The sequence below is a fragment of the Cucurbita pepo genome, chromosome 9, assembly GCF_057944985.1.
Source record: "Cucurbita pepo subsp. pepo isolate OVF chromosome 9, ASM5794498v1, whole genome shotgun sequence".
In the NCBI taxonomy this organism is placed as follows: Eukaryota; Viridiplantae; Streptophyta; class Magnoliopsida; order Cucurbitales; family Cucurbitaceae; genus Cucurbita; species Cucurbita pepo.
In genome coordinates this window covers 11342764-11471287 of record NC_141806.1, presented here as the reverse complement: position 1 = coordinate 11471287, position 128524 = coordinate 11342764, and the positions used below count along the sequence as shown (strand labels likewise).

The following is a 128524-nucleotide window of genomic DNA, read 5'->3' as shown; positions in this document are numbered from 1 at the left end:
AATTTACTCCTAAGGATAAAAACTAAGCCTAATTTTGCATAAAATAATTTAACCTATGACTCAAAAAATTTAAACTAGCTAAAAGGTAATTATACTAACCTTAAGTGCTTCCAAAGGAGTGAAACTTGTAAAAAAGGGTCCGAGCTATCGGACTCAAACAAGTAAGATAAGGATCTCCCTTTTAGAGTGGAGGTCAACTCCCACTTCTCAACTTAAGCGATGTGGGACAATTTGCCTTTCCTTTTAGTTTTTTCTTATAATTTTTGGGTTATTACATTTGGATATCCTGTACAATGAGTTTGTACAAGACTAAATCACGAAATATACAATAGTATCTCGATGCACGTAAACACACAGTTATGCATCAGATCCCCATACTTTCCATCACGGTATGATAAGTGAAAATTCAAACGTAAAAGTAGAGAGACCTTGATGTCATGTTGTACTATGTATGCAATGTGATGTCCATTCTATCATGTTATTACTAAAATGTAATAGTGCATGTATGGAATATGTCATGGATGAAATGAGAAAAGGAATGATGTTAATGCTATGTTTTTTAATGTAAATTGGGATCACATGCATGTATGTGTGTCATGTGCATCAGGATACTTTCTCGTTATATTATGTTAGTGCAGATGTGTACGTTCGATATTCATGTTCTCCATGATATCATGCGGGCTTTTCCTTTTCTATGGTGTCTGACAACGTATAATGCATTAAGCCCGACCATGCCAAGTCCAGGGGGTACGTATACGAGCCCGCTTGGTGGGTCCATGTGCACATAAATCCAATCCTGCTCGGAACTAGAAAGAGCCCAAGGTCATGTGATAGTTTTAAGATAGGTCCAATCATGTTATGTGTGTGACTACATTGTTAATTCCAACAGTGAGTTGACTTACTAAGTAAATCATAAAATACTCAAGTCACGTGCTACTCTCATATTTTTTAGGTAAAGGTAAAACTCTCATGCACGGATGACGGTGAACGCTCAAAAGACCATGTAAGTTCGGATAGGGCATGATAGGGTAGTAGAACGGGTTCAATTTCAATTATTAGTTGTCAGGTGTTTTTAATGCAATTGTTGTATATGTGATTAAAACATGCATGGAGCGTTGCATAGGACAACGTATTAAAATTTCAAGTTCTAACCCTCAAGAATGCTCCAAAATCTTGTGAAAATCAAAGTTAGAGACCTATAGTACCTTCATTCTTTCTCGATTCTTAATGAAATTTTACAATCCAAACACGTAAACCTCTTCTCCTTATTCAATAGGGGAGCAAAATCCTTTTCGACTCTCGACTTGACTTTCACCCGAATTTTCTAATTTTTCTACCATTTATTTTCCTCTAAGGTTCTTACCTTTTTTTTCCTCTAAGGTTCTAAATAAAATCCTAGAAGTTTAGAATTTTAATTATGGAAACTTAAGTACGTGTCCGGCTTGGATGTTACAATGAAATCGCGTCTCAACTCGAGACAATGACACATGTATAGGGTAGTCGTATTTATTTTCTTAGACTTAGGCGGGAATAGAATGTTTTTAATTTAAACGTTTATTTATTTTACGTTTTTTATTGTGTCGTTTTCAAAGGTGTTTTCGAAACACGTAAGTCCATCAATGTGTTTTGTTGAAGGTTATGTTTTATGAAAGTTTAAATGAAGTATTTCCACCTTTAATGTTTATGATATATATATACAGTAGAAACCTTAAATTAAGTAAAAATTTCGGGTCGTTACAAGAGGATGGAGTCCCAAATTGGCTAATTTAGGGAATGATCATCGGTTGATGAGCCACGAATACTATCTCCATCCGTATGAGGCCTTTTGGGCAAGCCCAAAGAAAATCCATGAGAGCTTATGCTTAAAGTGGACAATATCATACTATTGTAGAGAGCCGTGATTTCTAACAAGATATAGTAAACCAACAGAATCCCAGTCCATATTCCAAACCGTTCAAATGAAGCTTTGTCGATAAAGCCAAGAAGGAAAAGGTTGATGGCGATAGACAGTGAAGGCAGCCACGGGACGAGCGACTTGCCCCACACACGAGGCTTTTTAGCCTGTGGGACGTCGAGCCATAGGGCCAAAGTTGAGAGAAACCATATGGCATTGGACACTACCAAGTTGATCCAGCCATCGCTCGAGCCCCAGTATATGGCGGTTGCCATTGAAGATCCAAGGATTAGAACCAGACAGATTATGAGCTTGTTTCGGTTGGTTGGTGTTGTTTCACCGCTGATGTAGTAGTGTCGGATAATCAGGCCAACGGCTACCAGCATGAAGATGACGAGGATAGAGATAGAGAGGAGGTTTGAGAGGATTCCCGAGCTTGTAAAGAAGGCAATTATTGTTGTTGCAGTTAGCATTGTGGCTGTTGCATTCATGAGAGTGCCAGTCCTTTCATGCACTTTGGCGAACCATGGAGAGATCATGTGGGTTTTGGCAATGTGCGTGAGATAGCGCGCCTGTCCAATAGCACTAACCATCAACACGGTGGTCATGCCTTTAATAGCTCCAACAGCGACAATGTACTTAGCCCAACCCCATCCACCAGCCTCAAAAGCCACTAAAAATGGTGAATACTCATCAATTTGTTGGTACGGCTGCATCAAGCACAACGTAACCGCAAGAATACAATAGGCTAATGTGGTGATCGTCATTGACCCAACAAGACCAATAGGTATAAAGAACAAAATGGTCGAGGCTACGAAGATGCCACGAGGGCCATAGGGAGTAAAGGGAGTGAAGTTTTTCGGGTTAGCCTTGGTGAGGCCGACAACGACAATGAAGATGATGATGGCAACGTGGAATATGGAAGCAATGTTGTTGAAGCGGGAGGAGCCTTTGGTTTTAGCTACGGCGAAGGTGCAAATGACAATGATCACAACAATGGCGATGGGATCGAGCTGGTTGTAGTCATCGGGAAAAGATGAGACGTGGATGCGAAAATCGTTCGGATGGTGATTGCACAAAGTGGCAAAGTATGAAGTCCATGAGCGGGCTACAGCAGCACTGCCAATTACACATTCGAGAAGGATGTTGCCCTCGACGATAAATGCCACGAAGTCTCCTAGTTCTACCCTTAGGTAGGCGAATAATCCACCTAAACAAGTAATTGTAAAATAAATTTAAATGAGGATTAGGGTAGAAATATTGTTGAATTCAAATCTTTATTAATTTAGTCTTCTTCTTATCATCATTGTTATTTTAAATGGTAGGAAAATTTAAACAAGATATGAGGAAGAAACCATGAAAAAACGGTGGTTAAATAATATCGAACGATATGAAACTATGGAAGAGATGAGATTTGGAAAAGGACACGTACCAGCAACAGGGATCTCAACGGCGAACTCTATGTAACAGAAGACGGAAAGCATGGCGGAGACACCAGAGACGACATAAGACAAGACGACGGCTGGGCCAACGTGTTTCTTAGTCTCGAGACCGATGAGGACGAATATTCCAGCACCGATGACGGCACCAATACCGAACCACATAAGGTCCCACCAAGTGAGGCTCTTCTTCATCTCGTTCTGGCTCTGAGCCTTCATCTCGATGAGCTCCGTGTGCTCCCGGACCAGGACGTGAGCCGATCCAAGAGCCGGGCCAGCGTCGCCTTCAGCGCTTTAGTGTAATTTCTCAACCACAGGAGGTTGACGAGAAAAATTGAAACTGACCAAAGGTCGACGAGAGACGAGAGAACTCTAGCGATTGGAGAATTGAAGGAGAAGAGAGTACTTAAGACAAGGCAGGAGAATAAGAAATGAAAATGGGATTATAAAGGAAGCATAGATGACGGGTGACAACCGGTAGACACGATGGTTTCAGAGACTAGAATATGAGAGGAAACTGACATGTGGACGTTAATTGGGCGGTCACATTTGTGATATTAGGCTGTGGTTTCTAAATTTAATCATCCCATTATGGAAGAATTAGAAGATTTAGGTTTTAATCTCAACCGTTAAAATGGCTTATACAATAGGTCGGAACTCCAAATCGTTCTCAATTGGATCCTTCGCCTTTGAAATCGTTTTGAAGATTTACTGTTGTTCGACCAGAACCGTAATTATAATCCAATTAAAACTAAAATTTAAAACAATTCTCCTAAAACTATATTTGGTTAAATGGAACGGATTTAAATATATTGTTAACTTTAAAAAAAAATATACATTTTTACTCGAGGTACAATTATATATACAAATAATTTACTCTCATGGAAGGTAATTCCTCAAAAATATATAATGAAAATGAGTCCCCATCTAAATTAAATATTTAAAAACATATAAATAAATATTTAACCAATAAATATTTTACTTTTATTAAAAAAAAAATTTTGAATCAATTATCCAACCAAGCTAGCTAAAAAAATTTATGATTGGGTTAGTTGGAGTTCATTATTTAATAATGGTTGTATGCACTTTTGATGGCAGCGGACTTGCGATTGTGCGGCACTCACTTTTCAACGACAAGTGAGATAAGTCAATTCGTTCTTGCGTCGCCTATGGCCAAGCAACGTATGCTCGAGCCTCTAGCCTCGGTTTTAAGAGAAGGTTTTAGAAAACGAAGGCAGAGAGAGATTTTTGAAAGAGACGTTATATAAGCAAGCAAGAGAGAAATAACAACGGCTCACAGTATATAACCTTGGGTAGGGAGAAGTTGATAACTTGTGTTGAGTCTAAAAGTTATCTCAACCTTGAGAATATTTGCTAAAACCAACACACATAAATGGTAATTTAATTCAACGTGTTTGTCCCGCCCGTGAGAAATGGGATTAGAGCTAAAAAGAAAATAGCACTTTTGTTGTCACATAAGAGTAAGGGCTCCCATGAAATAGAGACTTATAGGTCATACAAAATATGTGTAACCCAAAGAAGTTCAGTAGCAGTCATTGCAAGAGCATGATACTCTTTGGCATTCCAAGAAACGTGATAGAGACGTTATAGAGCGTGAGACAGTAGGTTGCTTTTTGGCATTCCAAGAAACGAGATTGTTACCAAGATAAATAGAATAGTTGGATGTAGAACGACAAGTATCGGGACAACCAACCAAGTCAACATTCGAATAAGGCACTAGTGCATTAAGAACAGTGGATGGACGAAAGGTAAGACCAAAGTGGAGTGTTGCCTTAACATAGTGAAGAATACGTTTGATAGCAAGAAAGTGATCTTCAGTAGGGGCATGCAAAAATTGACTGACAGAGTTGACGGCATTGGCAATATCTAGATGTGTAATAATCAAGTACTGAAGGGCGGTAACAACAGATCGATAAAGAGTAGGATGAGAGAAAGGAGAACCATCAGCAGTCTGGTGTTGAGAAACAACCATTGGGTGTGGACTGGTTTGCTATCGAGCAACTGAGCACGAGTAAGAATATCTCGAGCATATTTTAACTGACTAATAAAGAGACCATCAAGAGTGAGTGAAGCTTCAAGACCAAGAAAGTAACTGAGAAAACCCAAATCGTTTGTAACAAACTCATAATGAAGCTTGCGAGTAAAGCTGTCAAGAAGAGATGAGTTGTTATCGGTCACAATAATGTCATAAACATAAAGAAGCAGATAGATAAGGTTAGATTGCTGATGAAAGACAAAAAGGAGCGTGTCAACGCGACTGCAAGAAAAACCAAGTGTAAGAAGAAATGAGCTAAAACACTGAAATGAGGTGCAAGGAGCTTGCTTTAAATCATAGAGGGCTTTCTTTAATATACAAACATGAGTGGGAAATCGAGTATCAATGTACCCAAGAGGTTGCTCCATATGAACATGTTCAATAAGACTGTGATTGAGGAAAGCATTCTTGACATCAAGTTGCCGAAGAGGTTATGTATTTATTATATCAAGAGAAAGCACAACACGGACAGTAGTAGCTTTGACAACCGGACTGAAGGTGTCAGTGTAGTCGAGACTAGGAACCTAAGTATAACCTTTCACAACAAGACAAGCCTTGAAACGCTCGACGGATCTATCAAAAAAATATTTAATGGGAAACACCCATTTAGAGCCACGATGTTGGTGTTGGCAAGGCGAGGAACCAAAGTCAAAGTGTCATTTTGTAGTAAAGATCGAATTTCTTCATGCATGGCAGCAACCTAAGCAAGATTCTTAGCAGTAGATTTGAATTCTCTTGGCTCAGTGGATGCAAGAAGAGCATAAAGAAGTCCAGATGAGCCCAAAATACCAAGATTTGTTGGATGACGAGTTTTGAAGATACCAGCTTTAACTCGTATGATCATAGGACGAGAGCCTAAAGAAGAAGGAGAATCAACCGCTGGTTTAATAGAGGTCAGATCAAAAGTCAAGGGTGGCAAAGAGGAACCTGCAAGTGAAGTACCAACTTGCACAGACCCATCCACAAGGTCAGAACAAATATCACATGGAGATGAACTGGATCGAGGAATGTGCGGTGAAGTAGTGTAGGGGGATGAATCAATATGGAAAATATGCGGTTCCAAGAAATTTGAAATATGAAGAGAGGAAAGAGGTTGGATCTAGGAGCTAGGGACATCAGGAAAGTGAATTTCATCAAATTGAGAATGGCGGGTGATGTATAGCTGAGTGGTGGTGGGATCAAGACAATGAAACCTTTTACGAGAGGAACTATAACACAAGAAAATGCAAGGAATGCTACTGGAAAAAAGTTTATTAGGCATGTAATCACGCAAGCAAGAATAAACACGACAACCAAAGGAATGAAAATTGTCATAACGCAAGGAGTAGTCGTAGAGGAGTTCATATGGTAACTTACCTTTAAGAAGTGGAGTAGGCAACCGGTTGATAATATAAGTCATAGTGTTGAAGGCATCAACCCAGAAACGAAGAGAAAGATGGAAGTGAAAGAGAAGGGTCAAGCCAGTCTCAGTCACGTGACAATGTTTTTTCTTAGCACGACCATTTTTTTGCAAGTGTATATGGACAATAGAGTTGATGGTGAATGCCAGAAGTACGTAAGCAACCTCGATCCTTTCTTCTCTATGGCTTAGGTTAAATAATTGGGATTGATCGTTGCTAAGGTTAAATAATTGTTTGACTGTAGCATAAGGCCGTGGAAAGGACTTGGACCCTTTGTTCATAAAACTTGACCTTTTCCCATGGCTTCAGTCCCTCAACAAAATTAAAGATCATAAGGTTAACCCCCTCTCGGTAACAACTCAATCTAGACCTATGCCCAAGGCTTCATGTGTTTCCCGCGACAGTCTTAATTACTTACATCCAAGGCTTCATGTGCTCTATGCAACACAATCTGCGTACTTATGTTCAGGGTTTCATGCGTTCCTTGCAACATAATTTGAATACCTACACTAAGGGCTTCATGCATTCCAAGCGACGTAGTCATTGTCATAAGACGATGTTGCACTGTTCATCCGGAGGTCTTTAGGATATCTCGGGTTCTCGTTCAAGAGTTCATTGTTAAGTCTTGAAGTACGAAGAAAAAATTCTTAACAAATACTCCCTAATTCATATGAATCAAATATTTCTCTGCATGCATAAATCTTTCATAAGCATCTTGTGATTAAGTATTTATAAAAACCTTAATTTCTCTCGGACTCATATGGTAAATATCTCCACTTCTCGAAAATTTCTTTAAAAAATTTGATAAGTGGGAATTCATACGTAAAAGTATAAAAATATATATTTATATTAAAATATATACATGCACTTTCAATAATGACTGTATAGCGCAGTGGATTAACGTGTCTGACTTCGGATCAAACTGTGGTCAATTAAAAAAACCGCATGTCAATGAAACTTATTCGTTTGAAAAAATTCATGAAAAATTGCAAGAGAGTGAAACCTTTTTTGGGTCCGGAATAGGGTTTGATCTCGTATACATGGCTACAATCTTGAAATGGTGGAATAGATTGCGGAAGTATCCATTAGCAATTTCTTCATATTTTGAAAAATATTCGTATAATGTTTAGAAAACGTTGACCAAATTTTGAAAAGGTGTCGAGACACAAACCGGGTTAAATCGAGAGATGTGACATTCATAATATAAGGAGGAATATTACTTAAACATATGATCTCAAATAAAGGAATCGAAGTAGAAAGGCAAAGACAAAGGCAGAACTAATTAATTGAATTATTGGAGTACTAGACCAAGTTTAAATGAGAGTAATTTTGAGAATAAGATAAAATAATAATAATAATAATAAATAAAGCTTTAAAATTTTGAGGTGTACTTTACTTTCCTGTGATAAGGATTAAAAAAAAAAAAATTCAGTGGCTGGAATTGACATCCCTATACGAATGATGACGGTATCACAATTGGAGATCATGACACATGCATATAGTAACTGTACTTGTTTTCTTACACTTAGGTTAGAATAGGATCTTTTAATTTTAATGTTATTTATTTTATTTAGTTTTTCGTTGTGTCATTTAAAAGATGTTTTCGAACACATAAGTCCATGACAATGTTTTAAGATGAAGCTTATGTTTTATGATGAAGTTTTAAATATTTAATTCTGTATATGAGTATAGATGATGACGACGGTAACGACACCTAGTAGAAATTTAGGGTTCTTACATATATTCATAGGAACTACATATTTAAACGTGTTTATTAAAATAAACATAGAGTCACAAGTAAACGTTTTTGGTATTAATCTTAATGCAATTAAAAAAAAAAAACAACAAACTTGGAGATACAATAGTTAGATGAGTTGTCAAAAATTTATTCTTCATTCTCACTATTTGACTCAAATTCAACTAAATTTAATGAATTCAACTATAAATTCTCTCTTTTTTTTTTTTTTTTTTTTGGATTTTTTTAAAGGAGTATTATTTAAACGAAGTTTTTCCTCCTAAAATTTAATGGCAATGGTATTTTTTTTTTAATATTTTTTAAAGTTTAAGAATATTATTAAAACGAACTTTTACCGTTATTATCTAAAAGTGGTCTCGTTTCAAATTTTTTTTTAAGGCTAGAGGTATTTTTTTTACAAAAATTAAGTTTTTGGATATTTTCTATAATTTAGACCTAATTTAAAATTTGTAATAAATTACTTAATGTTAAAAAAAATTGAAGATGCCAATGTTAATAGCCTATTATTCTTAAAATTACACAAATTAAAAATTTAGAAACTTATAATTTAACCTTAATTATTTTAATAATTAATCTTGCTTAATTTATTATTAATTTTTTAATAAAAAAGATTAGCCTCTATTTGTTAAGTTACTTCTATAAATTTTAAAAATATATTTATATTCACTAAATTATAAAAAATAATATTCTAGAAACATTGAAACAAGATTTTTTTTTTTTTTTTTTTAATTAATGAGCAATTTTGAAAGACAGAATTATTGCAACTTTTACAACAATAGATGTATTTTTTAAACCAGTCAAAGTTCACAATTATATATATATATATATATATATATATATATAATTTAGTCGTTTATTGTATTAAAATTAAAATTAAAATGAAATTATTATTATTTAACCAATTATTTATTTTTAAGGTTCAGAAAATGAGGTATTCTGAAATGATATTAATATTCTTCTAATCATTTAGATATATAACAAAACAAAAATTCACTCAGGAATTGAGAACCAACCTGTCCATTGTCTCTTCTTGGGAACACAAGAATATGATATGATTGGGATAAGACTCGAGACAGAGATTGAGACTGTTCCTTCCCCCAATTTGTCTTGCTTCTTCTAATTACTATTAAATTCCCCTGCTCTCTATTGCATTTTCCACAAATCTAAATCGGAACAACAGATATTCATAATCAGATATTGTCTGAACAAATCAACTGTATATGAATCGGAAATTGGCAATAATCTTGTGGAATATCTGAAGATCTAAGATTATGCTAGTACAGGAACTCAATTCAAACATACCAGAGCAAAAATCAAAGGAAAGGAAAAGAAAAGGACATGAATCTCTTACAGAAATAAGAACAGCGACCGGATCTCATGGCTATGTACAATGCAAATTTGTCTTCAAATCACTTGCTAACAATAATGTTAGCAGTTTCAGAGGCAGAGAGCGAGGACGTCGATCTACTATTCTGCTTCTTGAACTTGAAGAAGTAAATAAAAGCAGAAGTAATCAGAAAAGGACATGAATCTCTTACAGAAATAAGAACAGCGACCAGATCTCATGGCTATGTACAAAGCAAATTTGTCTTCAAATCAGTTGCTAACAATAACGTTAGCAGTTTCAGAGGCAGAGAGCGAGGACGGCGATCTACTATTCTGCTTCTTGAACTTGAAGAAGTAAATATAAGCAGAAGTAATCAGAAAAGGACATGAATCTCTTACAGAAATAAGATCAGCGACCAGATCTCATGGCTATGTACAATGCAAAGTTGTCTTCAAATCACTTGCTAACAATAATGCTAGCAGTTTCAGAGGCAGAGAGCGAGGACGGCGATCTACTATTCTGCTTCTTGAACTTGAAGAAGTAAATAAAAGCAGAAGCAATCAGTAAAGAAAAGCCTATAATTCCACATACCAAACTCACAACAATCAACGCGCCGCGAATGTGATCTCCGCCTGCTCCAGAGCGGTTAGCGTGGCTGCGATTCCACCACTGCGACGGTAGGCTCGTGTTCACCGCCTTCGGAAGTTCGACACCAGAGGAGGACCAGGTGTTTCCTTGGAAGAACGATTGCATATTCGATGAAGAGTTTCCAGTAGCGCCAGGGTTTTGGTACTCCAAACCGTGCTCCGATGGACGCAGGTCTCTCGCATTTGAGCATCCGAAGAAGAAAATGGCGGCGAGAAAGCAATAGACGGCGGCGAATGCAGCAATCTGCGAGGGAATCGCCATTTCTTGTTTGTGGATTTACAGTGCGTTGCGTTTGTGGTTGGATTTTATCTGTGAGAGGGAGAGTTGATGAGGTAAGAGCATTGGAACGGAATCAAATTTGGGGGAAAGCGAAACGACGTCGGATTCCCCATTGTCGGATTTTGTTTATATTAAATTTTCATTTACTTATTCCACACTTTTAAAATGACAAAAATTAAAATTTTAATATTTTATTAGATATAAAATTTAAATTTATATTAATTATTTAATTTAAAAAAAGTACCAAAAAAATTTAAAATTTTTATTTTCAAACACTTATTATAGAAAATTGAAAGATTAAATATATATTTAAATTCTTTTTAAATAAAAAATAACCTATCAAATATATAATTAAAAATTGAGTAATTTATTTGAAAATACAAAAAATAAAAAATTGAATAAACTATTAAATATTTTTTTGAAATTAAAAAACTAAATAAATACAAATATAAAAAATACTTGCAATTGATCCTTTAACTAATTATATTTATTGTACAAATATTTTTAATAAATTTTAAAATAGCCCATATTATTATAAAAAAAATTATTTAAGAAAATAAAAATATGAATATCTTTCCAAAAAAAATTTTAAAAACTAAAATAAAATTTAAAGATTTTTTTTTTTTTTTTTTTTTTTTTTGACATTTCAAATTACATAAACTAATAAAAATATATTTTATCTCTAAAAAGGATTTTAATTATATTATTCATCACTCCCTTTTATTTAATAAATTAACGTTACATGACACGTGGCATTTGATAATGGCTTATGATTTAGCATGACATAGGTGTAAGCCAATTGGATCAAACAATGATAAATGAAATATATTTATAATCATTCCTCACATAATTACCAAGTGTCATTAATCAGTAATCAACTTAATTATAATTAAATTTTAAAATAATTAAGACTTTACACACCTCAAACTTGAAACTAAGTTGAAAGTTTAACCGATGTTTAAATGTTTTAATTCATCCTTGGTTTTTATTACCATTTTAATTTTGCAAATAAAAGAAATCTTATGTGAGATTTAATTAAAGTTGCATCTAATATGATATTTCAAAATTTGGTATTAAGAGTGTTCTTATGATTCGAGAAGTCAAATTATCCCACCTAAACCATAAAAATTGAGTTGAATTATAATTTTTTTTCTTTTTAGTTTAGGTTGCGTTGAATTTTCAGAAGCGAAAAATTCAGACCCGTTCACCGGTTGACATTTTTTTTATTGGGTCAACCCAACCAACCCCACTAACAGGTTACAACCTAACCAACCGTCTAACGTCCAAAAAAAACCATAATAGGGGTTGAAGAAAACCCTATTAAACCTCCTGCCAAAGAAAAAAGAAGTTAGAGAGAAAATTGATATGAAACAGAAGAGAGTCGTCGCTAAGTTTCGTCAGACCACCGTCGGAATCCACCTTCAGACGAGACCTGTACAAGGACTGATAGGCTAGCAAGGCCGAAGCTAACGTTTCGCGAGGTAAGGTTCTGAACGACATTTTTCAGATCTGAGCTTTTCCTATGTGAATCAAGTCCTAAAATGCTGATATATTTACCTAGGAACAACTCTACACACGATCTGTGAAGAAGTTTGGCCGAAATCTCGATCCGAAGGCGAAGATCTGAGAATTGTCTGAGAACGGTAAGCGAATTTCTGACACTCTTAACTCGTCTGATAGTTAAGCAAAAATTTCGAAAAAAAAAATACCAGGACGTAGCTCGTAACACGATCTAGAACCTTGTCGAAGAAACTATATCGATCCGAACTCCGAATCAAAAGATAAGAAAATTGAAAAAATGGCTTTGTGTTACGGATTGCAGGAGAGAGAGAGAGGAGAAAATGAAAAAAAAATTCGGCTGTCACATGTCGGACGGCAAGCGGCGGAGTGCGGCTCGGCAGGCGCCAAACACACGTCGATCTTCAGCTGGAGCAACGCAGCTCCAGTGAAACGAAGACATGTGTCGCCTGCAAACCTCGAGCCGAACCGCAAACTCGAGCCGAACTAGACCACCCGACTCGCGACTGCATAGAAGCAGCCGCCCGTGCAGCCTGCGACTAGTGCACTTCCTCGCGCGTGGTCGGCGCATAACCAGCGCGTGAGACGCCCGTTTTGGCCTGTTCGCCCTCTATTTGCCTGACTTTTTTCTCGATCCCAGTTCTAATACTGTTTTTATATGAATAGGGACCTAATTGAAGAAAATCAATATTTTTGGACACCTCACGTGCATAGAAACGCTAGCGAAAGGGCACACGTCAACCAGGTAGTCACCACCCGCTGTTTAGGAAGAAATACTTGTAGGATTCGCTTGAACTGCATGCATGCTAGCTATTCACCATAGGTGGTAGCCTCCTATGACTAATTGTTATGAGCTGATGATGCGTAATATTATGTGAAGTTTTTGGGAATTATCTGAGAGTGCGATCATACTTTAAATTTCTGTTGTATGTATGCATGTGTTTAATTCATGTTGGAATTGTGCGTTCTACATTCCGGGTGCTTGATGGATGACTTCGCCCCATTGAGCGCGAACTTCGCATTCTAGGTGCTTGATGGAGGCAATCACCTCGTTGAGCCTACATGTCTAATTTGCATGAATTATATATTATGATGTTAGACGACGATTGCATGCACACTTTGTTATTTTCTATACCCATTACTATGATAAGTTTAGGGATTTGCGGTTAGGAGCGACAAGTCACTCTAGCTAGACCTAACTTCCCTTAGGAACTTAGCTGATTACCACAGCGATGAGGTACCTTAGGAGTGTTCATAGATTGCTAGTGTGTGAACGGTATCTATAGCTTCCTGACCAGTTCTTACTGCTCTTAGTCATTTCGCATGGGAAATGTGTCCCCATGTCGTATAGCCCATTAACTGCATGGGAACGGGTTGGGTCGCGCCCCCCGTAGGGGAACTATATGGGCTAAGGAGGTACTCGGCACACCCCTAGGCTAGATACCATGTAGTCTCAGATAGCCATGCAGAGGTAGCTCCCCATAGAGAAATATCGGCCATATCAGCTCGGCGTAAGGAACCTTTAGGTATCAAATGAAAGGATGATGAACCGGTAAAGCCCAAGGGACTAAGATTAGAACCAGATGTCCTAGAACCGAATTAGAAGACCGTGGGAACCTGCTAAGTTAGGATGCGATAAGAGCCTACAAGTAGGTGGCTTACTGAGTATAATTTTTATACTCATCCTTGCTATCTTTTTCAGGAGCACGAGGCATCGGTCAAGGGCGGGCGTAATGGAGACAGGGATTGTCATAGAGGAATGAATTGTCTTGGGGCGTCTGTCCGGTCTTTATTTTGTATTTGCATTCTTTCGTAATTTGTTTCCAAACTCTTAATTTTTTTTTGTTTGTCGTTCGAAATTTTATTGGAAGTAAATGATTTTTCTCTATTGCATACTTAAATTATTTTGTGCATTCATGTGTCGTTGTTAGTCACGGTCTGTAGTAAAATATCGGGTCGTGACACACCGTGTCCTATCTTTAAAATTATAATGAAAATTAAGAATATTTGATCTTTGTTATTTATGTCAGTGATGCGTTATGACTTGTGAATATTTGATATTAAAACTTTATGAAATTATATTTTCCCTAGAGTCGCTACGAGACGTAACTTTTTTATGTGGAAACATTCATTTAAAACGACTCCATAAAATGATGACATGGACTTATAAGTTTAAGAAAGGGTCTTAAAATAATACAAAAGAAATGTTAAAACAAAGGAAGGTACATATAAAAATAGTAATTCACTGTACTAACTTAAGATCTACTAAATTAAATACAACTACCTATGTAAGTTTCATAGTCTTTATTTGCGATGTCGCCTTCAACCGTAAAAAGATGTCTCACAGTTTGAAAACTCGTCTACTAGAGAGATGTTTCCACATCCTTATAAGGAATACTTTGTTTCTCTCTCCAACCGATGTGGGATTTAACAATTCATCCCCCTTGAGGGCCCAACGTCTTCGCTGGCACACGGCCCGGTGTCTAGCTCTGATACCATTTGTAACAGCCCAAGGCCACTGCTAGTAGATATGTCCGCTTTGGCCCGTTACGTATCGCCGCCAGTCTCACGGTTTTAAAATGCGTAAACTAGGAAGAGGTTTCCACACCATTCTAAGGAATTTTTCGTTCTCCTCTCCAACAGATGTGGGATCTAACAATCCACCCCCCTCAGTGGCCAGCCTCCTAGCTGACACACCGCCCTGGTATCTAGCTCTGATACCATTTGTAACAACCCAAGTCTACCACTAACAGATATTGTCCATTTCGATCTGTTATGTATCACCGTCAATTTCACGATTTTAAAACGCGTATACTAGGAAAAGGTTTCTACACTTTTATAAAAAAAATGTTTCGTTCTCCCGACCAACTGAGGTGGGATATTCTAAACTCTTGAGTACTAAACTCATGTGGAATTGATAGAGTGTAAGTTTGTTCTTCAATTACAAGGTTAAACCTGAGTCCATTTCGGGTACTTCGATGAAAGATTTGTTGAGGATTATTGAGAGTGAGTCTAATTTAGAAAATGATCATGGGTTTATAAGCGAGGAATACTACCACGCCTTTTGGGAAGCCCAAAGCAAAGTCATGAGAGCTTATGTTCAAAATGGACAATATTATACCATTCTCGAGAATCACGATTCTTAACAAGATTGACCATTCCATGGACCAGATCTCCAATAAATGTTCCGACCATTCCAAATTATAGCTTCGGAAAAATATATTTATAATAAGGAAGACGAGGAGGGTGGGGCAGGTAAGGGAATTTGGCACGGATGGAAAGAAATCTCTCCCCACACCCTTCCCCATTCCCCGACCAATGGAGAATCCTCAGCCCATTTAGGGCAGGCTCTCACGGGGCTTCGACCTCATAGATTAAATGGACATCTCTACTCACATGTCTTCTCGTGAATAATTTGGATCAAATCATTTGTAACAATTATAGAGTTAATTGTATTAATAGTGTTACTAGAATAAAGCACCAAGTTTATTTATATATTATAGATTTCTTAGATTATTACTTTACGTTATATTAATAATTTTAGATTTTTCATACCCGCAAATAAAATATTTAATTATTATTAAATGATTAATTACGTTATTATTAAATGAGTATTACTTTATGTCATATTAATAATTTTGGATTTTTAAAGCATGTTATTAGTCTATTCTAAATGTCAACCCCAGATCTGGCTCGAGTTTTCATCTCGAGTCACTTATCAAATAACTTCTAGTGATCGGTCGTTCCTCTAAGGGTGAAAGCCTCTATTTACTTTTTTTTTTTTGGAATTTTCACGATACTAGGACTAATTTCTCTTTAGTTTCTCTATATATAAGGTTCACTCTCGACAAGTTGTCAGCCTGAGTCTCCAATCACATACTAAATACTCGTATCATATTACTAGCTAAAACATGTTCGAAACTTATATACTTATAAGGTGACAAAACGGACGAGCTCATGTGTTCTCGTGCGCTTGCACACTCTCAACCACAAGCGCCCCACACGCATGCACTCCCACACATGTCACATTTTTCCTTCGGACAATGGCTGAAACTCTTGTTCACACGAAGAATTTGGGGCTTCTTAAATTTTTTTTCGCTCCTCAAAACACCACAATAGCATAGTCCTTACTCGTATGAACTTAAAACGTGCTCCAAATGACCAAAACAACACCCAAACCTATACGAATCTTAGATTCAAACTTCCGATTTAATGGGTTTCTGGTTTCTGTTAAATTTCGTTTTTCCCTCCAAATTTGTGCTTAAATAACCATCTAATATAAGTCACGAGTATACATATCATATATATCAACCAATGCATGCATATCTAATAGTTGGAAAGGTATTTAAAGCAGATTAACTAATAGGAGAGTGTCGTACTTGAAATTCAAGCTAATCAACGAGGTAAGGCCGCTCTAATCCTTCTTAATTTAACCAAAATATTAGTAATTTCCTACCAAAACATCCTAAATTAGTGTATTTAAATGTAATTTCACCTATATTGGAATATTAATTTATAGTTGACCAAGCTAACCACTAGCTAAATGATATCATGTTTTTCAGGGCAATATATTAATTTATTCCTCTTGAAATGGCAATAATTGTCAACTAAGAAAATATTAATTTTTTTCTCCCTTTTTTGAAATATTTTTATAAAAATATTAATTTTAAAGAATTTTTTAAGTGGATAATTTTTATTTTAAAATATAAATTCTATTAAAATAAAAAATAAAACATCTTAAAAAATTAAGTAAAAAAAATGGACGAAAATTTTAATCTTACAATATAATATTTCCCACATATATAATATATATTTATTCATTTATTTACTTACTAACCAAGTAAAGAAAGAAACATATAGAATGCAAATAAATAAATAAATAAATAATATATATATATATATATATATAGACAAGGGTGGGAATGAGAACAAATATAATCCTCGTCACCAACCTTATTTAGCTAAGAAAGAAAAATCTCTCCCCAATCTCTAAAAGTTAAATATATATTGTTCAAAAGATGACGTGACAATTATTGTTAATTTTTAAATATATTTTTTTTTTTACTATACAACAATATATATATATATATATATTATACTTTAATTTGAACCCATAATTATTTTTCTAATTATTTATTATCCAATATCACTTAAAAATAAAATTTTAATCCTTTAAATGGTAATTTTTAAAAATATTTGAAATTGAAGCGCATATCTTACCTTTACCTTTGAAAATAATTAATGGATATATTTTACTTTTTATTAAAACAAAAAATATAAAAAATTTGAATAAATGATCAAAATAACATGAATGGAGCTAGTTAGATTAAATTCATTATTTAATAAGGTTGATTTAAGTCCATAAAAAAATCACAATTTCTAATAGCTCAAGTCCATTACTAGCCGATATTGTTTGGTTTGATCCATTGTCAGCCTCACGATTTTAAAATGCATCTATTAAATAGAGGTTTCGTTCCCTCCTCCAGATAATATGGGATCTTATAAGGCAACCATAATCCGCATTTCAACCATACAAGCTTTTGTTGAAGCAAGAACCCGAATCAAACAAATTAACACCTTCTTCTTCTCCGAGTATTTGATAAGGCAACCATAATCATCAGTTAAACCATCCAAGCTTTTGTTGAGTCAAGAACGCTTGAATCAAAGAAATTAACACCTTCTTGTACAAAATTTGGATCAACTAAGAGATGAGGCTCGAATTAGATTACCTTTTACGATCAAAGATCTAGAAACAAGATTTGGAACCTTGTTCTAAATTGAGTCACTCTACCATCGAATTTAATCAAGAATTGATTGAATGGCTTGGATGCAATCTACAACCAGAATTGCTTAAAACACTCGGATTTCTAAGGAAAAACGTCTCAACTCAAGAGATCAATGTCTTTGATCACAAATCTGATTTTTACATAATAATCTCGGTATTTATAGTCTCCACGTTTGTAGCTCTGATTTAATCCTGATCCCCTCAAATCTCTACAAAACACATCATTTTGACCTTTCTACCATTACAAACTTTTTGAAATTAAAAATAATAAATAAAGTTTTCTATCAACTCATGAAATAATGCTTGCAACTTTATCAGCTACGGTGCAAATATTCAAAACTCTAAATGGTTCTTTCTCAATCGAATCAGCTTGTAATACAATAAATGATGGTTGAACCGAGCCTATCCAATTTTATAGATGAAGAACGAATGTTTGTTGAATCTTCTTAGCCTTGAATCTTATAATAGGTCTAGTTGAAACATTTGGAACACGATGATTCTTACAATCTCACCCAATTCAACCCAACAACGGGCGTGAATACCCTAACCTTTTACGAACAACATAGAACGCAACATTATGTGAGAGTTTGCCTGAAATTAGGTGACAAATGGCTCTTTTAGTTTAATACCCATCTTTTTCCACTTTCCATTTCTATCTTTTTTTTTTTTTTTTTTTTTTAATTGAAATTATTTATAAAATTCTAATTAAGAAATTTGTTCAATTTTATTTGGTATGTGAGTTGGCTCTTTATTTCAACTTCAAATTTTATTTTAATCTTATTATTCATTAAGAGCTATTATATATACGAGGGTTCAATGTTAGAAGTTCATATCATATCTAAATGGCTTCTCTTACCGTAAGTGTTTTTGTAATAATGCTTCTCTTCCATTGTAGTTTCAATGTCTTTGAAGCTGTGGAATATCACGAGAGTCCTGCTCCTGCACCAGCTGACCATTATCTAGTTGCCCCGAGCCCCCAACACCTTCCTCCGTCGAGCGAGTCTCCGATCCCCCACCAGCCACCGAGCCAATCTCCGATTCCCCACCACCTTCCCCCGTCGAGCGAGTCTCCGATCCCCCACCAACCACCGAGCCAATCTCCAGTTCCCCACCACCTTCCCCCGTCGAGTGAGTCTCCGATCCCCCACCATCCACCGAGCCAATCTCCAGTTCCCCACCACCTTCCCCCATCGAGTGAGTCTCCGATCCCCCACCAGCCACCGAGCCAATCTCCGGTTCCCCACCACCTCCCTCCTTCCCCTTCGCCTCACTACGCCCCCGTTGAGCCACCTAAACCGCATACCTACCATCAAAGAAGGTCCATCGAAGTCGAAGGTGTTGTTTATTGTAAGTCTTGCAAGTACCCCGGTGTTGAAACCCTTCTCGATGCTAAACCGCTTTCAGGTTAGTTCGAAAAATAACATTTTTACTTACGAATCATTAGATTTAATATAAACCCACTTAAGTTTTAGCGCATATTTTACATGTAATCCGTGCATTGTTCTAAATTTGATATCGATTGTTGTTTGTTTACTAAAAGCGTTTATTCACATTGTCTAATAACGAACCTCGTATTGTATGAAATTGGCTACTTTCAACATAAGATCTCTTGAAAAGACCTGGTATCAATAGAAATAGTATCACTTATTTATATATCTATGATCGTTGCAGGTGCTATGGTACAAATGACATGCAAGAACACAAAGCATTCTCGAGTAGTTGTGACAGCCACCACGGACAATAACGGCTACTTCTGGCTAGCATCGAAGGACGTGTCGAGCCACGCATACCACCGATGCAAGGTTTATAATGTGAAGTCATCGGACAAGAATTGCACTATAACGTCGAAAATGAACGGCGGAATAGAGGGGGCGGAGTTGAAGCCGGTGAAGGCATTCTTGGACGCTGAGAAGAAACCGGTTGTGCTTTACCGTGTTGGACCATTAGCATACGAACCCACCTGTCCACGTTGAAAGTACGATGGGATCTTGGGGATTTTGATGATATGATGGTTTGAATTTATGTGCTTTTCTAAGCTTTTGCGATATCGTTGTTTTTTAATAATTTTTAATCGAGTCAACGAGTTTTCGAGGTAAGTTTTTTTTCAATCAATAGATAAAAAAAAAAGTTACATTAGGGTAATTTTATGGTTAAATTAAATAAGGCAATTTTACTTACCTACTTAACGTAGTTCACCCAAACAGTTTAATTAAGATATGTCAAATTCCACCGAATAAATAAATGAAATCTAACCATACGTGTCTCCTAATTATATCTTCTAAATTGGTAATTTAAAAGAAAATTCGAAGGGATAGAGAGAAAGAGCCGTAGCGAAAATTTTAACCCAAAGTTGTATTTATATAAACTATTTATTTAATTTGTTTCTAAAAATAAAATTTTAATTAAATGAAAGTGATTACTTATTTACCTGTGTAATTAATGTTCCATTTTATTATTATAATTTTATTAAATCCACTCAAAGATCTAAAATTAAAACACATTATTCATAATATATTTATTAATTAACAAAACTTTAATGGATTAAAGTTATTATAATAATTTAAATTAATAAAATAAACTAACTACAATTAATTTTCTAAAATTAATTAATATAATAAAATTGTTGAAATTAACCATAGAATCCAACAAAAAAAAAATATTCTTTATTTATTATATGAAAACCTTCTACCAACCACTCAATTATTTTAAATTTTGAAATATCTATTTTAATATTATATTTTTAAAAAAAAAAATACTTTTGTTACTATTACTTTGTAGTGATAGATAACATTAATGTGTTATTAAATTATAAAACGTAGAGGTAAACATTTAACCCGACAATCCAACAACCCGGAACAACCCAACCCAAACCACGGGTTGGGTTGGATTAGCATTTCGGATGGGGTTGGATTTATTTTTCTGAACCCGAATTGAATCAGTTCGATTTCGAGTTCATAGAAAAAAACTTTGGGTTGACTCGAACTAAATAAAAATATATAAAATATATTGAGAATCATTTCATATTAATGGGTTTGTCCGGTGCACCACACCACAGTCAAATACATGTTCCTTTTTTATTTAATATTATTTTGTTATTTTATTTTAATTTGTTTGTTTATATTATTTTATTATTTTATTATTTTTAATTTTCATTATTTAGTGTATATTATTTTTTTATTTTTTTATTTTTAATTTCTTTATTTAGTTTCTTTTAAATATAAATAAACTAACATATAACTATTAATACATTTTATACTATTTTTAAATTACTATTCACACCTTTTATATTATTATAAAATTTTATTAATTATGATTTAACCTATAACTATTAATATATTTTATACTATTTTTAAATCACTATTCACACCTTTTATATTATTTATTATATAAAAATTTATTAATTATGATTTATAACTAATTTTAAGTTATTTTGATTGAGGTTGATAAATTATATATATAATTTTAAAGTAAGGTTGATAAATTATATATATATAATTTTAAAATATATTTTAAATTCTTATTTTTATATATTTTTTATTTTTGTTATATACCATAAAACTAATCATTTTTATTTAATTTCATAAACTAGTTTTACATTTTTGTTACACTCATTCTAAAAAAATATCAGTGCCTTTAGTTTTATGACAATGTTAAAGTTAATATGTTACAATTTGCTCGTTGTTTTTTATTGAATTTTTTTTTTATTATTATCAATAATATACATTGACATGTGTTTGTGTGTAAATTTTTAATATATTTTATCTCAGATTGTATCCGATAAAACTTAAAAAAAAAAAAAAAAAAAAAAAAAAAAAAATCAACCCCCAACAGGGTTGGGTTGTGAAAAGTTTCGGGTTGGGTTACCAATTCAACCAATCGAAACTTTTGGGTTGAGTCAAAAAAATCTCTCAACCCAACCCAACTCGGACCATGTACACCCCTAGTATAACTAATATCCCAACCCAAACCATGTACACCCCTAGTATAACTAATATAAAGTTGTCCAAACGTAATTAGGAAAGTACATCACTGTTTCAATCTAAATCTAAAAGCCATTTTCAACAAAAACTCAGCTCTAATATCAAGTTCTATTAATTTCTTACTACATATTTATAATTAATTAAACACGCAACCATAGTTATTATAATTGTTCTTCTATCATAAGACTATCAAAACATACAAAATCGCTATATTTATTTAAGTTTAAGGTAAAAATTGCAATGCTTCCAAGTTTAAGATATACCTCGATGAAATCGAACATAACACGAATCAAATTAACCGTTCCAAATCTCTCCTAAACTCGACCTCATGTCATCTCATTTCTTTTCCCGGTGGCTCCCTGTACAATTTACAAAGAATCAGTATTGATGTGAGGAACATCCAGAGAGTTGAGTAACCCATGCACCTCTATCTGTCCAATGAAAGTTCATCAATTTGGATCGAACTATCGTCGATGGATTATCGTAAGATCTTACCGTGGCCATGAAGACGAGATGCAGAATAAATTGTGAGCTGCTTGATCGTTAACCGTGGCAAGAATGGTGTGCCGAAGAATTTAGGACCAATGTTCGTTCGACTCAGAACAACCTACTTAAGCTCAGAAGAGTTCCCAGAGTTCATATCTGATGTGGTATGGTGTAAACTTCTTTGGTATCTGGTTTTCCTTCTCAGAAGGACTGATCATATGTCATTTTTGTTCGTGGAATAGAAGGGGCATTGTTTTCTATGAAGCAATAGTGGGCTCAACTGGAAGGTACCATATCAATCTGTACTGTATTTGTACTTTGTTCAAAGGAATTACCGTCGACAACCTCTTCAACGGAATTTAGTCGACGTGGTGATATAGAGATTGACGTTGTATCGACATCCATCTCAGTACAATGGCAGTCCTCCCCAGCAGTTTCGCCATTCACATACTTTCCGGACACAGTTGAATCAATAAGCAAGCTACTGGCATTATCGGTAATATAATTAGAAGCAGCTTCTTGTACCGAGGCACGGTCACTCTTGTTCTGGTTCGACTTAGACTTGTTTCTAAGTATAATATCCCTCAGATATACTTCCGTGTCAGTTTTATGCTCCTGGAAAGGACTCCTCGACTCTTGGTTGTTGCTCCCCATGCTGATTAGTGCATTCAACTGCTTCTGAACAGACATTGCAAACGATACAGCATGATCACGTATTAACGAATCGTGAGGTGGACAGCGCAGCAGGTCGGTCAAGGCCTTCTGGTACTGCAATGAGCTGATTGATGGTTTTGTAGTTCCTTTCTTACGACATATGTTAATAACCTTGCAGATATGCTCACATAGATTACCCATTTCTGCCCATCTGCAATCACAAAGACCGAACTGCGAACCAGGATTCCAAACAACAAATTTCCTGTCTCGAGTAATTTGGTCGGTTACTTTTGCGATATTTCCTTCAACGACAACATCAGAGTCTGGAATTCTCAATGCTCTGCGCCAATATGTCAAACCACTCATCCATTCATCTTTCCAATACCGTGAAAAATTATTCTTCTCCGAGTACTCATCAAGCCAGAAGTAAGAGTGTACCTTTGTACCCAGCTTGTAGACCAACCAGTCCGTGCGCTGATAAACATCAACATCTTCTTCATTTAGCAATCGTAACTTCAATTGGCTGTGGTAAAACTCCATTGCAGCACATGTTTCCAGACTGGTGAGTGGAAGGTTTCTTAGTGCAGTAGTCCACAACCCTAAGACCAAAAAAATTTAGACGATGAGAATTTCGATATGCTCCTCCTAGTCGCCATGGTCTTGAAACTTGTTGCACATGTAAAGAATGTTTCTAGCCTTCAAAACTAATGTCATAATTTTCAAAATAACCCCTTTAAGAACCTAAATCTACCGGTAGCAGATATTGTCTTTTTTGAGATTTCCCTTTCGGGCTCCCCTCAAGGATTTTAAAATGCGCTGCTAAAGAGAGGTTTCCACACCCTTATAAAGAATGTTTCGTTCTCCCCCTCGGGGCTCAGCCTCCTCGCTGACACATTTTTCTAACAGATGCATTTTAAAAACCTTGAGGGGAAGCCCGAAAGGGAAAGCTCAAAGAGGACAATATCTGTTAGCGGTGACTTGGGCTGTTACACCCCCGGAACATATTTGTATCCAGATCGATAGCCCACTCTTCCTTCAAATAAAAACAAATGAAAAGAACAAAAGCAATCTGCTTGAATGATAGTGCTCTTGCACATTGCACTCGCATTTACCATGTCTATAGTCAAATATAAAAGAGTTATAAAATAATCGCATCAACCATCAATTTGGAGCCGTTAGAAGACTTTGGATGATAAATTATGCAGATATCTAGCAAATAAAACTGATAGCAACAAATTCAGCAAGCATGATAAATTGGAAACCTTCTTTTTCTAAGAAAACCTCATTATTAGAGAACGGAGAAGGAGACAAACCTAGTCTAGGACACCAGGTTGCCCTGAAGTAGTCAATTAAATCTGGATCATCAACTTGATCTTTAATCAGCTGTTCAAATAAATCCACCTTTTCATCACCTCGGCAAACTCTATCCACTGCTTGCCCAAGCTGTCTTAATATCTCAGCTCGCTTCTCAATTTCCACACATTTCTTCAGTACATTTTTATGCCATGCATGACGGACCCGCCAAAAGCTTAATAAAACAGAACATTGAAATATCTCCCTGAATAAAATCAAAGAAATACTCTCATTCACCTGAGGGTGGCATACTTGAATGGCAATGAAAGCATTTTTTTTTTTTTTTTTTTTTTTTTTTTTTTTGTGTGTGTGTGGGGTACGAAATCGAGCTTTTAATGAAAAAATGGAAAAAATACAATACAAAAGACAAGCCTAAAAGAAGCGGGAGTCCAATCTTGTAGAATAGCTAGGTTTGCACTAACTAGTAGCTTTCACATTCGCCAACAACAAAAAGAGTTAGATTGTACTGATTAATTGAACTTAATAACCTTTTGTAGGGGGGAAATTTGAGCATAAAAAATCATTATAAGCCACTCTTATGGAGAATCATAAGAAATATTGACTGTATCTCTTTGAGTGGACTTATCGGTATTGGTTTATCCATCAAACAGTTGAAAAAAAGAAGTCAGCACGGTTTTCTCATATCCAACAAAATATAAAAAGACAAGACAGTATGAATCAATAGCATGTTTAACCAAGACAACGAACAGAATGAAGAAAGGAATTTAAGTCTATAGTTATAGACAATTAATGAACTGTTAAGATGGTTATCTTTTGATTCTGTGAGCCCAATGGATTGATTAGTCAAGTTTGACTTCCAAAAATGTCCTTAATTTCTGAAAAAGGAGAAATCGGTAACCTGATTGTCGGTACATCAGCAAGAGGATCGTCCACAACAAAGCCAGCCAACTTCCATGTAGGATCTTTGGTTTGAACTCTGCTATGAAGAGCCCTCATCCACCTATGGGCATCTCCACTGGAAAATCTTGGTGATATAATCCAAGCTACTGGAATTGCGTTGTAGTCTAAATTGAATACTACCAGACTATGAACTGGATACTGGACAAAAATGCAGAAAAGGCATAATTAGTATCATCTGACATTGAAATTGGATCTTATAATTTAACAACGTTGAAATAACTGAGACATAAGAATTAGCTGATATACCTTCAACTTGTTTGTTCCAAACCTGGAATCTGAAGCAAGAAGGCCACGATTACCGAATCGTATCATTTGTTGTAATTGCCACTCTGTTTGAATTCCCAAAGTAAAGGTGTCTGTATCAGTAAAATCTTCATAAAAGAAAACATTACTACGATGGCCCTCAACCCACATGTTAATGCTTACTGCATCATCTCCATCAAGCTCATGAGTGGAACGCCTGATGCTTCTCTCTTGTATTCTTACATATCTATGAGTTAAAAGGTCATCACGGTTGCATGGACCACCCTGTTTCTCCACCGATTCATTATGTCTCTGCATAATGGTCTCCACAGAAACGCCAACATATAGAAGCGACAATACACGTAAACGAAGATCTTCAGAGATGTATGGTGCAAACATAGCACGAGTACCTTCAGCCTTCTTGTCTTGAGGACCATGGCATGGCAATCCCTTCTTGTCTACATGCTTGTCCTCATTATATATGATCAGTGCAATAGATGGTTCAGCAATTAAACGTTTGACAATGAAGTGGCACGTGCAACCCCTTTTAGTGTTTGGCCGTCCAGCATTTTTCTTCTTTGGTATATAAGTATTTCTACTGGGTCGTACAAGTCCCCCCTTCCTGTGGTCATCAGGACCAAACGAACACCAATACCTATGTATTCGATGAACAACTAAACTTCTAAAATTTGAAGAAAAAAGACCAAGCATGAGATGAAAACATACGTATATATTACACTTCTACAAATATGGGACTTACATAATGTATTCCAGTACACCATCAACCTTCGGTTTGAAAGGTGCTTTCAATGCTCGTCGTCGCCTTGCTTCAACATGAAATCTGGTTGGACATTCTTTATTTGAAGATTCGCCACGTACAAAATCATCAACTCTAGCAAAAGGGATTACTGCAACTCTATCCACGTTGTCACGCCATCCTTCTACCTTAGACCACACAAGATCAGCGGAAGAAAATTCCAAGGTTGAAGGATTCTGTACTGGAAGAGAAAAAATCTCGTCCCATCTGGCCATCTAAAAAATGAAACAAGGAAATTACAAGTCAATAATTTAAGAAGCAGGACATGAAACGCATTTTAAAAGACCCAAATTTATAAGAACCAAAAATAAATTCTCTCTCAGCACGACAAATCAATTAAGCAAGAAACCAACAGCAGGCACAGAGCTTACCAACACATTGCAATATCGCAATCAAGGTACCAAAATCAAAATGTAAAAAAAAAATGACAAAAATGTTGTGTCCCTCTTCTTGATAACTAGGCACTTGTACCGGTACTGACTATTAGATGAACACAACTCTCTACAATGATATGATATTGTCCACTTTGAGTATAAGCTCTCATGGCTTTGCTTTGGGCTTCCCCAAAAGGTCTCATACCAATGGAGAGAGTATTCTTTGATTATAAATCCATGATCATTTCCTAAATTCGCCGATGTGGGACTAGTGGGATTTTCATCATTCAACACCGACAACATTTCTTCACAGATCAAGGCTCACCAAACCGCAAAATGAAATTCATAGCACTAGAAATGACAACTTATCCACTTATCCCTAAAATAATAACAATGGCATACTTCATTGAACAGGGGGAGAATCATAAAGCAGAGGCATCTGATAGCCCAGAACACCCTATCCTTCCCAAAAGAGAAAATTCCAGAAAAAGAAAGTAATCTAAACAACAAAACAAAAAGAAGCAGCAGAAACTTAGCACTCTCCGCAGCCTGAATTTAACCGGCATGTAAACAAGTAGAGATAGAGGACAACAAATTGGAAGACAAAACGCCGACGAAAACAAACAATCAAAATGTTAAAACGCGAACTAGTTCATCGCTACAAATGACCTGACCATAAAACTAAATGCAATCACACAAACTCACAGTCGAATAAAGAAAAGTTCAAACAAGAGTTGGACAAAGTAAACTGCCTCAACGTACTGTCTTATCAGAAAATCAAAGCCTTCTGCAACTCGATGCCTATATCTTGTCGCACACTCCACCGAACCAAATCACACTCGTCCTACGTAGCCAGTTGTTCCGACTCAATTTCCGTCGGCGAACGCAATACACAGTCCTCCAACCACCAGAAAATCAAATAGAATAAATTCGTATAGAAATCTAGATTGATTCCGGAGATACTCCAGGAGATTGTTGGAGACGGAGAGCTTAGAGCTCTGATTCTCGGCGAGAAATGAAAGGAACAGAGAAGAAACAGCCACCGGACAAAAGAAAAATGAAAAAAGAAAAATGAAAAAAGAAAAATGAAAAAAGAAAAAAGAAAAAAAAAATCTGTCAAAATTTTAAGTCAAATACAAAAATAGGGCAAAATTAAATTAAAATTCAATAATACGACATGCTTAGGGTTCGACCAATCGAAACATGCATCTCGATTCCGTTTTTATTGATTTAAACCCTAAAACATGCTTGTTATCTGCGCATTAGGTCATAATCAACTTCTCCGATCTTCCAAAATGGATTTCACAAATAATTATTAAGAAAAATCTAGTACGAGTACTTACCCGTTGAAGTAATTCTTAAGTAAAACTTGATCGATGTGAGGAATCATGAGCTCGTGGCATACCGAAAAGGTAGGGAGGTCTAAGGTGACTTAGGGCATCACTAGGCTAGGCTCGATTCATGAAAGACATGTTTCGGGTTCAACTATTCGAAACATGCATCTCAGTTCCGTTTTTATTGATTTAAACCCTAGAGCATGCTTATTATCTCCGCATTAGGTCGTAATCAACTTCTCTAATCATTCTAGACTCCAATCTAACACGTAAAATGGCCCGTCAACTAATCACAATGTCGTCGTCACCTGATACTCAGGTCTCACTTGCGAGAAAGGGAGAGTAGCACAAATGAGTATATATTCAATATGTAGCTCGCTTAAAGCTAATCATATTACTTATACAACATTCACATACATTCCCATTCATCACTTATTCTGTAGGACCAAGTTATCACTTCAGTCCAATAACTACGGTTTAAGTTTCCTTACCACAAGCAGCTAAGTTTAACTAGATCTCTTATACTCAACTTGGGTTCGGGTTTGAAAGCTTATTCAATCAACTACTGTTGATTCAATGACTCCCATTGATCGACTGCTTAGTGTACAATCAACATTAAGCCCATAGGAGCTCGTACTCATGTCTAAATGCCATAAATCTATGTCGTAGGCTCGCCTAGACAAACGTTTCGGTTCTACTCTTCTATCTCTGCTTACTTTTAATTTTTCGTTGGCCAACTTCTAACTTTTCCACGTTAGCCCGGGGAAACTCTTATTAGTTTGCCCGTCTCCAAGAGCGTGTTGACTAGGCTAAGGTGTAGTTGAGTTCAAGGTATCTAGATAATTGCATTCTAGTTTTAGTGTATGTTGTCGTATTTTCAACTCTAATCTTCTATCATACATCATTGAGTATGTTTTTTTGTGACAAATAAACTACTAGAATAGTCGGCCTAACTCTAATAGTCTCACAATGTGAATGAGACACAAGAAGGAGTGACCTCGTGTCTATTGACTCTAAGTGCTCCCTTGTTCTGCTTTGACAAAAAAACACGAGCCGGGAACAATTGGAGACCCCTTGACCGCACCAACATAGCGTACGTAATGCACTTATAGGTGCATATATGTAATACTAATCTGAAGGTACATATGTAGTCTTACCAAGGTAAAGTACCTAGGGAGTCAGTGGAACTGTAACGCCCCAAATCCACCGCTAGTAGATATTGTCCTCTTTGGGCTCCCTTTCAGACTTCCCCTCAAGGCTTTAAAACGCGTCTGCTAGGGGAAGGTTTCTACACCCATATAAATGGTGGTTTGTTCTCCTTCCATCCAACGTGGGACATCACAATCCACCCTCTTCGGGGCCCAATGTCCTCGCTGACACTCTTTCCTTCCTCCAATTGATGTGGGACCGCCCTCAAACCCACCCCCTTTGGGGCCAGTGTCCTTACTGGCACACCGCCTCATGTCTACCCCTTTCGGGGAACAGTCAACAGATTCGGGACTGGGACCTCCGTGCCCAGCCCTCAAAGCCAATCCTTTTCCTAAGATTACCGATCCATTTACTCTTACAATTTCGTTATTTAGTTAAATTTTAAATGATTTTATGTGATTTAAAATTATAGGATCAAATGTCAATTCTTTGATAATTTAGAACTACAAATGCATGTGTTGCGGAAGCTGCGTTGGTCAAGCGCGAGTGGCTTCGTTAGGGTTTAACAGTTGGGTTGGGGTTTGGGTATACTGCATAAGGGACAAAGGCCTCACGACGCCCTCTGTCTCCGGCACCGAACCTCAGCATTCAGCTAGCCGGAGCACCCATTACAATCCTGCTCAGTACAAGAAATGCCTCCGAAAGCTTCGAAATCCAAGGAAACTCCCGCAGAACGGCCTATTCTCGGTCGTTTTTCTTCTCATCTCAAGATTGGAATTGTATGTTCTTACTTCGATCATTTTTTGTCCTCTTTTAATTGTCTGGATTGGATTTTCCAGCTCTGTATTGATTGGATGCTCGGAATGAAATTTCATTTGCTTGTTCGTTTATCCGGAATGTTCAATAATGAACTACCGGATACTTTTTTTTTTTTTTTATATTAATTTGGTTTTTTATAATCTTGTTGGAATTTATGGTTTGCTAATCCAGGATGCGTGTGCTTGTTTTGGTTTTGTTGGATTATTATGTGGTAGAAATGTTGCTGAGTGCTGATTATGAATCTGTACACCCCTGTGATTGGTTTTTGTTTGAGATTTCAGGTTGGATTCCCTTTTTGCACTATTGAACCTAACGAAGCTAGAGTAAATGTGCCAGATGAGCAGTTTGAATGGCTTTGCAACTTATACAAACCTAAAAGCGAGGTTAACTTCCTTTTCTCGAGCTATTATCGATTTAGAATTCTTCGGATTAGTTTTTATCGTCAATTAGATAATGTGGAGAACCTATTCAATTGCATGAAATTAATGTTGAATTTATGATAAGAGTTACGCATTAAATGTCAGCTTAAATGTATAGTAGCGGCCTTAGGTTAAATAGGAAAATTTAGGGTCGTTATACTCGAAGAGCCTGCCAAGTGTATGACAAACAGTGTTACTTTCACAATGATTTTGAAGCTTCAGAATGTATAATAATAATTTGATACAGAATTGACTATGATTAACCTTGTCACAGTGCCCTTCCAAAGATCATAAAGATTGGGTTCTCGTCGATCAATCTCATATATTTCTTCACTGCAGGTCCTGATGAGGTATAATATGCATCGTAATTATTTACACATCAATAATTAGTTGAGTATTACTTACATTATTACCATATTTTGCCTTTGGTGTTTGTTAAAATGTTCTCTGAGTATTTAAGTAGCTGGTATTGATGATGCTTTCTGTAACGACCCAGATCCATCGCTAGCAAATATTGTCTTTTTTGGGCTTTCCCTTTCGGGCTTCCCCTCAAGGCTTAAAACGCGTCTGCTAGGAGAAGGTTTCCACACCTTTATAAAGGGTGTTTTGTTCTCCTCCCCAACCAATGTGGGACATCACAATCGACCCCCCTTCGAGGCCCAACGTCCTCTGACACTCCTTTCTTTCTCAAATCGATGTGGGACCGCCACCAAATCCACCCCCCTTTGGGGTCCAGCATCCTTACTGGCACATCGCCTCGTGTCTACCCCCTTCGGGGAACAACGAGAAGGCTGGCACATCGTCCGGTGTTTGGCTCCGATACCTTTTGTAATGACCCAGATCCACCGCCAGCAGATGTTGTCCTCTTTGGGCTTTCCCTTTCAGGCTTCCCCTCAAGGCTTTAAAACGCGTCGGCTAGGAAGGTTTCCACGCCTTTATAAAGGATGTTTTGTTCTCCTCCCCAACCAACGTGGGACATCACAATTTCTTTAGTTATACATGAATGATACTAATTAGAGCCATAGGAATACAGCACTAAAGAAGCTTAACTTATCTCTGCTGTTGATGATAATATTGTAGTTATCCAAATTTTAGAAACTTTTTATCTCAGCCTTACCCTATCACCTTTCAAGATATAAGGGTAATACCCTTTGGGGTGCTGGTTCTTTTGCCATTTGATGGAGCATTTGGGTCAGGAATGAGAAAAGTTTAGAGGAGTTGATAGAACATGGGAAGAGCCTCCCCTTGATCGAGGCTCGACTCCTTTCTTTGGAGCCCTCGAACAAAGTACACCCTTTGTTCGACACATGAGTCACTTTTGACTACACCTTCGAGGCTGGCAATTTCTTTGTTCGACACTTGAGGATCCTATTGACATGGCTAAATTAGGGGCATGACGCTGATACCATGTTAACATATCTCCACAATGGTATGATATTGTTCCTTTTAGCATAAACTCTCATGGCTTTGCTTTGAGCTTCCCCGAAAGGTCTCATACCCATGGGGAGATGTATTCCTTACTTATAAACCTATGATCATTCCCTAAATTAGCAAATGTGGGACTTCCTCCCAACAATCTTCAACACAGGTTATGGTAACCGTTGGCTTGACCTAATCCAGAATATGAGTCTTCACAGGTGAAATGCTGGCAAATTAGACGATAGACAAAAGCTCCTCAAGCTGCTGGGACAATTCATACTGATTTTGAGAAGGGTTCATTTGTGCTGAGGTTCGTTTAAGGCTTTCTGACACTTTCCATGTTTATGTTGGCTTTCTGTTTCTTGATATTTTGAGTGTATTCTTTTCTTTTTTATACTAGATGTATAATTTTGGAATTTTACTAGGATTTTGTTCTAATTATTATGTTGGTTTTTAGGGCTTGAAATTTGAAGTATAAGGTACAAGGATGTGAAACCTCTCCCTAACAGACACGTTTCTTGAGGAAAAATCTGGAAGTGAAAGCCCAAAGAGGACAATATCTGCTAGCAATGGGCTTGGGTCGTTACAAATGTTATCAGAGCTAGACACCAGGCGATGTGCCAACGAGGAGACTGAGCCCCAAAGGGAGGTGAATGAGGTAGTGTGCCAGGCCCCAAAGGGGGTGGATTTGGGGGTCCATCGATTGGAGAAGAGAACGAGTGCCAGCAAGGACGCTGACCCTCGAAGGGGGTGGATTGTGAGATCCCACATCGGTTGAGGAGGAGAACGAAACATTCTTTATAAGGGTGTGGAAACCTCTTTCTAGCATACGCGTTTTAAAATCTTGAGGGAAAGCCCGGAAGGGAAAAACTCAAAGAGAACAATATCTGCTTGCAGTGAGCTTGAGTTGTTACAATTAGCTTGGTCTTATTCTCGTTGGTTTCTTATATATATATATATATATATATATATATATATATATCAACAAGTTCGAAGCCTTATGGGCACGATGACATATTTATCCTTATTGTATTTAGAGCAAAGAGCTAAAACTAAGTTGATATAATTTGATATGAATCAAGAGACATCAATCGTACAATATACTTTAATGAAAATGAGAAGAAAATATTGTTGAAGTTATCAAAAGATATTTCAATTCATGCGACATTAAAGAAAATAAAGTTTCATGTTATAAATTTGGAATGGATTATAGTTTAGAGTAATTTAGAGTTATGACTTTTTATTATACAATTACATAATGGTTAATTATCATAATTAAGTATGAATGTTAAATTGGAAATCGAGTAAAAGAGCTTTTGTACTTTTCTTTATTATATGTAGTTTAGGTTGAATGTATAATCGTTCAAGCTCGATATGATCAATCTTGCTTGTGGAGTGATTCGAATCTCAATCAAGTGTTCTTCCCTTTAGATATTTGATCAACAAGAATCATTCAAGTTCGACATGATCGATCTTGCTTGTGGAGTGATTCGAATCTCAAACAATGTTCTTGCATTGAGATATTCGATCAGCAAGATAATTCGAATATTACTCCCTTTGTAGTGATTTCCACATGTCATAATTTGATATAATTCTTTTTTTTTTCCTCTTTTTTCTTTTTAATTTGACGTTGAAAATATTTTCAACATTTCATTTTCTAAAACATCAAAATTTAGAACATTACACTCTCCCTTTCTGAAATCATTCTCGACCCTTACGATCCATTCTTCAAATACTTCATCTTTTACATATTTCACTAAAACTCGATCCCGACATTATTTAAAATTATATTTCGTTTTCCTAAAACCCTCGTAAAAGAAAATGAAAAGATAAAAAGATGCTCTTTTCAATTAGATTTTGAAATTAAACCTCGAAATCATCAAAGAAAAAGATGAAAAGGGAAGGAAAAAAAAAGAAAAAAAAAAAAAAAAAGTTAGACACATTTTAGCTTTATTATTTTTGTTTGTATTTGAAAAAAGTTTCATAAATTATCAAAAGGTTACACTTAAAAGTCAATACTTATTGCTTTGTAAGGAGGGAATTGGAATTAGCCCACTTTGCAATAAAACCCTCCTAAACCTATACCCTTTCAATCCACGTCTTAATCTTTTAATCCCGACCTCCTTAAATTTGAACAATTTTGTCGAATGAAACGGATGGTTCTTCATCGATGCGAAGTCGGGATATCCGTTGTCGAGAGTCGTTGTAAATAATACGACAAGAATACTTTGCCCCTCGCACATCAAAACCACGGCAGGGAGCAAACTTATTCATTTAAGATCCTTGGCGCTACTTGCGTCGGGTTTGGTTTAGGCATCAAAGGCTCCTCCTAACACAAAAAGTTTGTAAACACGTTCACGGGTCGTTTGAGGCATCGATAATGATTCTTCCGCAGGTTCACCTACAGAAACCTTGTTACAACTTCTCCTCCTTCTTAATGATAATATATATTATATTTATTTATTTATTTATTTATTAAATGGGACAATTCCTTTTGTCTTCATCTTGAATAATAAAAGGTCCAATTTTTATAAATTATGTTTAATAGAATAAATAATTCAATTTAACGCCATTAAACATATTTAACAATATTTAATTAAAAAGGTTTATATCCAAAATATTATTAATATGTAAAGTATATCTCTTAATATCTTTTTTATTTTTCTGAAAATATTTTATATTTTCTTTTTTTTTTCTCAAAGTGGAATCACTTTCCATATTGTTTTTGGCTTCATATTAAATATTGGTCCCCCCATGTTTGTGATATGTTTTTTAATTATTTTTTGCTAAAATTTTCAATTTTAATTTTTAACTCATAAATTTTTTCTTCATACAAAAATAAAAATATTAAATTATAAATTTAGTAAAATAAAAACTTTTAAATTATTTAATAAGTTTCAGAACTTATTAACTGTGACAACCGTGTAAGTAAAAAATACATGAATGAACTGAAACCACATCTAAATAAAAGCGATTTTAGGCCTGAGATAGTTGAGAAATACTTAAAAGAATTGAAAATTACTACTTATACGAATAATGTGCAACTTATTACGAGCGTTTTATCAATAATATAAATATAATAATTTAACTTAAAAAATAAAAATAAAAATGCTAAAAAAAAAATATATAATTTCAATTAAAAACCAAAAATGCTTTTTTTTTTTTTTTTTTTTTGGTGGGGACCACATTGTGGTATTTCACGCAACCACATGCTCACACATACCATGATAAGGACTGCACAATAAAGACAAAAAGGTGTCCTACGTGTCATATTCTTATTGGCCGCTTAGTGGACCCCGCTTGCAATTATATTTTGCACCTACTTCACCTCTCATCACTCTGGACCAATAGGAATGAGTCAGCAAGGAAATCTTGGTCAAAGGGGAATTGTGGGCCCTACCGTCCTACGTGGCACTTTATGTTACAAAAACGTCGACAATAATTCGCTAAATTAGTTACAAAATTAGCTAAATTTGAATACGTTATTAAATGGATTTTTTTTAAAATACCTTAAAATTTTTAAAAAATTAAAAAATATATAAAAAAATAAAAAATTAAAACACTTTTAAAATTTTTAAAAGTTTAAGGTATTTTATTTTCATAATATTTTTTAAATATTTTAAGAAATTTAAAGATAATTATTGAAAGTTTTAAGAGTATTTTTAGACAAATTACAAAATTTAAATATATTTTTATTAATTTAGCTTTACAAAATATATATTTTTTAACAAATAATTAATTTTTAACAAAGTATCGTCAATTTAGTTTAATTTCTCTCTATATTTATAAATATAATAAAAGGTATTTATTCTGAAAAAACAAAATTCTTTATACGGTTAATTACTAAAAACCGTATAATTAAATTTTAGAGATTAACTAAATGACGGTTTATTATTTTTGTGAATTAAATATAATTACTATATTTGCATTATTAATTTTTTCAAATTCCCCCATTATTATTTTTAATAATTTCACATAATAATATTTTTAAATTTGCCTTTTAAAAATTCTAAATATACCAAAAATATAATATATATATATATATAATTTTAAAATTCGATACATTTTTTTAAATATAAATTTTATTTAAATTAAAAATTTACAAAATTTCAAGCTTAGGCTCGTCATCAGCTTACGACGAATGTAACAAAAGGCTTTCTAGAAGAAAAAAAAGTTTCGTAATCTGGAGTGACACAACTTATTTGTTCGAGTGGAAAATAAAATTGCATACAGGGTGAAATTTAGTCTTTTGAACCTTTCAATCTTGCAGCTTCAGTGACCTATACCGTGTTGGAGATGATGAAAGTCCCACGTTGGCTAATTTAGGGAATGATCATGTATTTATAATCAAGGAATACTCTCTACGTTGGTACGAGGTCTTTTGGAGAGGCCCAAAGCAAAGCCACAAAAGCTTATGCTCAAAGTGGACAATATCATACGGTTGTGGAGAGTCGTGTTCGTCTAACATAATGATTATTTATAATGAATATAACGTAGCTTCAGCTAAAATTTGTTCGTGACATTAACAAATTTATACACTAAAACATGTTATTTCTAATAGAATTTAGTGGATAAAACACTAGTTGCTATCGGAGTATCGATATTTTGATATTATATGAATTTTAAAAAGAAATTGAGATTGAAAATGGAAGAATTAGAATTGGATGAGCTTCCAATTTCGACAATGGCGGGTAAATACACCATTTTCTCGCGAATTTCTACACCATTTTCCCGCGTACTGTTTGGTGTCTGATAAACTGACACTGAGCCTCCTCAAAAGAAGGAATCTAAATTATTTTATATTTGATTTCTCCCATTAATTCATTTTTCTCTCCAAAATTGCTTAATCACTGTGGGGTTCTTCTTCGCATCACTCACATGCATTCGCTTCACTAAACAGGGCGTCTGAGTGCGAAGACAACCCCATTTTTCATCGTTTCTCCATTAAACACCTTAATCAACTCTTGTTTTAGGGTTTTTTGTGGGTAAATCTTTGAGACCCATCTTCTTTAATGCCGTCTAGTTCCTTGTTTGAATACCCATTTCTCTGTTCTTCTTTCTGGGTTTGTTGTTCTTATTGATTTATGCTCTTTGTTTCTCTGTAATCCCAAGATTTTGTTCTTGTTCTTGTGGATTTTGTTTATGGGTATCGCTGCATTACTCTGTAAAGGGGCTTTTGTGGGGGAAATCCTCCATTTTCTGTGCTGAAATCTCTGAATCTATTAGAATGTGTGTGGCTGTTCTTGGAAACCCATTGAGATTCTGCATTTTTTGTTGAATTTTGTGTTCATTTGTTCTAAGAATCTTTGGCTTTTTGAGTAGCTTGAAATGATAGCCATTAGGATTTTGGTGGTATCATTCTTATTGGTTTCTACTGTGGCTCAGCTCCCTTCACAAGATATCTTGGCTCTGCTTGAGTTCAAGAAGGGTATCAAGCATGACCCAACTGGGTTTGTTCTTAGTTCATGGAATGAGGAGTCCATTGATTTTAATGGCTGTCCTTCTTCTTGGAATGGGATTGTTTGCAGTAATGGAAGTGTAGCTGGAGTGGTTTTGGAGAGTTTGAGCCTTTCTGCTGATGTAGATTTGAGTGTTTTTTCGAATCTCACGAAACTTGTAAAGCTTTCCTTGTCGAACAACTCGATATCGGGGAAGATACCCAACAATATAGGCGAGTTTCGAAGCCTCGAGTTCTTTGATGTCTCGAATAACCTGTTTTCATCGTCTTTACCTCAGGGGATTGGCAAGTTAACTAGCTTGCAAAACATATCATTAGCTGGGAATAACTTCTCTGGTACTCTTGATCCGATTGTTGGTCTTCGATCAATCCGTTCGTTGGATTTGAGTCGTAACTCGTTTTCGGGGTCGCTTCCTACGACATTGACTAAGCTGATGAACTTGGTTTATTTGAATCTATCTTTTAATGGCTTTACTAAGAGGATTCCGAAAGGTTTCGAGCTTATTTCAGATCTTGAGGTGCTTGACTTGCACGGTAATATGCTCGATGGCACGCTCGATGTCGATTTTTTTCTTCTTTCGGAAGTCAGTTATGTTGATTTTAGTAGCAACATGCTAATGAGCTCTGATATGGAGCATGGGAAGTTTTTGCCTAAACTTTCTGATACTATCAAGTATTTAAACCTTAGTCATAACCAGCTTACGGGATCGTTGGTCACTGGAGGCGAGTTATCGGTGTTCGAAAACTTGAAAACATTGGATTTAAGCTACAATCAGCTTTCCGGAGAGCTACCCGGTTTTAGTTTCGTGTATGATCTTCAAATCTTGAAGCTTAGCAACAACAGATTTTCGGGAGCTATTCCAAATAATCTATTGAAAGGCGATGCTTCGGTTTTAACTGAGCTCGATTTGAGTGGCAACAACCTCTCAGGTATCGAACCATATCTTCTTTTTCATAGTTTTATGTGATTCTAGTTTGATTAAGCACTTACGGAGTAATGTATCGCTCAGGGCCAATAAGTATGATCACGTCAACCACGCTACGCATACTCAATCTGTCGTCGAATCAGCTTACGGGTGAACTTCCATTGCTGACTGGAAGTTGTGTCGTGCTTGATCTCTCGAACAACAAATTTGAGGGAAATTTAACAAGAATGATCAAGTGGGGGAACATCGAATTCCTTGATCTCAGTCGAAATTTTTTGAACGGGCCTATCCCCGATGCATCTCTGCAGTTCTTACGGTTAAATTTTCTAAACTTGTCTCATAATACTCTGAGTAGTTCACTTACGAGTGCTATTACGAAGTATCCGAAGCTTCGAGTCCTTGATCTGAGCTCGAATCAGTTCGATGGACCTTTGTTAGCTGATTTACTCACAATGCCCACTTTGGAAGAGCTCTATTTGGATAATAATTTACTTCGTGGTGCGGTTAAGTTCTCGCTTCCTTCGCTGGGTCGAGCGAACCTTAACGTTCTTGATCTTTCTCATAATCAGCTCGATGGCTATTTCCCTGATGAATTTGTTTCTTTAACTGATCTTACATTGCTGAATATTGCTGGAAACAACTTTTCGGGATCGTTGCCTACGTCGATGTCCGATCTGAGTGCTTTGACCTCGTTAGATATATCACAAAATCACTTCACAGGGCCCCTTCCGAGCAACTTGTCGAGCAATATTCGGAACTTCAATGTTTCGTTTAATGATCTCTCGGGATTGGTCCCCGAAAATCTGGAACATTTTCCACGTTCTTCGTTCTTTCCTGGAAATTCAAGACTGATTCTTCGAAACGGTCCGGGATCGAGTGATAATCCAGATGTTAGAACAGGGAGAAGGAGAATGAACACAATTGTTAAAGTAATCATAATAGTTTCATGTGTGATTGCATTGGTTATTATTATACTCCTTGCTATCTTCTTTCATTATATTTGTATATCAAGGAAGAATCCGCCCGAGCTTGCCACAACTAAGGACGTTCAGAGGCGTAGTTCTCTTAGCTCCGCTGGCATCGGTGGAGCTGGAACCGGTAGCAATTTGGTTGTTTCGGCTGAGGACCTTGTGACGTCGAGGAAAGGGTCGTCGTCTGAGATAATCAGCCCGGACGAGAAACTAGCTGCAGGAACTGGTTTCTCCCCAGCTAAAAGTAGTCATTTTACTTGGTCACCTGAGTCGGGTGATTCGTTTACTGGTGAAAACCTTGGTAGACTGGACGTGAGATCGCCCGATCGTTTGGTTGGTGAGCTTCATTTTCTTGATGATTCGATCTCATTGACACCAGAGGAACTATCCAGAGCTCCAGCTGAAGTGTTGGGGAGAAGCAGCCATGGCACGTCCTACAGGGCGACACTCGAGAGCGGGATGTTCTTAACGGTTAAGTGGTTAAGAGAAGGCGTAGCGAAGCCGAGAAAGGAATTTGCTAAGGAAGCGAAAAAATTTGCGAATATCAGACATCCGAACATTGTTGGCTTGAGAGGGTATTATTGGGGTCCTACACAGCACGAGAAGCTCATTCTTTCGGACTATATCTCGCTCGGAAATCTCGCAGTCTTTTTATATGGTAAGATCGATCTTTCAGATGATTCTTTCTTGCTTCGAGTTTGAATCGTTTCCTGGAAATAACAAAACTTGATTGCAGATCGTCCGGGACGAAAACGACCATTGACATGGGCTCAAAGACTCAAGATAGCCGTTGATATCGCACGTGGCCTGAACTATCTTCATTTCGATCGAGCTGTTCCACACGGGAACCTTAAGGCAACGAATGTACTACTAGATGGAGCAGACCTGAATGCTCGTATAGCTGATTACTGCCTTCATCGTCTCATGACTAATGCTGGCACCGTCGAACAGATTCTTGACGCCGGGGTGTTAGGATATCGTGCCCCGGAGTTGGCAGCTTCGAAGAAGCCACAGCCGTCCTTCAAGTCGGATGTGTATGCATTTGGAGTGTTGCTGTTGGAACTTCTGACTGGAAGATGTGCTGGTGATGTGATCTCTGGTGAAGAGGGAGGGGTCGATCTAACAGATTGGGTACGTTTACGGGTGGCCGAAGGACGGGGATCTGATTGTTTCGATACGATATTGTTGTCGGAAATGAGCAATGCAGTAGCAGAGAAGGGTATGAAGGAAGTGCTCGGTATAGCTTTACGATGTATTCGAACCGTATCGGAACGACCTGGTATCAAGACGATATATGAAGATCTTTCGTCCATATAGTTTGTTTTGTTTTGTATCATTAGCTTCTTATTTCTGAATTAGATGAAGTCTCAGTTTAGCTCACCTTGTTAGTGTAATCAGTTGTAAAAAAAAAAAAAAAAGAACATGCTTTGATTAATACAAGGAATTTCCACCTTTTGTCCCTTCCACTATGGAATTTTTTGACCCTGTGAGATTCTGGCCAAGGGCATTTTTGTCTTTTCCTTTTTGTTCGTTTGCTTGTCTTGTTTGGTGTTTTTCCCGTTTCGTAAGTGGTCGTTTGGATCATGGTTTTCTTTATGATGTCATAGAGCCTCAATGAAGCTCTCAAACAGTCTCCCCTTAATCAAGACTTTACTCTTCTAAAGCACTCAAACTACTAAAGGTGTACATGGTTCGGGTTGGAGGATTTTTTTGACCCAACCCAAAAGTTCGGGTTGGTTGGATTGGTAACCCAACTCAACCTAAAACTTTTCACAACTCAATCTTTTATTTATCCACAATTTATAATTATTCTAATACAATCTTGCATAAAATATATTAAAAGTTCATAAACACAAATCAATCTATAATTATTGACAAAAAAAAAAAAAAACGTTGGTTAAAGTAACAAGGATGAGTTCAACGGTATTGTATATAATAAAAATAAAAAAATATATAAAAATATTTTAATTGAAATATGTGACTTAGAAAACTTGACTTCTTGGAAAACCGATTAATACGGAAGGATTCTTAATGTATTATATATATTTTTATTTGGCTCGGGTCAACCCGAAGGTTTTGCCCATGAACCCGAAACCGAACCGATTCAGTTCGGGTTCAGAAAAATGAACCCAACCCTACTCGAAATGCTAATCCAACCCTTATAGTTCGGGTTGGGTTGGTTCAGGTTGTCGGGTTCAATGTACACCCCTACAAAGTACATCCTTTATTCGACACTTGAGTCACTTTTGACTACATCTTCGAAGCTCACAACTTTTTTATTCGTCACTTCAGAATTCTATAGCCATGACTAAATTATACTAAATTAAGAATATGACTCTAATATCATGTTAGGAATTACAAGTCTCCACAATAATACGATTATTGTTCATGTTGAGCATAAGCTCTCATGACTTTGCTTTCGATTTTCTCAAAAAGCCTCGTACCAATAAAGATAATGTTTCTTACTTACATACCATGATTTCCTCTTAATTAGCCAACGTGGGACTCGTCTCCCAACGATCCTTTCTGGGTTGGCTGATAACGTAATACTTCAATGATCAAATCTTACAAATTTCGCAATCACGATCACAAATTCAAATGAACTAGAGAACAGTTTGGGTTCGGGTTCGGGTTCGCGGATTGAGCCACTTAGATCTTGGTTTTGCTTCACAAATTGAAAATGGAAGACCCAATCGAGGATTTGACAGAATCAGCTCATGAGTATCAAATTTTTTGGGAGTGGAATTGCAGCAAATGAAGAACTACTTGAGCTATTATTGAATTTTTATAAAAATAATAATAATACCCGGAACCCGGGAAGTGACCCGACCCGACCCGACCCGTTACTTGAGTCTTGACACGTGTGGAGTAATTGAAATTTTCAACGGCTAGTAATTAATAAAACGGCTACTTTTTTGTTTTTTTTTTTCTTCTCCCCACTTCACAGGACATCATCATCGCTTCTCTCCGTATTTGTTCTAACCAGAATAATCCCATGCAAGATTCAAAGAAGAAGAAGTGTTCTAACCCAAGAAGGGAAATTTAAAACCCACAAAAGAAAACTTGTTTTTCTTGGGCGAGAAAGTGAAAGCGAAAATTTTCTCGGGAAAATTCAGTGGAATTTGTGAGGGGATTATGCCACCCATGTGGATGAACAGCGGCAAGAACAACTTACCCGGCAGGGGATTTTCCACCCCTTCGCCGTCGTGGAAATCGAGGCCTTTCCGGTCACCGCAAACGGCGGCGTTTTCAGAGAGGAAAAGATCAACACCCAATTCTGTCAACAAACCTGATCTTTTTCATGTCATTCATAAAGTTCCCTCTGGGGACTCTCCCTATGTTAAGGCAAAGCAAGTTCAGGTTTGTGTAAAGTTTTGAATTTTGGGTTTGTGTTCTTTTGTTGATTACTACGGAATTTTTGCTCTGTTTTTGTGATTTGAAGTTTCTGGTTCTTTGGTTCTTTATGATTATTGGGTTTGTTTAGTCTAAGAAAGTGGATCATGTGGGGGGTTTGATTGAGCTGATTAGAAACCTAAAGAAATGTGTGAGATTCCACGTCCATTGGGGAGGAGAATGAAACGTTCTTTATAAGGGCGTAAGTCCGAAAGGGAAAGCCCAAAGAAGACAATATCTGCTAACGGAGGGCTTGGGCTGTTACAAATGGTATCAGAGTTAGACACCGGACGATGTGCCAATGAGGAGGTTGTTCCTTGAAGGGGTAGACACGAGGTGGTGTGCCAGTAAGGACGTTGGCTCCAAAGAGGTGGATTTGTTAAGGGTCCCACATTGATTGGAGAAAGGAACGAGTGCCAGCGAGGACGCTGGGTCCTGAATGGGGTGAATTGTGAGATCCCGCATTGGGGAGGAGAATGAAGCCCTGAAGGGGGGTGGATTGTGAGATCCCACATCGGTTGGGGAGGAGAACGAAACACCCTTAGGGGTGTAGGTGGATTGTGAGATCCCACCTCGGTTGGGGAGGAGAACAAAACCTTGAAGGGGGGTGGATTGTGAGATTCCACCTCGATTGGGTAGTAGAACAAAGCCCTGAAGATGGGTGGATTGTGAGATCCCACATCGGTTGGGGAGGAGAACGAAACACCCTTAGGGGTGTAGGTGGATTGTGAGATCCCACCTCGGTTGGGGAGGAGAACAAAACCTTGAAGGGGGGTGGATTGTGAGATTCCACCTCGATTGGGTAGTAGAACAAAGCCCTGAAGAGGGGTGAATTTGTGAGATCCCACATCGGTTGGGGAGGAGAACGAAGGCCTGAAGGTGGGAGGATTGTGAGTTCCCACATCGGTTGGGGAGGAGAACGAAGGCCTGAAGGTGGGAGGATTGTGAGTTCCCACATCGGTTGGGAAGGAGAACGAAACACCCTTAGGGGTGTAGGTGGATTGTGAGATCCCACTTCGGTTGGGGAGGAGAACGAAGCCCTGAAGGGGGTGGATTGTGAGATCCCACCTCGGTTGGGGAGGAGAACGAAGCCCTGAAGGGGGGAGGATTGTGAGTTCCCACATCGGTTGGAAAGGAGAACGAAACACCCTAGGTGTGGGTGGATTGTAAGATCCCACCTCGGTTGGGGAGGAGAACAAAACCCTGAAGGCGGGTGGATTGTGAGATCCCACCTCGGTTGTGTAGGAGAACAAAGTCCTGAAAGGGTGGATTGTAAGATCCCACATTGGTTGGGGAGGAGAACGAAAGGGTGTGGAAACCTCTCTCTAATAGATGCATTTTAAAAACCTTGAAGGCAGCTCGGGCGTGTGGTAGGAGTTGTGGTAGGAGTGTGGTAGGAGTTGTGGTAGGAGTGTTGTTCCAAATGAACACATTCCATGGAAATGATGAATCTTAGGCCATTTTTGGTTCTGCAGTTGATAGACAAAGATCCGGGTAAGGCTGTTTCTCTGTTTTGGGCGGCGATAAACGCCGGAGATCGAGTTGACAGTGCACTGAAAGACATGGCTGTAGTGATGAAGCAATTGGATCGGTCCGACGAAGCGATCGAGGCGATCAGATCATTTCGCCATCTCTGTCCTTACGATGCTCAGGAATCTATTGACAATGTCTTGATTGAATTATACAAGGCAAGAACTTCTTTTGTTATTTTGGTTATTGTAAAGAAGAAGACAGTCTTTCATGTTGTTTTATCTTGCAGAGATCTGGAAGGATACAAGAAGAGATTGATATGCTTCAATGCAAACTTAAACAAATCGAAGAAGGCACGGTTTTCGGAGGGAAGAGGACGAAGGCCGCGAGATCCCAAGGGAAGAAGGTGCAAATTACCATCGAGCAAGAGAAATCGAGGTAGGTATCGAGTTTGTTTTTCGTTCTTTTCTTGATCGGTTCGGTATTGGACTGACTGTTAAGGATTGTTGGGAGAGAGTCCCATGTTGGCTAATTTAGGGAATGATCATAGGTTTATAAGTAAAGAACGCCACGAGGGTTTATGTTTAAAGTGGACAATATCATATCATTGTAGAAATTCGTGATTCCTAGCATAGTATCAGAGCCCTTAACTTAGCTATGTCAATAGAATTCTCAAGTATCGAACAAAGAAGTTGCTAGCCTCGAAAGTGTAGTCAAAAGTGACTCAAGTGTCGAAAGGGTGTACTTTGTTCGAGGTCTCCAGAGGAGGAGTCGAACCTCATTTAAGGGGAGGTTGTTTGATTGAGGGCTCCATAGGCCTTGGGGGAGGCTCTATAATGTAGTTTGTTTGAGGAGAGGTAGTCAAAAGTGACTCAAGTATCGAACAAAGGGTGTACTTTGTTCGAGGACTCCAGAGGAGGAGTTGAGCCTCGATTAAGGGGAGGCTGTTCGAGGGCTCCATAGGCTCTATAGTGTACTTTGTTCGAGGGGAGGATTGTTGGGAGGGAGTCCCACATCGACTAATTTAGGGAATGATTATGAGTTTATAAGTAAGGAATACATAGGTTCTATAGGCTTTTGGGGGAAGGCCTGAAGCAAAGCCATGAGAGCTAGTGCTCAAAGTGGATAATATCATACCATTGTGAAGGTCCGTGATTCCTAACACTGACACGAGCTCTTTTGTCCAACTCAGAGTCCTTGGAAACTTGGCCTGGGCTTTCTTGCAGCTGGACAACGTCTATGTCGCCGAAGACTATTACCGGTAAGTCGATATCGTGTTGGTTTAGATTCTTACTCTTGTGACCTGCTTGTATGAGCTAGATTTTGTCATGTTTTTTCCAACATCCAAGGCAACATTAGTTCATAACTACCAAGACTTGAACCTCTAAAAGCTAGTTTTTGTTTTGACATCTGAAGATACTGTCCCTTTTGTTGTGTTACAATGTTTTTAAGGATGTTTCGGACATGACTTAAGAAAGTATTACGTGTCGTTTTACAGGCGAGCGTTGTCGCTCGAGTCGGACAACAACAAAAAATGCAATCTTGCAATATGTTTGATCCTTACGAATCGACTCGTGGAAGCGAAATTTCTGCTTCAGTCTGTTAGAGCTTCTTCTGGAGGCAAGCCAATGGAAGAATCATATGCCAAATCATTTGAACGTGCATCTCATATGCTGGCTGAAAAAGAATTAAAGACCGGAGACGATAACAGCACCGTGACGACGATAACCTCGACTGCTAGAGCTCAGCCGCCGTCTTCTGTTTCTTCTCGTGTCACTGCATCGACAATGTGGACTTCGGACGATAACGTAAATGATCATATTCGGGACGATCATCGACATAATTATCTGTGTTGCAATGAAAAGCTAGTGAAAAGTAACTCAAGCATTATTCCCATCAAAATGAAGGCATCCTATAACCAAGATGAGAGTTTCAACTGCAGCTCATTATATTCGTCTCCAACTCGACCGAGACGAAACATTGAAGTTCCGTTCACTCAACCGAAAAACTCCTTTTGGGAATTCGATACTCGACACCGGAGGCAGCGAAAAGGAACAACAACAACTAATGGTTCGAGTAGTCTTCTTGTAGATGATGATGCTTGTTCTGAATCGGAAGGAACTCGAACGACATCGAATTATAAGACGAAGTATAAGTCTACAGCTCTCATTGCTGCTGTTGAACTCGAAGTTCCATTTACACAACCGAGGAGTTGTTCGTGGGGTATTAACAGAGGAGGATGTTCGAGAAAGGCGACCGAGTGCTTTCGAGGTTTGCCTCGGAGTAGAAAACTTTCATTCGAGCCTCGGATGAACACCGAAAATATTCAAAGATCTGAACTCAATGAACCTCAAGATCTTGATGATTGGAAGCAGAATTCTTGTGAAGATATCGAGTACGAGGACGTTGCAATGTCGTACGACCGGATCGTAAAGGAAGACGACGATCAGAAGATCAAGAAGAATTCATCAACAGTTGGTGAGAAGAAGAGTTGGGCAGATCTAGTTGAAGAAGACGACGATGACGACGACGACGAGAGGGAAGAAGATCATACTACCGAAGCAACATCGTCGAGTGGAGGAGCTCGTCGAGTCGATTGCTTCGGGCATTGGAGCAGTGAAAATGAAGAGGAGGAATTCAATGATGAGAATCTGAATTCCAATATACTCCACAAGAACAACAGTCCAAGCAACAATCAACAGGTCGAAGACGACTCGATCGACGTCGTATCATCGACAAATCCAGCAATTCGACGCCCTTTATACTTCGATCAACAGCCTATGGTCGACACGACGGATAACCGCCGCTCCTCGCCATTTCGGGCCGCCATGGCTGGAGAGAATGTGAACTTGATGAGGAGTAGCAGATTGCAAGTATTCCAAGAGATAACAGTGCATCATCAAGAGAGCTAGAATGTTAAAAGAAAACTATCTCCTTTTCACATTTTCAGTTGTTTTTTGGTTGTAAATAATTTTGTAAAGGCAGCTTATACTAATACAAAATACCCATTATACCCTCCTCCAGATACTTTATTTTTGGAATTTTTTTGGGTAAAAAAAAAAAAAAAAAATCATATAATTTCATTTAAATGAAAATGCATTAGAATTAATCATGTTAGTTTTATTTTATTTTATTTTGATAATGTTCTTAAAATTATCAAAATACCTATTATACCCTCCCTCTAGATATTTTATTTTATTTTGATAATGTTCTTAAAATTATCAAAATACCCATTATACCCTTCTTATACTAATTCAAATACCCATTATACCCTCCCTAGATACTTTATTTTTGGATTTTTTTTAGGTAAAAAAAAAATCATATAATTTCATTTAAATGAAAATGCATTAAAATTAATCATGTTAGTTTTATTTTATATTATTTTGATAATGTTCTTAAAATTATCAAAATACCCATTATACCCTTTTTATACTAACAAAATACTCATTATACCCTCCTGTAGATACATTTGTGAATTTTTTGGGGAAAAAAAACCATATAATTTAATTTATAAATGAAAATGCATTAAAATTAATCATGTTAGTTTTATTTTATTTTGATAATGTTCTTAAAATTATCAAAATACCCATTATACCCTCCCTCTAGATATTTTATTTTATTTTGATAATGTTCTTAAAATTATCAAAATACCCATTATACCCTTCTTATACTAATTCAAATACCCATTATACCCTCCCTAGATACTTTATTTTTGGATTTTTTTTAGGTAAAAAAAAAATCATATAATTTCATTTAAATGAAAATGCATTAAAATTAATCATGTTAGTTTTATTTTATATTATTTTGATAATGTTCTTAAAATTATCAAAATACCCATTATACCCTTTTTATACTAACAAAATACCCATTATACCCTCCTGTAGATACATTTGTGAATTTTTTGGGGGAAAAAAACCATATAATTTAATTTATAAATGAAAATGCATTAAAATTAATCATGTTAGTTTTATTTTATTTTGATAATGTTCTTAAAATTATCAAAATACCCATTATACCCTTCTTATACTAATACAAAAGGCCCATTATACCCTCCTCTAGATACTTTATTTTTGGATTTTTTGGGTAAAAAACCATATAATTTCATTTAAATGAAAATGCATTAAAATTAATCATGTTAGTTTTATTTTATTTTGATAATATTCTTAAAATTATCAAAATATTCATTATACCCTCTAGATATTTTATTTTATTTTATTTTTTTGATAATGTTCTTAAAATTTTCAAAATACCCATTATACACTCATACTTTATTTGTGAATTTTTTTTGGGAAAAAAACCATATAATTTAATTTAGAAGTGAAAATGTATTAATCATGTTAGTTTTATTTTTATTTTTATTTTTATAATGTTCTTAAAATTCAAATTAAATGGAAAAAAGTATTACTTTTGTTTTTTTTTAATGCTTCTTTTAGAAAACAAACAAAAAAAACAAAATTATAGTAAAAAAAAAAAAAGGTAAGAAATCTATTTCTTTTGGATTTTTTTTATTTGAGATTTTTATTGAAATTACTAAAAAAATAAATACTCTTACCATTTTAAGGGTATCTAAAATTTATAGTACTTAAAAAAAGATAATTAAAATAATTCCAATATATATTATTCTTATATTAAAAACAAAGTTTTTTTTCCAATAAAAAAAAATATAACTTTTATTCTACTAAATTGGGATGATTGTATTATTATTGTTATTTTTTTTTAACAAGAATTAATAATTTTAGCCGTAAAAATTAATTATACTCCTAAAATAATAAAGGTATTAATTTAAGCCCTAATGTTCTATAATTGAATCAATTTAGATAATTTATTAATAATTTATAACCTTTTCTTAAATAAAATTATTATTTTTTTTTAGAATTCTACCAAAATATCTAAGAACAAAATTTAGAAAAAAAAGGAGAAATATGAAAAATATTGATATTAATAATAATAATAAAAACTACTGCTAGTTATTTATTTATAGCAATTCTCTTTAATTTACGTTAGTTTTATATAGGGGTGTACATTCAACCTGGCAATCGGACGACTCGGACCAACCCAACCCGAATTATAAGGGTTGGGTTGAGTTGGGTTGGATTAGCATTTCGGATAGGGTTGAGTTCATTTTTTCTTAACCGGAATTGAATCGGTTCTATTTCGAGTTCATGGGCAAAACCTTCCAGTTGACTCGAGCCAAATAAAAATATATAAAATATATTAAAAATGTTTCATATTAATGAGTTTGTCAGAGGTAGTGAGTCAACTGGGATAATTACTCATAATAAATTTAAAATAATATTTAAGGATTTATTAATAAATTATGGGTTTGTTTTTTTTTTTTTTTAATCAAAATTTTATTATTAATAATTTAGTTTAAAATTTTGTATTTTTCGGAGAGTACGTGGGTTCGGTCAAACTTAAAACTTAAGAAAATAATTTAAAATTAAATTGTTCTTAAATTCCTTATAGAAAATAGAAATAAAATTTAATTTAATTAAGAAAAAAATATTCATTTTTTACACAGGATTTTGTGGTCTCTTTCTTCTGTCACCGGCGCCGTCCTCTGCTCTGGATCTCTTTACACTCACTCATTTTGGGGCACAGAATCTTGTACGATCATCGTCGGCTCCGCCGTGTCCTTGCTGATTCTCGCCGATACTGCCTCCGACGAAGTCCATTTCCGCTGGTAATGCCTGAAATCATTCTTCGGTTTGTTTCTATCCGGAGTGATTTTTTGTTTTCATTTTTGTTAGCTGTTACAGTGTTCGAAGGTTGACCATAAACTTTCTAATGTTTTCTGGATATATTTCGCTAATTTATGAAGCCGCGCTCTGATCAATCTGATTGAAGGTGATTATGGACAGTCAGATTATAAGCTTGAATTGGAGGTGTAATTGCTTGGTTCAACAACGTATAACGCGGAATTTTCGAACTCTGCGTGTTCCGAAATCTGCTTCATTCCGGACTTCTTACCTTCCTGGAGGTATGTTTCTGTATTTTTGTCTATGCTTTCCTACACCTTGTGTGTGAATATGGTGAACGAGGTTTAGGAGTTAATGCTGTAGAAATTTATATTGATTGCATTTGATTAAACAAGAAATTGAAAATGGCTTTTGAGGACGATGGTTAGTCAATTCTTAGTGTTACCTAGATATTCCAATATCTAGATTTTCGATTTTAACCACCTAAGAATTCTTAGTGTTACCTAGATACAATTGTCGTCATTCTAATATTTTCTAGATTTTTACCACCTAAGAAGAGCTATGCAGAGTAAGTTATTTTCGACTAGGAGCTTTGTTTATAATAAATTATTGAAGATTGAATAGTTTTTAGCTTCCAATTCTGGCTGTGGTTTAAATGGACTTTGTTGAAAATTTTGTGCCTCTTCATGTCTTCCTGCTTGCTCCTTTTTATCCTTCACTCTGTATGGTCTTTTGTTTCTAACAGGAACTTTGAGTAAAGGCATAAAGTGTGCAATGAAGTCTTATAAGTTATCTGAACTTAATCATGATGCTGTCACTAGTTTAAAGGCTCGCCCTCGTATTGATTTTTCTTCAATATTTGGTGTGGTGAGTTTTATTCGCTATTTGTCATATTCCTATCACTTCAGTTTCTGTTTAAAACATCTGATTTTAAATTTTATGTTTAGGTCCAGCCCATTGTTGATGATGTTCGAAACAGAGGTGATGCTGCAGTTAGAGAGTAGGTGGTTCTTTGTTTTTAGTTTTCATCATATTTGTATTGCTGTGAATCATTTGATATGTGTGTAGATATAACCTCTCTCTAAATTTGCATATTTTGCAGCTATACTGCAAAGTTTGACAAAGTTGAACTCAAAGAGATTGTTGCTAGTGTCTCTGACCTTCCAGAGCCTGAGGTAATTGTGGATAAATTCAGCATCTACATATTTTAACTAAGTATTCATTTACACTGGGAGATGAATTTCAATTTTTTTTTTCTCTTTAGGAGTTACATTGAATTGGACATCTTCTTGAGTTTTTCTTTGCAGTTTTCTTGTTGATAAAATGATTGACATTGGAAATTTTTACGTTCACACAGCTTGATGCAGCTGTCAAAGAAGCATTTGATGTAGCTTATGACAATATATACGCATTTCATGCTGCTCAGATATCGGCTGAAAAAAGTGTTGAGAATATGCCTGTAAGTTTGCTTCATAATTTGTTATCTTATTTAAAATATGAGCTTATAATCTATGTTATAAGCTTTTTACACAAATATTTCAGGGAGTAAAATGCAAACGGGTGGCAAGAAGCATTGCTTCTGTTGGTCTCTATGTTCCGGGGGGAACTGCTGTTTTACCATCTACCGCTTTGATGCTTGCAATTGTAAGTTACCAGTGCCGTAGGACATTAGTTTCCAAGGATGATCATGAACAATTCTACTTTTTGACATGTTTACCTGTTAGGAATGAGAACTAGGGAATGACACTCATTTTCTCTTGTTATATCTTTATTGTGTACTGAACTTCTAATAAAAATGCGGAATGATTCCCAATTTATGCCTCACTCCAAAATCGAGAGTCATTCCTGTTGATCTTGAAGGTAAGGAATGCCACTCTCATATTTCTGAGTCTCTCTACTTTCTTTTCTCTCTCTATACTGCCTACATACTTTAAACTTTAAACTTTAGGCGAAATACCACACTAGTTTGAACTTGATTTATATTGTGCATCAATGAACAATATCATTGCAACACAAATTTATTCTCATTTCTAGATATTTCATTTCGACGTGTCTTCATACTCATTCCTCATTAGCAAATATGGTTGATGTATAAGTTACCAGATGCATCATTTGACATTTGTTTATTGGCACCAGCCTGCTCAGATTGCTGGTTGTGGAACTGTGGTTCTTGCAACACCTCCCAGTCAGGATGGCAGCATATGCAAGGTATTTGCTTTACCCATACATGCTTCAAGTTTATCATGTCTTGGGATAAATAAAATAAATAATAAATACAAATCCTAGCACTAAATGAGACATATTTCTTTTCAATTATTACATGTAAAGGGACTGACTGATGTCAATTTCTTTAGGAGGTGCTCTATTGTGCGAAGAAGGCTGGTGTGACTCACATTCTTAAGGCCGGAGGAGCTCAGGTCTGTAAACAACTTTTGCTACGTATGGAATATGCAGTAGATAGACAGATGGTTGAGTTTAATTTGTGATATTAGGTGTCAAAAATTAATATTTTTGTGACTGGTGGACTCTTCTTAATTTGTAGGCTATCTCAGCTATGGCTTGGGGGACAGAATCTTGTCCTAAGGTAATACTGTATTGAATTTTGTGTCATTCTGACGAGCATTTCCCATGTAGAGTTAGAATTCGTTTATTTATAGCCAAGTCAGTTGTTTCTCACAGATTTCTAAATATTGATGTCAATTTTGTCTGTAATACTTGAACCAGAAGCATATAAATATCCCTTATAGAGTGAGAACTTCAGTGGATGGATTGTAGCAATCTCAAGCAAGTAATAGGGTCTTAAGTCTTGAATATCTGAAACGGGATAGTAATGCCTTCTGTAGTAGTTGTTTCATGGTAATGCATATTAAAAATAATTCAGCACTATATTTGATAATAATCAATCTAATTTTTATTGATTAATTCTGATATGTTTTTGTCAAATTGCATTCATGTTTATATACTAATATGCTGTGGGATATATACTAATATATTTTTTATGAAAATATATTTTGGTTGAGCTTCCTTTAGAGTTAATTGCTTCTTTGTGTGCAGGTTGAGAAAATATTTGGCCCTGGTAATCAATATGTAACAGCTGCCAAAATGATTCTTCAAGTATGATTCCTTTTTGTTTTTTCATTTTCCTATGTTTTAAATTTATTTATATGGGAGACCTGAAGAACTATATTTATTATCGTAGTTTCTTATTCATGAGAATTAATGTTCATAATGGAGGATGTCCATAGTTGATCCTTTTGATGCAATAATGGTCTTATTTGGAGGAGTCAAAATTTTCCATGACTCCCCATGGGGACTTGCCTTGAGCAGGGCAGGTATTTCCATTTTAAATGATGATAAAAAATTTATTTTCCATTTTATTCTGAAGACGGGGATGCATTCCCGTCTTTGAACTCCAGCCGTGATCTTCTATCCTAAAAAATAGTACTATAATAACATAGTTTATATATGCCCCCCCACCCCCACCCACCAAAAATAAGAGAAGCCCGGCAACAGAAAGTCCAAAACTAAATGAAGGAAGAATTCCAGGAGTCCTACCTGATCCCCGACCAATTTAATGGGTGTTTTCATGGATGGATAATGATTTGGAGAGTAGGGACGGGGATAAGAAAGCATTACCCATCGCCACTCTGCCCTATCATGTTCCAGAGCTACTGATGCTAACTTCAAAAAGTTAAAAAAAAAAACTTAACGATCTTTAGAAAAAAACATTAAAAAACCCTTGCTGTTAAATTTTGGATGGAAAGCGTTAAGGTTTAATGTCAATAATACTCCCGAACATTTAAAAGTTTAAAAAATATCTCCAACCTTTCAAAAATGTTAAAAAATACATTTATCGTTAAGATTTGGATGGAAAACGTTAAAGTTTCGTTTCAATAATACTTTTGGCACTGAAAATACTCTTACTGGAAAATGTTTCTTCCTCTTCCTGTCTCTGCAGAGTCTTCTTCCATAAAAATAGTGAGAGAATGAATTATTAACTTTTGAAAGGTCGTAGTAACAATTTGACCAAATAAGCGTCCAAAACTCAAAATCCATAACCATAACCGTCACTTCGTGGGATCAATTTCTAGTTTGATTATTTTGGTCCTTATTATTTAGTTTGCTTAACAAGTGTTCAATGTGTGAAAAAATGTTAGACCTATATTGACTTCGTACGACTAGGATCTAACTCATCTATTGTGTTAACTAATGTCTGTAGTGTTTCTTAGATGAAGATTATAAAAACATTGGTTTGTCATGCACTCGAATTGTTATTATAGAATCAATTTGTACTTAAAAATTGAAACTAAAAAACCTCTATTTCCTAGAAGTTTGATAAACATTTTAACTATATGGCCAATTTTTTTTTCTTGGACAGAATAGTGAAGCTATGATCTCAATTGATATGCCTGCGGGGCCTTCAGAAGTTCTGGTTATTGCTGATAGATATGCCAGCCCAGTTCATATAGCAGCAGATCTACTTTCCCAGGTTATTAGTTATTAAACTTCCTCTGTTTACTACAGAATAGGAGCACAAAATTTCTCTAGATTATACTTCACATTTGGACAAGAATTATGTGAAAGAAGCTTTTTCTTATTCTCTTGTGTTGCATGCAATTGACGAGTGAGTTCTCTTTTATGTCATCCCTGGTTGTGATTGTTGGACTAGCATAAGAGCAACTTTGACTGATTCATTTCTTTTTTAGTGTGGTTGAAAATTATCTACACCTGACATTTCAGCAAATAATATGCAGGCCGAGCATGGCCCTGACAGTCAGGTAGTTCTTGTAATTTCTGGTGATGGTGTGGATCTTAAAGCTATTGAAGAGGAACTCAGCAAACAATGTAAAAGTCTTCCAAGGGGAGAGTTTGCTTCAAAAGCACTGAGCCATAGTTTTACTGTGTTTGCTCGTGATATGGTTGAGGTTTGTTATCTTGGATAAATGGTTTGAATTGCTTCCACGTAAGGACATGCTGATGTAACTGAGAGGTTTTGGTTAATCATGGAAACTTAACAACTTAAACATATGGAACAAGAAAGTAAAAATAAGTCAGTCATGCATTGTTTAAATTGGTCGTATCAATATTGATGTAAGGTGTGTCCAGAAATATATTGTTATTAAGTTGATATTTAGCCTTACTTTTAGTTTTGACTGCCACTATCAATGTTAGAGGGAAGAAAAATAATACTACTGCTATTGCTATACCAAGGGGACCTATAGACGTAAATGAATAACGTGTTTCTAACTAACAAGTAGCAATAGAGAATTCCTGGAAATTTCTTTACTCTAAATTGTATTTGTTTCCTGCATGAAGATTTAGTGCATATACTGTCAGTTCGAATATGTGCTTAACGAATCTGCCTGTTATTGGATTTTTGCTAAATTTAATTACCATATTATTTCAGAATCTCTACACCATCTCATGTTTTTTGGAACTAAGTATAGTTGTTTTGATTCTCAGGCAGTCTCTTTTTCAAACTTATATGCACCTGAACATTTGATAATTAATGTGAAGGATGCAGAAAAGTGGGAGAGTTTCATTCAGAATGCAGGTATCTTCTGAGAGTTGTTTTTAGTATGTTCAAGCTTTTATTCACTACTTTACTAGCTTTTAGGCTATTATTACTAGAGGGGTTTGTATATATATTTAAAGAAAGATACGAAACAGCAGACGCTTTCATTAAAAAATCATGGAGTTAGAGTAACTCTCACATATTTTACTCCGTTAAAACTGTCTGAGATCTGAAATATGAAATATCTCGTGTTTCTTAGACTGTAAAAGAACATAGTAACATTCATCAAACTCAAATTCAGTTCAATTGTTCCCTTGGAGCTTACTCTTTCAAGTATACCTTGAAACTGCTAAATACAAATTAGGTCCAGAGTTTGTAAACACAAGTCGGTTGTTATATCAAGCCAATCTTGCCTATATATAGAGTTAGTCGTAGCTCGTTATTCGATATAGGCATAGCCAGATTCCTGTTTGTTGACATTGGTTGATTGTAGTTGACAGCTTAGGCACTTTTTAACTATAATTGCATGTCCTACCTAATGAACTTTGTTTTTATCTTGCAGGTTCTGTTTTCTTGGGGCCATGGACCCCAGAAAGCGTGGGGGATTATGCAAGTGGGACAAATCATGTTCTTCCAACCTATGGTTATGCACGGATGTATGGTGGAGTTTCACTTGACTCGTTCTTAAAATACATGACAATTCAGTCTTTGACAGAGGAAGGCTTAAGAAAACTTGGCCCGTATGTCGAAAAAATGGCTGAAGTTGAGGGCTTAGATGCCCATAAAAGAGCTGTAAGTCTTCGATTGAAGGATATTGAAGCCAGGCAGATCTCAACCTCAAGGTGATTGTCAAGATACCTTATGTAGTGCCTATTTATGGAAAATTCAAACTTTCGATTTTGACTATTCATCAGGGAACTATAACTACTTTTTTGGCTGCTGGTTGTTGTAAGATAACATTGATCAATGACTCTTGAACCTTGAGATGTCATTCAGTGTATAAACCCCATTAGAAGGAAGCAACTTTTACAACATTTATCTTTATATTTGTGATTTCAAAATCCCATTTCTTGGAGATGTTTCAGGCTGTTAAAAATGCACTTGGTTTGGTTGATACCGTATCACCTGGTATGGTAGTTGCCATTACTTACCCTGTCTTTTTCTGTAAGAAACGATTACATCAATATAAGATTACAATAAAGGAGGAGAAGCCATCATTGGACACTCTTTCATGGAGGTAAAAAAAGGTACTTCGGCACAACTTTTTATTTGCTTTCTTATGGAATTTATGGTTGGAAAGGAATGCTCGCATCTTCACTGATAAGCAATGAAGCATGATTGTTTCATTGATTCTACTATTTACCTTACTATTTTATGGAGTAAACATTATGCTCTCTTTTGTAATTATAGTTTGACCACCCTCAAAGCTCAGTGGAGGTGTTTTTGTAATTATATTTTCGATTGGACTTTTTGTATCTATTTCATATATCAATGAAATGTTTTCACTTTCTTATCCAAAAATATAATTAAAAAAAAAAGAGGAAAAACGCCAAGCCCAAAGCCAAAGGAGATAAGAGAATAATCTTCCTAATTTTTTTAAGAGAAACATTGTAATTGTTCCAAGCAAAGATGAGTCTACAAGAAAAGAAAGTTTAGTTTTCTATATTAGATTCCAAAAAGATGCTCTAGTAAAGTGGAGAATAAGCATCTTTTTGTCTCTGTTGAAAGGACGACCTGCAAAAATCACAGAAAGGAAAGTGCTGATGCCCCTAGGGATAGCCAAGCACCCATTCTTTGTTGGATAAGATAAAATTCCAGAGATTACCAACATATATAAGAACAGTTAACAAAGAGTGGCTTTGTAATTCCATGTCTTTCTTGTTTCTTTATTATACTTCCTTGGCTGTTGCATCTTGAGCTATTTTCACATTCTGCTAGTATTATGGAACCTAAATAAGAGATGCACTTGAACTGCAAATGATATTTCTTTTAGAAAATTCAATGCCTGGACTGCATATGACAAACTAGCAGAAGTAAATGATTCTTTAGAACAATTTCTTTTATCAACTCTTCTGTCATTCTGATTTGTAGCTTTCTAATCTAGAACTTAGTTTGAAGGTAGCCAATAGCCTTTTTATTGATTTGAAAAGATTTCTCTAGAATGTTACTGGAAATATTTGGAATAGACCCAAATACTGCATTTGCAACTATAATCACTCCAGGGTTCTGGCTGCTAAGAGCAGCAATAGCAACTGCATTGGTAGGACCTGGATTTCTCTGGTAGTGAACAAGACCAACAGGGAAGACAAATGCATCTCCCTTTTGTAACACTTTCCCTATATGTCGATTTTCAGGAAATGATGTGATGAATCCGACTTCTAAGCTGCCTTCCAAGACAATCAATATCTCGGAAGCTCGAGGATGTGTGTGTAGAGGGTTGATGCCTTGTGGTGCATAGTCTATTCTAACAATGGAGAGGCCAAGAGTGTTGAGTCCTGGCATTTCTGATGGAGTAACTGGAGTCACATGACACCCCAGTGCATTTGATGTGTTAGCTGCAAGGTGAAGTCCGCTGAAGGAAAAATCATCGGCTACAACTTCCTTTGGGTCCTTGCAGGTTAGTCCATTTAGTAAAACTGCAATCAATTGCTAACAACATCAGATGCTTTAGTGATTGGATTAACAAGAAGAAGAAAAATTAGTGAAGTGCTAGCAGAATCATGGAAAAGGACAGCATCTAAGTAACTTTATTTTTTTCTGATAATGATGACAAATAACTTAGAAAGAAAGCATATCATGATTATCCTTGTAACAGCCCAAGCCCACCGCTAGCAGATATTATCTTTTTTGGATTTTCCCTTTTAGACTTCCCCTCAAGGTTTTTAAAATGTGTTTGCTAGGGAGAGGTTTTCACACCCTTATAAAGAATGCTTCGTTCTCCTCCTCAACCGATATGGAATCTCACAATCCACCCTCTTCGGGGCCTAGCGTCCTCGCTGGCACTCATTCCCTCCTCCAATTGATGTGGGACCCCCCAATCTCATCCCCTTCGGGGCCCAACGTCCTTGCTGGCACACCGCCTCGTGTCCATCGGGGCTCAGCCTCCTCGTTAGCACATCGCCTGATGTCTGACTCTGATCCCATTTGTAACAGCCCAAGCCCATCGCTAGCAGATATTGTCTTCTCTGGGTTTTCCCTTTCGGGCTTCCCCTCAAGGTTTTTAAAACGTGTCTGTAAGGGAGAGGTTTCCACACCCTTATAAAGAATGCTTCGCTCTCCTCTCCAACCGACGTGGGATCTCACAATCCTTCACAAATGTGACAAGGATGCAAGTATGAGAGAAGGAAGGAGAAACTAGGGGGTCAGAATATTTATCTTCACATGACAGTTATTGGAATAAAGAGCACAAATGAGATGCATTAGCAGGAATGAATATGATTACTGATTAGTATTATACGTCGGTTGGTTATGCTGTAGAAATAGGCAAAAAACATGTCGCTAAGCTAGAGGTTTCCGAGAATTTAGAGAATAAGAAGATGTTCTTCTTTCTCTTGACATATCCTAGATGGTGCTAGTAAGACTCCTGAACCGTTTCCAGTTCAATCTATCTTACTAGCAACTCAGATAAATATGTTAAAACAAGGGAAGAACAGGGGAGATCAAACAGATACCTGTACTTCCATTATTTGCTACACAGAAATCTTGAATAGGACTCTGATCAGATGCCAAGGCTATAAAGACAACTAATGCTAGTAATGAAATAGCCAATATACAAGCAGAACTGGCCATAATAAACAAGGAAAAGAAAGGGTATGGAAGTTTGGCTTGAAAGAACAAAAGGTGATATTGAGTCAAATTTACTCAATGTTTAGTTTGTTAGAGAAGGAATGAAGAAGCTGAGGTATTTATAGGAAGAAATTGAGAAATTGGGTGCAAAAAGACGAAGTATTCCTTGTAACAGTGTGCAAACATTTTCTTAGTAGACATGTTTTAAACTCGTGAGACTGACGGCAATACGTAACGGGCCACAGCAGACAGTATTTGCTAGCGGTAGGCTTGAGCCGTTACAAATGGTATTAGAGCTAGACACTGAGCGGTGTGCCAACGAGGACGTTGGGTCCCTGAGGGGTCGAGGACGGATTGTGAGATCCCACATCGGTTGGAAAGGAGAACAAAGCATTCCTTGTAACAGTGTGGAAACCTTTCCCTAACAGACGCGTTTTAAAACCGTGAGACATACGGCAATACGTAATGGGCTAAAGTAGACAACATCTGCTAACGGTGAGCTTGGGCTATCTTTTTAGGCTCTGAAAATCAGTCGACAAAGTCTTTTTTGGTGCCTCGAGGACTAAGCGTGAGGCTATTACTGTGATGTTTAGTTTCATCTTAGAATATGTGAAGGAAATGTTAAAGATAGGAGTGACCCAAAAATCTGATTTTTGTTGGCTATTAGAAAGGAATAAAGTTATGGCTCTTTCCCATGCGCACTCACATGTAGGGAACATGTGGACCCATCCTTCCTTTTGTATTCACAAAACCATAATCAGCTGTCATTCTTTGATGGGTGTCTTCATGAATAGGTCAATTCTTTTTATTGTTAACTCTTTTATTGGTTTTGGTAAACTGTTCTTAGAAACTGTTTTCTGTCAGTGAAATTATATTTGCAATTTGTTTTCGATTTGGTTAATATATATATATTAATCAAAAGATTACAGATTTGAATATTTATAGTTGAACTTGAAATAATGTTTCTGGAAGTTGCTGGAAGTTGTAGATCACAGGATATGTTTACTTCTCTGGAATCATCATAATAAATTAGTGAGAATCCCTAATATTATGGGTTCCAAGTGAACGCTTCTGACATTTTGTAATGAGAGTTAACTATGAGCCTCACTCTCAAATTTCGTAATTCTATTTCGTAATGAGCCATTTGCATTTTCAAGTAGTGTTCGCTCGATTACGTATTAATCAATATTCGATTGATTGGTCTGAGGTTATCGATAAAAAATATTTGTCTAAGTCACTTCGTTTCTTTTTGTCCAAGTTTCTTCTCTTTTTGTCTAACTCACTTCCTTTTTTCTTTGTGAGTTTCGGGAATATCCCCATTCATAAGTCTGAGATCCACATCTATGAATTGAAAGGTCTGAATGATCAACTCTGCAATCAATTGTTAGAATCAATAGGTCTTCAAATCGTTCATTTGAAAAAATTGAAACCCTTCCTATTGGATGATCATGATACTTCCTAAAAATCAAAATTCTTGATCAATGGAGGAACAATATCACCATTTTTGTTCAATAAGATACCAAAGTGGATGATTGACTCATTCCATACGAGAAATAATTGCAGGAAATCCTTTGATAACACTGGATTCCTATTTCTCAATGATATCCCACGATCAAGACAATTGGCTAAATCCCGTGAAACCATTTCATAGAAGTTCATTGATATCTTCTTTTTATAAAGAGTACTTCGATTCTTGAATAATCCACATCACTTCTGCTTCTATTGTAACAAAAGATTCCCTTTTGATGTGGATTATGTGGAAAAGGCCCGTATCAATAATTATGATTTTACGTATGGACAATTCCTCAATATCTTGTTCATTCGCAACAAAATATTTTCTTTGTGCGGCGGTAAAAAAAAACATGCTTTTTTGGAGAGAGAGATACTATTTCACCAATCGAGTCACAGGTATCTAACATATTCATACCTAACGATTTTTCATAAAGTGGTGACGAAAGGTATAACTTGTACAAATCTTTCCATTTTCCAATTCGATCCGATCCATTCGTTCGTTGAGCTATTTATGCAGACATTTCTGGAACACCTCTAACAGAGGGACAAATAGTCAAAGAAATGCCTTGAGAAAGGGCAGATGTATAGAACCTTTCAACGAGATAGTGCTTTTTCAACTCTCTCAAAATGGAATCTATTCCAAACATATATGTCATGGTTCTTTGCTTTGACAGGGTACAAATATCTAAATTTTCCATTTTTAGATACTTTTTCAGACCTATTGCCGATACTAAGTATAAGTAGCCGCCAAAAATTTGTATCCATTTTTCGTGATATTATGCATGGATCAGCTATATTATGGCAAATTCTTCAGAAAAAATCTTCCAAAATGGAATATGATAAGTGAGATTTCGAGTAAGTGTTTACATAATCCTCTTCTGTCCGAAGAAATGATTCATCGAAATAATGAGTCACCATCGATATCGACACGTCTGAGATCGTCAAATGTTCTGGAGTTCCGCTATTCAATCCTTTTCCTTCTTCTTGTTGCTGTATATCTCGTTCATACACATCTTCTCTTTGTTTCTCGAGCCTATAGTGAGTTATAGACAGAGTTCGAAAAGGTCAAATCTTTGATGATTCCATCATACATGATTGAGTTGGGAAAACTTCTGGATAGGTATCCCACACCTGAACTGAATTTTGTAATGAGAGTTAACTATGAGCCTCACTCTCAAATTCCGTAATTCTATCTCGTAATGTGGTCCTTTACATAAATAGAGGTCATTTTCATAAATCAAAATGAAGTTAGATGAAGTTAGATGAAGTGATGTTAGAGAAGAAGAAGAAGATTTAGAGGATATTTGTCTATAACTTTTAACCATATTTACAAGAACCATGAGAGCTCAACTCTTATCAATATTGAGATTTAGATCGAGAGTTAACATTTTCGACTTTATCATGATGAGCTAAATTGATATGATGTTTATTACTATAGTTTTTAACTGTAATTTTTTACTATATCGATATCAAGATGAGCTAAATCAATATTGTGTTTTAATCTTTTATGTGCAATTTTGGATCATTTTTAGCTATATTTGCGAGAATGATAACACGGACAGAAGTCGATTTTCATTAAGGAAAACTAAATATACCCTTAATTCTTTCTCCCAATGACTACAACAATAATAGCCTTAATTCTATGAGGCATTCAATCATAGTTTTTAAGAATTTGACAAACAATCAAACAAAATTTGAAAACTCCCAAAACTGAGTTTATTTGGTATGTAATTTAATTTTTAAGTTTTTTTTTTTTTTTTTTTTTTTTTTTTTTTTTAAATAAAAATTTAAAAGGCAGTCATATGGCCTCATCATATTTTTATATTGCTATTTACTCGAGTGATTACATTAATGGAGTTATTCATGAAATAAACTCAATTAGTTTTATGCATATGACCTCATTATGTGGGAGATTAATCATTTTTATTGTTTATGCTCGATTAATCATAGTTGTGGAGAGTCAACAAATTTTTTAAGTTATGAACTTAATAAGCATTTTTTATAATTGTTTTCAAAATTTAAGCGGGTTTAAGTTAAATTACAACTCTCGGGCATGTTTTATTGATAAATCTTTAATGACCATTTCAAGAGTCGATGATGAATCGTTTACTTGATATCTACTTGGTTTTGATTTGATGGGAGGATGGTAGAGTGGAGTAAAATGCAATGTAAAGTTCCTCACCTAAATTGAATATCATTAATGTCACTTGTTTGATATCCTTAATGGAAGAATTGAGTGATTTACTTCCTACAAATCATGACCTCACCAATTGATTTTCTTTACCAAAATTGAGCTATTATCTACCTCCACCTTAAGGCCAACGTTTTCCCCCTTATCGAGTTGGGTTTGGGTTGACATACTTAATCTAAGTCGTTCATGTGGAGGCATGTGAGTGAGGGTATCTTATATAATTTTTGGTATTGTAACGACCCATGCCAGAATTCAGAACCTGAATTCGATACTTGTGTGTCTTGACATTCCCCTGCGACAGTGAAGACTATTCCCACAAACTAATATGACTAAAATTGCTCTAAGTAAAGTACCCTTAACCATGGAGCTTCTATGATTGAGGCACCGAAAAAGAAGATGCACCTTGTTGGTATAAGTAGTGACTTTCAATTTTCTTAATCTCTCTTGTCCATATATTCTCAAAATCGTTCTCACCTATTTATGATCTCTATCCATTTATGCACTTCTTATTTACTCGAATGTCACATATTTTTTTAATGTCGCCCTTCATCTCTTAGAAGTTCATTAAATGTTTGGAAGATAATGAAGTGCATTTCACGGACAGATGGTGGAATGAAGTAAATGCAACGTAAAGTTCCCATCCGATATCATTAAAATGTCAATTAAATGGTAGGTAAACAATAATGACATTTGAAGTTGTGATTTGTGTACCTATCCTTATATAAGAAGTGAGTGATTTGTTTCCTATAAGTCATGACGGAGTAGAAACAGGGCACACATTGGGGTCGGGATGTACTCTTCATCTTCGTCTCCGTAGGGTTTTTCTATTCCCGTCCCAGCCCCATTCTCCATTTTAGAAACTCAGAGTCAATACTTTCTACTCAAGTTCCATCCTACACTATTTACACAAAAACTCTTGAAAAATTAGAGCTCTAGTGGAACAGAACATATGATGTCGAGTCGCACGTTGCTTTCTACCACATTGTTTTAAACGAAGTTTTACCATAACCTCTAATTATTTCGTTAAGAACAACTTCTACAAACAAGTTTGTTTAATTTATATCTAGATAAAACAGAATGAAACCTTTCAAATTAATGCCAACCTACTAAATACAAATATCAATCGTTCTAATTCAAACAAAGATATATATTATATCCAAAACCCATCTCTCATTACATTACATTACATTACATGACCCTCACTCACTCCATACATCTGAACAACATGAAAGATTCTACAAACTCCAGACAACAGAAAACAACACCATCATCATAATCACAAACTGAAAATTTAAGTCAATAACAACAAGATTGCAGAGTTTTAGACAAACCAGGTTGCTGCAATGGACGTTGGCTCAAGCAGGGATTTCCTCTTCTTCATCCTCGTATTCTTCCTCTGCAGTTGCATCCTGGTACTGCTGATACTCGGCCACCAGATCGTTCATGTTACTCTCGGCCTCGGTGAACTCCATTTCGTCCATTCCTTCGCCGGTGTACCAATGCAAGAAGGCCTTGCGCCTGAACATGGCTGTGAACTGCTCACTAACCCTCCTGAACATCTCCTGAATTGAAGTCGAGTTACCGATGAAAGTCGATGCCATCTTTAGTCCCTTGGGGGGAATGTCGCACACACTGGACTTGACGTTGTTGGGTATCCACTCAACAAAGTAAGATGAATTCTTGTTTTGTACGTTAATCATTTGCTCGTCTACTTCTTTAGTACTCATCTTGCCACGGAACATGGCTGAAGCGGTAAGGTATCGACCATGTCGTGGATCGGCAGCGCACATCATGTTCTTGGCATCCCACATCTGCTGGGTTAACTCTGGCACGGTAAGGGCTCGGTATTGCTGGGATCCTCTTGATGTTAATGGTGCAAAACCAACCATAAAGAAATGTAAACGAGGGAATGGAATGAGATTGACAGCAAGTTTTCGTAGATCAGAGTTCAATTGTCCAGGGAATCGTAAACAACAAGTAACACCACTCATGGTAGCAGAGATAAGGTGGTTGAGATCACCAACTGCAATATGACAATTCAACAAGTAAGAAAAAAATCTGACCAATAAGTTGATATTTTCCATATAAATGTAAACAATGAATAAAACTACTAAAAGGCTACGCACTTTTTGGCATTTTCGTTCATGTGAATCTGTGGTTACATTTGTGCATAACATGGTTCACAAGAATTTTTTCCTTTTACTACCTAAGTCCACCCCTAGGCAGATGTTTTCTTCTTTGGGCTTTCCCTTTCGGATTTCCCCTCAAGGTTTTTAAAACGTGTATACTAGTGAGAGGTTTCCACACTCTTATAAAGAATGTTTTGTTCTCCTCCTCAACCGATGTGGGATTTCGCAATTCACCCCCTTTAGGGCCCAATGTCTTCGATAGCATTCGTTCCCTTCTCCAATCGATGTGGGACCTCCTAATCTACCTCCCTTCGAGGCCTAGCGTCCTTGCTGGCACACTGCCTCGTGTTCACCCCCTTCAAGGCTCAGCCTCCTCGTTGGCACATCGCCCGTGTCTGGCTCTGATACTATTTGTAACGGCCTAAGCCTACCGCTAGCAGATATTGTCCTCTTTGGACTTTTCCTTTCCGAGTTTCCCTTGAGGTTTTTAAAATGCTTATGCTAGGGAGAGGTTTCCACACTTCTACAAAGAATGTTTCGTTATTCTCCCGAACCGATGCAGAATCTCATAATTAGTATTTAAGTTTGGCCAAAAAGGTGAAAGGAAAAAGTAAAACAAAGGAAAGAACCTACAACTGGGACCCTTTTTACAACTGCCACCAGCAAATAATGATCGGAATTTGGGACTTGAAAACAATCATTTTTATGCAATTGCACAGTACAGCCATGGAAAAAGTAATAAAGTACTATAAGTATCTAAAGAGACATCAGAACTTCAGACTCAACACCATCCATTTACAGCTTTTGATATAACAATAAGCAACCAAACGCACATTTCAAGACTCAAATATAAGTTCCAGTTTCAGGAGTTAGGCACTTACATGTTGGAGTAGCAAGCTTGAGTGTTCTGAAGCAAATATCGTAAAGGGCTTCATTGTCAAGAACCATGCATTCATCAGCATTCTCGACAAGCTGATGAACAGACAAAGTGGCATTGTAAGGCTCTACAACTGTGTCTGAAACCTTGGGAGAAGGAAATACTGAAAATGTCAACATCATACGATCTGGGTACTCCTCCCTGATCTTTGAAATCAGAAGTGTTCCCATTCCAGAGCCAGTACCTCCACCCAAAGAATGACAAACTTGGAATCCTTTACAAATAAGAAGGAAAAAGATAGTCAGCCATTGTAAAAGAATTCTGTGTGCGTTCATGTCGCAGAGACAGAGAGAGTCAGAGAGATGCAAATAAAAATTTGAAAGATACAAAACTACGCACAACATCAAAGTTGACAAAACAATTTTTTGTTGTTTTGATTGGCAAGAAAGTTGATAAAACAATTTTATAGAATTACTTACGGAGGGGATGGAAATAGGAAAAATCCTCTGAATATAATGTTTTTTACCATCAGATCCAGAGAAGATAGCATCGAAAACAAAGTTAATATTATGGTTTCATAAGGATCCATATATTTAAATGCGTCGATATGAGAAACACGGTGAAATATACATACATATACATAAACGTGATATCAGAAGCAGGACTGAACGCACGCAGAATACTAAAGAAAAGATTTGCAGAACATTGAACCATTTCTCCAAATTCGAGAAGCAAGAGAAAACATCCTTCAGAACAAAATCCCAAACACCAAACGATAAAAGAAGCTAATCAGTATGATTCGAAGACAAACGGTAGAATTTCAACCAAAACGAAATTAAGAATTTAACACAAGAATTGCGAGGCTAGATCCAAAAGAACAATTCCAAACCTCAAAATAAATTAACACAAAAGGAACCAGGTGAGAAAATTGCGCGGGAAATCAAAGACCAAAATCAATAGTTCAAAAAACAAGAAAAGAAATCCTACTACCTTGCAAGCAATCACAATTCTCAGCCTCCTTCCTGACAACGTCGAGAACAGAATCAATAAGCTCAGCTCCTTCAGTGTAATGTCCCTTGGCCCAATTATTCCCAGCCCCAGACTGACCAAAAACGAAGTTATCGGGACGGAAGATCTGACCATAGGGTCCGGATCTGACGGAATCCATAGTACCAGGCTCTAGATCCATAAGAACGGCACGAGGAACATACCTTCCACCACTAGCCTCATTGTAATACACATTAATCCGCTCAAGCTGAAGCTCAGAGTCGCCGCTGTACTTGCCAGTATGGTCAATGCCATGTTCATCGCAAATGACCTCCCAGAACTTGGCACCGATCTGGTTACCGCATTGGCCACCCTGGATGTGAAGGATTTCTCTCATCTTCGATTATTTTTCCCGGGAAACAAACGGAAAACGATAAGAACAACAGAGAGAAAATTGGAGAATTTGGGAGAGAGACTTGGATTCGTTACTGAACGAATGGAATTGAATGGGTGGAGAGATAAACAGGGATGTCGGGGGCTATTTATACTTGGTTGTTAAGTAAATAACCTAAAATCAAGGGGCATTTTTGCAAAAAATAAAATAAATTTGTCTTTTTCCTTTTGAATTCCAAAAAAAGAAAAAGAAACTAAATTTAACCCATTTATTTTCTAAAATAATTATTTTCTATTTTTATAAACTCATCTTTTTAACCCTTTTTACTTTTACTCCTAAATTTTATTAATATTTAAAATTCAATCCTTACCAAAAATTATTAATTGATTTTTAAATACGATTAATAAAATAATTATAAAAAAAAAACAATATTACTATTGCAAAATTAATACTTAAAATAATAATTGAGGCAAAATTAATTTGATAATATTTTAGAATTATATGTATTTCTTTTAACAAATAAATTAAATAATTTATAAAAATAAAAATAAAAATAAAAATATTTAAAAAGATGTTATGGGCACAAGAGGATAGGATGATTGGTAGAGAGTGAGTTGTAATGGAAAGAGACATGTGATCTAAATCCCCCAATAATTTTTTTTTTAAATTAAATAAAAATTTAATATTACTTTCAATGCAAGCCATAGCTTTTTATTTATTTTTCATTTTAATCTATTTATTTTTAAATTGTTTAATTGCGCGGGATAAATAGATAAAATCTTAAATCTTATCGTTAATTATGTCTCTAATCTTTTAAATAATAAAAATATTTGATAGACGGTTTAAATCATGACTCACGGAGATGTATTTAAATTCTTTTTATAATAGTTTTACGAAGGGAATATATTTAATTTCTTTTTAATAATTTTTATATTAAAAAGAAATAAAAATAAAAATAAAGACATTCAAATCTAACAAATATCATTAATATATTAATAAAAACTAAAAAACATAATTAAAATAAATATTATTAAAAAAAGTATTATTAACTTTTCTTTTCTTGGAAGTCGAGATTATATCATTTTTTTTTTTTTTTTGTTTCACTTTTGAATAATTGCTTGAAACATAAGGGATTGTGATAAGTGGAAATCACGGCAAGGGGGGTAAGATTCGAATATCTGAAGGCAAGAATATTGGTTGAGATTTGAATCACTCCACAGACAAGATTGATCATGTCTAGTTTGAATGATTCTTGTTGATAAAATATCTCAACGCAAGAACACTTGTTTGAGATTCGAATCACTCCACAAGCAAGATTGATCATGATGAGGTTGAATGGTTCTACATGTGACCTAAACTACATAGAATTGCGAAGAAACTTTGTCATTAGCTAGAGAAAGCACAAATGCTCATTTTACTATATTTTCCAAGTCTCTAACGTCTTCTAGAATTTCCTTTGATGAGCTCACCATAGCTTGAATGTAAGTGTACAAGGTTTGTTGTAGCTTCTTGACTCTCGTCCTTGTAATTGGACCTTGAGGCAAAAATTCTTTTAATTCTAAAAAAAAAAAAATTATTTATTTTTAATTAAAAATAATTTAATTCTATTTTGTAGGCTGAATTGTTTTTGTATTTTTTTTTTATGAAAATTTGTACTTGCTTTGCAAAATAAATAAATAAATAAATAATAATAATGTACTTTGAATTATTGAACATTGAATTGTACTTTGTATTATTATTTCCTGGCCTTTTTTAGTTGGGAATATAATAAATTAGCAATTATTATTTTATTTTTTTTAAAATTTATTTTTCTATTTATATTTTGAAACTTTTTAGAGATTTGATTAATAGAGTTGTAATTATTAATAGTACTGTCTAAATTAAGATTAATATGCAAAACTCATGATTAAACAATAAGGAAAGTAATCAAAACAAAAACAAATTATAATAAAAATATAGATAAAAACTAATTTCCTTACGAGAAAGGACAGTCTAAGTCGGTATACAACTATTCTATTGGAGTGTGCATTCAACCCGATAACTCGGACCAACCCAACCTGAACTATAAGGGTTGGGTTAGATTAGCATTCCGGGTAAAGTTGAGTTCATTTTTGTCACAACCCAGAATTTCAACGGTCGAAATTACCAGGAGTGACTTGACAGACTATGCAATGCATGAAAGTAGAAGAAAAACAAAATGCAAAAAGTTTCAAGTATAAAATTTCCTCTTCCTTGCGAGTTTCAAAGCGTTCAAGTAGAAAAGAGAAACATTGTATAACATGGGGAAAAAGGGATCGGGGTACATGATGAAATAAATGTAGTACACAAAAGTAAACTAGACAGAAGCCCCGGGACGGCAATTCCTCTATGACTTTCAAGCTCCCGAACACCCCCTTCGCCATGAAGTGTAAATTCACGGACCTGAAAGAAAAAAAAAAAGAGGGAAACGGGGTGAGTATAAAAATATACTCAGTAAGCAACCTACTTGTAGGCTCTTAATCGCATCCAAGTTTAAGAGAGAACCACCAACTCTGCTCTAGACTCTAGAGTCTCAATACTCTCAGTACACAGATCGGGGTGGAAGGACTTAACCTTTGAAGCGGTATTCAGCGTTTGAGGATGAGGTGCTCCCTCATAACTACATGTATCCCTCGTACAACCCAGCTAGAATTAGTCACTGCATGGTCAACGTCCTTCCACAAGACGGAATTCATCATGCAGGCGACCTTGACCCACCCGCGTGATCAACATCTAACCATAAGACGGATCCCCATGTAGAGTAGTGGATCTACCACTGAGTAACACTACTTCTCTAACAGGCGTCTCGCCAAGCTCAACAGTACCACACCGGAGTAGGAAGGGAAGAGTAACACCTCCCTAATTGACGTCTCACCTAGCTCAACAGTACCACACCGGAGTAGGAAGGGAAGTGGAGTATACTCAAACGCTATACCAGCTATGGTCGGCTAAGATGTCATCTCTCTACACCTCAGGGTCCTAACGTGGTTCTCTATATCTCAAGGGTAGGTAGATTATTGAGTTACGAGCCCTAGTTTCCAGAATCACTCAATCAAGACTTACAAGTCCATAACAGTCTAGGGTTAAAGGGTCTCTCCCTCTAAGCGTCGCTCACGACACCATTGACCGTAACATCAGGAGGGTCCCCTATCTAAACCCAACTCGATCAAACATAAACTCCTAGCCAGACGCGTCTCTCCACCAGTTGCTCGACACGTGTCCTCCCACTCCGGCAGCCGCGTGTCCGTTGCCGATTGACTGAGTTCATCCAATTTCCAGATTTTCGGTCAAATTCTATATCAACCTATTTATTTAGATTTTTCTATCTTCCAAACCGTAACTCGAATTAAATCGATTCATTCACAAGAATTAAAGATCTCAAGTTCACTTATTCAGATATATTTTTATTGTATTTTTTTGATACTCACGGCGCTTAATAAATGAAGTCAAAATTCGAGAAAAATTCAGTTTCTTACCGAAGTAGGACGGTTTCTCGATTTTGTTTTCCGACGTGATTTTTGGCCGTGTTTCCTCTGAAAACTTACAAGACTCCTCACCTAAAGTGTTGCAACTAGATTATTAAGGTTTAAATCATCTAACACTCCGGGATCTATGGTGAAATCTTGAAACAAGAGAGGTCGCGGACTTACCTCGTGTTCTTGCCCGTTTCTTGTCGGAAACGAATGATCCAACGCTCAGACCACTCCTATTGATACTCTGAGTAGCTCTAGTAGGCGACCTAAGATTGAGGGTGCTTTAGTTCGGGTTTGGGGCGTTTCTCCCTCCTTCTTCCTCTTCTTAAAATCCTAACACTTCATTTCTTTCTCTCTCTATTTTTATTATTATTATTATTTTCTTTTCTTTCTCTTTCCCTTTCTTCCAAGTCTGTCCAGACCCCCTCAAGGTTGTATGTGTGGGGGCAAAATTACATTTTTGCCCCGGTTGACTTTGACCCAAATTTCGATTATATTACCATTTTTTCCCTAAGTTCCTTGATGCATCCCGAGCATTTCTTACTCTTGCACCGATTTGAAAATCACACTCTAAGTCCTCCAATAAAATCTAGAAACTCACAATGGTTAAGAAGGTGCTAGTCACAATAATATAACGAATTGTACCTTTGGGCTCGGGGTGTTACAATTTTTCTGAACTCGAACTGAATCGGTTCGATTTCGGGTTCGTGGATAAAACCTTCGGGTTGGCTCGAGCCAAATAAAATATATAAATTATATTAAAAATCTTTATGTATTAATAAGTTTGCTAGAGTGTTTCCTCAGCCTCTCTAAGGACACCGAAGCCCGAGTTTGACACTAGGGATATATATTTTATTATTAATTTGTTTAATTTCTTTTATATTATTTTATTATTTTTAATTTATTTTTTTTCTTTAGTAGAGGCTCTCTAACTCTATCGACTTCACATTGCAATTAAAATATTTTATAGTATTTTTATTTTTTATTATATAAACCTATATTTAGTTATATGACATGTTGAACTATGTTAATATGTTACAATTTTCGTTTGTTATTTTTTTTATTGATTTTTTATGTGAATAATTATAGATCGATTTGTGTTTGTTTTGTGAACTTTTAATATATTTTATCTAAGATTGTATTCGAATAATTATAAATTATGGATAAATAAAATAAATAAAAAAATTGAAAACTCAACAAACCCAACCCGAAAATAGAAGGTTGGGTTTGGTTGTGAAAATTTCGGGTTGGGTTGAGTTGTGAAAATTTTCGGGTTGGGTTGGGTTACCAATCCAACCAACTCGAACTTTTGGGTTGGGTCAAAAAAATTCTCTCAACCCAGTCCAACCTAATCCAACCTGGACCATGTACACCCCTACTATCCTACCTAATAGGCCATCGGGCAAAAGGAGAAGAGAGATTGACAATCGTACCACCACGGTTGAAAAAGTGTGTTCTCTTCAGATAATACGCATCGTAGGCCATCTTCGTTTTAAGTATTCAACTTTCCCTCGAGACAAAACGCCCTCTAAACTTTTACGTTTGAACAAGTTCAATCTCTTTTTGATTCTCTTCATCATTGTCTGAACTTCAATCTAACGTCTTGATTTGTCTGTTACTTCTACATTTGAAGTCTAAGCTCGACACCGTGAAACCATTCACACGATGAACTTCAAAAGCAAATTTATTCGAACTCCATAGTAAAGAGTCTAACAAAGAATCTAACGATGAAGGGTTCGTTCTAAAGCCTCAAAAGAACAATGACGAATTGCTTTATCAATTGTTGTTGATTCACAAAGACCAAGTAGTACTCCAAAGGAACACTATACTTATCAGGCATTAAGCCTTTATCCAACATCTCAGCATATAGTTCCAAGGCAAGAGAATGGGAAGGCAGCTTCACTTCGACAACTTGGAAAAACTCTTTGGATAAACATATGATAATCTTAGCAAGACAGACGATCAATCAAATGATCGCTAACCAGTTGTGAATCTGTGTGAGATTTCACATTGATTGGAGAGCAGAACAAAGCATTCTTTATAAGGGTGTAGAAATCTCTCCCTATTCCCCTCTCCCTAGGAGATGCGTTTGAAAAATCTTGAGGGGAAGCCCGAGAGGGAAATCCCATAGAGGACAATATCTGTCAGTAATGGGCTTGGACTGTTACAAATGATATTATATCCCGACATAGAACGATGTGCCAACAAGGATGTTGGGCCTCAATTTCATCAAATGATGCATGTGGGCTGAGCCATTCCCACGCCAAGTGGTGACCCGATTCGGCCTGGTCGGGAAGAGATTCACATAGAGACACTAGTTACGGGAATCACTTTCTATGTTAGCGGGAGGGGGCGGGCTTTCCTATAGTAGTCCTGCTGCGGGCTCTGACCGTCTGTCCCGTCTCATCTTTCTTTGGCTATACTTTTATGTAGCGAGGACGCAGAGCCCCAAAGGAGGGTGGACACTGGGCGATTTGCCAGTTAGGACGTTGAGCCATAAAAGGGGGTGGATTGTGAGATCTCACATTGATTGGAGAGAGGAGCGAGTGTTAGCGTGTATGCTGGGTCCGAAGGGGGTGGATTATGAGATCCCACAGCAATTGAAGAGGACGCTAGACTTCGAAGGGGGTGGATTGTGAGATCCCATGTCAATTGGAAAGGGGAACAAAGTGTTCTTTGTAAGGGTGTGGAAACCTCTCCCTAGCAGACGCGTTTTAAAAACCTTGAGGGGAAGCTCGAAAGGTGTCCAAATAGGACAATTTTTGTTACAGTGGGCTAGAGCCGTTACAATCCATATCTCTTTATCAGAGGGGAAGCTCGAAAAGGAAACCCCAAAGAGGACAATATCGGCTAGCGGTGGGCTTGAGCTGTTACAATCCATATCCCTTTATCAGATTAGTATATGTTATAGTTTCTGAGAATAGTAACTTTGTGCAATCGATGGTGTAACGACCCTAGATTTTTACTAACCTAAAGTCGCTACTATCATCATTACCTATGCTCTTATGTAGAATTGGACATTTAAAACTTTATCATAAAACATTGTCATGAACTTACATGTTCAAAAGCATCTTTAAAACAACATAAGGAAGTACTGAATAAAACAAATAAAACATTAAAGGTAAAAGCACCCTACACTAACTTATGCATGTGTCATGGTCTCTACTTGATGTCGTTGTCATCTGTACAAGAGTATCTTGCCTTTACCTGAAATAGAAGTAACACGAGTATTTTAAGAAATACTCAATAAATGACCTCACTATTGGGGTCATGGAATGCAAACACATGCAACACATGACAAGGGACCTATCATTAAAACCATCGTAGGAGTGGCCTCCAGTCTGGACAGAATTGGATGTGTAGTACTTCCCTACACATGACCCACACGTGTGAACGTGGATCCCCAGACGGTTCGCACCCTCCCAAACCCATCATAGTCAACCTAGCTGTCCGTAGCAACGTCTAGAGGTCAGTAGACCCTCGAGTGTCATGCGAGGCATGATCATCATCGTCATCATAGTGTATGCATCCGTACTCATCATCATAAATAAGAAAGTACTCTAATGACACGCCCCTATACTCCGTTCACATATTACCCTAGGTAACATGCATGCATTGGCCTTCATACCTACATCATCATTAACATTAATTAGGGTTGTGTGTCTTAGAAAATAAATCATCGTCATAAACTATCATGACATTTAATACATGCACATCATCTTAATATAGAATAACGTCATAATGTTTCATACCATACAACTCATACAATTTCTAGTCTATCTTATGTTATTGTCACTAATTTATCCTTAATGAAAGTTCGATTCGATCCTTTGAAATCTAAATCAACCTATGTGAACTCATGACATCAGTTTCAAGTTCAAACTTCTCTAAAATTATTTCTCTAATTTACATTGGTTCATTGATCCATATGTTAAACTCCATGTGAACATTAGAGTGTTTGCCGGAATAAAGTCGGTTTATTATACAATCAATTTAAGGTTGTTACAACTCTAATTTTAAGTCAATCGCACGAAGGTGCGCACAAAAGGCTAACTATGCCATTGACCGTGCACCAAACCCAAGTGGGTATTGCATGCGGGGACAGCAATGCATGACGCCCAGACAAACGTGTCCTCAGCCGAAGGCTCTAGGTGCAACTTGCGTTCAAAGGTTTGATGGTTCATGGGATTCTGCAATTTACACTAGGTATCACATTTCGCTACGCTGAGAAGTGGATAAAAGTAGGTGAAATTGGAGTTTTAACCCAACAATTCATACGGAAGCGAACTGAGCTAAGGGTTGGATTTTTAGTTTAACTCGACTCAACCCAATTTACGAACACGGTTCAATTGGCCCGGAAGACACTAAAAAACACACAAAATTTGGTCCATCGCCATCCTGGATGGCCGTAAACCGTGGTCTCGGAGGTGTGGCAAATCCTGCCAGACTGGCATCCGCAGATTCCACTATGCGAATCTGCTGGCCGTTTTCGTCGGATGCATGTTCTCAACGGACGGTCCAGATCTCAACCCCTATTTTAGCGTTACTCTTCCGCTCCTTTTCTCTTCCTCCCCATACCACACTGCCACTCACGACTCCCTCACTTTCCTTCTCCGGTGGCCGCCGTCGTGGTGGTGGAGGTAGTTCATTGTCTACAGCGAGGAAGATCGTCGTCGCCGCCGCCGCCGCTTCTGCCGAACCTACATTTTCATTTTCCGGTTTGTCACTGTTTTTCTCGTCTCTTAGGTTTCCGTGGCTGTTTGTAGATCTGTGGTTTGTAGGTTGTTTTGTTCTTTCGATTCGTTTGTGGAGTAGCGTCGTGGGCTCTTTTTCTTTGGTTTTCATTTAGCGTGGGCTTTTTTTTATGAATGTTGGAGAACGGATTTTCTGGAATTTCTTCAGATTTACGTTTCTCTCTGTTTCTTTTGTGAATTGTGGAGAAATGAGCTAGGGTTTCCCCACCTGAATCGGTGTGGGTTTTCATTTTTTTCTTGGCTTAAACTTTGAGATTATGGCCTTTTGATGCTCTAATACGAACAATTACAGCATGGATTCTTGGTTTTAAGTGTAAAATCTGTAATGTTTCATGTGTTTATTTAGAAGAAAAGAGGAGCAGATGAATGAATGAAGTTCTCTTTTATTGAGTGAAGTTTCAGTGTGATATCTAAGAGTTACCAATCGAGAAACATGACGAAGTCTGAACTATTTCCTTCTATGCTGCTGCTCCTTAGTGATATCGAATTATTGTAGGCAAAAGTGTCGGTTTCGGTTACTTCGTTTAATCCTCTAGTTCTTTTCTGCAGCTGCATCTAGGCCAAGATGGTCGCACAGGGATTCACTATTGATTTGAATAAGCCACTTGTATTCCAGGTAACGACAATGTCGGTTCGATCATGTTTATATTAGGAATAAATCTGGTTCAGAATTTGGATGCAATTGAAAATGGTTGGTTGGACTTATGCCTTTCGAGCTGAAATGAACATTTTCTTGCCCAATAATGTAAATTTCTGTGTCATAGATGTTATTTGGTGGTCGTAATGTTCTTCGGTTTATGTTCTCGTAATACTACCTCGAAAGAAATTGGAAACGATAAAATTTTATGAAAGGTGGCTTAATACTCTTAGCAGTTCAACTTGCTACAGAAGTGAACTTTCATTTCTTTATCAGGTAGGACATCTTGGAGAAGAGTATCAGGAATGGGTTCACCAGCCCATTGTCAGCAAAGAAGGGCCTCGGTTTTTCGAAAGTGATTTCTGGGAGGTATGGCAGAGCTTATTGGTTTTCAAAAGAATTTGATTTCCCCCCAATGTTTGAGAAGTTATTGAGATTACATGTCGATGATTAACGAAGTATTTTTTGTTTGAGTGCAAAATAGTTCTTGACTCGCACGGCTTGGTGGGCGATTCCTTCCATTTGGCTGCCGGTTGTTTGCTGGTTCATATCAATGTCTTACAGGATGGGTCATACTCCTTCAGAGTTATTTTTGATGGTGGTATTTGGAGTTTTTGTGTGGACGTTACTCGAATATACTCTTCATCGATTTCTTTTCCATATCAAAACCAAGAGCTATTGGTTAGTAACCTAAACACTGCCTAGAAATTCTTCATTGTTTTGGTTTTCACTTACAAATTAAGATGATTCAAACGATTTTGGAATTGGATGCTTTAGGGGAAACACGTTACACTATCTTCTTCATGGTTGCCACCACAAACACCCAATGGATAGCTTGCGACTCGTTTTCCCTCCTGCTGCAACTGCTATTCTGCTCTTTCCAGTATGTCGATCTTCTCCTTATTCTTTCCTGTTCGGTTGCGGCCAATTGTTCTTTAGTGTGTTGAATGGGATTATTTTTGAAATGTTTGTCGTTCTACGTTTTCCTGAACAGCCGTTATGGGGATATTTGGATCATAGATACGTACTAGTGCTTATTGTGGTCGTGTTAACATGGCATCGCTTGGGAAAAAAAAAAAAAAAAGAAAGTCATTAGTCAATAAAACCAAATCTTCTTGGCATATACAGTCATTAGTCTTTGGTGCTTAGTGTTCATACCAATATGAACATGAATCCAATGAATATAAATCTTACTATGAAAGTTTATTTTATCATGTTGTGGTGAACGTGTGGGTTCACGCTCGCATATTCCTGTAGCAGCCATCTAATCACCTTTTGTAATTAGCTCGGTTTCATGAATTCTTTTCCTTGTCATCCTAATTATTTTCCTTGCATGACTTACCAGTTCTGGAACTTGATAAAGCTTTTTGCCACTCCATCTACCACACCTTGTTTGGTTGGAGGTGGATTGCTGGGCTACGTGATGTATGATGTTACCCATCACTACCTTCATCACGGCCAGCCATCGGGAGAGACGGCACGAAACCTTAAGGTGCGTTTTAAATTTGCTTATCTATTGGTCATATCTTATCATCACTAGGATATCAAGCATGCCATTAAATGAGAACACATTTATTATGCATATGTTTTCCCCATGTTAGTCAAAGCAGAACTGATATGCAAATCGTCTGATCTAAGAGAGAAATACACATTCTGATACAAGTCTGTAATGGGCTGCTAGTTCCAGTTAATTTCCAGTAAACATTGATTTCGAACTGTTGATCTCTGATAAGCTTTCTTAAGCGGATCTGCTAGTTCAAGTGCTTGCCTAAGTGTGAGGTCTTACATCGATTGGAGAGAGAAACGAGTGCCAGCAAGGACGTTGGGCCCTGAAGGGAGGTGAATTGTGAGATCCCACATCGGTTGGAGAGGAGAATAAAGCATTCTTTATAAAGGTGTAGAAACCTCTCCCTCGAAGATGCGTTTTAAAAACCTTGAGGAGAAGCTTGAAAGGGAAACCCCAAATAAGACAATATCGACTAGCAGTGGTTTGGGCTATTACACTAAGTCATTTGCATCTGCTTTCACTTGGTCGAGGACCATGAAAGGAAAAGAGAATCGTCTTAGTGATAAAAACTCACTTTGTGGTAGGGTAGTGCCTCGACATAGAAATAAGTCTCTTCGAAGAAACTTCTCCCATCAAACATAGAAAACAGTGGGCTTTATTATACCCTGGTCAGTAAGGAACGATTTCATGAATCGCGTTACGGCGGAGGAGATAGACTAAACCGACCACCTGATCAATTTAGGTGACATTGACGAAGAGTTGAAAACCAATGCCATCCAAATCACGTTAAAAAATGAAATCCAACCGTCTAGGACAGTCGAACTAGCACTCTAGATGTAGTTCTTGTATGACAAAAAGCTTATATCGGTATTTATACGAGTACACCTATACATACATACATACATACATACATTTGAAGTGGATATAAGTTTTGTTGTTATATATAAAAAATCTGGAAATGGGTTGATTTGTTTGTACAGAAATACCACTTGAACCATCACTTCAGAATCCAAACACTAGGCTTTGGAATTACTTCATCACTATGGGACAAAGTGTTTGGAACATTGCCTCCACCTTCAAAAGTAGCTGAGAAAAGAAGATGATGATGATGATGATCATCATCATCATTTCAGGTGTAGTGTTGTATCAGTAGCATTAGGTTATGTCTGCAACTTCCTGAGATTGATTGAATTCTCAACATTATTCTTTGTTCTTCTGCCTACTTATTGCTTGATTTATTCGTTCCTGTCGTGTGGCGTCGTCGGGATGGTGTGAAATTGCCCAACTTCGAATTCGATTTTATCCTGCCATCATATATCTGTGTATCTTGAATCAGTATGTTCTAAGATTATTATGTAGTATAGTTTTTGTATGGCCTCAAGTGTTCTAATGTAATATAAAACAAGGAAGATGGTACTTAATCTTGTATTAAATTTTGGTTAAACTCTTGTGGTAATATTTTGTTTTAAAATTTTAAAGTTTATATCATTCTCGTAAAATATAATGGAAGCGTTATACTCGAGAATAAAATAATAAATTTACATATATTATTTTTAGGGTGTTTGTGGGTTGAGACATTTTTTATAACTACATTTATTTATTTATTTATTTTAAAATATTTAATTAAGACTAGTAGTTGAATTTTAATATATATTTTTTAAGAAAAATAGTTTTTCAAAAGGGTTAAAAATTATTTTTTTAATGCGGTTGAAAAGAAAATAATTATAAAATTAAATATAATTTTTAACTTAAAAATAGTTTTCAAAAGGGTTAAAAATTATTTTTTAAATGCGGTTGAAAAGAAAATAATTATAAAAATTAAATATAATTTTTAAAATTAAGACAAGTAATTCTAAATTATAATGTATTTATTATTTATTTGTTGGAGTATTATTATATCATAATTTATATATATATATTTATTTTTTTAATAGTTTTTTTTTTAATTTTTTTTTATAATTTTTAGTTTTGAGCTTTCTAACCATTTTAATTATAATATTTTTTATAATATATATATTTTTTAATTTTGGTTATATATAATATTTTTAAACTAATCCTTTTTCTTGATATTTCTTTTTTTTATAAATCTACCGAATTCTTGAATAATTCTCAACTATTGTTGATATTTTAGTTGTTTTTAGTTTTATGAGAATGTTGAACTATGTTAATATATTACAATTTTCGCTCATTGTTCTTGATTGACTTTTTTTTTTTTTTTTTTTTTTTTTTTTTGTAAATAATTATAGATTGATTTGAGTTTGTTTGTGAACTTTTAATTATCTTTTATCTAAAATTGTATCTGAAAAATTATAAATGGTGGATAAATAATTTTTTTTTGAAAAAATATATTTTTTTAACCTCTCAAACCCAACCCGAAAATTAGTCGTTCTGGATTGAATTTTTTTTGAATAATTATAAATTGATTTATGATTGTTTGTGAACTTTTAATTATTTTTTATCGTATCTTAAAAATTATAAAATTATTTTGAAAAAATAATTTTTATTTTTTTGAGTTGAGTTGGGTTACTGATCCTGAACATTTGGTTGGGTAAAACAAAATCCAACCAACCTGAACTTTGGTTGGGTAAAAAAAAATCTCTCAATCCAAACCAATAAAAAAAAATCTCTCAATCCAAACCAATCCAAACCATGTGGCTACGTACATTTATTTATTTTATTTTTTCGTTTTTTAAGGAAGCGGCGAATTGGGTTTTATCGGTTCGGTTTGTTCAAACCGGGAACCGAACCAATTTGCCACCGCCGTTTTTTCTCATTTTCAGTCACAGTTCTGTTAAAGCCCTAAACCAATGAAAATGAACCAAGAAGTTGCAGAGAACATTGATTCTTGTTTAAAGTTCAAACAAAACCAATTATAAACCTCACCGCTGCGAATCGAACGATCGAGGAAGGGATTGTTATACTTCAGTGAAGCCAATGCTAAAATCTTCGATCAAGTTTGTGTTTGCTCCATCCGTTACAGCAGAGAAAAATTTTAAACCGACTTCCATTGACTGCCTTTTGCGATGATCGCCTGAAGTGGTACTCGAGTGTTTTCATTCAAATACTTGAAACTAAGTTTGAGGAACTTGTTTCTCTAGGATCTCACTGCGCTGAATGCTAATTAGTGGATGATTATTGAACTCATGCTGTTCAATAATTTACGGCGACCGATTTCACGTTTTCGATAATCTGGTACTTCCTCGCGAAGTTTTAGTTATGAGTTTGTAAGATTTTAAGTGCAGCAATTCGACTGCTCTTGTTTAATCCTTTGTTCTTTAGGGCATTTGGAAATGCTGGACGATTTCGTACCGAACCCTGAATCGGCTAATTCCTGCTGTAAAAGGGTAAGGTTTTCTTTCTTTCTTCTTCTTCCTCTTCTGCTTGTTTTTGGTGATTTTTTTTTGTTTGTATTTCGTTTCATTTCATTATGGTTGTTATGGGCGCAGTGGAAAGATAAGTGCACCGTGGTAGAAGAGAAAAGAAATGCTTTACGGCAGGCAGTCAAGCTCCTTCAGCAACAAATCAATAGGATTCAGGCGGAGAATCTTAATCTTAAAAAAGGTAGAATCTCAATCATTATGATTTTCCTCTGCCTGCTTTTGCATCTTTTAATAACGAAACTTCTGTAAGACATGTATTCATTGTAGAATTTGTGATACTTCTGCCAACACTAACATGGAGATGTGACATATGGTTAATAGAATAACAAAGCGTGAAACAAAGCTAGACTTTTTGTATCCTTCTTTTTGTTTGTGACAATTTGAGAATATTTTTGTCATCCAGTCGGCTGTAAAATTTTTCCTTCCCAGTGGCCCTATTTTCATATGTATTTGATTAACAGACAAATCACACCAAATGTATAATGCCCATCTCTTCTTTTGTTTTGAGTGGTTTTACTTGAGAAATCGATTTGATTTCCACCTTTATACAATGAAAAAGTTATGCTTCTTGGTATATTTGTCGATTTGGTTTTTGTATCACCTTGCATCTTGCTCTAAAAACACTGGAGGCAAAAAGATCTTTTAGTTTAGCTGTTGAGCATGTGGTTTTTTTAGAAGGGCTACACTTGGGTGATGTCATTTTATGCCTCCTTCTTCTTCTTCTTTTAATTTTGATTATTAATGGGTGTAGGATATGAGGAGGAGAAGGCTGGAGCTTCCATTGAGAGAGAGGGAAAAGAAAAAGAATCCGCTATTAGAGTTTCTTTGGAGAGGGAAATTTTGGACTTGAAATCTCACATTTCTTCATTGAGACAAAACGATGTAGATGCAGTTAAAGTTTGTAGGGAAGTAGAGCAGCTTAATGCTCTTGTTGCTGAGGGTAAGAAGGAAATCAGCCATCTAAACGAACTTCTAGAGACAGAGAAGAGAAAGACAGATGCTGAAAGGAAAAATGCTGAAGTGAGGAAAGAGGAGGCTGCTCAAGCTTTGAAAACAGTTAGGATTGAAAGGAGTAAGGCTTGTGACTTAAGGAAGCTTCACAAAACTGAATTGGATAAGGTTAAAGAAAGCAGACAACAGCTAGAGATGTTAAAAAAAGAATATGAAGAAACAAAGTTAAAGTTGGCAAGCGAAACATCTAAACTAATTGAGGTTAAAAAAGACCTAGAGATAGAAAAGCGAAGGACTTCCAAAGAGAGAGAGCGTGCAAATTCCGAAATGTCTAAAGCACATGCTTCAAGGGTGCAAGCTGAAGCAAACAGGAAGCAGGCTGAGGAAGAACAATCTAAGGCTGAAAACTTATTTCAGCAATTGGAAAGAAAGACTTGCAAGATTGAGGAATTGCAGAAGCAGGTCAAAGAACTTCAGACCTTGAAAACATTTATTGAATCTTGTTGTGGCCAACATGACGAGAAAACTGATGGTAAGGCTGTGGAAAAGAATGATAAATCTTTGTTGGAAATGATACAGAAAAATGCAAATGAATTAAAGTTGGCTTTTGAGTTTATGAAGGATAAGGAAGTCAACATAATGCATAAGATGGATGGAGATCTGGCGATTATGAAGGAGAAGCCAGTGGATTCCAACGTGATGAAATCATCAGAACTGAAAAAACATTTAGAGATTTATCGCAAGAAGGCCATGGATGAACAATGCCGTGCCGATAAATTGGCTCTTGAGTTGGAAGAAAAGAAAAGGAAAGTTGAGGAACTTCAAAAGAATTTACGTGAATTAAAGTCTTCTAGGAAATTAGTTGATGCATCTGCTGTTTCTTTTGAACATGCCATGAGTTCTGAACGTGCAGAAATGAAGCTGTTGAAAAAAAAGCTAAAGTTTGAGAAGACGCGATTGAAACATGCTAGAGAAGTGGCTAACTTGGAAAATACGCATCGTTCCATTATTCAGCATGAACTGGGTCGTTTTAAACTAAAGTTCGTTCAGCTGTCAAACTACTTGGACAACCTACATAAATTTGCCTCTACTGGTGCTAAGGGTAGTGATGACTTGGAAAAGGTTGGTTTTTCCTTTTCAATTACTTTTTACCTTTTCTTAAATCTTGTACATACAGTAGAACTGTTGGCTATATTTATTGTTATATTTTTACTCACTTCTAAAGGCACAATGTCATCACACTATTGTCATTCCTTGTGTTGAATTGATCTACCCACTTTTCACCCCAATTAATTGCAGATGTAGGTAATAGTTGAATTACACATCTCAATCAGTTTTCTGCTAACCCTAATTTCTACTAGCCTTGCCAGTTCAGAATAATTTGCTAATCATATTTACTCTTGATTCATAGTTTTGCTATACTTCACGTGGAGCTGATTAAAATGAAATTGTCTTAAGGGTAACCCTCCCCCCTTTTTGTTTTACTACCGAAGTTCTGAAAGGTGGGATGATATTAATGTTCTTTCACCTTCTCACTTGTTTTCTTGTTTATCTTCTTTCACATATGTCTTGATCAAGAGTTGAGGTAGCAAGTTGTTTATGATTGCATATTCAGTTTTGATTGTGTTATTATAATCATCTTCTATTCCACTGATTGCTTAATTCGTGGCAAATATAATTACAGACAACAAAACATATTAGCATATAGGTATGATTCTTTTTCAGTGATTATCTTGCTGAATAGGAGGCTCTATTATAATGCGGGCTCTTTACTCTCCAAGGGCTGTTGTTACTTACTATGCTCTACTCACTTTTGATTGAACACTCATTCCATATTGAATGGTTCACAGACAAAGAATGCTGAGAACTTGCGAAGTTTGTACGCAGAGAAGAATCTACATGCCATAGAGCCTTTCAAAACTTGGTTGCCTGAAACTTTCAGGCAGACGACCCCACAACATGATGCTCCATTGCTTCCTTTATCTGGAGGGAATCATGTCACATCGTTATCAGGTATTGAATCTAGGTTGGAGGCTCATCCTGTAAACTCTGACAGAAAAATGTTCCAAAGTTGTGCAGTCAATTCAAGTACGGCATCTTTTTCTGATGGTCAGTTGGCCGGCTCACAGGAAAAGGCTGGTCTTTGTTTGACAGCAGCGAAATTGGTTGGAGAGAACTTGATTATGAAACCAAAAATATCCAACGTATCTGGTGAAGTTAGTGAGATGAAAGACATCGAAAATGCTAGGATGGCAGAAAATAGTGTCAGAAGTCCTATTAAAAATCATGTTGGAAGAGCTAACGAAAAACAACAAAAGAGAAAGAGGACCATTGAAGCTGTTGAAAACATTGAATGTTTATATCATGAGAGTAGAAAAATACATTCTCAGATTGAAGAGAAGTTGTCTCTTTTGCATGCTTTAAACAGCCCTACAGAGAAGCCCTTAGAAAAGAGTGGACATGTAATATCAAACGTGTTTCAAGATCCTTCTGCTGATAAGAAGGCCCGGAAGAAGAGAAAGACTTTGTGCCGGAAGAAAACAAGGGAACAGTTGCTTGATGATAACGAGATGGAGTTGAGTAAAGTTAACATTGAAGTTCGTGCGCTTGAAAATTTTGGTAGACAACCTTCTCAACCTGTCAGCAAACTTACAGACAATTTGCAGCCTTGTTCAGAGGAACTTAATAATTCTGCCATAAGTGAACTTCAAACCCCGGGAACTCTTGGGAATATATCAGATGGAGACTATATGAAATTGCTAGATTTGGATAGTGCTGCTGATGAGGAATGCTACAGGAGAGCAATGGAAATGCCACTGTCCCCTTCACTTCCAGATATTTATATTCCTGGCGCTGAGACATCTACTTTGAATGAATTTGAGCCTTTACTAGATGAACGCCATGAAGAAGGTCAGCCACAATTGCATAGCTATGATGTCATGGATGTTGAGATCAAGTCCAATTATCCGCGATACTGTAACTCTGGCTTGTTAGGAGATATTCATAGCAGTAAACGTCATCTTGATCCATGTTTTATGCAAGGGAGCCATGGGAGTGATCTTTGCGACATTGTACATGCAGAAGAAAACTGTCTTGATCAGATTGGGATTACTGTAGAGAAGCCTGGGACAAATGTTCCTCTTTCTGGCTGTGAAGGGGTGGGAGCATCAGAAATGAAATCTGGAACCCTGGACAACTCTATCCCTGATTTTTGTGTCCTTTTCTCTAATACGAAAGACTGCCGCAGCATCTCCAGAATTTTTTCAGCAACTAGGGCTTGTTCAAAGAGGAGTTCTTTGACTAGTAAAAAAGGGTGGATGGTGCAAGAGATTTTGGCTTCCCTTAACATGGAGCATAAACTTTTACCAATGTAAGTTGTTTCATTTGAACTGCAAACTGACTTATCTTGTATCTTTGTTATCTGTACCAGTGCAAATAGTTACTGCTTTTAGGAAACATTTTCTATTTCATGATTCCCTCCTCCCCAAAAAGATTAAGAGCGATCCTTAAAATTTCAGAATTATTTGCTTGCTTTCTAAGAGAATTGAATTTACTAATAACGACTTTCAGGGAGAAGGCTTGTGTATTCTTTTCCTTGTTGCTGCTCAACTTCAATGTTGTTGCTGTGCATAAATATGGGAACTTTCTGAACTGCAATTCCTGCTTGGATTCTTTTTCGGGGCACATATGTGAAGGTTTACCTTCTTTTTTCTCTTAGTGACTAATGATAAAACAGATTTTCATTATGACTTTTTCTTTGGTTTCATATTAATGATATTTTCCATATTTCCTCCTTTTTTCCTGTTGGTAGCAATGCTTGATGTGGAAATAAGAAGCTTGTTTACTGAACTGCTCTGTTTGGATGAGTTACTTTCCCTCATAGAAGACTTCATAATAGATGGGCGGATCTTATCATGTATTGATGCCTCTTTGGAGACATCGATTGAAGGTGTTTTGAGAGTGAATATCTCTGTTGACGGTGTAAACAGAGCATTGTCACTTACACCAGCATCAAGGAACTATTTGATAGCAGGGAGTTCCATACTGGCATCAATTTCTAAAGTAGTTCATTGTACTGGTTTTCTTTGGGAGGTATCATACAGTATTTTAAGGATCTGCAGGTATGAGTCTTCGTTGGTGTTAACAATGCTGCACATTTTTGCACATATTGGTGGAGATCAGTTTTTCAGTTTGGAAGGTTACTCTACTCTGATGGCTGTCTTGAAATCAATAATCACGCATCTTGAGGTGGTCGGATCATCAGATGATGCTTCTTTCACCCCACCCAAAGGAAATTGTAGAACAGAGTTTGTTCAATGCGCTCATTGCCCTTTTTCAGCCAACAGTATGTCTATGCCCATGGCTGTGTCGTTTCTATTGCGATTAGTTCATAAGAACGCATTGGCTGAAGATTTAGAAAATCCAACTGGTTCATTAAATCCAGAATCCTTGTCCGAGAAGAATATAGCCAACCAGATTCCTTGTAAAAATTTAAGTGGTCAAGAGATCCATCCAGCATTGTATTTGGACTGTGATGCATCTTGTTGTTTAAAAAAGTATAGGGTATCTGATGATGAATCATGGTCTCTCTTCAATCCAACACTGTGTGAGATTACCGATGCCATCTCATTGGTTGAACTGCTAGCATGCTACATGGTACTGGTTCTCACCTTTCACTATTAATAATTTTAACATAGTCTGTCAATGATTTGAGGACTGACTTCTTGTTTAGCAAATCGCTTTGAATATGATGGAATACAAAAAAAACTGTCATATAGATGATTTTAGGCTTTACTTTCAGACCTTGTCCACTTGCGTTTAGACCAAGTTATTCTTCAATGAGTGATCGGATACCCAGGAATAATTTGTCTCAAGAAACCCTAAAAATTTCTTCTAGATTTCGGAAGAGTGAATAACTTTTAAGCCTCTTCTGATTGCCCAATTACCAAACTTTATACACGTAAGGGTTGGTAGGGAATAGGTGGCAGGCATGTGTTTTTGTGATCTTGTAGTCCCTATGAAATATTGTTAGTTGGGGGGGGGGGGGGGGGGGGGGGCGTTTTTTTAGGTTTAAAGGAATGTTTTCGGTGTGAGGGGAGGTATGGATTTGGTCTGAATTGTAGGGTTCAAGTGGGAGCTCTTGAAATCTCCCTTATTTTGGATCAAATAGTGCATAAAAAAAATTTGGGTATTACCATAAGCAAACTAGTTTGGCACTGGATTCAAGATTAGAAAATTTGAGTCTTCTTTGGCACCTGATGCTTCAAACTTTGTCTTTGAAATTTTCTTGTTTAAGACTCCCTTTGAAACTTCAGCTTAGGAAAAGCGGTTTAGATGAAAAATCCCCAGAGTAATCAAGCTTCCATATTGTTGTATCCTCTGTGCCCCTGAAATACAACGTTTCAACTCTATTCTATAACGTAAATGACCAGTCACAGTCTATTTGATACTTGTGTTTAATTATTGAGAGGTATTCTGTGTCCAGTCATTGAGAGAGATTTGATTTGGTTTCCTAGTAGCTGCTTCTGTTGTATACTTACCATTAATGGCACTGTTTGATCCCCCCCCTCTCTCTCTCTCTCTTTCTTGTGGTACACACATGCACAAACATGCACAAACATCTTTTTGAGAGTTGTTTTTTTAGTTACTATTCTGTTAGGTATATGTATCATTTTCAATTTATAATTGTACAAACCTCAAATGTTCATTTGTAGTTTTAGAAACCTTAAAAAATAATCTTTTGAGCCATGGAAGTGGATTGCTTTCCTTTACCTGCAATTCTTGTAAATGTCCATTTCATTATTTGATAATTGATATTTAATCTCGAGAGATCTGGAACATGATGCTGTTTATCTTGAGAGATCCGAAACTGAGATTGCTTCTGGTTTGATTTTCAATTGCAGGGCTGGAATTGGACATTCGCTAACATTATCTCTCAGCTGCTGGAATTTTTGAAGTCATCAGTTAAGGAGAGTCTTCCATTTGTGATTCTTCTGGGTCAACTTGGGAGGTAAAACACTGCAAATAAATTTTCTCATTTCTAATGCTAAATCTTGTTCTAAATATATTAGAAATGAAACTTGTGCACCATAAGGAAGCTTATTAGCTGGCATAGGCCTCTGTCAGCGAGTGTTAAACTTTAGGTGTGTGGGCTGAATAACTAATATTTCAGTTACCTAGCTTACACCTATATTTCTAGACTCTTCACCATCCGGTTATATTAATTTTCAACTTTTAATTGTAGGTTTGGTGTGGCTGCTGGAGGCTTTGAAGATGGAGGAGTTAAGATCTTGAGATCTAATTTATCAGCCTTTCTTTACCTGGACACTACCATTAAATCTGGTCTTTGTGTTCAAATTGCTATTGTTTCTGCCTTGTTAGGTCTTCTCCCTTTTGATTTTGAAACAATCATTCAAGATAAAGTAAGCTATCCAGCCTCATCGAATCAATACGTTGAGGTTAACTTAATAAAGACGTGGTTTTCTTTCTTAAGCCCGAAACAGAAGGAGTTGTCTTGCAACACTTTACAAGTTGCTGTTTGCAGTGTGAGCTGATATTTGATTTCCTTTAACGATGCAACCTTAAACCACTGAAGCTGCGACCTATTTTTCAGGCATGGACAAGTAAGAGCAATCACAACCAATTTTTGAGGATTCAACTACCTGTAGATAGATATTTAGGGAAATTGAGGATCTGTGCATATCGGTAGCTTAGTCTAGTTTTCTTTTACATTTTAAGAGGGGGAGGGTACATATAATTTTATGTACTGTATTTACGTGTGGATATGAATCGAGTTTTGTAAATTATCATGGTAATTTCCAGTTTCAGAAAATTTTGCGTTCGACTTGTACTCATGTAGTCTTCGGTCAGATTTGTGGTCATATACTCTTACTATTCAAGTGACAAAGAAACAAGGAAATCAATAGTGGTTGAGTTGTATCTAAAAGGTATATTTTATTTGTCAAAGTTTTCCTAGCTTAGCGGTAATTGACGTGTACTTTTGAGATCAATAGTATCAACAGTTATTATAGTCACATATTATTGTGCAGATTAGGCGTACTCTGTTGGTACCTGCTGATCCATCCAGTTTGCACTTTTTTGAAACTTATAGACAATGTTACACAAATGGAGGAACACAAATGACCAACCAACCAATGGGACCTTCATACAGTCACCAGCGAACAACTTTCAACCGGTTTCTTTGAATGGCCCCAGAAGATCTGTAGGTTTCTGAGTTAATTTTTAAGTACTTACAGTTGGTCTTGAATATACAAGTCAAGTTATTTGTTAGTCTTAGAAATTAATTCAATTTAGTTCAGTGCTTGGTGTTATGAGCAGATAGGAGTTATTGATGTATCAGAGTTCAGATGACTCATTAATGTTTCAATGAACGGTTGAGGTTTGTAGAGACAAAACACTCTAAAGTGATAAACGTGCGAGTTTGCTCTGCAACATCCAAAATGTTGAGCCATGCCACATTGATATCGTGTCATGACGCTCGTCACTTATAGGTAAAACATAATTGTAAGTTGTCAAAGCACACACTGACCTGCAGTTCGACACGAAAAGGAAAGAAGATGAAGAACTATTGTTCAGTCTACTACAGCAGTAAGTACTTAAAACCTCATTATCTCTTCTACATTACTTAGATAGCGCTGATACTTAGTTACTACCGCTCTTTCTGAACTTTGTTGTCTTTCTGAATGATTTAGCGACTGCCAATGGTGGAATGCTCTGTTCATGTCTGAAAAAGTTATCAGGATCAACTTTTGTCTTTACTTTTATCAGCCTATTGAAGTTGTCCTTGAAATATTTATTGCCCCACTCGCTAGCCTGGGCCAAGCTTGTATTGTTCTTCTTGTTCATACCTAAATCAAGATCTCTGTAGTTCACATATGCAGCTCTTGGAGACTTGGAAACATATGGAGCCATGTAGTTGTAAAGTTCTCTGATCCACTCTATGTGTTTTTCAACATCTTTATTTCCACCCTGCCATGATGTTAAATACTGAATTTTGAATAAGTTTCCTTTTCTATGTGGGAATGGGATCTCATTCTCTGAGATCTTGCTCATCATTCCTCCATAAGGATTCCATATCATGAATGGCATGTCTTCTAACAGCAATTTTTTCCACAGACCTTCCAGTCCGACTTCCGGGATTGGGACGTGAACGAAATCTGATTTAGCTTTGAAGTAGCTCTTGAATTGTGGCTTTCCTTGTAGAAGAACTTCAGGGGGTGTTCTTGGTGCTTCTCCAGCTATATAAAGAACTGATTTAATCCAGCTCGTTTCAGTACAATCTTTTGATGTCAAACCCAATTCAGGGAAGCTTTCCCCCATAACTTGGAGGAGCCTATTGGAATCTCCAAGAAACAGAGCATTGTAAGCAGTTGTAATGGTTCTTTGTTTTGTGGTTTTGTCACTGCTTACTTGTATTACGACTCTAATGAATAGATCTTCATCTAACTTGTCTGCTATTTGTTGCCATTTGTACAAGATTTGAGTGGCACCTTGCTCCAAGGTCTTTGGAACAGTGAAGACTGTCACAGTTTCTGGAACAGGAACTAACCGCAACTTCCACCAGAGAATAATCCCAAAGCTGCCTCCAGCACCCCCTCTAATGGCCCAAAAATGGTCCTCTCCCATAGCCTTTCGATCGAGAATTCTGCCATTAACGTCGACGATCCGAGCATCAATGACATTATCAGCTCCAAGGCCATATTTTCTCATCATGGACCCATATGCACCGCCTGTTATGTGTCCACCTATGCCTAAACTAGTGCAAAGACCAGCAGGGAAGCCATGGACATTGCTTTTCTCTGAGATTCTATAGTAAACTTCACCAACCGTTGCACCAGCTTGAACCCACGCAGTGTTATCTTCGATATTCACTTCAACCGACCGAAGTTTGGCGAGGTCGACAACAATGAAAGGAGTTTCGATTTGAGAAACATAAGAAAGACCCTCGTAGTCATGACCACCGCTACGCACTCTAAGATGTATTTGGAGGCTCTTTGAGCAAACTACAGCTGCTTGGACATGAGTGTCGTACAATGGAGTGAAGATAAACTCGGGCTTCGGAACCGAAGGATCCGAGTACCTGAGGTTTTGTGCAGTCGACTTAAGAAGCGGGAGGAATGAAGCATTGGTTGGAGCACAAACAGAGAAGGGAGGGACGGATCGTTGAGAATTGACAGAGAGACATTGAAGAAAACTTTGCTCCAATAGAGCTGAGTTTGAAACCGAAACTGATAGAACAATGGCAAGTAAGGCAAGTAGCAGAGGGCGAATGGAAGAGGTTGAATTCAACATAGTTTTCTTCTTTGTTTGAAGAAGTTTTGGAGTTTGGGTTGAGGATTTTTAGATGATCTAAGAATTGATATATAATGGCATATGGCTGTGATGGGTGAGAATTGGCTGCCGTAAGATAAACGTCATGCAATTTGAATAATAAGTTGGCTCTCTTAGGCCTAATCTTGTACATTTTCTTTCTTTGTTTTATATTCTATTTTCAAAGGAATACCAACATCTTTATTATTTTTTCCACAAAGAAAAGAAGGAGATTGTTAAGGACAAAGTCACGAAAGACTCTAAGCAATCGATCGTTGACTCAATGAGCGTCCTTTAGATGATAGCCAGCTTCTTAAAAAATCGTTACATATTATAATGACCCTAGATTTCTGATAACCTAAAGTTGCTACGGTATACATGACATAATCATTTTGTACAAAAATAATCATTTGAAACTTTATTATAGAACATTGCCATGGACTTACGTATTCGAAAACATACTTAAAACGACACAACGAAATACTCAATAAAATAAATAGAGATTTGGTCGTGTTAACCTCTTCCCGCGGTAATATAAATTTATTTTTCTCCTCCAAAGAGGCATAAAACTGATTTAAAAACACGTTTAGCTCTTTTGAATCTTTTTGCTTAGAATTCAAAGACGCTAAAATCCATTTTTTTGTTTGGTTTTGATACATTGTGTTATTTTGTTTTTATAATCTTTCCCGGTTTTTTTTCAACCTAAGGAAATTGGGCTTTTGCGCTAAGTTAAGTGGTAGACATCTTCTGATGTTAATATTAAAAATAAAACACCCTATTCTAACATAAAGTCTAAGAACATAAATATAACTATCCTATGCATGCATGTGCTATGGTCTTGACTTGTGATGCTTTCGTTAGCTATACAAGGATGCCCTTGCTTTTACTTGAAATAGAAGTAGCACGTGCTTGAGGTTTTTTTTAAAGTGATCCCACTATTGGGGTTAGATGCAAACATATACAATCATGAATGAGACATATCATTTCATTTTCGTATTTCTTTAGGCGACTAACCTAAGCGGGTAATTGGATGTGTATTTACTATTCTACACACGGCCCACACGTGCAAGTATAGACCCACCAGTCGGTTCGCACACCTCTTGGGCCCCTTTTCTTGGTCAGGCTAGCAGTCTCTGGAGCTGTGTTGTCAGACACCCACTAGAAATAGCGACCGTTGCAGCATTATGATGAATATAATGATCGTTTTCCTACCTCGTAGTGTACGCGTCTATACCATCATAAAAGAGGGTATAGACGTTTTCCTGCCTCCCAACATTTTTCTTTCATTATCACGCAAAACAATCCCTTCCACTTTCCTTTATATCATATCGTTTTTATCATAACTTTCTATGCATATATTGGGATTGTGCATTATACCAATATATCATATTGCATGTCAAACATATGTCATATCAGTCTCGGTAAATAAAACCTTTGGAATTAGACCAAAACCATTTTATTTGGAACAAAATCTCGCCCATTCAATCTATCCGTTGTCTCTCCAACTGCACCCTCGTTCTCACTGTACTTTCGAGAACGCTCTTTCAATCTTATATTCTCTAATTTTTCCATCATTTGTGTTGAATTCAAACTTTATCAGTTCTCTTTCAATTAGTCTTCCCATCATTTAAGGTTGTGAGTGTGCTTTGGTTTCTTAAATTTTTGGTTGAGAAGTTTGAATAATTTTGTCAACCTACTTTTTAGAGATTTGAAAACAAGAAGTCATACTTAAAATCATGCATAGATTTCTTATTATAATTCTATGTTCTCATTACTAAAGGACTAAATTATTAAAAAATATCCTAGATCGTTTTAACTTTCAAAATTACCTTTTACGTAAAAATTCATAATGCGAGATTAAAATCGACATGACGGTAATTAAAATATTTATATAAATTAATTCAGAAAGAACAACGTTTGAACTATTTTGACTCCTCTTCATTCAACATTCAAATCCCTAAATCAATCATGTGCCGATATTGACTTGTCATTGTTAGTCGAACTTTTAGCAATTCAATGCATCTAAAAATTTGAAGGGGATGCCCAAATCATGTGCAGACATTGACTTGTCATGAGAAGTAAGAAATTTTAGACCCCTTTGGTTGAAAAATTATATTTAAGTTTTAAATAGGTTTGAATTTTCTCCAATATTTATGTAATATTCTAATTTTTTCTATCTAGAATTCAACGATATCATCATATTTTATTTTATTATGATGTGTAGATCACTCTATAGGTTTTTCTTTTAATTTCTAAACTTCATATAAAGAATTACTTTAGTTTGCTAATCTTTTGTATTCCTAATTTTGGAGGTTTCGAATCTTGAACGGTGACTAAAAAACAAGACAATAACAAACAAATGAAAGAAAAAATACATTAAAATTGTGCGCGAATCATACAACACCATAGTTAAAATCCAAAACGAAAACATGACAAAACATGTGCTGATATGAACCAAGAGACATCAATCATATAATATGCTTCAATGAAGATGTGAAGAAAATATTGATGAAATTATCAAAAGATATTTCAATTCATGCCAGATTGAAGAAGAATGAAGTTTCATGTTATAAATTTTGGGTGAATTACAATTTAGAGTAATTTAGAGTTATTGTATTTCATTCATGTATTTTAAGACTTTTTATTTACTTTATGTTACAAATACATGACGGTTAATTATGGCTATTAAGTATGAATGTTACAACTTTGGGAATGCCTTTAATAGTTTCATTTCGAGGCTATATGAAGCCATGTATGTTGTATTTGTAAGTAGGCTTGGAAAATGTAGTAAAAAAAGTATCTTTAGCCAATGACTAAGTTTCTTTGCAATTCTATGTAGTTTAGGTTGCATGTAGAATCATTCAAGCTCGACATGATCAATCTTGCTTGTGGAGTAATTCGAATCTCAAACAAGTGTTCTTGCGTTGAGATATTTGATCAACAAGAATCATTCAAGCTAAACATGATCAATCTTTCTTGTGAAGTGATTCGAATCTCAAACAATGTTCTTGCCTTGAAATATTCGATCAATAAGGTAATCCCAATCTTACTCCCGTTATAGTGATTTCCACATATCATGTGCGGTTCAAATTATTTAAAAATGGGAAATGGGAACGGAATACAAAAGGTCTATAAATGACAACTTATAAAAATATTGACTAAACTAACGTCTCGAGTCCACACTCCTATGTGAAAGCTCGGCTCTCGAACACTCCCCATATCGACTAGTAGCATCACTCATCTCTAAAAAGAAATTGTAGAAAGAGGCGAGTATAAAAATACTCATACTTATAGACTCTCATCGCATTCTTAACCTAGTATAACCACAGTTTTTTCTCTAGGCTTTAAGAAGTTCGGGCCTAGTCTCTATACTATTTTAACATTTGAGAAGGCCTTGAAGTTTCGAGCAGTTTTCTACTCTGAATTTTAACCTTAGGGGTTTGTTCAGGTTTTCAATCTTTCTATTTCTTTACTTAATAGCTTACTTTGTCTACACAGTGAGTATTTGACGTTTTGGTGGAATAATATGATGTTTGCTAGTCTGAACATCATCTGGGAGAGGTTAGCTAGCGAACTCACCATTTCCATGTGAAAGGGGTCCAAAAATTTGGAAGGGATGCCCAAATCATGTGCAATTCAATGCATCTAGAAATTGTACAATGACATTGACTTGTCGTCAGAGTCTAAAAGTCAAGACAATAACAAACAAATGAAAGCAAAAATATAGTAAAATTTTGTGCGAATCAAAGTCAAAACAAAAACATTACAAAACAGGTGTTGTTCAAATTATTTACAAATGGGGAATGAGAACGTAATAAAAAATGTGTAAAAATGACAACCCATAAAAATAAGACTAAACTAATGCCTTGAGTCGGCACCCCTTTGTGACAATGCAGCTCTCGGGCACTCCCAACCTCGACCAACAACATCACTCATCTTAAAACATAAATGTAGAGAGGAGTGAGTATAAAAATACTTAGTAAACAACCTATTTGTATATTCTAATGCCAACCCATGAAAATACATACTAAACTAATTTCTCGAGCTGACACCCCTTTGTGACAGTGCAGCTCTCGAGCACTCCCAACCTCGACCAACAACATCACTCACCTTAAAACATAAATGTAGAGAGGAGTGAGCATAAAAATATTTAGTAAACAATCTATTTGTATACTCTCATTGCATCCTTAACCTAATAGGTAACTACATGTTTTTCTCTTACCTCTAAGAAGTTGAAGCCTAGTTTATACTGCTATCTGAGCATTTGGGAAGGTCTCGAAGTCTGAGTAATTCTCTACTATGAATTTTAGCCCTAGTGGTTTGTTCAATTTTTTTAACCTTTCGGTTCATTGATTTTGGTAGGTTGTTTTGCCTACACAATGAATGTCTTACTTCTTAGGTTGTAACACTACCTCATAATAACTCGTGGGACAAGAGAGACATGACTACATGTTTTTTTCTTCCTTATTTGACACTTGGGACAATATTTAGTAGATTTGATAAGATACTAAAACGAGAAAACAAATTTTCTAAACTTAATAACCCTCGTCTCAAAGAGGAAAAAAAAGTGCCAATGGTATACCTATGGAAAATGACTCGAAAATGGCCTGAAAATGAAAGTGTTTAAGGTTGACTTTTTTAATAAACATGTGTTAAATTCACAAAATTTGAACGTTTCTTCCAATTTTGTTGGTAAATATTGAAAGTAACTTAGTTTTTTTCACATATGATTTAAGTGTATCCATTAGGATTTTCTCGAGAGAGTTCAGATTGTGGGGTCTTATACACATGACTATATGTTTTTTTCTTCCTTATTTTACACCTAGTAGAATCTTTAGTGGATTTGGTAAGATACTAAAGCAAAAGAACAACTTTCCCACTTAATGACCCTCTTCTCAAATAAGAAAAAAAAGTGTCAATGGCCTATGGAAAATTGCTCGAAAATGGCCCGAAAATAAAAGTGTTTAAGGTTGGTTTTTTTACTAAGTATATGTGTCAAATTCATCAAATTTGAATGTTCCTTACAATTTAGTTGAAAATATTGAAAGTAACTTAGTTTTTTTCACATAATGAATTAAGTGTCTCCATTAGGGTCTTCTCGAGAGAGTTCAGATTGTCGGGTATTATAGACATGACTACATGTTTTTTTCTTCCTTATTTGACGCTTAGTGTAATTTTTAGTGGATTTAGTAAGATATTAAAATGACAAAATAACTTTTCTGAATGGCTTAAAGACCCTCATCTCAAGGAGGAAAAAAAGTGTTCACCTATGGAAAATGACTCGAAAATGAAAGTGTTAAATGTTGGTTTTTTTACTAAACATATGTGTCAAATTTATCAAATTTGAACTGTTCTTACAATATCGTTGAAAAATATTGAAAGTAACTTAGTTTTTTCACATAATGATATAAGTGTCTTGGGTAGGGTCTTTTCGAGTGAGGTCTTATAGATATTGGTACATGTTTTTTTTTTTTCCTTATTTTACACTTAGTACAATCTTTAGGGGATTTCATAAGATACTAAAACGAGAAAATAAATTTTCTAAATGACTTAATAACCCTCGTCTCAAAGAGGAAAAAAAATGCCAATGGTACACCTATGGAAAAGGACTCAAAAATGGCCCGAAAATGCAAGTGTTTAAGGTTGGTTGTTTTACTAAACATGTGTTAAATTCATCAAATTTGAACGTTCCTTACAATACCGTCTAGAAATGTAACGATCCAAAATTTTCTACTTAATTTAAGGTAACTACTGTATACGTACTATAAACGTTGAATGTAGAAGACTCCATTTAAATTCCATAAAACATAACCTTTAACTTAAAACACAGCCATGGACTTACGTGTTTCGAAAACATCTTTAAAATAATACAACAAAAGACCCGAAATAAAATAAAAAGCGTTTAAGTTTAAAACATCCTATTCTATCATAAGTCTAAGAAAATAAATACCACTATCCTATGCATGTGCCATGATCTCGAGTTGCGATGTCGTCGTCAGCCGTACAGGAATGTCTTGCCTTAGCCTGAAAAATGTATTAGCACATGGCTTGAGTATTTAAAGAAATACTCAGTAAGTGACCCCACTATTGAGGTTAAATGCGACAATCACATGCAATGAAATGATGGGATCTATCTTTCGTTTCGTTTCGTTTTGTTTTCCCTACGGTGCTGTCCTAACGGGTAATCGTGAACGTGTACCATATACTCTACTCACAGCCCATACGTGCGAGTATGGGCTCACCAGCTAGTTCGCACACCGTTGGGCCACTATCCTTATCCGGTGGGCATACTCTGGGAGCCCCTTATGCCGGGACCCGTTAAAACTAGAACCGTCACGGCAGCGCTATGCAATGCATAACGATCGTTGTCCTGCCATTGGATGTACGCGTCTGTACCCTCGTGATGGGATGGGGGTATCCCCCCAGATGCATGAACACACATAATGCATGAGGTCCCCCTATTTCTACATTTATCTTTAATGACCATAACCCCCTGTCACGTTCCAGGCTTCATGTCATTCTCATTTTCATTTCACATTTCATACACATTGCTATCGGGGTTATGGTTCTAGACAGTTTACCGTGTTTCATGTCATACAATTCATGCTGTTCACATTCACATATTCCATACCCACATGCCATAATCATTCAAGGACCTCATATCGTTACATGCATTACACATCACATCAGACTAAAAGCATACATAGCATACATTCACGTTCACATAACTACGTACTTAAGCACAATAATCTAGCCTACAATGTATCATATCATAAACAAGTCATAACGTAAACACTTCATAGCCATATCGTTCTCTAACTTACCATAGCCTTAACGTTCTTATACCTATCACAGAATATCATTACGTAACGTACCTTAGTCATATCGTCACAAGAACGTACCCTAACGCTATCGTTCTATCAATCTATCACAAACCTATCCCTTTCTACCCATAACCAGACCCTATTCTTTCATCAATCTCTCCCATCCATAGCACTCCGGTATGTAACCTAACTTTAACGTTTCATGAACGTATCTTACTCCTATCATTACATTTCATTTTGTGCATCCTACTCGTATCCTATCTCAAACATATCCTTGAGCACATCGTACCATAATTATTATCATACAAACCACATATTATAACATAACATAACATATAGGAAGCATATCGATCCACAGACAATTCACACATATCAATATATATGACACGTGCAGAACCACAGGGCACGTGTCAACATCAAATATAACCATGCCGATAGTAAGGTCACTTACCTGGCTAGCTTAAGTCGTTGTCACGAATATATCCTTAATGAAAGTTCGATTCCGTTGTTATCCTTAATGAAAGTCCATTGAACTCCAAGTCAACCTATGTGAGCCCATGACATCAGTTTCGAGTTTGAATTTTTACAAAATTGTTTCTCTAATTTATATTGATCCATGTGTTATACTTCATGCGAACATTAGTCTTTGCCTGAGTTAGGTCTTGAAATATTTATGTATCTTTGTTATAGTATTATTTTCATACAAACCATTTAATACCCATTAAAATTTTCCAGATATTCTATTTTCTCTTACCGTGTTTAATACTCTTTCACATTTTCCAGATAATTTCAATTATATTCACAATCTTCCTCAGTGTCTCTTATGTATTTCCCTTCTTTTAATTATCCCATGTGTTTGAGGATGACTTTTAATATCATTAAATATAATAAAAGGAAAACTACTGACCTCTTCAAATACAAGATCTCTTCCTAGCAAAATATCTCTTGCTACCAAAACTAAATCTGAACCTTTTTTTGTGTTTGTTTTTGGAGGAGAGAAGAAATTCTGATACGTTAAATCTGTTTAACCCTTCCTTTTTTATTTTTGTTTGTTATCTTGGTTAGCAATTATTTTGGCCAATTTAATCGATTCTATCCCTTTCTCACAACATAAATTGCTAAATAAAACTAAATAATTGGATAAAGAAAATGAGATCTGAGATATAACAGATAAATCTCAAATCTCTCTCCCATGTAAATGTTGATCATCTCTGCAAACACATCTCCAATAAATTTGAAATTTGATGTAGACATTTCTGTTTTCTCAACTTTGACATTTTTAATTTATGTTTCTTTTTTCTCGAACTGTCACGTATGGATAGGAGAGATTATTGGGAAAAGTGATGGATAGGAGAGATTATTGGGAAAAGTGAATACAGTTAGTGGAGAGACGAGGAAATAATTATTTTTATTTACTTATTTATTAATTTATTATTATTATTTTTTTCATAATAATATTTCTTTTTGTTTATAATAATTTTTATTTATTTATTTATTTATTTTTGGGCTGTTACCAGAAATATCGAAAGTAACTTAGTTTTTCACATACAATTTAAGTGTCTCCATTAAGGTCTTCTTGAGAGGGTTTCAGGTTGTGAGGTCTTATAGATATTGGTACATGTTTTTTTTTTCCTTATTTTACACTTAGTACAATCTTTAGGGGATTTCATAAGATACTAAAACGAGAAAATAAATTTTCTAAATGACTTAATGACCCTCGTCTCAAAGAGGAAAAAAAATGCCAATGGTACACCTATGGAAAAGGACTCGAAAATGGCCCGAAAATGCAAGTGTTTACGGTTGGTTGTTCTAAACATGTATTAAATTAATCACATTTGAACGTTCCTTACAATACCGTCTAGAAATATTGAAAGTAACTTATTTTTTCACAGACAATTTAAGTGTCTCCATTAGGGTCTTCTTGAGAGGGTTTCAGGTTGTGAGGTCTTATAAACATTGCTACATGTTTTTTTTTTTTCCTTATTTTACGATTTAGTAAAATATGTAGGGGATTTAATAAGATACTAAAACGAGAAAACAACTTTTCTGAATGACTTAATGACCCTCGGTTTTTTTACTAAACGTATGTGTCAAATTCACCAAATTTGAACGTTTCTTACAATATCATCTAAAAATATTGAAAGTAACTTAGTTTTTCACATACAATTTAAGTGTCTCCATTAGGGTCTTCTTGAGAGGGTTCAGCTTGTGAGGTCTTATAAACATTGCTACATGTTTTTTTATCCTTACCATCTTTAGTGGATTTGGTAAGATACTAAAATGAGAAAACAATTTTTATGAATGACTTAATGACCCTCCAGGAAAAAAAGTGTCAATGGTACATCTATGGAAAATGACTAAAAAATGGCCGGAAAAAGAAAGTGTTTAAGTTTGGTTTTTTTTTTTTTTTTTTTTTTTTTTTTACTAAATATATAGTGTCAAATTCATCAAATTTGAAGGTTCCTTACAATTTTATTAAAAAAATATTAAAAGTAACTTAATTTTTTTTACATAAAAATTTAACTTAATTTTTTTAGATAAGGATTTAAGTGTCTCCATTAGGGTGGTCTAGAGAGAGATTAGATTGTGGGGTCTTGTAGACATGACCACATGTTTATGTGTCAAAGAACTTGAAGCTTGGTTGGCGAGAAAGTCAACACAACTTTCTTGTTGAAGCAATAAATGGAAGCGCAAAGTTAACCATATCTAAGACTATCAATGTCACATCTATAATGTGACACGACACATACAATTGACATCTAGCATGTTAGACGGTGAGATTTTAGTTTATAAAAAGTTGTTATTAGTAATCTACATGTTTGTTTATTTGACAACTTTACATACATAGTTGTTCTCTTAATTAAAAGGGGAGAAAGAGTAAGGAAATAAGTTTTAATACTTTAGTTCCATGACAAGGATACTGGAAGGTAGTTGAACGGTTAGGAATAATTCTTCTCCTAGAGCCTTGTTAAATAAAGTTTCCAAAACGATTATGAAAGTAATCACCATGTGACTCTCCAAAGAGGGCTTGAAAATCTAGTAAAAGGAGCTAAAAAATACACAAAGTTCAAAAACTTATCTATTTAATGTCTGATCGCCTAACCTTCCTAGTTATTGATGAATTTCTAGTTGCTTTCTATTTTTGGACAAAACTTACTACTCTCCATACATTTTTGTTTAGATGGTTTAAACTCATCAACCCACGTTCTAATAATACCAAAAACTCACTTAATTTTTCAGTAACAAAATTAACAAGAAAAAAAAGAAAAAAAATCTATGTGAATCCATAATATACTTATCACTTGGTACGTATGATAATGTATAGTTGTACTTGTTAAGTTGGATTTTTTGGTGCAGAATTTGCTGCTGCTAAATTTGGTGTATGAACCCATCTACGAGCTTGGAATTTATTCTGAACCCTAGAATAGAGAATTAAGAAAAAGTTAAAGGGAGCAAACGTTGAGAATGACAAAAAGAATGTATATTAAGGAGACCTTGGAGCCCAATCGAATCAAGAGTTTGAAAATTTAGTAGTGGTGGCTAATCTAGAGAGAATATCTACTCATGTTATTCATTTAGCAAATGATAGAGAAAGAGAAATCAGAGCATATGCCCACCCAGCTATGAAAGAGGTAAATTCGTGCACTATTAGACTTGAAATGCAAGCAACTATTTTTTAGCTAAAGCTCGTGATGTTTCAAATGCTGCAAACCATTGGACAATTTCATGAACTACCCTCAGAAGATCCCCACCTATATCTAAAGTCATTTTGTAGAGTTAGTGAGTCATTCCGATTCGAAGGAATGGATAGAGACGTGATTAGATTGAGCTTATTCCCTTAATCTTTGCGGGATGGTGCTAAATCATGGTTGAATACTTTAGAACCAAGAGCAATTGATTCTTGGAATAGACTAGTTGAGAAATTTTTGTTCAGGTATCTCCCACCCACTAGAAATGCACGATTCAGAAATGAAATTGTTAATTTTCAACGGTTTGAAGATGAAACACTAAGTCAAGCTTGGGAGAGATTTAATGAGATACTTAGAAAGTGTTCTCATCATGGACTACACCATTGTATCCAAATGAAGATTTTCTATAATGGACTGAATATTGCTACTAAGCAAGTGGTGGATGCTTCCGCCAATAGAGTTACTTTGTCAAAGATGTATAGTGAAACATATGAGATCTTAGAAAGAATAACATCTAACAATTGTCAATGGGCTGATGTGAGAAGCAATCTAGGAAAGAAGACGTGAGGAGTACTTGAAGTTGATGCTTTGATCTCTATCAATGCTCAATTAGCTTTGATGACTAATATTCTACGAACTTTAGCGTTGGGACAAGTCTCAATGACTAAATCACTAGTCCAAAATGCAGCTGTGATGACTCAACTAGCAGCTGAGTGTATATTGTTGAGAAGAGCACACTTTTGATCGATGTCAAGTAATCTAGCTTCAATTTTTTACATGCGGAATCAACGTAGTAGAGGCAACCAGAAAAGTATCCCATTCTCAAACACTTATAACTGAGGGTCAAACTTCTCATGGAAGGGACAAAACTCGTACAATCAAAAAATGCCACATAAGATAAATTACTCTCTAGGTATTGGACTACAAAATCAAATGATATATGGCCCTCAAGAAGTCAATACTGGAACTAATCAAGCTCAACACATATCGGACATCTTTTGAGAGCCTAATAAAGGAAGTTCAATTGGGTAATTAAAAACTGAATTACGAAATATACCTCTTGGGAAGCTGCAAGCAGACACCCAAACGCCAAAAAGAGAGGGCAAGGAACCATGTCAAGCAATAAAATAGAGAAGTGGAAAAGAAATACCGTAAAGAAGAGGTGAAATTAAAGAACACATAAAAATCACTCCCAAGAAAATGCTAAAACATAACAGAGAAAGGTGGAAAATGCGGGACGACAAAGGAATAGAACAAAAATTATGTAAAAGCATAACAGTATCCTAAAACACAAGCATCTAACAACCTCGAAGAAGAGGGTAGAACATACATGCCAACACATTTTTTAATACAATGAATAAGAAGAAAGAAAGATAAAACCGGAGAAGTTCATGGATATTCTAAAGGAAATTCATATAAACACACCACTCGTGGAGGCTTTGAAATAAATGTCAAGTTATGTTAAATTCTTGAAAGAAGTGTTCACTGATAGAAGGAAGTTTGAAGAATTCAAGATAGTGGCACTAAATGAAGAGGTTTGCACAATTCTGAAAAATAAGATCCTGCTAAAGGAAAAAGACCCACCTCGTTTTCAAACTTCGAGATTTAAATGTTCTTACTGAAACTTGAGGCTTCTCGAAACACTAATTTTCGTCTCAAACTTGGTCAAATTTGCAACATAAAATCTCTCCAGAATCACACATAGGACAACATATTAAAATTTCAAGTTCTAACTCTCAAGAAGCTCGTAGATCTTGTGAAAATAAAAGTTAGAAACCTATAGAATATACCTTCGTTCTTTCTCGGTTCTTGACGAAATTGAATTATCCGAACACCTAAACCTCATCTCCTTGATTCAATGTTCACTTCTTGTGAAGATTGATTGGCTGATTTCAATCTCTAAATCCAAATTTGAACGAATTTTTTGTTATTTCTTCTTCTTCCTCTCTAAACCCTACAACGGTTGACTTTGACCCGAATTTTCTAATTTTTCTACCATTTTTATTTTTATTTTTCCTAGATCCTTCGAGGTATTCCTAGCATTTTTTTTCCTAATTCAAGTTTGTGAAATTCAGTCTCTAAAGTTCTAAATAAAATCTCAAAAGTTAAGAATTTTGAAGAGAAAATTTGGAAAACTTAGGAACTTGCAAGGCTCGAACGTTACAATCTAGGTGAATGAAATGGTACCTTACGTAGGCAAAAATAAAAAATAAAAAATGTCTGTTCAACAACATGATACTACGGTCTTGAACACTTGATGAATTTTGTATTTTTTTAATTAAGTATTTTTTTTTAATTAATTAATGTGATTGATAATTACATAAAGTGAACCATTTATCCTGTATCAATTGAATAACTTCTCTATGGTATGAAATTATTTAATACTTTATTTTCACAATTTTTAGTATTTTTTTTATAGCATCCATTATAATTACACAAAAACGATATAAAAAGTTTCAAACTTGTAATAACCTCAATCTTCAAAAAAAAAAAAAAAAAAACAAAAACAAAATATATATAAATATATATAAAAAAAACATATTATAATGTTTTGTTTAACTATAATTTTTACATGTACAAATAAAGTAGAAACATCTACAAACAAACCACCATTCTTGCCAACATGCATTGTAGCTAACATAATAACAAACATAAACCACAAATCCCCTGATCAAAACACTAAGCCAATCATTATAAATTCAAACAACATGAGATCCATTTCCCAAATTTGAGCTTCTTCTTATCCATTCACACACGGTTATTAACTCCTACGGCTTCAGTCTTGGACTCCATGACCGAGTCATAAGAAGCATGTAATCCAATCAAGAAATAGTAAATCAACAAGATCCCAGTCCATAATCTAAACCTTTCAAATGAAGCTTTGTCGATCGACCCAAGAAGGAAAAGGTTGATGGCGATCGACAGTGAAGGCACCCACGGGACGAGCGGCACGCCCCACACGCGAGGCTTTTTGGCCTGTGGGACACCGAGCCATAGGACCAGAGTTGAGAGAAACCATATGGAATTGGAAACAACCAAGCCGATCCAGCCATCGCTCGAGCTCCAGTATACGGCGGTTGCTATTGAAGATCCGAGGATTAGAACCATGCAAATTATGAGCTTGTTTCGGTCGGATGGTGTTGTTTCACCGCTGACGTAGTAGCGTCGGACGATCAGGCCAACGGCTACCAGCATGAAGATGAAGAGGGTGGAGATAGAGAGGAGATTTGAGAGAATTCCCAAGCTTGTAAAGAAGGCGATTATTGCTGTTGCAGCGAGCATGGTGGCTGTTGCATTCACTGGAGTGCTAGTCCTTTCATGCACTTTGGCAAACCATGGTGAGATCATGTGGGTTCTGGCAATGTGCGTGAGATAGCGCGCCTGTCCAACAGCACTAACCAACAACACGGTGGTCATGCCTTTAATAGCACCAGCAGCGACAATGTACTTAGCTCAACCCCATCCAACAGCCTCAAAAGCCACTGAAAATGGCGCATCCTCATCAATTTGTTGGTACGGCTGCATCAAACACAATGTAACTGCAAGAATACAATAGGCTAATGTGGTGATCACCATGGATCCAACAAGACCAATAGGTATATCTTTAGCAGGGTTCTTAGTTTCCTCAGCCATTGTCGAAACAGCGTCGAATCCAACGTATGCAAAGAACAAAACGGCTGAGGCTACGAAGATGCCATGAGGGCCATAGGGGGCGAAGGGAGTGAAGTTTTTCGGGTTGGCCTTGGTGAGGCCAGCAATGATAATGAAGAGGATGATGACAACGTGGAAAATGGAAGCAATGTAGTTGAAGCGGGAGGAGCCTTTGGTGCTGGCTACAGCCAAGGTGCAAATGACAATAATCACAACGATGGCGATGGGGTCGAGCTGGTTATAGTCGTCTGGGAAAGACGAGACGTGGATGCGAAAATCGTTCGGATGGTGATTGCACAAAGTGGCAAAGTATGAAGTCCATGAACGGGCCACAGCAGCGCCGCCAATTACATATTCAAGGAGGATGTTGCCCGCCGTGATGAATGCCACGAAGTCTCCTAATTCTACCCTTAGGTAGGCGAATGATCCACCTAAACAAATAATTACAATTAACCGGTGTAGTTAATAAATTAAAAAAAAAACAAAAGAAAATCTAGTTTAATTCTAAATTTAAATGATCTTATGGTGAATTCAAAATATGTATACTTCTTGAATTCAAAATCTAAATTTTGTTTCAACAATAATAAAAATTTCAATACAATCACTGTCACTATTTCTACCACAAAAATAGGATCCACTTCATTACTTAAAAATGTAATTTTCCATACATAAAGTTAAATGAGATCAACATTAATATTGTTTCCAATCGAAGATATGAAACTATAGAGGAGATGATATTTGGAAAAAGACACATACCGGCTGCCGGGATCTCGACCGCGAACTCAGTGTAACAAAAAACAGAAAGCATGGCGGAGACACCGGAGACGACATAAGACAAGACGATAGCTGGGCCGGCGTGTTTTTTAGTCTCAAGACCGGTGAGGACAAATATTCCTGCGCCAATGACGGCGCCGATACTGAACCACATAAGGTCCCACCATGTGAGGCTCTTCTTCATCTCGTGCTGGCTCCGAGCCTTCATCTCGACGAGCTTGGTGTGCTCCCCGGACCTGGCCGTGAGCCGATCCAAGAGTCGGGCCGGCGTCGCCTTCAGCGCTTTAGAGTAATTTCTCCAACTCTTAAACGACTCCTCTGGCAGAAAATCTTCCTTCGAACAACCACAGGATCTTCTTCTGATCCCTTCCTCCACCATCGGCATCACCGTTCGGTTGACCCATTCTCATTTCACACGTACAGAATCAAAATCAACAAAACTACAGAAATCGAAGTCAAAGTCAAACCTAATCAAAATGAAATTTAAAATGGTAAATAACACAAGAGGACATAATCACACAAAATTATGAAGCAGTTCCTCTCCCTAAAACACAAAAATTCTTCAAATTTTGTTCCGTCATTTCCAAGCATGAAACAAGAAAAACAACTATAAATATAACTCCACGGATTAAGCGAGAGAGAGAGAGCAAGACAGAAACTGACCAGAGGTTGACGAGAGGCGAGAGAACTAGGCGATCGGAGAATGGAAGGAGAAGAGAGTACTTAAGACAAGGCGGGAGAATAAGAAAGGAAAAGGAGGTTTATAAAGGAAGCAGAGAAGACCGGTGAGAGCCGATAAGCACAGTGGTTTCAGAGTCTAGAATATGGGAGGAAACTGACATGTGGAGGTTAATTTGGCAGTCACATTTGCCAAGGTGTGGTTTCTAAATGTAATCTCATTAAGGAAGAATTAGCAAAGATTTAGGTTCTACTCCCAACCGTTAAAATGGCTTATAAGACAAGTTGAAACTCGAGATCGTTCTCAATTGTATCCTTAGCCTTTGAAATCGTTTTACAGATTTAATGTCGTCCCATTAGAATGGTCGTAATTATATTCTAGTTAAAACTGAATTTTAAAACTATTCTCCTAAAACTAGATTTGGTTGAATGGAACGGACTTGAATATATGATTGTAATTACATTTTTACTCCGAGTAGAATTATATATCCAAATATTTATTTTACTTCATAATTATTTTTATTAATTATTAAGAACTCTTGAAAATATATTTTTTTTTAATTATTTGAAAGGTAATTCCTCAAAAAAAATATATATATAAAAAATGAGTTGTACGTCTAAATTAAATATTTAAAAAACAAATAAATAGATATTTAAGCAACAAATATTTTACTTTTATTGAATCAATTACCCAATGAAGCCAACCAAAAAAATTTATGATTGGGTTGGATGGAGTTCATTATTTAATAATGGTTGTTTTGACTGAAAAATGTACCACTCCAACAATTGAGTTGAGTCTAAAGAGTATCTCAACCTAATCCAATCCAACTCAACCCACAAATACCCCTCCACACCATTGTAAAATTTGGTCGTGTGATTTTGAGAAAATTAAAATTTAATTCATATAATTTAAGTATTAGAAATAGTCTGTAGTTTAATAAAACCCTACAAAATAGTCTCTACGGTCGAGATTAATTGTGAGGATTTTATAATATTCCAATACTCTATTAATGCAAAGTCACTGATGATCGTATGAAGTCTAACACATGGATCATTGTACAATGTAGAGAACTGAACTTTAAATTGATGTCATGGGTTCACATAGGTGGACTTGGATAAAAAGGACAATATCGAACTTTTATTAAGGATAAAATGGGGACACCAGTCTGAGCTAATCAGGTAAGTTGCTTTACTATCTGCCCGGTTAGAAATTAATGTTGTATGACGACACGTCCCCCATGGTTCTGCACGTGTCATATGTTTGATATGTGTGAAATGTTTATGAAATGATGTGATGCATTTGACGATATGTTTGAGATATGATTTGTAAATGATATGATATATGTTATGGTACCATGTGTTTGACGATATGTTTGAGATATGAAATATATGTTATGATATGAAAAGTGAATGATGTGATATATGTTATAGTATGATATGTTTGACGAAATGATATAACTATGATATGTTATTTGAATGACATGCAATAAGGTATATGGATATGATACACATCCCCGAAATTACATGAAAAGTTATGATAATGATATAATATGAAGAAAAACGCTAGAGGGGTTGTCATACATGATAATGAAAAAGGAAAAATGTAGCGAACTCGTTCATCATTGTGTGTACATGCATCCGGGAATACCCCCTTTTTATGATGGTACGGACGATTACGTTACGAGGCAGAAAATCAATCATTATGGTTATCATAATGCTACGATAGTCAGGAAGGAAAACGATCATTATGTTTATCCTAATGTTGCGATGGTCGCTATTCCTAAACGGGTGTCCGACATCAACAACTAACTAGAGAATGCTTGCCGAACAAGAAAGGGGCCTATGAGGTGTGCGACTTGACTAGTGGGTCCATACTCGCACATGTGGACCGTGTGTAGAATAGTAAATACACATCCAAAGAGCCTGTTTAGGTTAGTTGCCTAAGGAATATAGAATGATAAGATAGGTCACACTCATGATTGTGTGTGTTTGCATCTAACCCTAATAGTGGGGTCACTTATTGAGTATTTCTTAAAATACCAAGACACGTGCTACTTCTGTTTCAGGTAAAAGCAAGACATCCCTATATAGTCAACGACGACATTGCATTTCGAGACTATGACACATGCATAGGGTAGTTGTACTTATTTTTTAGACTTAGGTTAGAATATGGTGTTTTTAAGTTTAACGCTTATTTATTTCATTCAATATTTCATTGTATAGTTTAAAAGATGTTTTCAAACAAGTAAGTCCATGACAGTATTTTAAGATGAAGTTTATGTTTTATGATAAAGTTTAAACGCTTATTCTCGCACAATATGGTTACGTTATGAGGACAGTAGCGACTCTAAGTAAGTAGAAATTCATGGTCATTACAAAAACTTTACTTAGTGTAACTCCCTAGTCCCCATAAACTAGGTGTCCTCCAACATATTTTAAGTAAATGAACAACTAAATGGGAAAAATTTTATCAATTAAAATATAAAATTTTCGGGTTGCTCCATGACTAACTTCTCCACCCTGAACGTCATTCCCCTGCAATAGTCTCGTCTTAAAATCATTTTAAAAACGGGATGAGATGTCTTCTGCAACCAATCATTTAACCTCTAGCTCAAGTCCCAGCACGGACATCAAGTATCCCATTCATCATTATCTTTCATTCTCTCGTTTTTCTCCTACTCAACATGCTTTTCTAACTCTTATTACAGCCCATACAAAACTTAAAACCTATGATGTGGCAGTTGACGACCAATTATGGCAGTAGGCTATGAATGCTGAATTGAAGTTTTGGAATGTAATCATACTTGGTCTCTCGTTCCTTTACCACCTGACCATAAAGCTATTGGTTGTCTTTGGGTGTACAAGATCAAATACAACTATGATGGTTCTTTTGAACGTTATAAAGCTTGGCTGGTAGCAAAGGGATACACTTAGGTTACATTTTCTCCCACACTTTGTTGCTTACTCACTATTTCTGTTGCTTGAAAATGGTTCACTCATCAATTGGATGTTCAAAATGTCTTTCTCCATTGCAATCTAGAAGAAGAAGTCTATATGTCTTTACCACCTGGTCTTTGTTGACAGGGGAGAATACAATATGTCGGCTACATAAGTCTCTTTATGGGTTAAAACAAACTTCTCACAATTGGTTCTCCATATTCTATACCACTATACAAAGATGCATGCTACACTCAATCAATAGTTCATTACTCTTTGTTTACTAAGAATAGAGGTACTTCTTTCCATTCTTATCTATGTTGATGATATTTTGTTGACAGACAATGATCTCAAAGAAATTCAACATCTCAAGACTTGTTTACTCGAGAAATTTCTTATCAAAGACTTAGAGAATTTGAAATATTTCATGGGCATTGATTTTTTCCGATCTAAAAAAGAAATATTTTGTGTTAAAGGAAGTATCTTTAGACATTCTTCAACACATAGGTCTTACAGGAGCACATCCAGAAAAATTTCCTACCGAGCGAAATTTGAAACTTTCTTCAACAGAAGGAGAGAAGTTGAATGATCAAATCAAATACAGACGGTTGATTGATAGATTAATATATTTAAGTGTTACCGAGCTTGACATTGTGTATTCAGTATATATGCTTAGTCAATTTATGCATGAACCAAGAAAACCACATTTGGAGGCAGCTCTTCAAGTTCTACGATACATCAAAGGTACTCCTGGTCAAGGAATTCTACTACCATCTAAAAACAACTTGAGATTACAAGCATATTACGATTCTGAGTGGGGTGGTTGTCGAACTACCAGATGGTCTATTTCTGGGCTCTGCATCTTCCTATGAAATTCAATTATTTCTTGGAACTCTAAAAAGCAAACCAATATGTCCAGATCATCAACAGAAGTCGAGTATCGAACTATGACAAATACTTGTTTAGAGTTAACTTGGCTAACATACATTCCTCAAGACTTGAAAGTTCCGTTGTCCGAATCAGCATTGTTGTATTGTGATAATCAAGCATCATTGCATACAGCAATCAATCGAATTTTTCACGAACGTACAAAGCACATTGAAATAGATTGTCATATAGTTCAAAAAAAGTTACAAGCTGAAATCATCAAACCATGTCATGTTTCAACTAAAATGCAATTGGCAGATGTTTTCACTAAATCTGCGGGAAGACAACAATTTTATTCTCAAAAAGACATTAAAGAGATTATTATTTTTTTTTTTTTTTTGAAATTTTATTTAAGATACAAAGATATTTGTAGAATATATTTTGTTGTATAACTGTAATTAGTCATAAAATATATTTTATATACGGGTAATCAGTTAGTATTTTTTCCCCTTACTTTTAGGAGCTGGTTGATAGTATATTTTCTCTTTATTTTTTAGTTAGTTCGTTATTAGTATATTTTCTCGAACTAGTCAGTAGTTTTTATCCTATTTAAACGTTATGAACATTAATAAAGATTATATTTCAATTCCACTTCGGTTTCTCATTCCCAACACTTCTACTATACAAGTAACAAACCAAGAAGCTACAAATCCCACACTTTTAATTATTACTATTACACACAGTCAAATTTTCATCTTTCTTGAACATTTTCAGAGTCTAAATCTGAGTAAACCTCACAAATTCTTGCCTCATCTTCACAATTATACAAAAGAGGAATGCTTTGTTCATTCCAAAAGAAGTTCAAAGGATCAAATTTGGTCTTCACCTTCACCAATCTCTCAAAATTACCTTTGAAATACTTCAACCCCCACACTTTTGCCTCCTCATAGCTCGTATTTCTACCATAGTTTCTTCCCAAATCAAGATCTCTATAATTCAAATAAGTACCTCTTGGAGCCATTGAAACATAGGGCTCCATATAACAATAAACCTCCCTTATCCATCTTAAATGCCTCTCATTTTCATTACTATCATCCCATGTTGCCAAATATTGGACTCCAAAAATGCTCCCTTTTCTATGTGGAAAAGGGGTTTCTAATTCAGAAATTTGGCTCATTTTTCCCCCATAAGGTGTGAAAATCAACTCAGAATTTTCATTCTCTAGAAGCTTAGCCCAAAGCCCTTCTAACCCACTTTGTGAAATTGGTGAAGTAACATAATCAGATTTTGCTATGAAAGAAGATCTTATTGAAGGTAATCTTTGCATCAAAATTTCAAGTGGGGATTTTGTGGAGAAATCAGCAAAGAAAAGAACTGATTGAATCCAATTCATTTCAGTGCATTGATATCTCTTTAATCCAAGCTCTGGAAAATGGGTATCCATTAATGGGATGAGGCTATCAATTGAACCAAGAAACAAGGATGTGAATGAAAGGCTGAGTGTTTTTGATGTTGTTTTGGTCATTTTTTGGTCTATAACTTTTGTGGTGACATGAAGGAAGAGATCTTGATCAAGTTTGTGACCAATTTCTTGCCACTTTTGGAAAAGGTGAGTAGCTCCTTGGTTTAGGGTTCTTTGAACATTGAAAGTTGTAACAATTGAAGGAAGAGAAACTAGTTTGAGTTTCCATGATAAAATGACTCCAAAGCTTGCTCCTCCACCTCCTCTAATGGCCCAAAAGAGATCTTCTCCCATGGAGTTTCTATCCATAATTCTTCCATTGAAGTCCACAATTTTAGCATCAATTACGTTATCAGCTGCAAGACCATATTTTCTGAAAAGGGTTCCAAAGCCTCCTCCACTTATATGCCCTCCTACCCCCACAGTTGGGCAGCTCCCTGCTGGAAAGCCATGGATGGGGCTTTTCTTTGCAATTCTATAGTATAATTCGCCGAGTGTGGCGCCGGTCTCCACTGACACAGTCTCGGTTCCGATGTTGATATCGATTGAGCGAAGGTTGATGAGATCGATTACAATGAATGGAGCTTGTGATGATGATAGGTATGAGAGACCTGTTTAAGAAATTATAAATATTACGTGTGAGATTCTACGTCGGTTGGAGAGGAGAACGAAATATTCCTTGTAAGGGTGTGGAAAGCTCTCCCTAGTAGACATGTTTTAAAACCATTGAGGGGAACCTCGAAAGGGAAAGCCTAAAGAGGACAATATCTGCTAGTAGTGGGCTTGGGCTGTTACAAATGGTATTAGAGCTATAGACACCGAGAAGTATGCCAGCGAGGACGTTGGGCCCCCAAGGGGATGGATTGTGAGATCCCGATTGGAGAGGAGAACAAAACATTCCTTTTAAGGGTATGGAAACCTCACCCTATCAGATACATATTAAAAACCTTGAGGGGAAGCGGGGAAGCTTGAAAGGAAGAGCCCAAAGAGGACAATATCTGCTAGCGGTGGGCTTGGGCTGTTACAAATGGTATCAGAGTTAGAGACCGAGCAGTGTGCCAGCGAGGACGCTAGCCCCCAAGGGGGTTGGATTGTGAACTCCCACATCGGTTGGAGAGAAGAACGAAACATTCTTTATAAGAGTGTGAAGATCTCTTCCTAGCAGACGCGTTTTAAAACGTTTGAGAAGAAGTTCGAAAAGGGAAAGCCCAAAAAGAACAATATCTGCCAGTAGTGAACTGGGGAAGGAAAGCCTAAAAAGAACCATATCTACTAGGAGTGAACTGGGGAAGGAAAGCCTAAAACGAACAATATCTACTAGGAGTGAACTGCAGCGGCGGTTACATTAAACTTTCAGGTTCACTCATAATTTAATATGGTATCAAAGTAAATATCGATAAAAAATCACTTTTTACCACTATTTATAAAAAAAACCAAACCCTACAAGTTTTAAACACGTATAAATATACCGTAACCTATCAACTTAAGCTTCTATACCTTCGTAGTCATGCCCTCCACTTAGAACTCGAACTTGCAAGTCGTTCTCCTTAGCACAAACAATGGCAGCTTGAACATGGGATTCATGAAAAGGGGTCACCAAGAAAAGAGGTTTAGGGGAAGAAGTGGAGAGAAATCTAAGGTTTCTAATGGAATGCTTTAGCAAAGAGGAGAAAGAAGCACTTTCATTTGAGAAAACCACTTCCGAAACAGGTAATGAATGCTTTGAATAAGTTGTGGAATTAAAGCATTCAATAAAGTTTTCTTGAACAAAATCAGAAGAAGAACAACAAGAACAAGAAGAAGAACATATCCAGAAGAAAAAAAGCAGCTGAATTCTTCTCCAGTGAACCATGTTCGTGTCGTTTGTCGACTAATTTGATACTTCAAAATTTTATAGTGTCTTTTTGAACATGAAAAAGATTCTATGATTGATGTTTTTTTCGAAAATAATAAGGATAAGGGGACCAAAGCTTCAGACATTTACTAGCTTCGTGTTTGGCCTGCAACATATATTTATATATATATAGCTGATTGGCCAGCATATATATATATATATATATATATATATATATGCATACAAACATAAACAAGCATGTTGTTTGGCCTGCAATAAACTATGATCTAATGTAATATTTATTTAAATAGTGTGCTGATTAAGGGGGTTTTGAGGATATTCATGTTTTGGTTTCATGTGTTTGCCTTCTATTGTCTAACCCTATTTTTATAGACATTTGTTTGAAAAATCATTTTAAAATAATACAAATTGATGGGACTTTTTAGAGAGAAAAAAACAACACTAAAATTAATTGGATTTTCTTTTGATATTTTTAAATTTTAATTTTTTTTGTTTTGATTGATGATGTGTACTAATAGATTTTTAATTTCCTAAAGGATATGTCCAACTTTGTCATACTAAAAACTTAGAATTTAGAAACGTCCTTCCATTAGTTTTCCACTAGTTTTATTGTAATGACTCTAATTTTCTTAATCTAATCCGTGACAGTCACTTCGTGCTAGAAGTTCACAATAAATACTTTTTAAATATAAAAATTCAATAAATTTAAAATAAGACAAAAAAAAAAAAAAAAAAAAAGTCAACAACACCAAAATTAAAGTTATAAGGGGATGGAGTTCCAAACATTAGGAACCGAAAATACAAATATAAAAGAATACAAAATATTTCAAAATGTAAAAATGGACTAACGCTCCAAAACGACCCCCTCTGTAACTGAACAACTTTTGAAAAGCTCTTCCACCTTGAGTGGTAGCCTGCGAACGCCTGAAATGGAAAGGGAAAAAGAGGCGAGTATAAAAGTTATACTCAGTAAACCACCTATTTGTAGGCTCTCATCGCGTTCTAGACGTAATAGATTCCAACGAATTTTTCTTTGGCTCTGGGATGTCTGGTTCTAGTCTTATCCCCTTGGGGCTATTCAAGTCTCCGTCCTTTCAATTTAAACCCTGAGAGTTCCTTATGTTGAATTGTAAATGACGGGTAACCTTTGCAAGGCGCTACCTCATGCATATTTCTTATGAGACTATATGGTGTCTTAGCCAGGGGTGAGTTGTCACCTCCCAGGTCCATAAAGTCACCCTCGTGGGGGGTGTACCCCTCACTTCCAGCTAATGGGTTGTATGATGTTGTTTCACGTTTTCCATGTGAAAATTGCCAAGCATTAATTGGATTTTGATCAGAAACCCCTGGGCTCCACAAAGCTGTTGACATCTTTCACACAACACACAACTTAAGGGCAACTCTTAAGGTAGTTTGTAAGTGTGGTGGTCTGTTAGGCTCCATGCACACAATATTTATCTAGAATCATCGTACATAATTCATGCATACAGTCACACATGCTCAACGAGTTGATAACATCCATCAAGCACCCGGAGTGCAGATCACATATTTCCAATCCTCCTTTCGGCATATAATACTCATAATTACAGTGAAAATAAAGCATGATGGCATCAAATATTTGATTCTTGCAATTCATCAAATTATGCATACATATTTTCTAATAACCCATATTATCTAAATTCATTTCATAGAAAAACTATCCATCTAGGGTAATTATCTTAGCATGCATGCAATCCAAGCGATTCCTACAAGTATTTCTTTTCAAATTTCATGTGGTGACTTAAATGTTTGACGTGTGCCCTTTTGTTTCACGTTTCCACATAAATAGGGTGTCCAGAAGAGTGATTTTCTTCAATTAGATCGTAAATTGCATGAAGAATATGGTTTAGGGATAAAAGAGAGCAAACGAAAGTCGAACAGACTGAAAAATACCTTACACGTGCCAGCCACACCCCAAGAACAATTTCACTCGCAAGATTCAAGGGAAAGTGCCACGCACGAAAGGAATCTACAATTGTGGTTTGGGCGTTTCAATTCAAGTTAACGGTACGGTTGGCTCGGTTTGGACTACGGGTCAGCTAGTTTAGCAGGTTGCAGGTTGGATCGGGTGATAAGATAAGGAATCAATACAAGGGGAATAAGATTTGGATTACCTTGTTGATCGAATATCTCAAGACAAGAACATTGTTTGAGATTCGAATCACTCCACAAGCAAGATCGATCATGTCTAGCTTGAATGATTCTTGTTGATCAAATATCTCAAGACAAGAACACTTGATTGAGATTCGAATCACTTCACAAGCAAGATTGATCATGTCCAGCCTGAATGATTCTACATGCAACCTAAACTACATAGAATTGCAAAGAAACTTAGCCATTAGCTAAAGAAGAGCAAAAATGTTTCTTTTACTATATCTTCAAGTCTGCTTACAAATACAACATACAAGGCTCTATATAGCCTAAAAAATGAAACTATTAAAACCATTCCAAGAGTGGTAACATTCATACTTAATGGCCACAATTAGCCATTATGTAATTGTAACCTAAAGTAAATAAAAACTCTTAAACTACATTAATGAAATACAATAACTCTAAATTGTAATCCACCCAAAATTTATCATATGAAACTTCATTCTTCTTCAAGTGGCATGAATTGAAATATCTTTTGATGATTTCAACAATATTTTCTACACATCTTCATTGAAGCATATTGTATGATTGATATCTCTTGGTTCATATCATCGGGCCAGAATTGATGGTGTTAATATAACACATGCGGAAGCAATTTGGATCTTAGGCACTTTTAGAACATCAATTATAGTAAATAACTAGCATGTTCATAAGTATTAAAACTTAATGAGATACTAACCTTTTGTAGTTCAAACTCCTTTTTCCTCACGAACCGGTTTCGAACCACCACTAGTGTCTTCTCCACTATCCTCCGGCCTTAGAACGGGATTGTGGAATCCGATGAGTGACTAAACTTGGGAGGGATTTTGTATATGTGAAGAGAGTGTTTGTGAGAGGTTTTTCTCAAGGTTTTTCACCAAGAAGAAGACCTTCCATGTACCATGATCACTCTATTTAAAAAGTCATGTTTGCATGTTCATGCAAATTTTAGATCACCAAATTTTGACCCTTAAAATTTCACTCAAATGTTTGGGATTATGTGGCAAGCATGCATGTTTTAGTTAACCAAATTTTGACAGTCAAAATTCCACTCAAACTTGTGGGGTTTATTTGGCAAGCATGCAAGTTTGGTTAAACCAAATTTTGACACCTCAAAATTCCACTAACATGGATTTTTTCGGTCTTAACATTTTGACTTTCTTCATTTTAATTCAACAATTAATTTAATAATAAATTTCAAATTAAAGTAACATTAAATGATTAATTAAACTATTTAATTAATATTTAATATTAATTCAAATGCCAATCCCAATCAATTCCGACAGATAATTGATTAAGATATTTAAATCTTATTTAAATATCTCATATTCTCTCCTTTTGTTTAATTCATAAATAAAACAAAAATACGGTTAAATATATCGTATATATGTAGCGCATATTCCCTAATTTGAATTCGAACACTTCGAACTCACTTGTCACAATGTTCTGTGGTTTAGTCCGATATGAGCTAGCAGAGGGACCTAATGAACCTATAGATCATGGGCTCCAACGATCCAATATTAACCGGCTAAACTCATTAACCTTGTTAACCAACATTCGTTAACTACCAGGACACTCTACTATAGCCTAGTAGTTGCACTCCCCTCACTATAGATATATTTCTGTCCATTTGATATAACCATGATTAGTACGTAGATCCTTCACAGGTTGTTCGTAACTAGAGCTGGGTCAATTTACCGTTTTATCCCTAAAGTTACTTCTTGTTCCTTATGTCTTACTATCCTCTAATGAACAATTGGTTTGTGGTCCAACCAGTAAACCGAATCCCTCTCAGGCCAATGAGAGGGTGGGGCCCCTTGTTCAAGACCTGAAGTCAGTGCTTAAGGGAACTACCTTTCTTCTATCCCTAAAAGTGGGTAGGAGTGAATTCCGTCTTGCACCCCACGTCCCCAGCCATTCACCCAGTCTTACCCCTGAAATGGGAGGCCTATTGAGTCGGCGAACTAGAGCCACACTCACCCGTGCAAATCTAAGGATAATTCTGAATAAACAGGAGTTAATGGTTAGCTCAGGATTAAAACCGAGTTACCTAGGTTGTCGAATGAAAAGAAAATCAATCTCAACAGTAAACGACATTATAAAGTGAGAGTGGTTTTCTTCATGGTCCGATCTTATGCAATACTCATTGCATAGGACGCCCCCACTCACATGTCTCCACATGTACAATTTAGTGATCACATTGTTTATATCATATACAAAAGTGGGCCGCATCCATAGTGTCCCCAGAATAAGGTACTCAGCCTTATCCTTATACTATAGATCATTTTGACTATATACTTGAACTTGATTCACTCTTATGTCTCTACATATAGTTCAAGTAATCATACTATAGCCAGAGTGTTCTTAGTTTATTGGATTTAGATTAATGATCATAAAGTTCACTTTATTCAATAATAATCTTTATGAATAAACGACCATAATAACTTTATTGAAAATAGAATATGTTTTTGTTTACAAACTATAAGTTTTAGGACATAAAACCCAACAAGAATGTGGGTCGAAGGTCAAATCGAATTGTAGAATGCCGCATCTCGATTCTACTAGAGCCGCGTTGATCCGCTCCTTGTCTGACGTGTTGCTCTACATAGGCTTTGACACGTATCTCTAGATGAACATATTAAAATTTCAGACCTCGATTCACAAAGAAGATCTCAGATCTGAAGAAAAACGGTGAAAGATTACCTCGCAAATCTTCTCGATTGTTGATGGAAAATGGGACTCTAGTCATCCAATTCTTCTTTTCTTCCTTCCAAGAAGAAGTCTTTGCAAGTAGATCGTGGCTGGAGGCGACTTCCAGTCGTGGTCCAGTGAGTTTCTCCGTGGTTCTTTCTCCCTTATCTCTTCAACTTCTCTCAACTTTCTATCTCACTTTTTCATTCTTTTGCAGGTATTATGTCAAGGCCACCCAAGACCCCCATACTGGGCGGAGGAAAAAAAATGACCAATTTGTCCCTCTGTTGACTTTGACAAAAACTTTTTCTCTTTTTTATTTTATTTCATTTTATTCCGGTGCTACAAACTCTCTACTCCTTAGAAACTTTCGTCCTTGAAAGTTGGCGTCTCTTGGAAGAGTTTGGGATAGGCACTCCTCATGTCTTATTCTCATTCCTAGGTTGCATCCCCATCATGGTGGTTACCCCATGAGACATTTACCAAGAAAATTACTTTATTGCACAATCGCCTAGTGTCACGGGCCGAAATCCTGATAGATTTCTCTTTGTAGTGTTTCATATTCTATCACATGGGTAAGGTCTGATGTGTACTTTCGTAGCATGGATACGTGAAACACACTGTGCATGATGGCGAGGCTCGGTGGTAGTGCAATTTTGTAAGCCACGTACTCAACTCTTTCTAAAATCTCAAAAGGGCCTATGAATATTGGGCTCAACTTGCCCTTCTTTCAAAACCTCAACACTCGTCTCATAGGTGCTAATTTCAGGAAAACATGATCACCCACTTTGAACTTGAGGTTTATTCTACGCGAATCTGCATAGCTCTTTTATCGGCTCTGTGCGTTAAGTATCCTCTACTTAATTTTCTGTACCGCTACGTTGGTGACCTCAACCAACTCTGGTCCCAGTAATTATTGTGTGTCTACCTCTTTCCAAAATATTAATGTCTGACACCTACACCCACACAGTGCCTCGAGTGGAGCAATCTGAATGACCGCTTGATAATTATTATTGTAGGCAAACTACATAAGAGATAGATGTTCGTCCCAGCAACTAGAGAAATCCATGGTACACAACAATCATTTAGATGATACTCTAAACCATTTAGATGATACTCTAAACTAAAGTTTGCTAATTTACCTCGACACTATTCCAAAAGTTACCCAACAATATACAACAATGAAGTTGAAGTTCATTGTTCTAAATATATTTATTATTTGACATGTTATTTTGTGTCAATAGTGATAGAGAATAGTTATTGAATAATCAAAAGATTCTTCAAATTACATTTGTTCCTATCTATTTTCTCTAAATATTGTTTCTTGTTCTTCTTGTTTTATAATAACAATGACTTTTTAACGTAAAAAAATACCTTTATATTTCAAGTGATAACCTTATTATTATAGTATTTAGGATCAGAATCAACACGTCAAATCTAACTTGAATAGAATAATCATACACAAAACTAAAGTATCGACATGAATTACATATTTCTGAGATTAGAGTTTCAAACCCGACTCACTTTATTGCATTAAAATCAAATCATCTTCTATCTTCCAACATATGGAAACCTAGGAATACTTTGTTCATTTCTAAAAAAGTTATGAGGATCAACCTTAGTCTTGATCTTAACCAACCTATCAAAGTTGGCTTCAAAGTATTTGATACCAAAAACCCTCCCTTCATAGTAACTCCTCTTCCCATTATGGTTAACACCAATATCAAGATCTCTATAGTTCAAGAACGCAGTTCTTGGGTTCTTAGCCACAAATGGTGTCATGAACTTGTAGAGTTTCCTTGTCAAGTCTATGAAATGGTTGGCTTGTTGGGTGCCTTGTTCATCCCAATTGGTTGCGTATTGGATCTTCCATAGGTTGCCAGCTCTGTGGGGAAATGGTGTGGCGTTTGAAGGGATCTCCGCCATTCTTCCGCCGTATGGGTTGAATGTCATCGTGGGTTTCTCAAGTTCTATCATTTTCTTCCATATTTGGTTGAGTTTTTCCTTTGGAATTAGGGTTTTCACGTAGTCGGACTTCCGTTTCAGATGGGTCAGGACTTGTGGCGTTCGGGAAAGTAGTTCATCCACCGATGTTCCTGTGATGACATGTCGGCAATTTAAATTAGGGTTTGTCCTTTTTAAGGTTTTTTTTTTTTTAAATGATAATTTTATAACATTGATGTTTTGTTTTTTTAGAGAAAAAACGGCCTTTTTTTAAGCTTAAAAACCCAAAATAATAATAATAATAATAATAAATATATATATATATATATATATATATATATATATATATATATATATATATATATATATATATATATATATATATATATATATATATATATATTTTCTTATTTTTCATATAAAAAATGATATTTTCCAACAAAAAAAAAAATGATAACAATTTATTAGGAACAAAAATAATTTATTTCTTATTTTTTGCACCTCCTTATTTAAATTTTAAAAAAATAAGAACATAATTTCATCCTCAAAAAAATAAGAACATAATTTCATCCTCGAATTTTAAGGGTGTTTTTGGGTTTGGTTGGGTCGGGTTTAGACATTTTTTTTAAAAAAATTCAATATAGTTCTCGAGTTGAAAAATTTTCAATTCAAACAATTTTTATTGAATAATGAACCAAATCTAACCGAACCATAAATTTTTTAGGTTGTCTTGATTCGAGTTGTTCGGGTCATTAAAAATTTTATTTTAATAAAAGTAAAATGTTACTTTGTAAAACGTATATTTATTTATTTTCAAACATTAGATTAAGATTGGTAACTCAATTTCAATATAAATAATAAAAAATTACCAAATTAAATAGAAATAAAATAAATACATGTATATATAATTATATATAGTAAGTAAAAAGTATATTTTTTAAAAAAATTAACAATAAATTCGGATAGGTTTGGGTAAGTTAAGCCGGATAGGTTTGGGTAAGTTAAGCCAGCTTCACGAAATCCATGAACTAACCCTATTTCTAAAATTTTCATTTATTTCAACTCAGTTCAACCCGATTCAAATAAACTCATAAATCCAACACAAATCATATGGATTGGATTAAGTTGATCGAGTTTATTAGATGGTCGAATTTTATGAACCCTCCCTCCTCCCCCAATAAATTATAATTTTTCTTTTAAAGTTTTGTTGGTTAAACCTTAAAATTTGCAAATAATTTTGACAAATCTTATGAGTAAAAAGAAACATTACCTTGAGGGAAATTTGTCCAAAACAGCACTGATTGAAGCCAACTCATTTCAAGACAATCTGATTTCTTCAAACCCAATTTAGGGAAGCTCTTGTTCATGACAGACAAAAGCCTTTCGGAGTCTCCAAGGAACAACGCAATGAACGTAGCTCTCAATGTCTTCTTCCCACTCTTACTTCCATTCACAACATCGAACGTGACCCTTATGAACAAATCTTTGTCGATCACATGCGCTACCCGTTGCCATTGATCGACAATCTCGGTCACATCATTGTCTTCCAATGTTCTTCCGACTCTGAACACCGTTACCGTCTCCGGTACACGAACTGTTCGGATTTTGTACGCTACCACCACACCAAAGCTCGATCCTCCTCCGCCTATGATGGCCCAAAATAGATCCTCCCCCATTGCTTTTCGGTCGAGGAGGTTACCGTTGACGTCGACTATCTTGGCATCGATGATTTGATCGACCGAGAGACCGTATTTTCTCATCATGTTACCATACCCGCCACCACCGAAATGGCCACCGACACCCACCGTCGGGCACACTCCGGCAGGGAAGCCATGGAATTTGATTTTCTCTGCAATTCTATAGTACACTTCTCCTAAGGTGGCTCCTGTTTGAACCTAGTAAAGGATATATTACAACCAATCAAATTATTAAAACATAACTTTAATATTCATAATTATTTTTTCCTAACATTTTACTTTTACTAAAAACAAAATTAGGAATAAATGACTCAAATAACTCAAACCAACCCGACTCAAAATATTTATGATTGGGTTAGGTTCGTTATTTAACAGCTCAAGACCATCACTGTAACGGCCCAAACTCACTGTTAGCTGATATTATCCTCTTTGAACTTTCTCTTTCGGGCTTTTTCTCAAGATTTTTAAAACACATCTGCCTGCCAGAGTTTTCCACACCCTTTTAGAAGGTGTTTTGTTCTCCTCCCCCACCGATGTAGGATATCAGAAATAAAGTTCGTTTGGGTTGAAAAAAATGTTTTTGAATCCGACTCAACTAAGCCCACAAACATTTTTAACGAACATAGCGTAATGGTACTGTTCAAATTCTCATATTTTACATTTGTTGAACTAAAAAACAAACAAAGATAAAACATACCCAAGCTGTTTTGGTTTTGACATCGACACTGATATCTCGAAGGTTGAACATATCGAGAACAAAGAACGGGACGACATCGGAGACGTAAGAAACCCCTTCGTAATCATGGCCACCGCTACGAATCTTCATTTGAAGATCATGAATTCGAGCACATAGAATTGCAACTTTAACGTGAGATTCATGGAGAGCCGTGAGAATAAGGAATGGTTTCGGAGTCGTAGAAGTATTGAATCTCAAGTTTCGAATGTAAGTCTCGAGAACAGAAGAATAAGAAGCATTGTTAGACGTAAAGATCGCCGGAGCAATCGGGTACGACGGCGGAGAGTGGCGGAGAAGACATTGAAGGAAATTTTCAGGAGCTGTTGTTGCAGAAGCAAAGAACAGAAGAGCTGAAAATGATAAGAGAAAGCTTGAAAACCTTGAAATCTCCATTTTCATGGCGGATTTTGTTGTTTGGGAAGATGGGTTTGGAGTTGTCGAGGGAACTATTTATAAAGTTTTGAACTTTTTTGGTGACAAACAAGATTACTACTAAATGTTGTGACATTTTGACCAACAGAAATTTCAACGTTTCCGGTGGTTATTTTCCGACCAAAATATAAATATATATTATTGAATTAAATGGTCAATGATGCTACAATGATTACCACGTCAGATATAAGTCACCCATAACATCAATTTGATTGTTTTTGTTATATTTAATATTAGAAAATGTTTATTTTATTTAAATTTTATTACCGATGTGAGATCTCACAATTTACTCTTATTTGGGCCTAGTATTTTGACTGACACACAGTTCGGTGTCTGACTTTTATAAAAAAATGTTTTGTTCATCTCTCCAGTCGATGTGGGATCTCACAGTCCATCTCCCTTGGAGGCCAGCGTCATCGCAGTAAGGAATGCTTCGTTCCCCTCTCCAGTTGATGTGGGATCTCATAGTTCATCTCTCTTGGAGGAAGCATCGTCGCTGGCACACCACTCGATGTCTGACTCATTGATGTGGGATCTCACAGTCCATCTCCCTTGGAGGCCAGCGTCATCGCGGTAAGGAATGTTTCGTTCCCCTCTCCAGTCGATGTGGGATCTCATAGTCCATCTCTTTTGAAGGCCATCGTCGTCGCTGACACACCGCTTGATGTCTGACTCGTCAATGTGGGATCTCACAGTCCATCTCCCTTGAAAGCCACCGTGTCACTGACACATGGCGCAGTGTCTGGCTCTGATACCATTTGTAATAGTCTAAGTCCACTACTAGCAATATATTGTCAACTTCGGTCTGTTATAAATTTCACTTTCAGCCTCACGTTTTTAGAACGCGTATGTTAGGGAGAGGTTTTCACACTCTTTCCGAGAATAGAATTTTGAAATTAATTAGTTCTCGTTTTTTTTTTTCATTAATTCAACCAATTTTGAAATATACAAAAAATTAATGATAATTATAATAAAAATGAAGGCTTGAAATAGAGTTTTGAAATTAATAATACAATTTTGCTACATTAGGTCAATTTTATTATATATTTTAGTGTTTATATTTGAACATATTAATGATTTTTTTTGTTCACACGTAATATAAATATAAAGATAAAGATAAGGTTAGGTAAAAGGAAAATGAATTATATTATTTTTTATTTATAATATTGTCTATCTTAATTTCGATAATGACTTTTATTGTAAAAATGTCCTTTTTGGTATACAAATATCACTTTCATAACATGACGTGTAATATTTTGCTTCAAAAAGCTATTTGATAACATAGACTAATGTATGCCTATTTTATTTAAGGGTTAACAATAAAAGTACGACGAGTCATTGGTTTATTTCTCCACGAATTAAATTAGCTAAAGGTGCGTGTTCGTGAGTCCAAATATGAATCTCTAGTTTAAATAATAATAATAATAATAAAAGTAGATATGCTTGTATTCAGAATATGGATAGAATATACCATTGGTTCCTAGAATTTGAATTTAATCTCTATTTGATCCCATTTGTTTTAAAAAAAAATTAACACGTATTGTGATATCTTACATTGGTTGGGGAGGAGAACGAAACACCCTTTATAGGGTGTGGAAATCTTTCCCTAGCAGACGCGTTTAAAGCCTTGAGGGGAACCCCGAAAGGAAAATTCCAAAGAGAACAATATCTGCTAGCGGTGGGCTTGGGCTGTTACAAATGGTATTAGAGCGATGAGGCTGTTCCCTGAAGGGAGTAGACATGAGACGGTGTGCCAGTAAAGACACTGGGCCCCGAAGGGAGGTGGATTTGGTGGGGATCCCACATCGATTGGAGAAAGGAACGAGTGCCAGCAAGGACGCCGGGCCTTGAAAGGGGCTTGATTGTGATATCCCACATTGGTTGGGGAGGAGAAGCCTTGAGGGAAGCGGGTGAATTGTGATATCCCCCATTGGTTGGGGAGGGGAAAACCAAAGACGACAATATCGGCTAGTGGTGGGCAAAAACTAATTTTAAATTTAAAACGAAAAAACCAAAAATAAAATTCAAATACTCAAAATATTGACTTTTTTTATTTAAAAAATTCAGATTTGAACTATCATTTGCGTCCATCTCTAAACAACATTACATTGACAAAGATATTTAATCTAAAATATTGACTTTTTCTTTGATCCTTTGTCAAATACTAAAATTTTTGCTAAAGATTAAATAATAGCAATAATAAATAATATTATTATTATTGGACACAAATATTAAATATTAGGTGTGTTTGAATTCAATGACAAATTATCCAACGAATTAAAACTCTATATTATTTTCGTCACCTATACTTATCTATATTATTAGGTGTATTTTTTTTTTCTTTTTCTATTTTAATGAATGATAAAATTAATTATTCAATATATATATATATATATATATATATATATATATTAAAATTTTACGTACTTAGAGTTGTTACTATGTTCATCTCTAATGCGGAAATATAACTCTTAAATGAAAACATCATTTTCAATATAAATGTCGAAAACATTTAAAACATCATCTTCTCTGAAAAATACACTTATGGTCTTACGTGTTTAAATATGAAATACTGAAATTCAGAGAACAAATACAAAATAATTTAAAAGAATGGAATGTCAAACAACCTATTCTAACATAAGACTAGGAATTTAAATATGAGTGCCAATGTCGCCGTCTTCTGTACAAATGTGTCTTGCCTTTATTTGAAAAATAATGTGGCACACAGCTTGAGTATTTCAAATAATACTCAGTACGTGACCCCACTACGGGGGTCATGCAAATGCAAACACATGCCATCATGATTTAGGGATCTATCTTTAACTCATTTAGGTGTGGCCTCCCGTCTCGGACAAATTAGATGCGTAGTACTTCCCTACACATGTCCACACGTGAAAGTGTAAATCTCTAAGGCGCTCGCACACCCCAATATTATTTCTTTTTATTTTATTATTAGTTATGACTTGTCTACTTACATATATGTGACATGGGGCAAGGGTTTCAATGGTTTATTTTAAGTATAAACTTGATTACATTGTAAGCATTAAGTGACACATGGTCAAGCAACGAACACATTGTCATCACCCAATATGAATAGATTTGTGGTTTGATGTTTGAAATGTTTGTTGATGTTATGTTTAATTGCGGGTAATGTAAGTGAAAGTGCTTAAAAGGAAGTTTCTTTTTTCTAGCATAGCTTAAATTGGAAACGAAAGTAGGTAGTTTAGAACGGAAAAGACCGAGAGATGTGAAAGACTAAAATTTTTTCAACCGTCACCGGTTAACAATGATGTCTCTTTCGTAAAACTTTTGAGGGAATAAGGTGCTGGAATTACTCTCGAGAAATTTTATGTAATACGAACCTGAATTTCTACTTAACATAAAGTCGCTATATGTGGAAATAATCATTTGAAACTTCTTCATAAAATACTGTCATGGACTTACGTGTTCGAAGAATATTTTAAAACATAACGAAATACTAAATAAAATAAATAAACATCAAAAGTAAAGAGTTTGTTAATACAATGTTACATGCGATTTGAGTGCTCTTGCAATGCTGTCGTCACTAGTATAAAGTTGTCTTATCTTTACCTGAAATAAAAGTCACATCCGGCTTGAATATTTTAAAAAAATACTTCGTGAGTGACCTCATTAGTGGGTTAAATACAAACATATACAATCATGAATTTTACCCATCATTTAATTCCGCATTCTCTTAGGCGACTATCCTAAGCGGGTGATTGGATGTGTATTTACTATTCTACACACAGCTACGAGTATGAACCCATCAGTCGGTTCGTACACCTCCTAGGCCTCTTTCCTGGTCGGGCCAGCATTCTCTTGTGCTGTTGTCGAACACCCGGTAGGAATAGTGACCATTGCAACAGTATGATAAACATAACGATTGTTTTCCTGCCGCATAATATACGCACCCGTTCCATCATAAAAGGAGAGATTCCCCAATGCATATACAATAATGCATGAGGTCCCAACATTTTCATTCATTAAATCATGTAAAGCAGTATCATTTATATCATACACCGTCTTATGTCATATCATGCATATAACATGTCCTTCAACATATCATATTATATCATGCATGTATAATTTCATAAGCATGTCATAACATGTATTATATCACAAAACGTGTTACACCATATTATATATCATTTCATCAACATATCACATCATAATACGTGTCACAACATTAACATATCATATCATCATCATATCATATCACATATATATCATAATCATATCATTTTATAAAATATCATAGTCATATCATTTTATAAACTGAAATTTAATTCTGCCTAAGGAGTCCAATAATCATAAATTAAAATTCTACCATACGAATTGACTCACCTACAAAACAATATCCTCATTGAACCCTAAATTCATATTAGAGTTTGTTTTAATTGACAAGGAGTGGTAATTTGTTGTAGGTGTTTAAACGGTTGGATGTGACCTTAATCGAAATATATCGAAATAAGTAAAAGAAGCAAAGGAACAAATTGAGGGGAGTGATCTTTTAGAGCAAAGAAATCTTAAGCACTTATCTCCGACATTCATGAGATGTAAATGCTAGTTTTGTCGTGGTGGATCCTCCTACTCATTTTCTATGTGAGCGTTAATGGAGTTGACTTAATGGACTAAATTAGGTACAAGTCAAGCTTATTGACCCACAAAC

At 35.9% G+C, this 128524-nt stretch overlaps 12 protein-coding genes, 2 long non-coding RNA genes, 1 other non-coding gene and 4 pseudogenes across 33 annotated transcripts; 7 read left to right on the top strand and 12 right to left on the bottom strand.

The window, feature by feature from the left end:
- Positions 1 to 1739: 1739 nt before the first annotated feature.
- Positions 1740 to 5326, bottom strand: LOC111802718 (cationic amino acid transporter 1 pseudogene; annotated as a pseudogene). The gene is made up of 3 exons (XR_015422346.1): positions 4996 to 5326; positions 3327 to 3673; positions 1740 to 3104 (listed from the first exon to the last, which is right to left on the bottom strand). The product of XR_015422346.1 is annotated as a cationic amino acid transporter 1 pseudogene (transcript).
- Positions 5327 to 9709: 4383 nt separating this feature from the next.
- On the bottom strand, positions 9710 to 10892 carry LOC111802125 (uncharacterized). Its single transcript, XM_023686391.2, has one exon. The coding sequence runs from the start codon at positions 10779 to 10781 to the stop codon at positions 10329 to 10331; it is 453 nt and encodes a 150-aa protein (XP_023542159.2). The 5' UTR covers positions 10782 to 10892; the 3' UTR covers positions 9710 to 10328.
- An 8041-nt stretch (positions 10893 to 18933) lies between these two features.
- LOC111802142 (uncharacterized) lies at positions 18934 to 20198 on the top strand. Its single transcript, XM_023686410.2, has 2 exons — positions 18934 to 19506; positions 19774 to 20198. The coding sequence occupies exons 1-2, from the start codon at positions 18945 to 18947 to the stop codon at positions 20073 to 20075; spliced, it is 864 nt and encodes a 287-aa protein (XP_023542178.2). The 5' UTR covers positions 18934 to 18944; the 3' UTR covers positions 20076 to 20198.
- A 2081-nt stretch (positions 20199 to 22279) lies between these two features.
- LOC111802734 (uncharacterized) lies at positions 22280 to 27980 on the bottom strand. Of its 3 annotated transcripts, XR_015422337.1 has the most exons (7): positions 27693 to 27980; positions 26500 to 26771; positions 25743 to 26421; positions 25435 to 25634; positions 24536 to 24780; positions 22578 to 23821; positions 22280 to 22441 (listed from the first exon to the last, which is right to left on the bottom strand). XR_015422337.1 is itself a non-coding variant. In XM_087126586.1 (6 exons), the coding sequence occupies exons 2-6, from the start codon at positions 26769 to 26771 to the stop codon at positions 22845 to 22847; spliced, it is 2373 nt and encodes a 790-aa protein (XP_086982712.1). In that variant the 5' UTR covers positions 27693 to 27980; the 3' UTR covers positions 22280 to 22844. The 3 variants fall into 3 exon arrangements, 2 of the variants coding, with proteins under 2 accessions (XP_086982712.1, XP_023542977.2); XM_087126586.1 differs by having other exon boundaries at positions 22280 to 23821; XM_023687209.2 differs by having other exon boundaries at positions 22280 to 23821; positions 25743 to 26394.
- A 1958-nt stretch (positions 27981 to 29938) lies between these two features.
- Positions 29939 to 33185, top strand: LOC147791312 (uncharacterized). 3 transcript variants are annotated; one of them, XR_015422379.1, is made up of 5 exons: positions 29939 to 30192; positions 30514 to 30615; positions 30926 to 31001; positions 32289 to 32380; positions 32528 to 33185. It is a non-coding gene; the product is annotated as an uncharacterized LOC147791312 (long non-coding RNA). The 3 variants fall into 3 exon arrangements; XR_015422380.1 differs by having other exon boundaries at positions 31732 to 32380; XR_015422378.1 differs by having other exon boundaries at positions 30926 to 32380.
- Positions 33186 to 36878: 3693 nt separating this feature from the next.
- LOC111802396 (LRR receptor-like serine/threonine-protein kinase GHR1) lies at positions 36879 to 40891 on the top strand. The gene is made up of 3 exons (XM_023686743.2): positions 36879 to 38458; positions 38539 to 40083; positions 40162 to 40891. Exons 1-3 carry the CDS (start codon positions 37399 to 37401, stop codon positions 40740 to 40742), a joined length of 3186 nt encoding a protein of 1061 aa, XP_023542511.2. The 5' UTR covers positions 36879 to 37398; the 3' UTR covers positions 40743 to 40891.
- A 1478-nt stretch (positions 40892 to 42369) lies between these two features.
- Positions 42370 to 47313, top strand: LOC111802260 (uncharacterized). The gene is made up of 5 exons (XM_023686559.2): positions 42370 to 42785; positions 44294 to 44506; positions 44578 to 44726; positions 45481 to 45549; positions 45787 to 47313. Exons 1-5 carry the CDS (start codon positions 42561 to 42563, stop codon positions 47198 to 47200), a joined length of 2070 nt encoding a protein of 689 aa, XP_023542327.2. The 5' UTR covers positions 42370 to 42560; the 3' UTR covers positions 47201 to 47313.
- A 2481-nt stretch (positions 47314 to 49794) lies between these two features.
- Positions 49795 to 56546, top strand: HDH (histidinol dehydrogenase). 3 transcript variants are annotated; one of them, XM_087126587.1, is made up of 15 exons: positions 49795 to 49971; positions 50150 to 50268; positions 50733 to 50854; positions 50935 to 50987; positions 51090 to 51162; positions 51345 to 51446; positions 51530 to 51631; positions 52124 to 52195; positions 52342 to 52404; positions 52530 to 52571; positions 53042 to 53101; positions 54366 to 54476; positions 54742 to 54912; positions 55451 to 55541; positions 56065 to 56546. In XM_087126587.1, the coding sequence occupies exons 3-15, from the start codon at positions 50762 to 50764 to the stop codon at positions 56346 to 56348; spliced, it is 1317 nt and encodes a 438-aa protein (XP_086982713.1). In that variant the 5' UTR covers positions 49795 to 49971; positions 50150 to 50268; positions 50733 to 50761; the 3' UTR covers positions 56349 to 56546. The 3 variants fall into 3 exon arrangements, with proteins under 3 accessions (XP_086982713.1, XP_023542431.2, XP_023542432.2); XM_023686663.2 differs by having other exon boundaries at positions 49812 to 49971; positions 50110 to 50268; XM_023686664.2 differs by having other exon boundaries at positions 49816 to 49971; positions 50136 to 50268.
- An 810-nt stretch (positions 56547 to 57356) lies between these two features.
- Positions 57357 to 60174, bottom strand: LOC111801569 (putative germin-like protein 2-1). The gene is made up of 2 exons (XM_023685595.2): positions 59174 to 60174; positions 57357 to 58138 (listed from the first exon to the last, which is right to left on the bottom strand). The coding sequence occupies exons 1-2, from the start codon at positions 59289 to 59291 to the stop codon at positions 57603 to 57605; spliced, it is 654 nt and encodes a 217-aa protein (XP_023541363.1). The 5' UTR covers positions 59292 to 60174; the 3' UTR covers positions 57357 to 57602.
- Positions 60175 to 64059: 3885 nt separating this feature from the next.
- Positions 64060 to 67494, bottom strand: LOC111801771 (tubulin beta-1 chain). The gene is made up of 3 exons (XM_023685921.2): positions 66988 to 67494; positions 66002 to 66271; positions 64060 to 65014 (listed from the first exon to the last, which is right to left on the bottom strand). Exons 1-3 carry the CDS (start codon positions 67379 to 67381, stop codon positions 64347 to 64349), a joined length of 1332 nt encoding a protein of 443 aa, XP_023541689.1. The 5' UTR covers positions 67382 to 67494; the 3' UTR covers positions 64060 to 64346.
- Positions 67495 to 69633: 2139 nt separating this feature from the next.
- On the bottom strand, positions 69634 to 71194 carry LOC147791311 (uncharacterized). The gene is made up of 2 exons (XR_015422527.1): positions 70873 to 71194; positions 69634 to 69799 (listed from the first exon to the last, which is right to left on the bottom strand). It is a non-coding gene; the product is annotated as an uncharacterized LOC147791311 (long non-coding RNA).
- A 3787-nt stretch (positions 71195 to 74981) lies between these two features.
- On the bottom strand, positions 74982 to 75095 carry LOC147791310 (5.8S ribosomal RNA; annotated as a pseudogene; the record flags this gene model as incomplete).
- A 255-nt stretch (positions 75096 to 75350) lies between these two features.
- Positions 75351 to 79139, top strand: LOC111802762 (dihydroceramide fatty acyl 2-hydroxylase FAH2). Its single transcript, XM_023687253.2, has 7 exons — positions 75351 to 75587; positions 76173 to 76239; positions 76537 to 76629; positions 76745 to 76941; positions 77038 to 77143; positions 77606 to 77752; positions 78748 to 79139. The coding sequence occupies exons 2-7, from the start codon at positions 76189 to 76191 to the stop codon at positions 78868 to 78870; spliced, it is 717 nt and encodes a 238-aa protein (XP_023543021.2). The 5' UTR covers positions 75351 to 75587; positions 76173 to 76188; the 3' UTR covers positions 78871 to 79139.
- Positions 79140 to 80577: 1438 nt separating this feature from the next.
- Positions 80578 to 91581, top strand: LOC111801664 (uncharacterized). 12 transcript variants are annotated; one of them, XM_087126706.1, is made up of 15 exons: positions 80578 to 80959; positions 81047 to 81111; positions 81214 to 81328; positions 81899 to 83220; positions 83949 to 85468; positions 85669 to 85793; positions 85910 to 86754; positions 88002 to 88108; positions 88343 to 88379; positions 88480 to 88520; positions 88592 to 89045; positions 89148 to 89706; positions 89811 to 90036; positions 90235 to 90480; positions 90596 to 91581. In XM_087126706.1, the coding sequence occupies exons 2-11, from the start codon at positions 81058 to 81060 to the stop codon at positions 88650 to 88652; spliced, it is 4227 nt and encodes a 1408-aa protein (XP_086982832.1). In that variant the 5' UTR covers positions 80578 to 80959; positions 81047 to 81057; the 3' UTR covers positions 88653 to 89045; positions 89148 to 89706; positions 89811 to 90036; positions 90235 to 90480; positions 90596 to 91581. The 12 variants fall into 12 exon arrangements, with proteins under 12 accessions (XP_086982832.1, XP_023541509.2, XP_023541511.2 ...); XM_023685741.2 differs by having other exon boundaries at positions 88343 to 88520; positions 88592 to 88721; positions 88921 to 89045; XM_023685743.2 differs by having other exon boundaries at positions 88343 to 88520; positions 88592 to 88721; positions 89153 to 89706.
- Positions 89604 to 91410, bottom strand: LOC111801666 (monolignol oxidoreductase AtBBE-like 13). Its single transcript, XM_023685745.2, has one exon. The coding sequence runs from the start codon at positions 91408 to 91410 to the stop codon at positions 89761 to 89763; it is 1650 nt and encodes a 549-aa protein (XP_023541513.2). The 3' UTR covers positions 89604 to 89760.
- A 10632-nt stretch (positions 91582 to 102213) lies between the features above and the next one.
- LOC111802778 (small nucleolar RNA R71) lies at positions 102214 to 102318 on the bottom strand. The gene has a single exon (XR_002816313.1). It is a non-coding gene; the product is annotated as a small nucleolar RNA R71 (small nucleolar RNA).
- Positions 102319 to 104689: 2371 nt separating this feature from the next.
- On the bottom strand, positions 104690 to 106751 carry LOC111802690 (cationic amino acid transporter 1-like; annotated as a pseudogene).
- Positions 106752 to 111599: 4848 nt separating this feature from the next.
- On the bottom strand, positions 111600 to 114162 carry LOC111802121 (tetrahydroberberine oxidase pseudogene; annotated as a pseudogene).
- A 6301-nt stretch (positions 114163 to 120463) lies between these two features.
- Positions 120464 to 123844, bottom strand: LOC111802320 (berberine bridge enzyme-like 8). The gene is made up of 3 exons (XM_023686641.2): positions 123364 to 123844; positions 122240 to 122864; positions 120464 to 121121 (listed from the first exon to the last, which is right to left on the bottom strand). The coding sequence occupies exons 1-3, from the start codon at positions 123799 to 123801 to the stop codon at positions 120577 to 120579; spliced, it is 1608 nt and encodes a 535-aa protein (XP_023542409.2). The 5' UTR covers positions 123802 to 123844; the 3' UTR covers positions 120464 to 120576.
- Positions 123845 to 128524: the final 4680 nt, after the last annotated feature.

Bases quoted from the DNA above. Each gene is read 5' to 3' on its own strand.
- LOC111801569 (XM_023685595.2), bottom strand. From the start codon at position 59,291: ATGGCCAGTTCTGCTTGTATATTGGCTATTTCATTACTAGCATTAGTT. The intron at 58,139-59,173 runs GTATCTGTTTGA...AATTGATTGCAG, and splicing joins AGCAAATAATGGAAGTACAG to TTTTACTAAATGGACTAACC.
- LOC111802396 (XM_023686743.2), top strand. From the start codon at position 37,399: ATGATAGCCATTAGGATTTTGGTGGTATCATTCTTATTGGTTTCTACT. The intron at 38,459-38,538 runs GTATCGAACCAT...TGTATCGCTCAG, and splicing joins GAGTGGCAACAACCTCTCAG to GGCCAATAAGTATGATCACG. The intron at 40,084-40,161 runs GTAAGATCGATC...ACTTGATTGCAG, and splicing joins TCTCGCAGTCTTTTTATATG to ATCGTCCGGGACGAAAACGA.
- LOC111802125 (XM_023686391.2), bottom strand. From the start codon at position 10,781: ATGGCGATTCCCTCGCAGATTGCTGCATTCGCCGCCGTCTATTGCTTT.
- LOC111802260 (XM_023686559.2), top strand. From the start codon at position 42,561: ATGCCACCCATGTGGATGAACAGCGGCAAGAACAACTTACCCGGCAGG. The intron at 44,507-44,577 runs GCAAGAACTTCT...TTTATCTTGCAG, and splicing joins TCTTGATTGAATTATACAAG to AGATCTGGAAGGATACAAGA. The intron at 44,727-45,480 runs GTAGGTATCGAG...TGTCCAACTCAG, and splicing joins ATCGAGCAAGAGAAATCGAG to AGTCCTTGGAAACTTGGCCT.
- LOC111802734 (XM_087126586.1), bottom strand. From the start codon at position 26,771: ATGGCCAGATGGGACGAGATTTTTTCTCTTCCAGTACAGAATCCTTCA. The intron at 24,781-25,434 runs GTTACCGATTTC...GATTTTATTCAG, and splicing joins GCTGATGTACCGACAATCAG to GGAGATATTTCAATGTTCTG. The intron at 23,822-24,535 runs GTTTGTCTCCTT...TTTTGGTCTTAG, and splicing joins AACCTGGTGTCCTAGACTAG to GGTTGTGGACTACTGCACTA.
- HDH (XM_023686663.2), top strand. From the start codon at position 50,142: ATGGACAGTCAGATTATAAGCTTGAATTGGAGGTGTAATTGCTTGGTT. The intron at 52,196-52,341 runs GTATTTGCTTTA...CAATTTCTTTAG, and splicing joins AGGATGGCAGCATATGCAAG to GAGGTGCTCTATTGTGCGAA. The intron at 53,102-54,365 runs GTATGATTCCTT...TTTCTTGGACAG, and splicing joins CTGCCAAAATGATTCTTCAA to AATAGTGAAGCTATGATCTC.
- LOC111802142 (XM_023686410.2), top strand. From the start codon at position 18,945: ATGGCTTCTCTTACCGTAAGTGTTTTTGTAATAATGCTTCTCTTCCAT. The intron at 19,507-19,773 runs GTTAGTTCGAAA...TGATCGTTGCAG, and splicing joins CGATGCTAAACCGCTTTCAG to GTGCTATGGTACAAATGACA.
- LOC111802320 (XM_023686641.2), bottom strand. From the start codon at position 123,801: ATGAAAATGGAGATTTCAAGGTTTTCAAGCTTTCTCTTATCATTTTCA. The intron at 122,865-123,363 runs GTATGTTTTATC...ATCCTTTACTAG, and splicing joins TCAAAACCAAAACAGCTTGG to GTTCAAACAGGAGCCACCTT. The intron at 121,122-122,239 runs GTAATGTTTCTT...ATGTCATCACAG, and splicing joins TTGGACAAATTTCCCTCAAG to GAACATCGGTGGATGAACTA.
- LOC111802762 (XM_023687253.2), top strand. From the start codon at position 76,189: ATGGTCGCACAGGGATTCACTATTGATTTGAATAAGCCACTTGTATTC. The intron at 76,630-76,744 runs GTATGGCAGAGC...AGTGCAAAATAG, and splicing joins TCGAAAGTGATTTCTGGGAG to TTCTTGACTCGCACGGCTTG. The intron at 77,753-78,747 runs GTGCGTTTTAAA...TTGTTTGTACAG, and splicing joins AGACGGCACGAAACCTTAAG to AAATACCACTTGAACCATCA.
- LOC111801666 (XM_023685745.2), bottom strand. From the start codon at position 91,410: ATGTTGAATTCAACCTCTTCCATTCGCCCTCTGCTACTTGCCTTACTT.
- LOC111801664 (XM_023685739.2), top strand. From the start codon at position 81,058: ATGCTGGACGATTTCGTACCGAACCCTGAATCGGCTAATTCCTGCTGT. The intron at 85,794-85,909 runs GTTTACCTTCTT...TCCTGTTGGTAG, and splicing joins TTCGGGGCACATATGTGAAG to CAATGCTTGATGTGGAAATA. The intron at 86,755-88,001 runs GTACTGGTTCTC...TTTCAATTGCAG, and splicing joins AACTGCTAGCATGCTACATG to GGCTGGAATTGGACATTCGC.
- LOC111801771 (XM_023685921.2), bottom strand. From the start codon at position 67,381: ATGAGAGAAATCCTTCACATCCAGGGTGGCCAATGCGGTAACCAGATC. The intron at 66,272-66,987 runs GTAGTAGGATTT...TTATTTGTAAAG, and splicing joins GAATTGTGATTGCTTGCAAG to GATTCCAAGTTTGTCATTCT. The intron at 65,015-66,001 runs GTAAGTGCCTAA...GTCATATTGCAG, and splicing joins CAAGCTTGCTACTCCAACAT to TTGGTGATCTCAACCACCTT.